Below are 144,179 nucleotides of genomic sequence, written 5' to 3' on the forward strand. Positions count from 1 at the left end.
TGATTGACGTGGACCCCGGCTTAAACAAGTTGAAAAACTTATTCGGGTGTTACCATTTAGTGGTCAATTGTACGGAATATGTACTGTACTGTGCAATCTACTAATAAAAGTTTCAATCAATACATCAATCAGTCCGATTTCACACTGACACGACCAGGTACGCAACAAATTCAAAAGTACTGTGTAAAGAAAAACACATGTGATGACTGCAAATTGTAAATATAAAGTTAGCATAACATATGTAGGTTCCTACTGTGGAAAGACCAGTCCCCAAGATGGCGGCGCCCGGACGGGCCGCAGCATCGCGGAGCTCTTGCTAAAGATGAAACATTTGGCAGAAATACCGGACAATTCTGCAAACTTCATGGCTGGCTCACATCGTGGTCACTCCGTGATCACGTACGACCGCCAGACACTTCTGGATGTGAACATATCGGGCCGTTTTGGACTGATAGACGCGTGCTTGCCAGATCTGCTAACTAGCACGGGAATACTTTGGCGGCTACATCCAGCGGCCTGTGAAGCAGGGGAGTATAGTAGCAGCGGGGGCCGTCTACGGAGCAGACGCCAGCGGTGTGATCGGAAACGCGGATGTCGAGCGGGGCTAAAAACAAGGCAGAAGGCTAATCCCCACAGAACACCACTTCCCTCCATCCTGAAGCCGGATTTAAATGGAAGATGCAAGATTACTGGTGTGGGTAGGGAGTCAGTTAAATTAGAACAAGTTTTTTCTGCTTTGATTGTTTCAGAGTTGGACATGTGTTCTACCGAGGTGGCTAACTATGATGCGTGCAGTTTATCAAAGCAACAATCAAACAATCGGAAAATTCCCGTCGTATCAATTCCTAGATATGGTCGTAATTATACTAAATGCACTGGGCATAATAAACACAACATTATTAATATTGCTACTACGGATAATTTAATCAAAAATTCCCTAAAACAGCCCACTACCTATAATATAGGTTTTTTAAACATAAGATCATTGTCTCCTAAAACGTTGTTAGTTAATGATCTCATCAGAGACAACAATCTTAACGTCATCGGTCTCAGCGAAACCTGGCTTAAACCAAACAACTTTTTTGCACTAAATGAGGCATGTCCTCCTAACTTTACACATGCGCACATTGCCCGTCCCCTTAAAAGGGGTAGGGGGGTCGCACTAATATACAACAAAAACTTTAACCTTAGTCCTAACAGAAATAATGAATATAAATCGTTTGAGGTGCTTACTATGAGGTCTGCCACACCACTGCCTCTACACCTGGCTGTTATCTACCGCCCCCCAGGGCCCTATTCGGACTTTATCAATGAATTCTCAGTTCGTTGCTGATCTAGTGACGCATGCCGATAATATAATCATAATGAGGGACTTTAATATCCATATGAATACCCCATCAGACCCACCGTGCGTAGCGCTCCAGACTATAATTGATAGCTGTGGTCTTACACAAATAATAAATGAACCCACGCATCGCAACGGTACTGCATTGAACTGGACTCTCGCGACTGTGTTGGATCCATTATGGATTGAACTTTCACAGTATCATGTTAGACCCGCTCGACATCCATTGCTTTCCTCCTTTTCAAGGTTCTCATAGTCATCATTGTCACCGACGTCCCACTGGGTGTGAGTTTTCCTTGTCCTTATGTGGGCCTACCGAGGATGTCGTAGTGGTTCGTGTTGTGGTTTGTGCAGCCCTTTGAGACACTAGTGATTTAGGGCTATATAAGTAAACATTGATTGATACTGACTGACAAACCCATCCATCCATTTTCTACCACTTATTCCCTTTTGGGGTCGCTGGCGCCTATCTCAGCTACAATCAGGCGGAAGGACAAGTCGCCACCTCAATTTCCTCATAGGAAATGTGGTCTTCTTTCACGCAAAACACCGCTTTGGCCCACTGGTACCGCCAACATCAATCAAAATTGAAAGTTCCTAAGTAGGCCTCTAAAAACTGTAAAGTCACAAACAAATATGTTTGCCACACACACAATTGGGACAAGTTTAAGGAGATTTGGACAAGGTGGGGCCCCAACTACACACAGATCTGTTTCTATCTCCATCCACCCATACATTTTCTACCGCTTATTTCCTTTGGGGTCACGGGGGGCGCTGGTGCCTATCTCAGCTACAATCGGGCAGAAGGCGGTGTACACCCTGGACAAGTCTCCACCTCATCGCAATACATACACCGCAAGTACATACGATCAGTCTGACGGATAATCAAGGTCCGCTACCCCACGTTTAGAGGAACTTTTGAAAATATATGCCGCAATAGTCTTATTTACAGTGAAATAATAATGACTTCCACCGTGTGCTTTTTTAGGGTGCTTCCTGCCAGTCCAGAAACCAAATATGTGTATTTATTATGCAACACAAGCCTAACCCAGCTTTGACTCATCTGAGAATATTATTTTGGGAAAAGAAGACTTCTTAAAAATTGAAGGAGGAGGCTGGTTGCGGAAAGAACACAAGTTTGGCACAACACTGATGAATTCCCCTTAGGATGCAGGAGCTGCAGTCCATGCAAGGGGAAAGTAGGAGTGTGTTTGTTTGCAAGCTGCTTTCAGGGGCAGCTCACTCATGGGTGGTAAACAGAATGTCTAAGTGAAGAATAGAAATGCTATGAGACCCCGCATACTAACGACCAGGCTGTAGCGGCTGGATCGTAGTTAATGGTAGTTATTCATTAGCCTGATTTCAAGAAACACAATCAAGTTATTTGTGTGGCCTTCTGTTCCACACCGCTTTTATTCCATCTGGCAACAAAATGCACGTATCCCAGTGAATCAATAAATGCCAACCGAAAGAAAAGAGGGAAAACGGCTCAATCTGGCCAGCTGTTGGCCTTCATTGGGAGCACAGGAAGAAGTGATGAACTGCGGAAGCAGTTTGTGCTCCAAATGATTCACAGTAAGACCCGTTATTGAATGGCTGAACATTTCAATTCTACTTGAGCTGCAGTAAAAAATAAAAGAACTGCAGATTGCACTTGGCCTAAAAAAAAGTTTTTTTGAGTTAAAAGCAGCCAAAAAACATTTTTGATAAGTTGGAGCGCCTCCTTGTGTTGACATTTGCAAGTACAGTAAAAACAACTACAAAAGTCAAATCACTCACTTTATTATTTGCCGCACACACATGCACACGCACGCGCACACGCACACGCACACATTTATATACAAACCCCGTTTGCAATTGAGTTGGGAAATTGTGTTAGATGTAAATATAAACGGAATACAAAGATTTGGAAATCATTTTCAACACATATTCATATCTACTACTCTGCTTGCATGTCAGCAGACTGGGGTAGATCCTGCTGAAATCCTATGTATTGAATAAATACAGAATCCTTTTAAATCAGGAAAAAAATCGTTTTTAAATCGAGAATCAGGTTGAATCGAAAAAAATCAACATATAATCGAATCGCATCCCCAATAATCAATATTGAATCGAGTCGTGGGACACCCAAAGATTCGCAGCCCTTAAGTACATATATATATGTATATATATATATATATATATATATATATATATATATATATATATATATATATATATATATATATATATATATACCGTTTATCACCAAGTAAATGCCCTTGGGCAAATAACCGCCCATGTCCTAAAAGCCGCCCGGGGTCTGAGCCCATTTTTTTTTTCCATCCATTTTCTACCGCTTATTCCCTTTTGTGGGGTCGCGGGGGGCGCTGGCGCCTATCTCAGCTACAATCGGGCGGAAGGCGGGTTACAACCTGGACAAGTCGCCACCTCATCGCAGGGCCAACACAGATAGACAACATTCACATTCACATTCACACACTAGGGCCAATTTAGTGTTGCCAATCAACCTATCCCCAGGTGCATGTCTTTGGAAGTGGGAGGAAGCCGGAGTACCCGGAGGGAACCCAGGCATTCACGGGGAGAACATGCAAACTCCACACAGGAAGATCCCGAGCCTGGATTTGAACCCAGGACTGCAGGAACTTCGTGTTGTGAGGTAGACGCACTAACCCCTCTGCCACCGTGAAGCCCCATTTTCTGAGCCCATTTTGTGAATTAAACGCCTCTTTCTAATAAAAGCCCATGTATAGCAGTACACCACAACTGATGGACGGAAATACTTTAAGGGGGAAGAAGAACAGAAAGTTTGACTTAAAGTTCAAGTATGCGGTTGTGAAGTATGCGGAGCAGAATTCTGGTTTGGCAGCGGGAAGGCAGTTTAACGTTGACCCAAAACGTGTACACGAATGGAAACAAAAAAAGGGACAACTACTATCTCAGTTGGCAATCGATAGAAAATGGGCTTGCTTATCAGGCGGCGGTAGAAAGAAAGTGAGCGACGAGCTTGATGCTAATTTGTGTCAGTGGATACATTACGTTCGTGGACTGAACCGCCGTGTGTCCCGCAAAAGGAGTTGTATGCCACCGCGGGTGACACGAGAGACACCGGGGTGGTGTTTGGTTCAACGAGTGGCCGGCTTAATCGATTCCTGCGTCGGAACAACTTTACCCTCAGGAGGAGAACAACTGTTGCATAGAAGGGACGCTCCCGTCGAGAAGATTGTCAATTTCCTCGTTTTCTTTACTGAACAGATAGAGGCCAAGAAAATATAGCCCAAGAATATCATTGCCATGGATGAAACAGCCGTCTGGTTTGACATGGTTGGTTTTAGTACGGTCAATGAGAGGGGCGCCCGCTCCATCTGCCTCAAAACCACCGGCCAAGAGAAGGCACGCGTCAAGGTGGCTCTAGCAGCCAAAACAGACGGGACAAAGCTGAAGCCTTATATTGTGTTTAAAGGTGCTGTCCGTGAGGAAATAGCTTCCTCCAAGAATGGCTGGTTTAATAATGACCAGACAAACAATTGGCTCCAGAGGGCAGTGGGGAAATTTCCCTTCGGACCGAGGCTACTTGCATGGGATTCGTACCAATGCCATATCAGCGAGGCCACGAAGGCAGAGCTCAAAAGGGGCTACAACCTTACAATGGCTGTTATATCTGGAGGTTGCACAAAGTACCCGCAGGCCCCCGATGTTGTGTGGAATGGCCCATTCAAAGCGCAGCTCCGTGACTACTATGATAACTGGATGGCTGCTGATAAAGACAAGACCTACACCAAGTCAGGGAACCTGAGAGCCCCTTCCCGCCACCTCCTGGTCGACTGGATCCTGGGAGCCTGGGATGCCCTGGATCGGGACACTCTGATCAACTCATTCAAGGTAGGCTGGCTGGCTGTGTGTATGTGTGTGTGTGCGTTTGTTGCAAACAGTAGCCATAGCTGATTGTTGCTTTCTGGTATCCCACAAGGTGTGTGGGCTGACGGTGGCAGCTGATGGGATTGAAAACCAGCCCTTTTACTGCCTCAAGGAGGGACAGCCATGTCAGGCAGGCAGAGAGATGCTGTTGAGGGCTAGACAGCAGGGTGCTGCTGTGGTTCAGGAATAGGAGGAGAGTGATAAGGGACAGCAGTTCCTAAATTAACTTGTGATTGAAGAGGAGGATGATGATGAGGGGGGTGAGGGAGAGGACAGGGAGGGAGAGGAGGAGGAAGAAGGGGAGGAAGAGGATGATATATAATAATGATAAATGGGTTGTACTTGTATAGCGCTTTTCTACCTTCAAGGTACTCAAAGTGCTTTGACACTACTTCCACATTTACCCATTCACACACACATTCACACACTGATGGAGGGAGCTGCCATGCAAGGCGCTAACCAGCACCCATCAAGAGCAAGGGTGAAGTGTCTAGCTCAGGACACAATGGACGTGACAAGGTCGGTACTAGGTGGGGATTGAACCATAATGAGTGGGTTTGAGTTGCATTTGCTGCAGTATTATTGTTTTGATGGTTTTATGGAGTAATTGGTACCATCATTTTATTTTTCCTGTATGCTGCTTTATTCAAAACGTGGAATACCGTAGCCTTTATTTTATTTAAGTGACACTATCATTGTTCTGTTTTGATGGTGGGTTTTATACTTCAGTACTTGGTACCATAATTGTATTTTTCCCGGTAGGCTATTTTATTTAAAAACTTTATTTATTTTCAGTATTGGTATTCTATTTGACAATTGTTGCACTACTGCCATGTTGAGGCCTTGTTGATCTCTTGTATTTTGATAGTCTTGTTTTTTTGTTTGTATGTTTACAATAGCTTTTACATTTAAAGTTTTTTTTATACGAAAAAAAAAATTGGTCAGTAACAATTGTAACCAAATAATGGCCTGGTGCAAAAATAAATAAAAGCCTTGTGCAAATAACCGCCTGCTTCTTTTAAACGCCCGTCTCCAAAAATGATTTTGTGAAATAAACACAAGGGCTACTATTTGGTACTATACGGTATATATATATATCTATATATATATATATATATATATATATATGTATATATATATATATATATATATATATATATAGAGAGATATATATATAGATATATACATATACATATATAGATATATATATATACATATATATTAGGGCTGCGAATCTTTGGTTGTCCCGCAATTCGATTCAATATCGATTTTTTTCGATTCAACGCAATTCTCGATTCAAAAATGATATTTTTCCGATTCAAAAGGATTCTGTATTCGTTCAATACATAGAGTTTCGGCAGGATCTACCCCCGTCTGCTGGCATGCTAGCAGAGTAGTAGATGTTTTTGAAAACGCTTTTATAATTGTAAAGGACAATGTTTTATCAACTGATTGCAATATTGTAAAATTGTTCTAACTAATAAACGAACCAAAAATTTGACTTATTTTATCTTTGTGAAAATATTGGACACAGTGTGTTGTCAATCTTATGAGATGCGACGCAAGTGTAAGCAGCTGTGTTCTTTTTTTAATTTTTATAAATGTCTAATGACAATGTCAATGAAGGATTTTTAATCACTGCTATGATGAAATTATAACTAATATTGGTACTGTTGTTGATAATATTCATTTTTGTTTCACTACTTTTGGTTTGTTCTGTGTTGTGTTTGTGTCTCCTCTCAATTGCTCTCTGTTTATTGCAGTTCTGAATGTGTTGCTGGGTCAGGTTTGGTTTTGGAATTGGATTGCATTGTTATGATATTGTTGTGTTGGATTGATCCATCCATTTTCTACCGCTTATTCCCTTTCGGGGTCGCGGGGGGCACTGGCGCCTATCTAAGCTACAACCGGGCAGAAGGCAGGGTACACCCTGGACAAGTCGCCACCTCATCGCAGGGCTGTTGGATTGATAAAAATAAAAAAAATCGAGAAAAAAAATGAGATTCTGAATCGCACAACGTGAGAAACGTGATTCGTATTCGAATCGATTTTTTCCTCCACCTCTAATATAAATGTATGTATATTTATAATACATATTAAATTCAAGCACTTTTTAAGGACTTTCCAGATAAACTTTCCAGTTCTTCACGTACCTTTCAAAAAGCAAAAACCAGTGTGAATCAATCCATAGCCTTGTTGTTGAAGGTCACCAAATGCTGTCTTTAGGAAAATACGGAAAATCGGCTAAAACCTAAGCCTAACATTGAACCAGCAGTTATCATTAACTGAATGGGTCATAGAAAATGAAGCAGTGTTTCTGCAGACTATTCAATGTCATTGGTGTTTGTATATACGTTGTTTACTTGTTTGTTTGTATCTTCATCATCATCATTCATGTAATCATCATTCCTTACAAGAAATAACATTTTTATGGTTTACTAGTTTGATTGTATCATAATTTCATTCATACATCATGTTCATTAAAACCACAACCTCCCGGCATGATGGACCGATGCACCACTATCCTCTTGGGGGTGACACAGAGTCCTATTTAGGGCGCTGGCATGACAATAACCGAATGTAAGGGCCTGTGCAAAGCAAACAGATCAAGCGTGTGGCTTTCATTTTTAAAGGAAACTTATTTTATTTTTTTCCATTTTAAAATTAGCCTTTTGAGTCAGACTGCCGAGAAATATGATAAAAATTTCCAAGCATTTCACCCAAAATTCAAGCATTTTTCAAAACTTGAAAACACAATATTAAGATCCAAGCATTTTCAAGGTTTTTAAGCACCCGTACGTACCCTGATTTTATATATATATATATATATGTAAATGACTTTTTGTGCATTTAAAATGATTGACTGCAATAAAAGACAAATTAAGGCGTTTCTTTGCTCTTTTGCTACTGTCACACAAAATCAAACCCTAAAATGCTCCATCACAATTGTGCACGACATCATTCACAGGAGCAAGAAAATGTCAGCTCTTCCACACACAAGTGAGGACTTTGTGAACTGGAAACACAGGAATATGTTACTGTAGGTCCTACAAAAGAAGCTTTGATTGTCATATTGACAATGCTTGGTTCCTCAGGAGGGAACGGGACTCAGGTGCTTCTGAAACATAACGAAGGGTGTTTCGGGCCCAACTAAGGACATATTGAGACATCACAAGGTGGATAAACACATATTCTGTCATTGCATTGTCATACAGGTGATTTTGAAGGTTAGTATGGAGAATAAGTGCAGGGGGAATATGGCGACAAGTTAGAACCCTTTCACTAAGCATGTGTGAAAACGATCCTTCTCAAGACCTGTTGACAGCTCATCCTGTTAAAATCCACACAAACAAAAGAGTGCTTTTGTTTCAAACAAATACTAATCAAATATACACTTGTGGTCTGCATGGCGTAGGTAGCAATGACAAATTCAAAAAAGGCGACAATTCCAGATTGGTGTTTATAACATCGAGCACCATAGCATCATTATTTTGGGGGGGCTATTTAACTTCATATCTAATTAAAACAACATTTAGAATGACAATATTTGACCAACATAGTATAAGATGCACCGGGACTGAAAACTGTTGCTAAACTTTTGAAGAACATGTTCATGTCTTAGCCTCCTGATTGCAAAGTCTTGGTCCAAATATTTTTTGTTTTTGTCTTTATTTTGTCAAGTAAAGCAGACATTGCGTTGCATGACACAAATAGTCAACATAAGCAATATTTAAACCTCTTTTGGGAAACTGATATACATAGAAGATGATTGCAATATATCATTAGCACAATACATATATATTTTTGTACAATTATTTATCCGATGAATCTATATGAGTAATAATATGCTTTGTGTGATCCAACCATGTCATAAACTCCTAAAGTTTTAATGAATTAAGGAATAATGAATGTAATCATTTTATAATCTTTCAACATGATTTATCCAACAAAATAGTGCTGCAATCCGTATTTTTTGGTCTTTAGCCCAAAAAAGTAATGATTGACAGTGTAGAGACACACAAAGTAAAAGACCTCAGAACCTATTCACAAAGTGCTACACAACTTAATTCAAAATTAGTAAAATAAACAACACTTCAATGACCCAACACAGTACAGATACATGTAAATAGCTACATGAATACAGCCCTATATTTGGATTAGTAGGCATTAACAAATACACAAAATATCCACAATTTGAGGAAGTCTTGAACATAGTGAAATGTGATGTGTTTTTTATGAGAGTATGACCTTTAGTTTGGGCGTCGCTGATTATGTGTCTGAAAAGTTTTGCGGAAGATTGCGTACGAAAACAAACCTTTTTCCGCGGTCAAGTTTTTTATGAATTCCAACGTTTGCAGAGAAAGTTACTAACAAACATTTCAAGCCTAAAGGCCTAACTTTTTTGTGCACAACAACTTTTTTAATGAGGCCTTTGGCCAGCCAGAGAATAAGAAGACGTGCCATGAGGGACCAGTATTCAGACCTCTTCTTAAGACAACGGGTGTACGGTAAATGTATTCTTTTTAGTTCATGCTCATCGACCTATTTAAGTCAGATCTTGATTACATCTGAACGATCATATTCAGAATTTTCAGCACGCAAACAAGGGTTGTACGGAATTTTCCCACAGTGCAGTACGCTTTAAAAGTGAAAGTCAGGAATCAAATGCAAGCAGCTCCTCTATTTGCAGTGGGAGCGAGATTCAGATTTGCAGGGCACCCCGACAAGTTGTGTAGTGTGTATTACTAACACAGCGAAAGCCGAGGTGTGGAAGCGTGCAGCACACTTGAAGTGTGCAGCGCAGCCCAGACCAGCGATAAAGCTAAGAGGACAGAACCTGAAGGCGTAAACCAGGGGTGTCCACAGTGCAGCCCGTGGACCAGTTGCAGAATACGCCTTGTTCTGTATAGGCCCAGGACACATTGAAGAAATAACTTGTATGGTAAAAAAAATTAAATAAAAAGTCCGTTTCAGGGGCAATTTGTTGTCAGCAAGATAATCTAAAAGTAAAAGTAAACCCAGCCTGCAGTAGAACATTACAAAAAAGTAGTATGACTTGTCCGAAATATGTTGACATATTGAATGTAAACGTATATCTAACATACAATTTGTTTGGTTTCATGTTAACATAAATCTGCATTTTAAAATGTTCCTGTATGCAAGTGGAAAAATGTTTAAACACCATTTTTATGAACTTACCTGCAACACATTGGATATGCCTGTATTAATGAATAATACCTGTAACTAGTTTTGTATATGGAACTTTCTGGCAGAATGTAAGAAAATACTGAAAATGTATTCATTTTGTCGCATGCATTTTCAACTAAAAGATAGTTATTCAACAAATTCAGCAATGAAAACTAACAAAAATTTGACCTGACTATGAATAATTTTAGGCTTGACTGTACATGTAAGTTTCAAATATGCACGTTTGGTCGCTTAAATTCAAGTCTTGTTTTGCAGAGCAACACTGACACTCTCAGCTATTGCAAGTTATTATTCTCATTTAAGTTCAATTAGAAAGTGCAATATTTCGGTGGAATGAGATAACAGTGAGAGTAATCTTTCTTTAAGAGAGTGCATACTCAAAATGAAAATATTGGAGGGTGCAACTAACTCAGATGTTTCATCACAGCAGCAGAACAGCAATTTTTGCTACAGTAATTAACACACGCAATAACCACTATAATAAATGAGCTAAATTCTATAGTCAGACGTCACTGTGAACAATAATGTGCATTAATTTACCTTTTGGGGAAAATAACATATAATCTTTAAAGGCAGCAGCATGCAAACACAGCTGCCCACAAACAACGTTTGCACCATTACAAAAAACAAACATTACGAAATGTTTATCCTGCCACAGCCACAGATGTGGGTAGACCGAAACAAGCAATAAATGACAAAATGGAAACTCTTTTGTCTTCTAATGATGCAAATGATCACAGTTCCACGAAAAATGTTTTTTTTTTCCGAATGAAATCCTTCCATCCTCATGCGTCAGTCGCCAGTTTGGCTTCATCAACATTAAGTGTGACTTCTGGCCCTCCTCCGTCCCCCTTGAACAACTCTTCCATCAGCTGCTCCCCCGCTGTGCCCGCCCGCGATGCCCAGAGAGCCGCTCCTTCTCGCAGGCCAAGTGAGCGCAGCAGCCGTGCGTACTCCAAAAACGCAGCCTCGATGAGTTTATGTGAAAAACACCAGGTCAAGGATCAACGATCAAACACATGTCAACTCATTATGTAAAAAAGCCTAAACATGCATTTAAGACAATGAGTGATGACAATGCATTTTCTTGCTTAAAGATTAGCCAGATGTCAGAAAGTTGAAAGAAAATTAACTGAAAACTTACATATTAACCACATATGTTTAATGCCTCATGTGGGGTAGACTAGTTGGGTTTTGCATGGTTGAATGAATGTATGTATGTATGTGTATGCTTGCTTTAGTACTATTATCTTGTGTTTATCAAATAACGTTGTTGTTTTGTTTTTGTTTTTTGTTGTTGTGCTTGCTACCATATTTGATCTTTCCATGTATACATTGTCCTTTGGACCCCCTGTTAAAAGCTTCTTCTAGCTTATTTGGGGGACCCTTTCACGTACCAACATCTTTAAATGATGACATTCACCACTATTGTAAATGTTATATGGTATTGTGAATAAACTTGTAAACTTGAAAACTAGTCTGTTTATTTTTATTAGGCTTAGTCTCTGCTGTTACAAGTCTTAACATATAAAAAGTAAAGAACAGCAGGATTGGATGGAGGGAAGCACATACAACGGCAACTCAACTTAAGAGTGCCCAAACTTAAGAGTGTTTTGAGATAAGAGCTGTATTTCGGCTAAGGGGAATTGCACTATTTCTAGAATTTTGCCAATCGTTCACAATTATTATGAAGGACACAGCAACGGATGAATTCTTTAAAATTGCATTCTAAATATTAAATAATCCTAAATAAGATTCTGCTTAGAGTGTAGCCAATGGGAACTCCACTAACGCAGACAAACCATTTATAGCGGCGCTGTGGTCACTGACTGATCAGCTGCTTCCTCATTTCCCTGCTCCCAGTAAGTTTATTATAGATTATAAAGCATACTTCTCTCCTGAAAAATAGATGGCTGAAGATATGACCCGACAATTTGGGACACTTTGATAGCCCTTTAGGAACTAGCGAGAATGACACCCCGTTTTTTCACGAGGATTTTGAGACATTTTTCATCCAAATGGGAATATATGAACATCCTAACAATCGACATCCTAATGACAGCGGACCTTATACAGTAAGTGATGTTTTATTATGTTTGTTAGCTCTCATTAAGCAGAAATCAGTGATGAACAAAAAAAAAAAGAAAACGTTGTGATAAGTTTGTGAAAATAATGCGGCGTGTATGCTTAAAATGACCAAAATACGTAAATATTAAATGTTATTATAAACGTGCCCATTAGTACATTACATATAAACCTATATCCTGTATGTAAAACCCTAATGGAGGTATCTGGATCAAATTCATAAAATATTTAGAATGCATTAAAAAAATCCATCCCTTGTCATGTCTTTCATAATGATTGTGAACGCTAGGCAAAATTCCCCAAAAAAAGTGCAGTTCCCCTTTGAGTTACAAGCAAGAATTTGAGTTACAGGCATCCCTGCCATTAGTTGGTGTATCAAATATCACAGTGAACCACGAAAGATCTGACCAAAATATCTGGTCTTACTTAGCATTAGTACTTAGCATTAGCTTATGGCTAGAGATAAACATGACATAAGAAAGTGAGTGTGAAATAAAGTGCTGAGAAAGAGAAGCGGGTAATATTCATTTAATTAATACAAATATCAAAGGGAAACATTATCACCAGACCTATGTAAGCGTCAATATATACCTTGATGTTGCAGAAAAAAGACCATATATTTTTTTAACCGATTTCCGAACTCTAAATGGGTGAATTTTGGCGAATTAAACACCTTTCTATGTATCGCTCTCGGAGCGATGACGTCAGAACGTGACGTCACCTAGGTAATAAAGCCGCCATTTTCTCAAACACATTACAAACACCGCGTCTTAGCTCTGTTATTTTACGTTTTTTCGACTATTTTCTGGAAACTTGGAGACATCATGCCTCGCCGGTGTGTTGTCGGAGGGTGTAACAACACTAACAGGGAGGGATTCAAGTTGCACCACTGGCCCAAAGATGCGAAAGTGGCAAGAAATTGGACGCAATTTGTTCAAAATACTAGGGTGTGGGGAAAGCCGACGAAATGGTCAGTCGTTTGTTCCGCACACTTTACCGACGAAAGTTATGCCACTACAGAGATGGCAAGATTGTGTGGATATCCTGCGACACTCAAAGCAGATGCATTTCCAACGATAAAGTCAACTAAATCACAAAGGTGAGTTTTGTTGATGTTGTTGACTTATGTGCTAGTCAGACATATTTGGTCGATGCTAACATGCTATTTAAGCTAGCTGTATGTACATTTGAAACTATATTTGCATCCAGCGTTTCCCTCCACCCACATTTATTGCCAAACAAACACTTACCAATCGCTGGATTTAAGTTGATCCAGTGTCACAAAATCCGAAACTTCCGATCGTTGGTTTGCACATTTTACCGGCGATGCTAAGGCAAACATGACCGAATAGCGTCAATAGCTATTCGCTCAATAGCTTCAGTTTCTTCTTCAATTTCGTTTTTGCTATCTGCCTCCATACTCCAACCATCCGTTTCAAAACATGCGTAATCTGTTGAATCGCTTAAGCCGCTGAAATCCGAGTCTGAATCCGAGCTAATGTCGCTATCTCTTGCTGTGCTATCCGTATTGGCATCACTGGATAACGTCACAGGAAAATGGACGATGGCTTCACAGATAGCGAAAATCATGCACTTTAAAGCTTTTTTTTAGGGATATTCCGGGATGGGTAAAATTTAGAAAAAAACTTCAAAAAATAAAATAAGCCACTGGAACTGATTTTTATTGGTTTTAACCCTTCTGAAATTGTGATAATGTTCCCCTTTAATGAATACTGAGTGTGAGCTTAGCATTGCTAGGCTACATGAAACTGAAACAGAAGCCAGCTTTAGTGTCAGCCAAGGATGTTAAAATAACATCCAAACGGCGGACATGTTTTTATGAAAATATAGAAAAGCTGCTGATGATGTGTTTGATGGAAAAGCAGCTCGAAGGACATACCGTAAAAGTTCAAGGTGAATGTTTTACATTAGTACTAAAAAACTTCATAAAACTAATGTAGTTGTTGGTAGTACAATGTATCATATGGTTTTTCGAACACTTATCTAAAAGTGTTGATATTTTTAAAAGGCATGTTACAAGTTAAAACTGTATTGTTTTAGGAGACAAAGCGCAAATTAAATTGATTTTAAATAATTGTAATGGGCGAAATTGATATTGGATGAGTGTTTTGAGTGAGCTCAAAGTTAAGCTTTTAAGTTGAGGTACACTGTATTTATAAATTATTACCGACCACAGGGGAATGAGATGGGTGTTCTGTAAAAAAAAAAAAAAAGAAATAAAAGAAAACCTCATACAAATTGGCGGGTTTTGCCACAAATTAAGTATTTTTTTAGGAAATAAGAAATCTGCAAATATGCAAGGCATAAATGCTGAATATGCAGGAATCCACTTCTTAGATAATTAAGCTGTTGTATATTTAAGTTGAATTTGTCTGCTAAGCTTTCATATCAGCCTCAACAATTGAGAAACCAAATAGCTCTCTCAAAAGTGCTCGCCTATCACAGAGAAGCCATAAAAAGTTACCGTAAAAGCTAAATCTCGGGTCCTTGGAGCAGCGTAATGGGTTTTCGAAAAGGATATTAGACGAGTCGTTGACCTCCATGACCCCGTATTTCAGACAGGCTTCGATAAAGAGGGCGGCGCTGTCGAAGTGCCTCATGCTGGCCGCGAGGAAAGAGGAGAAAGACACAGACAATTGTCAGAAAACAGCACTATGCCTCTTTTGATGTTCGTAACCCTGAAACCTCCACCACAGTTGATGTTGCGATGCCTCCTGAATGTGCTTCAGAACATAAGGTGTCATAAAAGAGGATGAGATCAGAAAGAAAAAAGATCAATACCGAAGGAGCCATGACATAAAATAAGATATATGGCCAAAATAAAAACCTGGATAAAATTACTGATGGTTATTTCAAAAGGAAGATAGATATTCATAAAAAAAAGCGGATAAGAAGCTGAAGTGTTTATATTACATTTTCCAGCTGCTTCTAGTCGCTTAAGATTTTGGTATATTAGATGGAATACTTTACCTTGAAATATGCCATTTTTTATACCCCAAATTGTGTCTATTATGTTCAATAAGAAGACATGATGAACCTTGTTATATTGTGCTCATACAAAAATGTAGACAAAAACGATGATAAAGGCTCATTCATACCTGTGCAGCATCTCTCCTACTTTGTAAAAGCAGCCCAAGGATAGCAGCACCAGAATGGCTTTAGACTTCTGATTGACCTGAGGGGAGCACAGATGCTCTGCCCATCGCTTCAGCACATCTGAACTTTCTGCTGGGCTGAGACGCACCTGACAAAACAGTCATGCGTAGGGCAATCCATCAACCTCGTGCAGTGAAACGGCATAGTATTTTGACAAACAGGGCAGTTCACGTTATCCTACACGTGGTTGTGTATCCCAGCACAGAGATTGTGATAAAAGGTCGAACAATCTTAATTTGGCTCAGCACAAAATTGTATACATTTGCAGATATCCACTTCTTGCATATGGATGAATCTGATCATTAAGATTCATGCATTATTCACTTACAAGATAAGGAACATTGCGGAAAGATGCCCCCTTGCTCTCTAGAAATATGCCTGTGCAGCAACATTTTAATGTGTTCTTCCTTGACCCATATACCACCCCTCTCCGATGTCTCTAGAGGCTGTCAATATGACAACAACAACACAGCTTTTTATCAATGAATACGTTTCTCGCGCACGAACAAACACACACATGCGCGTGCACGCATGCAAAATTAGCTACATAGGGGCCAAAACAGCTTCCCAAAACAAGAGCCAGCAATTTGGTAAAGATGACAAAACACTATAAAATTAAAACAAACTTGTAGCAAAGTACAAAGGTATCTGTATCCTCTCTTCCTCTCTCTTCACTCATCGCTAACAAGTCAACACATAAATGGAAAAGTGATGTTAAACGTTCATTTCTATGTACTTCACATAGTTTTCTGCATGTATTACTTTAATAAGTCTATGAAATGAAGTTTTGTGCTAATATTTTGGGAGGTTCGCAACAGATTAATTAGATGTGCATTATTTATTATGAGAACAACAGCCTCAGTGTTCCTACAATTCGGTCATAAAGCTGTTGGATTGGACTGTTGTGGATGTCTAGCTGCTATTCTGACATCTTATATACATATAGATACATATCATCTAACTATCGCTCACCCTCAAGATATCTGATGTGTCCTATTGATGGACAGTGTTCTCAGTAAGTTACCTTAGCCAGCCAGGCGGCACGATTCCATTCCCCGTAGGTCTGCAGGTAGCGGCAAGCATCCGCAGCCTTGTCAATCAAACACAGCAGCTGCACCCCCTCTAGTAAAACAAAAGGGCATGTTGAAAAGTTATATATGTGATGACAAGTGATGATGTACTTCATAACTTTCTTTCAACGCTGTAAATTTGCCACGGTCCTGATGCACCATTTGGATGTGATCCAAAATTACATTTTTAAACAAATGGCTGTTTTTTGTGAGTGGGTGAATGAGACACCACTCCTGTAATAGATACATTTCAATTAAATTAGCTTCAATTACACGCTTGAAGTTTTGCTGATTTAATTAAAGCTGTATGACATTCAATAGACCACACTGGCTTCTGCTTGCAAAGTACAAAAAAGGTTCATATGAGGTACTAAAACGTACCAGCTAGCTTGCCATTGGCGATCATGTTAGTGGCCACAAGTTTGATGGTGGACTGGGAAGGACCAGATGAGGTGATTGTGGTCACCAAGCACGCCTTGAGTGAATCACAGTAGTAGCTGGGGTTGTCTGCACTCGTCTCCAACAATAATTGAACAGCGCGGTCCGTCTGAAAGCAAAACCAGAATGCACTAGAAGGTAATGACTGCGGTTTTACCTGAGCTATGGCTGGAGCTCCTAAAAAGCAGGGAGTGATGACCAAACTATAGGGGGATATTATGTTCATTATCATGCTTTTTATCTGGTGGAGAAGAAGGCTCTGTGCTCTGGTCAGAGCTTTGTCGAGAGAGAAAGACAGATCCAATACACAGCCTGCTGATTGCAGCCTGTGATTAGAGCAGTAACAGTGAGAATGGGAGGTGACTACAATCACAGTGGGCTGAGATAAAAGTGAGGAAAGAGGGAGCGGTTATCCTCCATCTTGATTCATTTGGTCCACACTGCTCAGGTATCCTATTTACTACATAACAATGTATGGGTACTGATTTTGGTACTTGTATAGGCATTGCCGTCGGTACTACAGACTATACATCCACCTAAAATCAAACCATGTCAAATTCTGATACCTTCATTGCACGTGACGTCAAGTCTTGTTGCAGCCTCGTAACCGGCTCAAGCACTTAGCTGGGAAACATGCAGTCAAACCCTCAAAAGGGGACTGCCTTCAAGTAATGTTACAATTTTTCATGCCAACAAATTGAGAAAAAGGGGCAAACTGGATGCTTGGGTTTGCCATAGACATGCTCCCGATTAGCATTAGCAATTTACATTTCAACACTTCCAAATTTTGTTATCAGAACTACAACCAAGATGCATTTTATAATCAAACAGCTGGGGTGTAATGAATACAGTATTTACAGTATAAACATTTTGTAACAGTGAAACAGATGATATACGAATGAGTAAAACAAGACTACATTTACTCTAAGTTTAGGATGTCACCATGGCTGCTATTTTCATATTTGACAAAGCGCTAATACGCATAATTAATATTAACGCAAAAAACGTCACATAATTGGCCGCTGTTAGACGCAGAGAATATCATGGAAATTGACACACATGTGAGTCAAATGTTGTTGGAGAAGGAATGTTCAGGACTGCGAAGCTAAAGCAAGAACGATCTATACACCCACAACACATTTCATCTGCTTTTTTAGTAGTGAACGCCATCATTGATGTTGCTACATGAGAGGCTCTCTTTTTTGCTTCCTCAAATTGTCTCCTAATCATCAAGCTGAGAACAACAGCAAAGCAACTTTGTCACTTCACAATTAAAGTGAGGTAACAAAATAAAGGCTATAAAAAAGTACTTTACACACGCAATATGCACTTAAAACACCTATTGATACATTCCCACAATTATTATGCTTAAATACTGGTCATAAATGTCCAAATATATATTGCACCAATAAATGTGAGAAAAACTGAATTTTATTGTGTTTTATATTGCCATTGTTATTTCTATTATTTTTATTCTTTACATGTTTTTGTTTATTTGTTACTAACTTACATCAGGTTTTACAATTATAAAGTTAAGTTTTGGTGGGACTATAAATACTTATGTTTTGAAATTAATTAAAATTTGTGATGATTACAATATCAATCAAAATAATTGTGATTACTATTTTTGCAACAATCGTCCAGCCCCAATATGCAGTAGAAAAAAAAATGTTTTCAAAATACCAGACCAGACTGTGTATGTATACAAAAAGTGGGACAATAGAAACCCTTTTGTGACAGTACAGCACTTACCTGGCCAAGCAGAAGAAGCTGGTCAGCACATTTCTTGGTATGCTCATAACTGGAGCGCTTCACCTCCTGCAGGTGCACACGATCCAACTGGAATTTCTGAGGAGCAATAAAGTTATCAGTTTTTGCTCGCTATTTCCCAACAAGCCTTATCAAACCGAAAAAAGTAAAATACTTTTTAAAAAGAGCAAAACTTTTTCATGCGTGAACGGCGTGACTAACTAAACAACAAAGACTAAGGATATTAGCTGTGATTAGGAAGAGCGAAATAAAAAAGACGGAACATAATTATACAGATACAGCATGAATACAGATTATTTCATATTCATTATGCAAGCTTTTAAATATTCAGGAGTTACTAAGTTTAAGTGCTGCAGTCTGTATAATGGTGCATTATTTCCAAGATACCAGTGCATGTGCACTGATGAGCAATTTTGTTGTTGTTTTGTGTAAAACATGAAAACAGAGATATATTTCAGAGTCAGAAAGCTCATTATATGCTTTTGACAGCTCGAAGAAAAATAAAAGCAAGGAAGTGTGTACGTGTGTGTGTGGTTGGGGGGTGGGGGACTGGCTCTAAGCAAACTGGTCTATCCTCTGTATATCAGAGACAGAAGCTTTATTTTTCTTCATGTTGTTATGCTCAACTCTTTAGTGAGTCACAGCCCAGGGTGTACATCAAATGTGTTTAAAAGCTTCTGAACTGTGTACACTCCGTTGGAGTCTCAGATATTAGTAATTACAGCCACACTGCTGCCACAGCGGCTGTTTCATGACAGCATGAGCCAAACGCAGTTACAGATTGTCCGTGTAGTTCTTTGAAACTTTTCCATTTGTAATCATTATGAGGCTCCTCATTAAAAAAGTGGTACAACTTTTAATAAAACAAAATGGTTTATTAAATGTTTTTTAACAGAAGAGCTTCACTAGCTTAAATTAGAAAGTCAAATTACATTCTAATTCCTCAGTGTCATCTAAAAGCTTTTTCTCTTAATTTGTTAATCTTGCTTCATAAAATGTGAATGTGTCTTTTTTATCTATTTTAATGCAAGGTCAAGCCAGATGCTTTTAGTCTAACCTCATTTAATCCCTCTGAAATATTAAAACATTTTTTTCTTTGAAAAAATAGTACTTTAATTTCAGTGAGAGCACATGTCTGTATTAGGGTTTGAGGCTGAGCATAGAAACAACTGAAGTTGAAACATTTGAAACAGTATTTAGTCCAAAGGAAATCCACCACCATCAACAAGCTACAAAATGCCGGACCGCCACGCTCCAAAGAAAAAGGCACAAGCCCACAGGTGTATTGCATATAGACGAAAGTTAAAGCAAAATCGAGACCGAGAAAACACCGGACAAAGCAATCCTGAGGACCCTCAACTCGGACACCGAAGAAGATGACCCGAACATTCCCAGCACACAGAAGGAAGAGAAAGAATAAAGACAGCGTTCTCCGGTCGGCTACTGTATGCAGTGTTACAGGTACTGTCTTTTGTTAAATATTTCATATTTCAATATTTTTACCTGCGACTAATTGACATGTGCGGCCAATATATGTACAAAATACAATTTCTGTACAAATTAAGTGGGTGCGGCTTATATGTAGGTGCGCTCTATCGTCCGGAAATTATGAATCAGATTTATTTTTTTTGTAAATAAAAGTTCCTTATTGCCTGATGTGCAGCAATAATAGTTCCAACTTGTGGCACACTATTTTTGTCATATTAATTTGCCTGTGTTCGTTAATCTATTTCATCGAGAAAACAAAACCTGTGTGAACCGGAGTGTTCCCAAACAGGACATTTTAACAACAGCAGATAGTTTTCAAGCTTTGCCTTTTTTTTTTTGGCACCATCGCTAGCCATGAACTCTGGTAGCCAAGCCTGGGTTGCACTGTATTTATTTATGGAATAAACGCTTGAAAATAGGCATTTGAATTTTCTTAACCGTGTGGTTAGTCAGTACGCCTCACTGACTAAAGTTTTTTTTTTTACAAGAACGGATTATAATTAATTAATAAGTACAGTTGGTTTATGTGCTTACAAGTGCTCAAAGATATCCTTAAAAATATACAGGGCATCCGGAAAGTATCAATAGCACTTCAGTTTTTCCATATTTTGTTATGTTTAAAGCCTTATTCCAAAATGAAGATGAATTTTTGTCCTGAAATCTTACACGCAATACCCAATAATGAGGTGAAATGAATGTGGAAATTATTTTTTTCTAAGAGCTTTTTGCAAATGTATGAAAAGTAAAACTAACAACCCACGTGTACAAAAGTATTTACAGCTTTTGTTCAGTGCTTTGTTGATGCACCTTACGGCCTCAAGTATTTTTTGTTATAATGCCACAAGCTTGGCACACCTATCTTGGGGCAGTTTCCATTCCTCTTTGCAGCACTTTTCAAGCTCCATCAGGTTTAATTGGAAGTGTTGGTGCACAGCCATTTTCAGATCTCTCCAGAAATGTTCAATTGGATTCAAGCCTGGGTTCTGGCTTGGCAACTCAAGGACATTTACACAGTTTTCCTGAAGCCATTCCTTTGATATCTTGGTCGTTGTCATGCTGAAAGACAAACTGTTGCCCCAGTCTGATTTCAAGAGCGCTTCGGAGCAGGTTTTTATCCAGGATGTGTCGGTACATTGCTGCATTCATTATTCCCTCTATCTTGACTAGTCTCCCAGTTCCTGCCCCTGAAAAATATCTTCACAGCATGATGCTTCTACTACCATGCATCACTGTGAAGGTTGTAGTGGTCTGGTGTAGAGCAGTGTCTGGTTTCCTCCAAACATGATGCCTGGCATTCCCGCCAAAGAATTCAATCTTTGTCTCATCAGACCAGAGAACTTTTTTTCTCATGGTCTGAGAGTATTTTAGGCACTAAGGAATGGCTTCCGTCTGGCCACTCTACTATACAGGCCTGATTGGTGGATTGCGGCAGAGATGGTTGTCCCTCTGTAAAGTTGTCCTCTCTCCACAGAGGAACGTTGTAATTCTGAAAGAGTGACAGCCGGGTTCTTGGTCATCTCAGTTTAAAAGGCTGATCAGCTCCAGGAATAGTCCTGGTGGTTCCAAATGTCTTCCATTTACAAATGTTGGAGACCACTGTGCTCATTGGGACTTTCAAGACAGCAAATATTTATCTGTACTCTCCCCCAGATTTTTGCCTTGAGAAAATCCTGTGTCAGAGGTCCTCAGAAAATTCTTCCAACTTTCTGCTTGGTTTGTGCTCTGCCATTCACTGTGAAGTGCGGGACCTTCTTTATAGATATGTGTGTGCATTCCAAAGTCATGTCCAATCAAGTCCAACACAGTTTGAAACTAAACACTTTTGAGCTTCATGGCAAAGGCTGTGAATACTAATGTACGTGTGAAAAGATAAATACACTTTTTAACATTGTCATTATGTAAAAAGGTAAACAAATAATGTATTTTGTATTTAAATAAGGCTGTAACAAATCGTAGAAACAGTGAAGCGCTGTGAATACTTTTCAAATTCACTTTATGCCTTATCTACATGCATAGAAATATATGGTGACAATGATTGGTTGTGATTCACATTTTAGTCAAACCACTGAGCTAATGAATGGATGCCATTATTTAGTCAATGGTTTTGCTATAGGACACTTACTGATTACATTGGTCAAATAAAGAAAGGACATTCTTCTTTCTTTTTACTGACCTGGAAATAGGAGCTCTCACACAGCACGTCATTGCAGATGTCTAGATGATTCTGAGGAGACTGCAGGGCTAAATCACTTTGAACCTGGCCCTCCGCTGTAGCTACACTGAGCTGACGAGCCTGGGCAAATGACTGGAGGTAGTGTGAAGCCACAGTCCAAAAGTGAAGGTCAGACTCGTCCCCGAACAGCCTGCGGTGAGCCACAGCATGGTATTAGTCTGAATCAGCATGCCGGGTTGTCGTTGTAGTTTTAGCTCTCTAATGACTCCATTTCTTGCATCTTGCAGTCCACATTTTTTTCTCTGCGAAATCTGCCTGCCGCTTTCACCAACCACATTCTCCTGTTATTTATTTTTTTAACCACTTTCCTTGTCCTATAGCATATCTGCCCTGACACACATCTGTTGCTAGGTTACCAAACCACATGAACAATGGCCTGACAACAGATGCAGAGAGATTACACATTCATGAGTACTGTGAAAGCACACTCTCATCATTTACAATGCCAGAAGTTTCCTTTTTTTCGTTCCAAGTTAATTGTGACACTAACATGGGAGTTGCTATGTAGCGATTGTTCCAGATTCGCTGGAGAAAATTACAGTTGGAGCAGAGATGAGAGCAGAGTTGCAGACACCTGCTGCTATGTGATATTTCTCTGTGGGGATGCAAAACAGTTATGTGCAATTAGACAAAGTATATTTTGGCAGATTAAAGTAAATAATTGGCCTGCTCTCATGACCAAGAATGGGCATGATACTTGAGTTTTGGATTAATTTGATTAGAAAAAATTATGTTGATTGCATAAAATTAATTGGTGAGGAGTGCACGCTCACTTGATGTAACTTAGGCAAAATGAAGTGCATCACTCACTGCAACCAGCAGCGTTGTTGTTGATATCTACCGTATGTTTCGGACTATAAGTCGCAGTTTTTTTCATACTGTAGTTTGGCTAGGGGTGCGACTTATATTCAGGAGCGACTTATGTGTGAAATTATTAACACGTTACCGAAAAATATCAATTAGTATTATTTAGGTCATTCACGTAAGAGACTATACGTATACAATTTCATGGGATTTAGCGATTAGGAGTGACAGATTGTTTGGTAAACGTATAGCATGTTCTATATGTTATAGTTATTTGAATGACTCTTACCATAATATGTTACGTTAACATACCAGGCACGTTCTTAGTTGGTTATTTATGCATCATATAACCTACACTTATTCAGCCTGTTGTTCACTTTTCTTTGTTTATTTTAAATTGCCTTTCGAATGACTATTCTTGGTGTTGAGTTTTATCGAATACATTTCCCCAAAAAATGTGCTTGACATAAAGAAAAGAGAAAAACACGTTTTTCATCGTACTGTGTGCTTTCTATGAACAAAATAAACCACACAAACAATAAAAAATATTCCAGGATTCCCTGATTGGAATTTGTCTATAATGTCCTGACCTAACAAGGGTGTCCAAACTTTTTCCAGCAAGAGCCACATACAGAAAAAATTAAGTATTTGGGGCCTACTTTGATACATTTTGCGGATTAAAAACACTAAAAGCAACACAATTTAGGTGATAGAATAAATGCCCAAATATTTAAACAATACATCCACATCTTAGCTTTGTGTTATAGCTGACAACGCGAGTTAGTGTAATATCTAATGTAACCCCATTGAGATATTTAATTTATTTTTATTATTCTTTATTGATATCATTATTCCGCCAACTAAATAGTTTTTAAAGGCTTTAGCACACTCGAACGCGTATGTGTTGTAAAAAATGTGTACACATGTTCATCATGACAGACACATATACATATACAGTAGAACGCACAGATCATCGGCCGTTTTGGTTTTCAAGTCCCACTTTTAGTAAGATTTGAACCAGCTGCATTTTTTCTTGGTTTTTTGTGTCATGTTTTAATCCTACATGTGTTTATTTTGGATTTAGAATGGGTCTCGGGCCAATAAAGAATGAACAGCGGACCGTAAATAGCTGCACTTTGTACACCCCTGCTCTATAAGAAACACTATCCATTTCTTCAAAAACTTTACAAATTACTGTATAAGTCACTGCATAGATAATTTACTCACAGTATAGTGATTACCGGTAGTCAAAAATGGTTTTGTAAAATACAGTATATACAGTACTGCATTTTAGTTGTCCTTTTTTATGTGTTACTGTAATACTGTGTTATTTTATTTTCTGTTTCCTATCTTACACTATATATGTAACTGTGGTTATAGGTTGATTTAAAAGTCTAAAAGATGGTGTTGATGAGCAATGCCTCAAGAAGAGTGCTCTGTGTGTACTGCCAGCAACTCACCGTGAGACCAGCAGGCAGCGCTGCAGCAAGCTGAGCTCTGGGTCCTGCAGCACACTCTTCATATCACTGGAGAGCCAGTCAAAAAGACACTATCACAATATAGCTTGAGCAAGCCCAATTTTATAAAACTGTCATCAATGCGATTGTTGCCACTTTTATTATGACATTCATTAAATAATCTTAATCAGATGTCTTCAACTGTAACGCCTAGGCTGTCAGCATATGTACTAGTGCGGTTCGAGAAAAAATTGTGTTGATTAAGCACACGTCAAAAGAAGGGAAAGGAATGGCTAAATCAGGCTAGAATTAAGGTTTTAGAATGGCCTTTCCAAGGTCCTGACTTAAACATGTGAACAATGCTGAAGAAACAAGTTCATGTCAGAAAACCAACACATTTAGCTGAACTGCACCAATTTTGTCAAGAGGAGTGGTCAACAATTTAACCAGAAGCTTGTGGATGGCTACCAAAAGCGCCTTATTGCAGTGAAACTTGCCAAGGGACATGTAACCAAATATTAACATCGCTGTATGTATACTTCTGACCAACACATTTAGCTGAACTGCATCAATTTTGTCAAGAGGAGTGGTCAACAATTTAACCAGAAGCTTGTGGATGGCTACCAAAAGCGCCTTATTGCAGTGAAATTTGCCAAGGGACATGTAACCAAATATTAACATCGCTGTGTGTATACTTCTGACCCAGCAGATTCGGTTACATTTTCAGTATACCAATAATAAATTCATAAAAGAACCAAACTTCAGAAATGTTTTTTTGACCAACAAGTATGTGCTCCAATCACTCTATTACAAAAGGATAAGAGTTGAAGAAATTATTGGAAACTCAAGACAGCCATGACATTATGGGTCCTTGGTCTGGAAAATGTTGAAGACCCCTGATCTAAAAATTCATTTGTCCAAACCGAGCAATGTAAAAACTTACTTTGACAATGAATTTAGTTGCTCCTGAATTAGGCCCTTGATCTCATCTTTTTCATTGTAGTCTCTGAAAATGCAATCACACTTAGTCAAGCGGCTGCTATAGTCTGTATAGTGTAGTTTAATTAATATGCTGAGATAGCAGGCAACAGTGTACTGTATAATTAGTTTGTACATAGGATTTATAAGATGACAGTGTATGTGAAAGCAGTACCACACCCATGTTAAACTATTACATTTGGATGTGGAATGATTAATGTAATGCTTTTTATTTAGAATTGTTACATTTTGGGAGATAGTTTTAGCTCTACTATCACCCAAGACACATGATGTGTGAGAGGTTGCTTATTGACAAATGATTGAGTGGTTGAACATACACTTGTGTGATGTCCATTGTGAAGGTTCCTGACCAGGGCTGCAGCAGGAGGAAAGCCTTGAGAGTAAGGGCAGCTCGTGGTAGCAGCAAATAAGGGCACCACACTGAGTCTGTGCATATCGGCCGCAAAGCAGACAAAAAAACAACACAAGATGAAGAATTACAATTTATCAGAATACAACTGAAAAGAACATTGAAAGCAATATTGCCTCAACTTGCATTTTTTAAACTCTACATACAGTATGTTTCTATTATATTTTTCTGAAGTGCCTTACCAGTTAGATCTTGTTCGTCCATACGATAGCTAGCAGACTTCATGGCCATCTCCAGCACACGAACACAGCCGTCGTCTGAAGCCAACACAACTTTGTCTGAAGTGCACCAGTCAATGTCGAGGACCCGGTAGTTAATATTGCGACCAATCCGCATGCTGCTGACCATTTGAACCTACAACGGGTTAGAACAAATGGAGATCAAAACCCAAGTGTGCAATTATTGGACATCCCTAGTGATGCAATTCAAGGTTTTGTCAGATAAATAAATGTTGATACTTATACAATGCAACCTTGATTTAAGACCCCTTGTTCTATTTACAAACCACAGACCAAATAAAAATTTGCTTTTCTGTACAAACTTTGTCTCAGTGTACCAACAATTATTCCATACATTGTGTGTCTTGCAGTGCAGCCATTTTGTGCCCGGCAGAACAGCAATAGTGGGTGGGCTCATAGATTTCCGATGCTCATTCAGCCAACAGAGCACAGTGATGTTGTTAACTGCTGTGCTACTTTATGTGCATTTTAAAAATATATACAGTATATTTTTTAAATGTTTAAGTGTGGCTGGATCAATAGGAGTACAAAGAAAGCAATAGACAAGCGTTGTCAAGTTTCATTGAGGAAACATTCATGAAGTATCCACAGCGTTGTCAACACTGTCTCTGCCACCACCTCTCTTTGGCTGCACGCAAAGAAGATTACGACATGGTTAAGTGGATTGTTTTTCCCCCCTCATCAAAGCAGAATCCTGGCTTTTAAAATGTATTAATCTTATGATTTTAAACTTAGAGTGCAGTACAGGGCTAGGGACAACATGTGAGTGCATGTCTGCGTGTGTCGGCATGATGGCTGAAAAAGAGGACAGTTCAGCTAGTTGTGTTGTTTTGTTTTTAAATATAAAGCTGATCCATTATCCCAGTGTTATGTTTGTTTGATCTACAGCACTGTATGGCACTTTATAACATGTTCAGAGTGTACAAACCTTTGCTACTTTTGTTGGGACTTGAGACCATCATTCATTCATATTTACATTGTTTCCTATGGTGAAATGTGCGTCGATATAGGAACTTTTCTACAAACCTTGTTTCAATATGAGTTGGGAAATTGTGTTAGATGTAAATACAAACGGAATACAATGATTTGCAAATCATTTTCAACCCATATTCAGTTGAATATGCTACAAAGACAACATATTTGATGTTCAAACTCATAAACTTTATTTTTTTTTGCAAATAACAATTAACTTATAATTTTATGGCTGCAACACGTGCCAAAGTAGTTGGGAAAGGGCATGTTCACCAATGTGTTACATCACCTTTTCTTTTAACAACACTCAATAAACATTTGGGAACTGAGGAAACTAATTGTTGAAGCTTTGAAAGTGGAATTCTTTCCCATTCTTGTTTTATGTAGAGCTTCAGTCCTTCAACAGTCCGGGGTCTCCGCTGTTGTATTTCACGCTTCATAATGCGCCACACATTTTCGATGGGAGACAGGTCTGGACTGCAGGCGGGCCAGGAAAGTACCTGCACTCTTTTTTTACGAAGCCACATTGTTGTAACACGTGCTGAATGTGGCTTGGCATTGTCTTGCTGATATAAGCAGGGGTGTCCATGAAAAACGCGGCGCTTAGATGGCAACATATATATAGCGGTATAGCTCGGTTGGTAGAGTGGCCGTGCCAGCAACTTGAGGGTTGCAGGTTCGATTCCCGCTTCCGCCATCCTAGTCACTGCCGTTGTGTCCTTGGGCAAGACACTTTACCCACCTGCTCCCAGTGCCACCCACACTGGTTTAAATGTAACTTAGATATTGGGTTTCACTATGTAAAGCGCTTTGAGTCACTAGAGAAAAGCGCTATATAAATAAAATTCACACTTAAATTCACACTTATATGTTGTTCAGAAACCTGTATGTACCTTTCAGCATTAATGGTGCCTTCACAGAAGTGTAAGTTACCCATGCTTTGGGCACTAATGCACCCCCATACCATCACAGATGCTGGCTGTTGAACTTTGCGTCGATAGCAGTCTGGATGGTTCGCTTCCCCGTTGGTACGGATGACACGATGTCGAATATGTTCAAAAACAATTTGAAATGGGTACTCGTCAGACCACAGAACACTTTCCAACTTTGCATCAGTCCCTCTTAGATGATCTCGGGCCCAGCGAAGTCGCCGGCGTTTCTGGATGCTGTTGATAAATAACTTTCGCTTTGCATAGTAGAGCTTTAACTTGCACTTACAGATGTAGCGACAAACTGTATTCAGTGGGTTTTCTGAAGTGTTCCTGAGCCCATATGGTGATGTCCTTTAGAGATTGATGCCGGTTTTTGATACAGTGCTGTCTGAGGGATCGAAAGTCCCAGTCATTCAATGTTGGTTTCCGGCCATGCCGCTTACGTGGAGTGATTTCTCCAGATTCTCTGAACCTTTTGATGATATTATGGACCGTAGATGTTGACATCCCTAAATTTCTTGCAATTGCATTTTGAGAAACATTGTTCTTAAACTGTTTGACAATTTGCTCACGCAGTTGTGGACAAAGGGGTGTAGCTCACCTCATCCGTTCTTGTGAAAGACTGAGCATGTTTATGAAGTGTTCCTGAGCCCATGTGGTGATATCCTTTACACACTGATGTCGGTTGTTGATGCAGTACCGCCTGAGGGATCAAAGGTCCGTAATATCATCGCTTTCGTGCAGTGATTTCACCAGATTCTCTAAACCTTTTGATGATTTTACGGACCGTAGATGGTAAAATCCCTAAATTCCTTGCAATAGCTCATTGAGATTGTTTTTTCTAAAACTGTTCGACAATTTGCATACAAATTGGTGACCCTCGGCCCATCCTTGTTTGTGAATGATTTAGCATTTCATGGAAGCTGTTTTTATACCCAATCATGGCACCCACCTGTTCCCAATTAGCCTGCACACCTGTGGGATATTCCAAATAAGTGTTTGATGAGCATTCCTAAACTTTATCAGTATTTTTTGCCACCTTTCCCAACTTCTTTGTCACGTGTTGCTGGCATCAAATTCCAAAGTTAATGATTATTTGCAAAAAAAAAATGTTTATCAGTTGGAACGTCAAATATGTTGTCTTTGTACCATATTCAACTGAATATGGGTTGAAAATGATTTGCAAATCATTGTATTCCGTTTATATTTACATCTAACACAATGTCCCAACTCATATGGAAACGAGATTTGTATTTATGAATCCTGTTCAAGAACCAATTAAGTTCGTAAATCGAGGTTCATGAGTAATATGTTGAATAAACAGCAGAATGTGGACTGCAAAAAACAGACTAACCAAAAAACTAAGGGGTGCAAATGGCTCTCTCGTTTTGTATTAGAATGTACAGAATTAAATACAAGGCAGCTGTCAGCAGAGTGCTGAAGCATTTGGGAGCTTTTCCTGCTTCTTCCGCTCTCCATTTTTCTATGACTGACTTGTTTCCCTCTGTGACTTAATCCATCTGCTGTCTGCCTTTTACGATTGGGGACTGAGCACTGCGTCTTTTCCCTCTCCATGTCTTTTCTCCGTTCCCATAAAGCATCTTCCTACAGCGGGCACTACTAAATACATCAGAGACCAAACCCGTGTGCACATTCACCAAGCAGTTTGCATCACTCCTTCATCCTGGAAAAGTAACATGTTACTTACTGTTGAGTACATGCAAAATAAAAATAAGTCCAGTCTGTGACCTGAGCTAAGATGATGAAAATAATAGAAGCATCCAAAGCTTTTCTTTAACCAGATATAATGAAGACAGTGCAAAGAGAGGCCTGCATAGTAAAGACAGCCAGAACTGAAGATGCTTGAAAAAAACATGTTCATTCAAACTGCTATGTTTGAGTTTATACTTCAGTGCGACATTTATAAGCCTGCTTGTACAGAGTAATGTTGCATAAGGTTTGAATATTTGTTTACATGTAGAGAAAAATTAAGCCAATACACTACAATTAATAATAAATGGGCTTGGCAATCAAACTTGAAATCAATACCACCAGAGCCATGCATAACTAGAGTCCAGACGCAAAAACATTATTTAAACTTAGAATCAACCAACAAATTCATACATCACAATTAGATATTGCCAGCAAGATTGTGTTACCTTGGCAATTTGAGTCCTACCTCTTTGGTGTCCCAGACCTCAGCTCCATCAGTGTACATAACCAACAGTTTCTGGTTGCCTTTTCCTGGTGCAAAGCGAATTTTCTTCACCCAGGCGCGGTGAGTCGGTATTCCCCTAAAAATACCAATGGCATTGGAACATTTAATATCATCATTTAATTTTTCTAAACAAATTCAGCTTATTGTACTCTCCAACTGTATACACACATTAATTTTAAACACTAAACATGACTGTGCACTAAACATTTCTGCCAAATATAATACTCAAAAAATGTGCATGCAGTTTTAAAATAATATTAAGTATACAATCATTTTGAGAATGGTCAGCAGTGATGTAGCCTACAATGACAACCTTTATTACAATTACCTGGACAAACGTGCTTTAAGGTCCCAGAAGTTGAGATTTCCATCCACATCGCCAAGCACCAATGTGTCACCTTTCCAGGCAATGCAGGCAATACTACCCATACTTCCCTGCAACATATTCAATAACCAAAAACACATTTTTACAATTCAACATTTCCCAGCGTTTTCTAACATAAAACTATCCCTGACATGTTATGTTCAGAGGCAAAAGGATAATTGGACAAGAGTATATAAATATATATGACAAAGAAGTAAACAAGCATGGATGAGTTCAAGTTAGATTATGTCGCCAGACAAGTGGCAATGTGAAGTCGCTGCATGTCAGTGTGTACGCAGTGGCTGACAGGATAAAACCTTTAAGGAGTTTCTGCCTGTGTGCTGACATAGATATGAAGGCTGCAAAACCTTTGGGGTATGCAAATCTTTCTGAAATGAATCTGCATCAGTCATGGAGAAGTTATGAAGGATTTGAAATCCCCAGGTAACCCCCTGGTGTCTATTTCTGTAGAGTGAAAACCTGCAAGTAGAGTGTAAAAAAAAATACCCTCCCTAAGAAAATCCAATGTACTTCTCAGGAACAGAAATATTTGCAAAACAGTAAATAACAGAAATTGCAAACCAAGCAAAATCGCCACTGTATTTTCAACTATTAGGGGTATGATAATATTTTCGTTAATAAAAGTAAATTTTCTATTACATGTGTACTATTTTATTCTTGAAGTAAGTTCAGTGTCAAGATAGTGGTACCTGTGTTACCTAAAAGTGGATTTTCCTTACCATATTACCACAAATAAAAATCGCTGTATTCTGCCAATGGGGCATTTAAATACACATCCGATCACTTCCATTAACATCTTGTATACACGCTGCAAGTAAATTTGTAATGCACGGTAGTAACAGGCACATTCATATTAACATGTAATATTTACGTATTTTGCTCATTTAAGCATACGGCAGCATCGCACTAATTTCGCAAACATCACATTGATGGCTTTTTCCTTTAACAACATCACTGATTACTACTAACTGCAGACATCATGAGAGACAATAATTAAACATCATTTACAGTACAATGTTTGCTCTCAACGGCATGCTGAAGATTGGGATGTTCATATATCCCAGTTAAAATTAAGAATGACCCATAGTCCTAGCGAAGAAAAATGGGGGTGGAACAATGCATGTTTTGTTCATTTGGCTCCAATGTAAGATTCCTTTTATTTACGTTTATCTACAAGTTAAAATGCATTAAAAATACATACACTGTAGGTCAGGGGTCACCAACCTTTTTGAAACCAAGAGCTACTTCTTGGGTACTGATTAATGCAAAGGGCTACCAGTTTTGATATACACTTAAATAATAACAAATCATGAATTACTTTGCACTATGTTTGTACAAATAACTCATGTAAAATACAAAAGTCAACTCGCAAATCTTTAAATAAATCATGTCACACTTTGAACTGGACACCAAATCTGTTATCTGTTTCTTTGTCAGTTAGTGAGAAGCCTGGCATTGCATGCTGTTAACTAGTGTGTTGTACTCACGTGTGTAACTTGACTGCAACTCTGAGTGAGTCATGCAGATATGCATCAGTGAGGCGTGTTCTGCGTTTGTTCTTGATGAAGTTCATGTCAGAAAAGGTTGATTAACAAAGATTCGTTGAACCAAACAGGCTTGCAACCTTCATAGCTGCTGCGCATACACCACTGTAGTGAACGTCAAAGTGAACACCGTAAGACTCGCCACAAAACATCCGGTTTGATTTGTTAGAAATAGCTAGGGATTGATATGACTACTCCAGGATGCGATGTCCAGGTGTTCTGTAATGCTACAGCGCACCAAGCTAGCGGTGTCTTGCTTGTCTGGTCCTGCTGCTTCACAGCATGATTAAGAATATCTGCTTTTTTAACACCATTACTCATTGCTTTCTAGGAGCCAAATGCATGGACATTGTTAACGCCCTCCTAGCCATAGTGACCAGCCTTTTCTTCTTCAGGAACTCATCTCATTTTCTATGTTGAATCTAATGAGATGGTAAGGCGCCAAAAGGAAAAAAAAAAAAATCCTTGTAAATGTGCTGGGAGAGGTAAATACTGTACATTATTACTACAAACCCAGATTCCATTTGAGTTGGGAAATTGTGTTAGATGTAAATATAAACGGAATACAATGATTTGCAAGTCATTTTCAACCCATATTCAGTTGAATATGCTACAAAGACAACATATTTGATGTTCAAACTGATAAAATTGTATTTTTTGCAAATAATCATTAACTTTAGAATTTGATGCCAGCAACACGTGACAAAGAAGTCGGGAAAGGTGGCAATAAATACTGATAAAGTTGAGGAATGCTCATCAAACACTTATTTGGAACATCCCACAGGTATGCAGGCTAAATGGGTATAAGAACTGCTTCCTCAGAAAGGATGGGGTGAGGTACACCCCTTTGTCCACAACTGCGTGAGCAAATAGTCAAACAGTTTAAGAACAACGTATATCAAAATGCAATAGCAAGAAATATAGGAATTTCAACATTTACGGTCCATAATATCATCAAAAGGTTCAGAGAATCTGAAGAAATCACTCCACATAAGTGGCATGGCCGGAAACCAACATTGATTGGCCGTGACCTTCGATCCCTCAGATAGCACTGTATCAAAAACCGACATCAATCTCTAAAGGATATCACCACATGGGCTCAGGAACACTTCAGAAAACCAATGTCACTAAATACAGTTTGTCGCTACATATGTAAGTGCAAGTTAAAGCTCTACTATGCAAAGCGAAATCCTGTTATCAACAACATCCAGAAACGCTGCCGGCTTCTCTGGGCCGGAGATCATCTAAGATGGACTGATGCAAAGTGGAAAAGTGTTCTGTGGTCTGACAAGTCCACATTTCAAATTGTTTTTGGAAATATTCTACATCGTGTCATCCAGACCAAAGGGGAAGCGAACATTCCAGACGCAAAGTTCAAAATCCAGCATCTGTGAGGGTATGGAGGTGCATTAGTGCCCAAGGCATGGGTAACTTACATATCTGTGAAGGCACCATTATTACTGAAAGGTGTATACAGGTTTTGGAACAACATTTTCTGCCATCTAAGCGCCGTCTTTTTCATGGACGCCCCTGCTTATTTCAGCAAGACAATGCCAAGCCACATTCAGCATGTGTTACAACAGCGTGGCTTTGTAAAAAAAGAGTGCGGGTACTTTCCTGGCCCGCCTGCAGTCCAGACCTGTCTCCCATCGAAAATGTGTGGCGCATTATGAAGCATAAAATACGACAGCGGAGAACCCCGACTGTTGAACGACTGAAGCTCTACATAAAACAAGAATGGGAATGAATTCCACTTTCAAAGCTTCAACAATTAGTTTCCTCAGTTCCCAAATGTTTATTGAGTGTTGTTAAAAGAAAAGGTGATGTAACACAGTGGTGAACATGCCCTTTCCCAACTACTTTGGCACGTGTTGCAGCCATGAAATTCTAAGGTAATTATTATTTGCCCAAAAAAAATTGAGTTTATGAGTTTGAACATCAAATATCTTGTCTTTGTAGTGCATTCAATTGAATATGGGTTGAAAAGGATTTGGAAATCATTGTATTCCGTTTATATTTACATCTAACACAATTTCCCAACTCATATGGAAACGGCGTTTGTATATTAAATTACTTTATATTTGTTCATAGCACATGCTACAATATTGTTGTTCAAACTATATTAATCTAAACGTTTGTTTTTCTTTCTTGTCTCATCAAAATGTCATCAAAACTTAGCTTTATGCATTTACACTCAGTGACAGCCTTTTGGGAAAACGATGCAGTGATATCAAAGGGAGTAAAATAAAAATACACATGTATCCGTAGCAGTGAGGGAGAAAGTTATGTACAAGTTTTTTGCGTCTTAAAGCACATACATAAACTGTCATGCATTCAAAGACCGTCAAATAAAATGTGTTTGACGAAAAACTAATGGTGAAACAAATCTATAAACCTCTAAAATAGTGTGAGCTTTCTGATCATTGAGTGTCCTATGTACAGTCCGCTGAAAACCGGCTGATGAGTGATTGATGGAAAAATATACATACAAATATATATATTTAGATTTTAATCTGAATAGGGTTTACATGCATTTTAAAAAGCTGGTTTCAACCAAATGTATTCAATAATGTTTTACTGTGTGTAAACAAATTGTGTGCAGTGCTTAGGTTAACCAATTTGTAAACCAGACTCATAAGTGGCAGGCGATATTCTTCTATTCCTATCCTGAAGGTGGTAGTAACACACAATGCACAGTGGCTGCCAAATACAATGCATAAGAAGCTTTTTGCACCACAAAATGTGACATTATATTTTCAAGAGCAGATGCTTACAGAAAAGTTGATGTGGAGTAGCAGTTTGTTTGGATTGTCACACACATACTCATACAAGACCATAAATTACTTCTTTAGAGATATTATCTACCAATTATATTCACTCACAGTTGCCGGCGGCTGACGGCAGCTTCATACATGATGGGGTTTAAATTCTGATCCACTGGCTACGCAGGAACCAATAAACAAAACTATAATGCACTAGTGTCTTATATGTACTACTTGGACACTCATTGCCCTTATGGATACGTCTCATAATTCAGAGTTATGAGGAGGCGGCATTCCTTATGCAAAGGAAAAGCAAAAACATACAGTTCAAACACAACAAAAAAGTGTAATACTAATAACCCTGGACTTACATCAGGGGGAATTCGGGCACCATCTTTTACAGTGTTGCCTTCTACGGTGATGTGGTAGACCTGTCCGTCAGTGTCAGTGAACACAAAATGCTCCCTGGCTGATATGGCCTGACTGCTCTCAGACTTGCTCTCTGCATCCTGCAGCAGACTAGAGAAGGAAAGATAAAATTCCTTTTAAATACTCAATGTACATTGATCAGGTACATTAACCGTAAAACAAACATAAGATAAACAAAACCATTACCACAAACAGGCAAACTAGTTGAGAGTATTTTAAAAAGTAACATTCAGATGCTTTCTAGTGCTGACCTGATAACTGAGGACTCAACAATATTTTGCTCCGCATCTGACACAGTCTGCCGAGCCATTGCTTCTCTCGCTGCCATCTGCTTCTTCTTTAGGCTTTTTAGGTTGTGTGAAGGGGACCATTCCTTTTCACACAGAAAATGTGAGGTTAAAGGAAAATGCATATACTGTACCATGCAGGGTTTCCATTACATGGTTAAGGGCAGACATAAATTGGAGGAAATAGATGGGTTCTCATAGTACAGTTGCTGCTTAATTACAAAGAAAGTAAAGCACACACATGTATACCTTAACCTTTCAGGAGTAATTTTTGGAGCACCGTGGGATTGGTCTTGGATCTCAGGCTTGTAATCAATATGGAAATGAGGCAGCAATATGGTACTAAAGAAGGCCACAATTTATTATTAAAGCTACTGGTGGTTTTATTTGCTGTGTCAATGATTTTACAGCCCCACTGTAAAGTTTGGCCTACATAACTTTGCTTTTATTACCACTCAGACTAAAGATGACACTGTGCTTTTTTTTTTTTAAGAAAATCATGCAAATGGCCCTCATGAGCTAAGGATGGACGGTATAAAGACAAAAAGACAGAAAAAAGAGGCAGTGTCAACATTTTTTTGCTATACACTTTAAGAAAACATACTATAATCCATGCATTACAATGGATAACATCAAATATTAATTTTAGTTATAGAAGGTAAGACACGTGTTCCGATTTTGCTGTCCACGAAGTGCTTCATTGGCAGTTTATTTCTTCATACCAGAGCTGTAACAGTAGGGAAGTTCTTAGCCATCTCTCGTAGGAGCGTCCCTGTCCTGATGTCCCACAGCTCAAGGGGCTTCTCCCTGAACACCACGACCAGGTACTGCCTGAGGATGAGTTTGGGATACAACATAAACACACAGGGAGTTTCTATATTTTGGTAAAGTATACCTTTTACAGTTAGTCCTGTATCCTACAAGTAATGTTCCGCTTCAGTTTTTTGTGTCGGAGTCTAATTGTAAAAGTACATTTGCACGAACGCAGTCTTGTGCAAATGCCACAGTAAATTTTTGTGCCCAACATGGCATCACTTTGCTGCAGTTATGTAATGTAACAAATTTCATTTGGATGACTGTTAATCCTTGTGAGCTTTTTATTTTGAATACTATTCATTGTTGGGACTATGGTTTTAGTTCATCTTTGAAACAGTTTTAATAGTCAAAGTTCATTCATTTTTATCCAATTTTTTTTTTTTTTTTACACTTTAACGCTGTTTTTTCCATGTTTTTTTTGTACATGTGTCGTCTTTAATCAACTAGGCAAAACCTTGCAAATTACAGTAGGTTAACTGCCTAGCCATTATTGCCCTGTTTGAGTTTGAGTTTATGTCAAACATGCATACTATTATAACATGATATAGCACAATTTTCAGTTTCTCTTTTTAACATGTTCAAAAATGATTAGGAAGAAGCATAGCTTTTTTAGTCCTATCCCTTTTCCATTACAGAGCAACTGCTAATACTTTTGTTCACTTTCTGTTTTCAATGTATCCACAATATACTCCATAAATAATAACTTTAAAAAAATAAATAAGTACAAAATAATTTGTGAAGTAAGTTGTAGTTAATATAGTAAGATAAATACGATTATCAATAAATTCAGAATGTGTATCAAGGTTCTTCTTCATTGTACTTTGTAAACACTGAGTTTGAACAGTTTCTTACATTGGATCATATTAGTATACCATTTGATTTATTTACTTAATCCATTCCCTAATCTTATTCCACATACATATATACTAAAGGATTTTAGTGTTGTGCATGCATACACATATTTTAAATTACGTTTTTCTCTAAGGTTATGTTTTTCCTCTTTTGTTGAGAAGAATATGTTCTTGGGTATCAGGTTATAGTTTGCTCCGTGCAAAATTTTTGCTGTTTGCAAATTCACTATATTGTAGAATTGAAAGATTTTCGATTCAAATATAAAAGGTTTGAATGTTCTCTATATCCAACATTATTTATCTTTCTATATATTTAATGTAACACTTAGTGACCGAAGCATACTTTTGAGGTTATTTCCCCATATTTCAGCACAATAACTCAGATTTGGTAACACTAGCAAGCAGTAAAGAATATTAAGTGATTTTTGGTTCAATACATTTTTACCTTTATTCATCATTGATGTATTTTTTGCCACCTTATGTTGAATATTTTTTACATGAGTTTTCCAGTTCATTGTATCGTCAATCATTACACCTAAACATATTATTTGTATTAGCTTCTGTGTGTTCTCTCCTGAACAAAACACTGTTGTATCATAAGTCTTTTTTAACTTTATCAATGTCAGTTATATAAATAACATTTTGAACAATGTTGGTCCCAGTTTTGATTCTTGTGGTACCCAACAGGATATATTTAGTGTTGTAGACGTGTGTTGGCCTAGCTAGTATTCTTGCTTCTGGACATCCATTCAGCTTGACATACTTTTTACAGTTGGCACTCCAAGTTTCCTGAAACGTTCCTTGCTTTCTCAAGTTACGTGCTGTCTTAGGGATCGCATTATTACATTTTTTGAGATGCTCATTCATGTACACAACTGTACCCTTCAGCTTCTTTCCCTGTTTCAGCAGGGCCATTTTAGATTTTCTGTTAACAAGTTTTAAGAGAATGAACGACGTGTTGCTGTTGTTTCTTCCATTCATTGGGATGCATGTTTCAATGGTATTAATGTTCATCTCAATTTCCTTCGATTACAGAAAGTTGACCACTTGCTGTTCTGCTGAGGCTACATCCATTTAATATGGTTCTCCTCCATTATTCACAGCTTTCGCGTGGGATCTTTGTTTAATTCGGTACCCTGTCACAATGATATATAATTCATTTGTTTATCCTGATCCATTTCATCATGATACTGCACTATTTTCTTCTTAGAGAATCTTCACTTCTTGACGCATTTCCTGAAAGTCCCTTCTTATATTATTATTCTGAGTTTGCAGACTTTCTATATTTTCTTGCAGACTTCTCAGATCTTCTTTGTATTCTGCCGTTGCTTTTTTCAGATGTTTACATTCTCTTATTACTCTTTCCAGGTATGCTTTGTGTTCTAATCTTGTATTTTCTATGTCATTGACTATTTTTTTCAGCATTAAGTCTTGCTTGTCATCATGTCCTGTGTCCAACATCAAATCTTGCTTATCCTTGTGTCCTGTGTCCAGAGAATAATTTGATTCAGAGGACACCGCAGGTTTCGTGACTCACGTTTTTCTTTTAGATTCTGACATTGCAGCAGCTAGCTGACATCAGTGCCTCTTGTATCAGCTTGCTAACGGCAGTTGCTTGTTTAGCAACTTGCAGCACTAAATCTTGTTTATTTTAACAATTTCGTACCTTACACTGTTCAGAAATCAACTGGAAGTGTCAGCCTTTTAACTTATATCACTGTGTTGTCGGAAGAACTTTAAAACGGCTTCAAACTCTCGCCGTAGTTTCCACTATGAATTGCGCTGGGGGCTCTTCCAGCTCGCCTTATTTCAGCAAAACAATGCCTCTCACCAGACCAAAATCAGTTCGAAGACGCCATGTAAATCTCCTGTGGCTGTGATCACAAATCAGTGGTCTCAAATGTTAAACATTTTTCAAAAACACCGGAAGCAAAAGCAGAGGCTTTTTCTATGTCTTCTCACATTGACAGAAAGTGACGATTTATGATAATCTTATTAATGTGACTGTTGAATTAGTCAAAGCTCAATTCTGACCTGCTGCTACATACTGGCTTTCAAATAAAATTTGGAAATATGTGTTTGCTTAAAAGTCGTAACAGGAATACATCAAATAAAAAACAAGTGGCAATAAGCCTCATGATTAAGTGACTGTCACTTATAATCATACAGCAAAGTAGAAACATTAGCCTGGGTGTCAAACTTTATTAAGAAAACAATCCATGAGTCTAAGCAAGAGATTTATATTGTTGCAAATCAATCACATATTTTTTTTATTGCAGCTGAGTGCACAAACAGAAAATAGATGCTTTCAGAAAATTAAGGGCAACAAATGTAAAAACTGTGTCGTGAGGTTCATATTTGGTGATGCTAAAACAACACAGGTGACAAATAACTCATAATTGTGAATTAATTGTGGAGTTTTAAGTTAGAAACAATAGGTACCACTGAGTAAGTATAGCCAATGGAGGATTAGTTTGTATTTGTAAGATTATGTTGAAAACGGGAAACTCACTTGAGATGAGACACTTTAATCATCTCAATGGGTGGCTCATCATTACCTCGTTCTCCTCTGAATGCAAAGCACCGGCCTAGAAATCAGAAAAACACATATAGGAATAGGTAACGTTAGAAAGGCTTGATGAAAAAACAGAATATGGTAACTTATGTTTGCACTTGTAAAAACAACTGATTCTTCCTATTTCACATTAGTCCCAGCGCCAGACGGTATTACCTAATTTTTTGAAAGTTCGAGGACAAAACGGCTGACAACTTTTTTTCACTCGGGGTGGACCACTTTTCTATGCACAGCTGGTGACGTCTGTGCGCTGCCAACTTGTCTACATGGAAGAAGATCCCCTATCCGATGGACTGGACTCTAACATTATCTATTATTATAAAAATTCAATAATTGTACACATTTGGCATCTATTACAGCCAGTCAACCTGTCGGGCGGTCGCCACATTTTCAGCCCTTTTCAAAGATTTCTTCTTTTACCAGTCAGAGGGGGCCCAAAGAGGGAAGAGGTATCATGCCCAAGTTCAGCCACATATTGTCTAACGCAGTGGTCCCTAAACACCGGGGATTGATACTGGTCCGTGACGCATTTGCTACCAGGCCACACAGAAATATTAAATAATTTATAAACAAGTGCATTTTCTCCGGCATAAACCCAATAAACTTTTTATTAATGTATAATAAAACTTCTGATTGGAAGTCACCATTTGTTATATCTTTGTTCAGGGTTTCCATCACATTCATTTATTTGTGGCGGCCCGCCACGAAAGAATTACGGCCGCCACAAATTTAAAAAATTAAAAAATAAAAAATAATAATTATTATTATTTTTCTTTTCCGGCTTTTGACTCGCTGGACCGCTTATAAAAGCAATGGGACTCTGTCTGTGAATGGAGCTTGTAGTTACATATTATATAAATATGTAAATATTATATAAATATGTATAGAAATATGTACATAAAGTGTTGTAATAATATTCCAACTCCGCGTTCTTCTTGGTCATAGCCGCCGCCGCTGCTGTTGCCTCTCCTTCCCAGGCCCCCTTCCCCCCGCCGCCCGACCACACCACCACAAATAGATGCCTGACCTGTGGGAAACACTGTTGTTTCATGGGAAATGGCAAATACTGTATAGTGAATATATACAATGTATAGTACATGTGCCATATTGTAGCCAAAGGCAAATTTTCATCGGCATGGGATGGTATGTTGATGGTATATATATTATATACACCATTAACATGCCGGAGACCATCTCATCTTAAAGAAAAAAACCCAGAGGTAGCACTAATTCAGCGTTATGGTGTGTTGTATTTTTTATACACTCATTCTTGCTGTGTTTATCTGCGACACATGGAATGCTGGTCTGTGAAAATAATGCCTACATTAAACTGGTCCCTGGTGCAATAAAGGTTGGGGGCTTCTAGTCAAGCGTTTGTAAGTATTAAAATATGCTATACCAAATACATCAGGGGTTTCATATTGGTTTTAACATCAAACTATTTTTAACACCAGCCTGAACTTTTTCTTGTGTGTGTCTCTCACCCGTTGGCAGATCAACATGCTGCAGCTCGTTTCGAACCAGGCCCATGTTGTTGGGAGAAGATGTGGCGAAAGATAGGAAACTGGTGAGACTCACCCACTCGATACCCCTGTGGAATGAACATACATGCAGAGTTGAAATTGCACTATAAATCGAACAGGCCAACAAAGCAATATTAATTTTTTTAAAGGACTCGGGGAGCAAAAACTGTGTCGTGAGATGGTAAAGACCCCTGTGATTAATTAGTCAATTTCCCCCAGTAAATGTAAATGAGATGCTAAGCAGTATGGCCTCCTTGGCTGTGATTGGGCATCGGTTGCTTGGCTAATCTGTATAAAGCTCTCATGTCCCTCCCATATCATCCAACTGACAGCAGTACTGCACATGAGGGAGAGAACTCCATTCCAAAATTGCAACTTTAATGATATATGCAAAATAAATGTGGAACATTAAATGGCTAAAAACATTTGAGTGCATTTCTGTGTGGGTGTACATGCAGTGGCGGGAATAATTATTTGATCTCCTGCTGATTTTGTAAGTTTACCCCGTTACAAAGACATGAACAGACAATATTTTTATGGACATTTTTTAGGGAGAAAGGCAGAATATCAATGTAGAAACAAGAAAAAAAAGCATTGACTAAAAGGTTGTAAATTAATTTTCATCTGAGATTGTGAAATAAGTATTTAATCCAGGACCTACCAGCACTAATTTTGAGCCCCACATACGGTTATGAGCCCTGGATGCACACACATGACATATGTCCCTTCAACAAAATGCTTAGTGAAAAAGAGAAACGCTCAGATGACTTCAGTTACTTTTTAAGAAAAAAATAATTGATTTGAATTACCAACAGTGAGCAACATTTTGCTGCCAAGCAACAGCCTGCTGTTTGACATTCTGGTGAACACTGTACATGACAACAAGGTTTCTCCACTAAGTGTTAAGCCATGTTTATCTTGGGATGAAAGATTTTACTCAAGCAATAAATGAATGAATAAATGTATAACTTTAACTTCATTATTTTTTTCTAGATTTGTTGGTGAAATTATGTCAAGAAAAGTATGGACTGTTCATGTCTTTGTTAGAGGATAAATATACAAAATCAGCAGGGGATCTAATAAATATTTGCATCCACTGTTTGTGCATTAATTGAGTTTTTACTTGAGTATGCAATTTAAGAAAAAAATAATTGAAAAAAATAATTTCTCTTAATGTGGCATGGTTTTAAATACAGTGAATTGTTACCAAATACTCATTACTGAATAATAATAGCGCTTAAGTAATCCTATTAAAAATACTTATCCCATTAAAGACAAATGCTGATACTGACCATTATATTTTGCCGAAGCAGCAATACAACAACCAAACATCAGCTGTCATAATAGGGAAAGTAACTAAAAAAAAAAAAATCTTAAAAATCTCACCCATACGGTCATGATGGTGAGTAAAAATATCCCCCACTCTTGATATCTATAGAGAACCATTCGGGTTTAAATGAAAGCAATTCAATATCAGAGGGGCGGAATGAGAGAGGTGACTCTTCCAAAATTAATCATTCATATTTTATGAATTGCTATAAAAAGTGTTTTCGTTTCTATGAAATATTTATGTTTGAATTGAACCAAAATCTTAGACCTCTGTCCCCAAGAGTCTGGGTCTTTTCCTTTGCTGAAAGTTTCTACTCTGCTCCCTGTTTGCTCTCAGTCTATTCTCAAGTCCAATTAAGCTCACCCATGACAAGGCTCAATGTCAAGTGCTAAAAAATTTGAGTCCACAGCTTTCCCCTGTAACATTTTCAACTCAAAATTCCAACTCATTCTTGTAACTTTTGAAACATCACTGAGCTTGACAATGAAACACTGTCATAAACTAGTCAAAATTAGTGGCATTGTCAGAAGAAATAGCAAAGATCCTGAAAAAACAAATAGTGGTGACTTCAATTAAGCTGATCTGAAAGTAGTCTTGTCTCAGATAAGGGTAACTCCTTTCTATGGCAAAGGAGGAAGCAGGATTGACAGGGTGAGCTTTCTGCCATCGCTCTGCCACCAGGTGATGTACTGGGGTTAACATCCATGACCGATGTGACCCTGTTGATGGCGACCCACAGAGCTGTTAAGAGGAACATAATTGCACAAAGGCACTGATGAAGGTAAGTCAGGCAGCAATGACCGTTAAACGGTATCTTCATAAATCAGGATATTTGTGATGAATGAAAAGGAGGATGTCTTTAAGAGCTTCAGGAACATCACATGATGTTCACATGAATTACTTAGAGCCTGGTGGGTTTCGATTGACCAATTAAAAACAATAGATGTGACCAGTCCTACTTTTGAAACAGAAAAGGCCTATTTCAAAGCTGAAAAGTAGTATGATCTTGTCTAATTCTCAATGTATGCTCACCCAATGTCAAATTAATGTTAACGTTCACAGCATCTTACCTGACTTCACAAGAGTGGACACTGAGCTCCTTGTGCAGAAGACCACTGGTAAGGTTGTAGACCAGTACAGACCCATTACTGGTGCCTTAGAAGACAAACAGTTATTGCAATATATTAATACAGAATATACTACAATGCAGCATCTATCGTTCAGCATGAAGACAACGTGTCAGTGTCAAACGTTTACATGATGCCTCTCAATGCACTTTATCAGTCAAGTGTTTAAAGCGGTTTTAGTGAGAATCAAATCGGTGACCTTCTTGCCATGAAGCAAAAGTGTTAATCATGCTTTTATCCTACTAATGCATGAAAGCAAACAACCAAAAACAGGCACATGGATTTAATGCTGACCGAAATTAGTATTGTTTGGTTTGATGGAGCTCTGTGCACTACAAAGTGCCATTTAGATTGGCATAATGTAAATGTCAGGGTTATGGTCCAAGCTTTAACCATTATAGTCATTGTGCATTGTAATTGCATGTTTTCTCCTTGAATTCAAAAGCTTTTAAGGATTAATAGAACGCAAACAGGACAAAATAATCGTTAGGGAAAGGAGGCTGTGAGATGCTGCAATTAAAATAATTACTCAAATGGGGAGCATTGCAAAATTCATCAATATAGTGAGTGCAAATAAGTAAATGTTTATAGCTTATGTGAAGTATTATTTCCATCATAGGCAGAAACACATTTAGAAGTATTTAAACATATAGAGTCATGTGCAGTGCTACTTGATTGACATTGTTACTTATAATGACAAATTGAAAGGATGAATGGTCATTTGAAAGCAATCGTGTTATATCCAAGAACACATGGACAATGACTGTGAAATCACACACATTCTCTATGTGAGACAGTGTTTTACGACACAACATATCACCCTGTCGCACTACACAAGTGGTAAAAAAATGCACAAAACTAACGCAAAGTTTGCACAGAATAAGACCAATTGAAATTAAAATGTGTGTAATTAAAGTAATGGGACCTAAAACACAGCGCGAGTACAAGCTAGTGTACACAAGTGGATAAATAATCCTCCTTAAGGGCCAAGTGAAAAACAGAACATATTGTGGAGGGCTGTGCCAAAAGTTTGAAATCATTTACACTTAATATCACTTTTATTTCTTTATAAAAGCAGAACGTATTTTTTCTGACTTGCGTGAGTAAATGCGATGATTAAGCAATGGAAAAGATTAGAAAAATCCTTCGTTATTATATGTCCTGTAAATTACTCAAAACACCAAAAAGAGTGTGCATGTTCAGAAATGTAACCTGCAAGAAATGTATCCTTGCAAACCATAGCATAATGAATAACTTGAGGATGGGCGGAAATGCATTGACCAAGATGGGCGCAAAACAAAGCACTGTTTGTAGAGTGAGAGGGGCAATATAGTTTACTGTAGCAACGTGGATTGAGATTGGACATATTGTCTTACTTTATTTATTGTGTGTTACTACATTCAGTACAGCCCACCTACTCTATCATCTTCTCAAATTTTGAAACAACAGCTGCAATTAATGTGACTGTTGAAACACATCGATTAGTAAGCTAACAAGGTAAAGAAAGCTTATTGGAATTAACCGTGCAATTGCCGATAAATAACCTTACATGTAGCGGTCACGGACCGGCATAGGGGTAGATGTGGCCCGTGGGCCATACTATGCACAGATCCGGCTTAAAGTGAGTACAGCTCGACTGCAACATGGTTAACATTGAATAAGAGCACCTATGCTGGTTGCAGCCAAAAATCAAATTTAATTTTGTTTTAACTGACATGCACCTGGGGATAGGTTGATTAGCAACACTAAATTGGCCCTAGTGTGTGAATATCAGAGTGAATGCTGTCTGTCTATCTGTGTTGGCCCTGCGATGTGGTGGCAAATTATCCAGGGTGTACCCCGCCTTACGCCCGAATGCAGCTTAGATAGACTCCAACACCCTCCGCGACCTCGATCGGAACAAGCAGTAGAAAATGGATGAATGGCTGGATGCTTTATAACATCATGACTCAACAATCAATTGCACATGAATTACCAAATTCTTATACAAATAGAGTAATTACAATTGCAATGACGAGGAATAACATTGTATAACTGAAATACTAAACCATATACAGTACACTAAGTACACAGTACAGTAAGGACGTGAGAGTTTATCTTTTACACTGAGAACAAACTCCAATTGCTGAAGTTTGCCAAACTTGCAAATCTAGGCGTATATGTACTTTAAAAGGGTCATATTATGCAATAAAAAAACAACAGTGTTTTTTTTGTCTGTCTGTACTTCTTTTTGTGTGTTTTGGATAACCATAAATCACGTAAATCTGAAATCTCACCATGTAGGCATGGCAGAGATATTAATAAAACAATCCTTTCTTCCAAACTTGCTCCAAATGAAAAAAAAGTTGACCAACTCATCAGATTATGTCTTCATCCTTCTACAATCAAGGTGAGAGGCCTTATTTATGATCTAGAACACACTTTGCAAGCTCTATGAGGCGTGAAAACAGCTCACCAGCGGCTGATGTAAATATAGCAGCACAAGATGTTAGCTCCCTTGATCACAGCGCCGCTAAAAAATAGTTTGTTTTAGCTGTTTTAATAACAATATCGCTAATACCTGGTTAATATTCAGGTCACGATATGTAAATGAGGTATTGTCTTTTTAGACAGATTTATGGGTAGAATTGAGATTCCATTGTAAAATAATTTTATTTACGAGTTGAAATGCATCAAAAAAAACAAAAACATTTCTGTCGTCTTGATTGTGAGGGCTTGATTCGTAATGATTGTGAACGATGAGCAAATCTCCAAAAAAGTGCAGTTCCCCTTTAAAACAGTAATTTCCACATGCTATTTAATATAACGGATGACAGTTTTTTATACTCCCCCCAAAAAATTAAAGATGGGTGGGGGAAACAACAATCTTTGCAAATGAGGTTATTACTATTCAATAGCTCATGAGATGTGTAATATTTATAATCAATTTATGTTTTAAGTTTTATTTCATGTACTTGGAATTTTCTTTCTGTTTTACTTGTTGAGAGTCAGCAAGAAACAGACTAGTTAGGGATATTTTTTAAGATGTGTTTGAAAGTGTTTTTTAATACACATCGTAACAAAATATGACACATGGAGAACAGCGCATATTTAAATTATGTTCAGTAGATCAGTGGTATGAATGAGAAAATGCAAAGTGAACTTTGGCATCAGGCTACAGCCATTCCATTTTCGTCATTGTACGCAAATTCGGGACAGCTAGAAGCAGCTATGCCATGCCAAGGTTGAAAGTGTCATTATTCATTCCCTTCTCTGCAGGTCTTGGGAGGCAACGTAACTCTGAGGTAAGATTCATTTATGTGGGCCAAATCAGGGGATTGAGCATAGCTTGTTTTTTAGCTTCATAACTAAACTGAGAGTTTAATGTGTTTGGAAGGTGCTTCTGCAGCACATCATCACACACAAACATGGAGCCAGCAGAAAGATACAAAATGTACATGCAGATCTCATTCTTTCAATTTTCTAAACACATTGTGACTTTACTTCTGACAGGAATTTAAGGAGCATAAAATGAAGAAAACAACAATGTTCATCATCACAAAAAAGAAATCCTGCAAATGCAGCCTTGGTAAGTTACATACAGTACTGCATATTTTACCTCGTGTTCGATTGCAGTTGTGGTTGTAGTTTTGGTGCACTCTAGGAAAGCTTTGCTGCAATCATACATTATTCAATAAAAGCAAAATACCCTACGGATTTGAAGACAGTACTTTTTCCCTGAAAAAAGTCAGTAGGTGTCATATGTAGGTGTCTGAGTCCATATTCTGGGCCTAGAGTTTTAAAAACGCAAAACCAACAGTGGCAAAAAATTACTGATCCCCAGGGTAGTCACAGCTTTTTTCCCTGTCACTCTCACACACCAGTATGCTGGAGTGTTTCAGCCACAACAAAGACAAAAATGTTGGGCAAGTTTAAGAAAAAAAACAGCAAATTTTAAGATAATGTTGAAAAAGACAATCAAAACAGTACAGCAGAAATACGTTTTTTATTGCAGTTGGTTCACTGTTGAGATTGTTGTCTGATTGTGTAATATAAAAAACACTATACATGGAAAATAGTGACTTGTAAATTGTGTTGTTTGTGTTGTAACACCAGCACCACCTGTGATGCTAGTACTGCAAGTATTTTCGTTTTTAGTTACAAATAACAAACCCCAAAACCAGTTAAGTAAAATCCAAATACAATGATTTGCAAATCATTTTCAACCCAAACTCAATTGAATTTAGGTTGAAACGTTCGAACTGGCAAACATTGTTATTTTTTGCAAATATTAGCTCTTTTGGAATTTGATGCCAGCTTGATGCCATGTTTGAAAAAAGCTAGCACAACTGCCAAAGAAGACCGAGAAAGTCTAGAAATGCTCAACAAACACTTATTTGGAACATTACACATGTGAGCAGGCTAATTGGGAACAGGTGGGTGCCATGATTGGGTATAACAGCAGCTTCCATGAAATGTTCAGTCATTCACAAACAAGGATGGTGCAAGGATCACCGCTTTGTCAACAAATGCATGAGCATATTGTCGAACAGTTAAGGAACAACATTTCTCAACGAGTTAGTGCAAGGAATTTAGGGATTTCACCATCTACGGTCCTTAATGTCATCAAAAAGTTCAGAGAATCTGGAGAAATTACTGCACATAAGCGATGATATTACAGAGCTTCGATCCCTCGGGCGGTACTGCATCAAAAAGCGACATGAATGTGTAAAGGATAATACCAAATGGGTTCAGGAACACTTCAGAAAACCACCGTCAGTAACTACAGTTTGTCGCTAAATCTGTAAGTGCAAATTAAAACTCTACTATGCAAAGCGAAAGCCATTTATATAGAATAGAATAGAATAGAAAAGAAAGTACTTTATTGATCCCTGGCGGAAATTCAGCACCACAGTTTGCTCACAATAGACAATAATAATAATACATAATATATAACATATATTATATATATAATATATGAATAATATAAATATATTCTACATTTAAGTGCAGTCAAGAAGGAACATATGCATTATACAGTCTGATGGCTGTCGGTATGAAGGACCTCCTGTGTCGTTCCGTGTTGCATTTTGGGAGTCTAAGCCTTCCACTGAACGTGCTCATTCTCTCCGCCAGGTCCAACTGTAGTGGGTGGGAGGTGTTTTCCATAATGGCTAGGAGTTTTGCTAGATTTCTCCTCTCTGACACCACCGGCAGAGAGTCTAGCTCCACTCCCACCACGTTACTGGCCTTCTCTACCAGCTTGTCCAGTCTGTTTGTGTCCCTTTCTCTTGACCCAGCAAGCCACGGCGCACAAGAAGGCGCCCGACACCACCGACTAGTAGAACATTTTCAACATCTTTGTACAGACGTTGAAGGATCCTAGCCTCCTGAGGAAGTAGAGGCGGCTCTGTCCCTTCTTGTAGAGGGCCTCATAGTGTTTTGACCCATTCAGCTTGTTGTCCATGTGTACACCGAGGTATTTATAATCCTCAACCATGTCCACATTCACCACCTGATGGAAACAGGGGTCGCCGGAGTACTCCTCCTTCTTCCCAGGTCCACAAACAGCTCCTTGGTCTTCGTCACATTGAGCTGGAGGAGGTTCTTTCCACACCATGTGACAAAGTCCTCCACCAGTGCCCTGTATTCCTCATCATCACCATCCTCAATACACCCCACTATCGCAGAGTCATCAGAAAACTCTGATTGATAGTGGAAATCGGTGGTGTAAATGGTGAAGAGGAAGGGGGAGAGGACTGTGCCCTGCGGGGCCCCGGTGTTGCTGACCAGCCTGTCAGACACACAGTCCTGCAGTCGTACATACTGTGGTCTGTCAGTCAGGTAATCTACAACTCAGGACACCAAGGGGGCCTCCACTTGCATCTTCTCCAACTTTACACCCAGTAGTCCAGGCCGTATAGTATCGAAAGCACTGGAGAAGTAAAAAAAATATGACCCTCACACTGATCGCAGGCTTGTCCAGGTGGGCGTTGGCTCAGTTCAGCAGGTAGACTGTGTCCTCCACTCCCAGTCGGGGCTGGTAGGCGAATTGGAGTGGGTCCAGGTGAGGCTTGACTGTAGGGCGGAGTTGTTCCAGGACCAACCTCTCCATAGTCTTCATGATATGGGAGGTTAGAGCCACCGGCCTGTCGTCCTTTGACGTGCTGGGTCGCCTGCACTTGGGGATCACGCATGAGGTTTTCTACAGTGTGGGGACTTTTTGCAGCCCAAGGCTCATGTTGATGATGTGCAGGAGCACACCACACAGCTGTGGGGCGCAGGCTTTGAGCACCCTTGGGCTCACACCATCAGGACCCGGGGCCTTGCCTGTGTATAACTTATTTAGCTGTGCATTCACCTGTTCTGCAGACAGACACACTGGGGGGTCCAGGTGGTTGGGGGAGGGCAGGGTCATCATTCTGAGGGTGAGGTGTTAAGTGGGGGGAGGTACTCATTAGAGCTGGGGGGCAGAGAGGAGGGGAGGGGGGCATGGATTGGTTTGCTGAAGTTGTCAGGGGCCCAGCTGGCATGTCTCACTTGTTTTAGTGCTACACTCAAGCTAGTTGACCCTCATGTGAATTAAGCCGCAAAGAAGAAAAAAGAAATCCCACCAATTTTTTCCCCACAGTTTATCCGGTTGGAACTGTTAAAGTAGCAACAGGTTTGACTCGATCATGACAACTGATCTACCATTTTTTTCAGATTTTAAATCCAAGATTACGTAAAATTCCAGATTTTCAAGGACATTTTTTTCAATTGAAAATTGATTGGCTAATTTTCAAACTCGCCCAATTTCCACATTTTTTAACTGATTTCAACCATTGCAGCACCCACACAGTCCACTCATTTTGGAAATTTAAACCAACATTTTTTCTTGTTCCAAAAATGGCCGCTATTCCGATAATTACCAGAAACGTTTTCTCCAGTGAAAAATGAATGGGCATTAGAAAAACCTCTGCAAATCCCTTGTTTCTCAACCGATTCAAATCATTCCACAATCCAGACACGTCACTCATCCGAGATATTCAAACAAACATGTGTCCCCAGTCTGAGTATTCCCGGTTTTGCCATAGTTACAAGAATGTTTCCTCCTTTGAAATTGAATGGGTACAGTACAAACTTCTACATATCCCATATTTCTCAACAGTTTTGAACGGTAAGAAAATCAAAGTTCTTGCTAATGTTGGTCACTCGCCCAACATATTAACGTTATCGCATGCTAGCATGCCAACATTAGCATGTTAACTTTTTAGCCAATTTTGCATGCGTATGCTTTAGAGTCATTTAACCTGGTACTTGATGCATTTCAACTGTTATCATGCCAACGTTAGCCTTTTAGTTTGGCTTAAACATTTCAACATTCATACTCTATTTCTTCCAAAATTGCTTATTCTGGTCTCTGTATGCTGTTTTAACATATAAATGGATGTTAAATTAGTTTTTCCACTATGTTTGTACTGTAATTTTTTTAATGCACATGTATTAAGATTAAATGAAAAACGTGTATGCAAGGTCAAAATAAATGACCTTTTGACAAACGCAATCACTGAGTAGAAACTATCATACCACACCCAGGCTAATAGTTACTCAACGACTGTTCAACACACTATAATTATTGTGAACTGCCTTTTTTATGGAATTTTGCCTATCGTTCACAACCATTATGACAGACACGAGTTTAAAGTTGATAAACGCTTGGAAGATGTGGCTAATGGGAGTCACCGTTGTTGCCTTTAAAAACCTCTAAAACAGGGGTGCCCACCCTTTTTCTGGAGGCGAGCTACTTTTCAATTGACCAAATCGAGAGGCTCTACCTCATTCATATATATCATTTATATGTATTTATTTATGAAAGAGATGTTTTTGTTAACAAGTTAAATGTGTTTAATGATTATACAAGCATGTGTAACACATATAGATGTCTTTCTTTAATGAAGACAAGAATATAAGTTGGTGTATTATTACCTGATTCTGATGACTTGCATTGATTGGAATCAGACAGTATATGATAACACCCACATTTTTCAAATGGAGTAGAAAAAAAGTCCACCTTTCTGTACAATACCACATGAAAGTGGTTGGTTTTTGGCATCTTATTTATCCAGCTTCCATACACTTTACAAGAAAAACATTGGCGGCAAATTCCGTAGCTTGCTTAATTGACATTCACGGCACCCGAGGGTTTTGTGAGATGACGCTGGCTGCTGCAAGATCATTATTATGAAAAAATGACAGAGAGGAAGGCGAGAAACACTTTTTATTTCAACAGACTCTCGCGCCGTACCTGCCGTCAAAAGCCTAAAGACCGACTGCACATTTCCTATCTTCACAATAAAAGCCCTGCTTCATGCTGCCCGCGCTAACGAAATAAAGAGTCTCGGAAAGCTGGCGTGCACAAGCGCTTGTGTCTTCTTGTCTCTCATGATGATTGTGAATGAACAAAAAAAGTGCAGTTCCCCTTTAACAGAAAGCATATGTACAACACGTTTCCTCAGTAAACACAAATCCATCCATCCATCCATTTTCTACTGCTTATTCCCTTTGGGGTCACAGGAGGCGCTGGTGCTTATCTCAGCTACAATCGGGCGGAAGGTGGTGTACACCCTGGACAAGTCGTCACCTCATTGCAGGGCCAACACAGATAGACAGACAACATTCACATCCACATTCACACACTAGGGCCAATTTAGTGTTGCCAATCAACCTATCCCCAGGTGCATGTCTTTGGAAGTGGGAGGAAGCCGGAGTACCCGGAGGTAACCCACGCATTCACTGGGAGAACCTGCAAACTTAACACGGAAAGATCCCGAGCCCGGGATTGAACCCCAGACTACTCAGGACCTTCGTATTGTGAGAAAGCCGCACTAACCCCTCTGCCACCGTGAAGCCGGTAAACACAAATCACTCCATTCAATTGTAATTACAGTATTTACCACATTTTACTGTCAACATATTGTCAGAGACAGTAATTAACAGTGTGTTTCCTTAATTCAAAAGCTGGCAATATTGGTAAATGGTAAATGGTCTGTACGTGTATATCGCTTTCCTACCCCTTTTAAGGAGCCCAAAGCGCTTTGACACTATTTCCACATTCGCCTATTCACAAACACATTCACACACTGACAGTGGGAGCTGCCAAGCAAGGCGCTCACCAGGACCCATGAGGAGCAAGGGTGAAGTGTCTTGCCCAAGAACACAACGGACGTGACTAGGATGGTAGAAGGTGGGGATTGAAACAGTAACCCTCAATAGCTGGCACAGCCACTCTACCAACTTTGCCACGCCGTCCCCCAATATTAACAACTAATACAACAACTCAGGCTTATGGCAGAAAATTCATTAAATTACATTTTTTAAAACAATATTTATATTTTCCAACAGAGATGGGCATTTGACTTTAAAAAATAACAGGGTGTCTGAAGACTTTTTACCTGAGAGATATATCCAAAGGAGATGTATCATGCAAAATCAACGTATTTACCTATTGTTAACTGCTTTTGTTTATTTGGGATCTGCAAAAGTCCCGGAAATTGGAAATCAAACCACGGCAGTGATATTTATAAATCCATATAATCTTGCCTTCCTTCATACTTCTTCCTAATGAGCCATTTGAAATGTCCCCAATTTGTAATGTTTTTCCCATTGGTGCCTTTTAATTTTCCTGAAGGAATCAATTAAGTACTATCTATCTATCTACAGTGATATCTCTATTTTTGGTACATTTTTACCCAAAAAGCTTTGCGCAAGTCTGCTTTTATCCCCGCGCATGAGTCAATACGTGCCTTTTTTGCTATCCTCTTGTTGTGGGGCAGAATGGCTCGTACATGAACATGCATTTTGCTCTGTTGCCATTTCTAATACAAATTAGCGTATAGTTCAAACTTATATCTGTCAGTAGAATCGCTATAAAAGCGCTAAAAACTATCACAAGGATGGCGAGGAGAAAACGCTGTCGAAGTGGAGCCATGTAAATAGGACCGCACACAAAACGCAGCATCCTGAAAGCATCAGAAAGCAGCTTGAAAACGATCAGCAAAACATAATCTATGCAACATTTTAACCAACAAACCACCATTAAATGTTATTTGGACCACAAAAAAGTGTTATAGATGTAGAAAAAAAATCCTAATATTAGCCCTTTAAGGATGTGGGAGATTATAACATTTTTGCCTTTGATTTATTAAACACACTGACGTCTATTTAATTCTAATATTATTTGAAGATATTTTCAGCAGCTTATATATTTAGCGATAAATGCTGCGGATTGGTTCTTAGGTTTGTGTTATAATGATGATATCAGTTCGATATCTTGTAACAACTTATTTTTTTTAATAAACTGTTTTTTCAATGTGGCCATTTTTGTCTTTGTTATTTTAAGAAAATGCTTAACCAAAAAACATGAGCAAATTGCAACACTTTGGACAGCCCTAGTTTATGGTAAAAAAAAACAATCGGTTTATAAATGAATAGTACAATATAATCCAGATTTTTCCAAATTTTTGTTTCTATGCGAGAGTTGTATTGAGCAGATGTTACAATGCTGTGTCATTTATTTTGCTATTACATAATAAAGTGTAAAGTAAAACAACTCACAGCAATTTAGACATTTTTCCACCTACAAAGTGAACTTTGGTTGAAGTGTGGATGTATTTTCAGAGATTAAATGTAACAAAATACTGATAATACTGGCAGGAGTAATAATTTTGGTCAGAGTAATAATCATTATGTTTACAGATCATTTCCATTCGTCACCAATCAGTTGGAATTTTTACAAAATATTAACATTTTCTTGTTCAAAAATGTCGTACATCAATGTAATCTTATCTTTTAACGTGCTGCAACAAAACAAAATACTGTAACTACCGGAATGGTATTATTTGATATATCAATTGTTTGATAGAAAAAAGTCTGAATGATCAAATGTTGTCATGTGTGTTTTTTATGACCAGCCCTTTTGCTTTAATTAAAACATAATTTTTCATGGCAAAAAAAAAGCATGAGTTTTATTTTTTCTAATAATTGTAGTATAAAACATATCGTACTGGAATGGAATGTTCCAAAACGTTTTTAAGAAATCAACAAGGTTTCCACAAACAGACAAAACAACACAAAGTTAACTTGCAAAGTAAATTAGGAACAGAAGCACCAGCGATTCTGCAAATAAGCTGTTTCAGACAACCGAGAAGCAGTGAATTCAGCAGAATAACTCCCTTGGGCACAAGGCTCTGGCCTTAAAAACTCAACAGATATTTTAAATGCACCACAGCTATATAAAACAAAAAATAAAGTGGGAAGCAAATCAAAAACATTTGCTATACATAGACTCTTAATAGTCATATTGGGGCCTGTAATTAGTTTTACCATTGTTTCAAACAGAGAGAAAATCTCAATACGCCAAATGCACATATACTATTCATAAAAGCAATAAACTCTGCAATTAATAGGCAGCCAAATATGTGTTCTGCTTTATATAGATGCAGTGTTTCCCATATTGTGTATTTGTTGAAGCCTGTCATATATAAATCGGGACTGACATAAATACATTGAGTGTTAGTTGCTCGCAGTTGTTCATAAACACATTATATTGGGACAATACACCAATGTAGCCTCTCATTAAAACACTGCAGAGAAGATGGGATCGCAACTCTGCTTCTTGCACACCTACACACCTCGTCTGCCACATAATAATCGGATAGAGCAAGAGCACTAGTATGGCAAACTTGCAACTATCGCTATATTTAGTATATTCAAATCTCTTGAGGTAGTATTTTTCCCAAAAAAAAGAAAAAAAAAAAAAGATTCCAGCTACAAATCTAGTGACTTTTTCTGGTTTTGTTGGACATAACAAACACACAAAATAAGCAACAGGAAAAGTGTACTTGTATTTGACGCACACTGCGCACAGTGTCCACAAGAAGTGTGCCATGGCCAGATATGCCAATTAAACTTTGAGAGCATCTACTTTGAATTTGATAAAGAGAATATGTTTCATGTGATTTCAGATATTTTTTTATTGTTGTGTAAGTATCATACTAAACGAAACACATGGTTATTTAATGTTGTCATGGTATGTCATGGTATTAAAAGGTCTTATTTAAGAACAATCTAGAACTTGTTTAAACAGGAAGGTTTTTATTTCATCATATACTTTAAAAATAATGACATATTTCAGCTTTTTATCCTGAATGTGTATGCTTGGTGGTTTAAAGATGTTCCCTATCCCCCTCAACTCCCCTGGCTTTGTCTTCTTCGCTCGGGAATTTAAAGTGTAAAAAGGTGGCACGGGCAGAGACTGGTACAAACAATAGGTTTCTATATTGATCATCTTAATCAATCTGTTTTTTAAAATGCTGAACGCCATAAAATTAAGGTGTTCAAATCAGGGCTGGGTATTAGCAAATACTTTAGGATTTGATACGATACAGTACAGTAGTGCAATACATTGCGATATTCCACATGGTCCTGGGATGAATATAAAATGTGGCTTAAAATGTCGGCTATCGGGAACACAAAAATGTACTCCTTATTAAGAAGTAAATGATTAAACTTATGGGTCTGGTGAAATTTTAAACTGCAAGTAATTATTAAAGCAATAAATAATCTGCTGCCACCAAAAATCTAGAAAAAGTTCAAAGAGAGATGGAAAATATAATTTGTGGTGTAGGGATAGGCACCAGCACCCCCTGCAACCAAGAGAGAGACAAGCGGTAGCAAAATGGATGGATGGATAGAATTTTAATTTAAAACATCAATATCTTAACTCAATTCAAGATAAAGTGCATATTAGTTTGTAGGGTAACTCTCTAGAGTCAATAGCACGAGGAAATCAAACAACCCAATAACATTGTTCAATTTTAAAAGAAATAAGGAAATTTTGTTCATGTTTACAACACAAAGGAGGAAACATAGAATATCTTGTGGGTATATTCTATCAGTATAAACTACATTTGATGAAATGTTGTGTATTTTTATTTTGAGTATCCCAGGTGTAATTATATATGTATCTGGTAATTACATACTGTACAATAATTTAAAATATTCTATAATATAAACTAAATTAATTTTGTTGAATAAGGTCATATCGCATTCTGTTATTGATAAAGAATCAGATTATCGTATCTGAGTAAAGGGGCAGGACTTTCTGCCACTTTTTGGACACACCATGTTATTTCTTTTCTTTGATTTACCTTTTTAAAATTGTAAAGATGGAGCATAATTATGTGTGTTGTGATTGAAATAAAGGATGAATAAAGAAAAAAGAACAATATATTGTTGAACTATATTCTGACATCAGTATTCAAACTTGGAGTGTTCTTGCAATACTAGAGGGTAAAGGAATCAGATCATTCTCATTATGCTTTGAATGGGCACAAAGCAAGTGAGTTCATTTCTTGTTGCTTTCTCTTTGAAAAGCACTGATGCAACAAAAGAGCAATACTGAAAGAACAAAAACCTACAAATTGTACAAAAAATTCTGATGAGTTTTAGACAAAACAAATATGTAAAAATGTTATCACCATGTTAAGAAATGTTCAATAATAATGTTAATTGCAAACACAATGTTACCATTAGAAAGCATTCATAGAACCCACTACGTAATCAAATCTATCCAACCTCAGCACACACAAAATCATTGCACTTCAGCCAAAGGTCAGTGCTTTCAGACTCTCTTGGGACCTTATTAAAGGCTTACTGAAACCCACTACTACCAATCACGCAGTCTGATAGTTTGTATGTCAATGATTAAATCTTAACATTGCAACACATGCCAGTACGGCCCGTTTAGTTTACTAAATTACAATTTTAAATTTCCCGCAGAGTTTCTTGTCGAAAACGTCGCGGAATGATGACACGTATGATGACGCGTGTTTGTGACGTTATTGGTTGGAGGGGACATTTTAGCACAGCACCACTTACGGCTAAAAGTCGTCACTTTTCATCGCATAATTACACAGTATTTTGGACATCTGTGTTGCTGAATCTTTTGCAATTTGTTCAATTAATAATGGAGACAATAAAGAACAATGCTGTTGGTGGAAAGCGGTGTATTGCAGCTGTCTTTAGCACCGAGACACAGCCGGTGTTTCTTTGTTGTGAAGCTTTACAGAGCGGTCAAGTCGAACATGTTTCTCTACGTCAACCAGCATGTTTTTGGATGGGAAAATTGCTATATTAAGTCAGCTCTTACCGAATACTTGAGTGGAATATGCGTCCTCCTGCAGTAGCTGTCAAAAAAGGCAGCTGTGATCTTGGCTCCTGCATTGGCTTCTCTGAGAGACACTGGCGTGTTCACCGCAGCCATTCGACTTTAAGGGATATCTTTAAAATCTCACTAAAACACTGTTAAAACAATAAGCAGATAAGGGATCTTCCAGAATTATCCTAGTAAATGTGTCTAATTACATCTGAAACGCTCACACTGCTGCCGCCCAGAGCCGTTGCTTTTTATTTTTTTCTAGTCCTTCACCATCAATATCCTCATCCACGAATATTTCATCCTCGCTCAAGTTATTGGGGAAATGGTAGCTTTCTCGGTCCAAATTGCTCTTATTGCTGGTGGTTCACATTATAAACAATGTGGGGATGTGAGGAGCCCTCACACCGGTGACGAAATGCGCACATACTTCCGGTAAAGGCAAGGCTTTTCTATTAGCGACCAAAAGTTGCGAACTTTAGCGCCGATGTTCTCTACTAAATCCTTTCAGCAAAAATATGGCAATATCGCAAAATGATCAAGTATGACACATAGAATGGACCTGCTATCCCCGTTTAAATAAGAAAATCTCATTTCAGTAGGCCTTTAACTGTGCAGAGTTCGTTTTCCTCTTTTGTGCGTTTTACATCTTTTGGTCAGCAACGATATGTAATCAAAATCAAACTTCAAAATTAGCTATCCTCGGCCTACTTCCTCTACAATATGTTCCCAGACAAAAATTCTAGCATTTTTCAGTTGTGGTGAGAAAGTGATCCAACTTTGACCATATCCAATTGGTAAATCAATAAATTAGCTAAAACCTAAGGTATGATCACGTTTACTACAACATATACAGAAATAATACCATTGTCTTACCAAATACACATTTAGTTTACCATGTAAGCAGTTAGCATGATGAAGTTACACAGGCTCAATTGACTGCCATGTGTAGTTACACCTTCTTATTGTCTTATATCAGAACCTCTCTTCATCATGAGAAAAAAGATCTTTTGTTCAAGATGTTCCTCTAAATTGCACTTGTCTGGTGGTATATTGTCTGTATAATAACATTAACAATAGCACTGTGAGCTACAAACCCATTTCAAAATCGATCTATTTAATTATTCCAAGAAAGTCCAATTGATGTGAAAGCACCCTTGGTATGTGTGTGTTTCCAATAAAACCTACCAACAGCCAGCATCGGTTGGTAGTGGTTGATGTTTTTGGTGGTAAGAGGTGGACACATGCGGATGGCAAATGGTGGCAGCGGCAAACCAGAGACAAGGCCAGTTAACAAGAATTTAAGCTGGACTTCTTTCTGGTTGGATGATGGCAGAGGGGCCTCACCAGCTATCAAGGTCTGACCTAGAGAAAAAAATATATACATCAGAAGTTAGCCAATATTGTCATTTTCCTTTGTTATTAAAATAAACTTTTGCTGAACCACTTCTCAAGATGAGCAGGAGAGAAGCACACAGATTTCCAAAGTTTCCACAGCGGCATCATTATGTTTTCCCCACTTAGCTATACTTATTTGATTCATTAACAGCCTAACAGCTGGGAACCATAAAATGTACCTTGAGTTTTATTCACTTAACAGCCCCATGCTCCTTGATATATCCTTGGATACAAGTATTTTTAGGAGTTAAACACAGCTGTAGTTATATATTTTGAAGGGATACCATTTTTCTTTTTTTTTTTTGGAGGGGTTGGGCGGGGTGGGGGAGGAAGTGGGGGGGGGGGGGGGGGCACAGGTCCGGTGGCCATAGATGAAGTACTGGCTGTCCAGAGTCAGGACCCAGGACGGACCGCTCATCCAGAGTCGGCACCCAGGATGGACCGCTCGCCTGTGTATCAGTTGGGGACATCGCTGCGCTGCTGATCCGCCTCTGCTTGGGATGGTTTCCTGCTGGCTCCACTGTGGACGGGACTCTCGCTACTATGTTGGATCCACTTTGGACTGGACTCTCACCGTTGTGTTGGATTGGACTTTGACAATATCATGTTAGACCCGCTCGACATCCATTGCTTTCGGTCCCCTGGGGGGGGGGGTTGCCCACATATGCGGTCCTCTCCAAGATTTCTCACAGTACCTACCACTACCATGAATTGATTAACGTGGACCCCGACTTATACAAGTTGAAAAAGGTATTCGGGTGTTACCATTTAGTGGTTAATTGTACGGAATATGTACTGAACTGTGCAATCTACTTATAAAAGTATCAATCAATCAAAAAAAAAAAAGTCATCATTGTCACTGTCACCGACGTCCCATTGGGTGTGAGTTTCTCATTGCCCTTATGTGGGCTCTACCAAAGATGTTGTTGTGGTTTGTGCAGCCCTTTGAGACACTTGTGATTTAGGGCTATATAAATAAACATTGATTGATTGATTGATATATTTTTTTGGAGAGGCGCTCAAGGCAATAACTGACAATAAGTGAAATATGTATTTTTTTCTTTTTTGGTATTAGCCATCATTAATATAAAACTGCAAATTTAAAAACAAACAATTTACAAATAATGCTGCTCTGAAATTTAATGTGACCAAACAATAGACAAGATGCTGGCCATAGCTATGATATGCATGTTTGAGCCCAACTGGCAGTCTTGCATGAAAATTATTAATTCATTCACAGAAAGATGATTATAGAACAAAATTACAGGAAAATGTAAAATCTAACCTTACCTATCATGCTGTTGAGAGAGAGATTCTGAATATGTTTCTGGTATGGGCCCAGACGTGCTCCACAAAAGAACACTGGGGAGTATAGCGGTGACAGCCCTGAACTGCAACAAAAGGGGAAAGATAAAATACAATAATCAATGAAGGTACAGTATATCAAGTAAAATTCCTTGTTTGTTCAACATACTTGGCCATTACATCTGACTATGATTCTGATCGAGATAATGGGAAGTGATAAATGATTATGTTCTTTAAAGTTATACACATATTTTTGGCAGCATCATATAAAACAGTTGTTTCATATTATTTAGGTAATTCTACGCAAAGAAACAGGAGCTTTTAACTACGGAGTAGTGAGTGGTCTGATACCAACTGGCTTCAAACTATGATCATAAACAGTAAACTCTGTGGTCATAAGATGATCTAAGAAAGATTAACTTATCTCTAATTAGCTCATCATAGTATGACCACATGTTCTCGAAAACAAGTTTTCATTCTTATTTCCTCGACACGAAAATCTGTTTACTATGGGCTTATTTTGTAAAACAGGAACACTGATCTCCTGGGCTTCATGCATTAAAGCGTGCGCACACTTTTTCACAACAAAGTTGAGACATTTTAAAGACTGAACTGATCGTGGAAATGTTGATTTTGAGAAAGAAAATATTGATTTTTATTAGGCAAAATCCTTGAAATTGCCACGAATGTGCCAGGACTGAAACCTACTAGAATTGGATTGGAAATGTTTACTTCTGTAAACACTGCAGCACATGTGAAATCATGACTGCACGCGGGTCGGATTGCGTTCACATTCAAAATCACATTTTGTTTGTAATGTAAACGACTACATGAAGATATTGGATTTGAAAAAAAACAACAGATTTGGAAAACCTATGTTGCAGTGTGGACTGTGAACGTAGCCATATAAGTCAACAAAAGTCCCCTTTAAGTTGACGTAATATCCATTTCATGTGTCTTAAAATTTAGCAAATGAATATGTATTAAACCTAAGCAGTTTTATCACAAAGTGAAGAGCAAAACACATTTTTCTAAATGTAATCCTGTGACTTAGATGTATTTGCCTATATTAATTTGCTAGCAGGCACACAAATCCATCTTTGCCCCACACAGGAAACAAAACTAAAGGAGAAATAAAGTCATGTCTTCTTGACAGGAGCTCAGAGTCTCCCATCAAAGGAAAGTGAGACTCATTGGTGATAGCATAAGTCCCTGCATGTCCTACCAGTGACAGTTGCTGAGAAGCCTACATTTAGGTCACAGGATTATGCAGTTTTTAAGGAAGTTTATTTAAGGTAACTTACAAAGTAATGTGACTCTTACCTCACCTTTTTTCAGGCCAGTGCCTGCAAATGTGTGATATAGGCCAACAGAATTATTGAGTGAAATATGTGTCTGTATGCGTGTACCTTTGGTTGACAGCAGCTCTGCCTGTGTAGGCTTTGAGCTCCCATAGCATGACTCTACCGTCACTGACCATGAGAGCCACATTGTTTTCGTTGACAGGGCAGATAACCATTCGATATGGTCGAACAGTCTTGGTAACACGGATAGCATCGCACTGAGAGCGGAGGTCATATACAAGCTCCTGGGTACTTTGTTCTGGGTCTGAAAAAGAAGGATAAGACATAGAATGACACATCTGCTGCTGAAAAGTACATAGAGACAACCTGAAAAGGTTAGGGGAATGGGAAACATCAAGGTAGAAGACTGGGAAAGAGAAGATCCTGAAGAAGTGTTGGGCATGTGAATACAGAGAGACACAGGGGTGGGAAAAGGCATTGATTGGTGTTAATAACAAAAACTGAGGAGATATGAATGATAAGAGATTGTAGAAAAGGTAAGCTTGAAGGCAAATGAGAGTATGAACATAAAGAGAGGGGATTTAAGGAGATAAGCACCTTGAACAGGAAAAATGCATTTAAATGTTTGTGTGAGCGGCTCATGAAAGAAAATGTCAAGGAAGCAAGAAAAGGATCTGGCAGATATCAGCAGGGAAGAAATAAGTGAAGAAGAGAGAGACATTTGGACTATACACTCCCAATGGCCTGTAATGCTAAGCCAGAAGATAAATGAGATAGTAAGAGTCTGAATACCCATTGGAGCATAAAGAAAGGCTTCAGGCTCTGCTACACAGAATAAATTGAGGGGAAAACAGCAAGGGAATGATATAGAGGTGTCAGTGAGCGAAGCTCAAATGGTGTCCACTGCACGTGTAAGAGGAGGCATACCCGCTACTCCTGATGAATCTTCTGGAGATGTAGTGGAGCGGCACACTCGCAGGGTGATGCATCCGTTCTCATGGAGGCAGTATAGAGCATCTCTCTGGGCACAGGAGATCACCTGACACATGGTCAAGAAAATATAGGAAAAGGCAAGGATGAGATGACATGACGTTTGGCCGTTCTGCTATTTACCACCACCAATCATTGTGTTCATGTTCATGGGTTACACAACTTCTCTCGCTAACGCTGACCTGACAAGTATCATGTATGGCTTATTTATGGTAGAGGAAAACAATGTGGAGGCAGTCTGTTGAGGTACAGCGCAAGGAGTAAATGATTTGGAAAAAATACCTTTATTTTAACTCCCAATAATGTCATATGCAGTTTTTATTTGTATTTACTTCATTGCATAGTGGGGATGTCTTAATTAGCATTTTTGGCTTCAGATCCAGATTAGATTTTTTGGCCTCATTTTGAATCTGATACTCTGATAATATGTTATGGAATTGAAAATGTTTTTTTAGCAAGTAACTATAGTAAACACAATAATAATTTTTCATTCACTTTATTTTATTAAATTTAGAATTTACTAGTATCATTTTAAATAAAATTCTGCATTAAATGCATGGCACTGGTCGCAAAATAAAATGGATCATGCACGATAACTAAACAAAAGTAATAACTGTATTGGTTCCCTTTCATTTGAATCACTGTTTTTGCCCTCAAAATCCTCATTTAGCCATAGTTCAAGTTTGTAAACAATAACAAAAGAGACAAATCAATATTTTATGATAATTAGGGCTGTCAAAGTTAACGCGATAATGCGTTAAGTATACATTTCTAGCCCTGCGATGAGTTGGCGACTTGTCCAGGGTGTACCCGCCTTCCGCCCGATTGTAGCTGAGATAGGCCAGTGCCCCCCGCGACCCCAAAAAGGGAATAAGCGGTAGAACATGGATGGATATACATTTCTATAACGGCACTATTTTTTTTTTAACGCAAACACTTCCTTTTTGACCCTCGGCCAGTGCCGTGGCCTGGGGAATCTTGGCTGCAGTTCACTTGCTACTGATGAGCCACAATCGAGCAGAAATAGACAAAGGAAAGTCAACCTTATTGAAATATTAGGGTCAAAGCCATGGCAAGTTGTTCTCCCAGCAAAAAAGAACTATAATTCGCTGTGAGAAGAGGTGACATCCCTGGAACAAACACCTACTTCGTGCGTCCTTCAGAGATGGGTGGGGCTTCACTTCCGTGTTCAGATTACGGTTAAGGTGCAGTGATAACATAACATTTAAATTGTTACTGTGACTGCTTCAGTAAGTAAGATGACATAAAAGCTCAACAGAAATAAAAGACGGCCGGCAGGATGTCGAAAGGAGACTTTTTTTATTGCATAGAATCAACATCAAAACATGTGAAGACACTTTCTCAAACTAAATACACGCTTTTCGGGCTTCAAAATAAAAGCACTACGCTATTGTAGCGGTGAACAGCTGTCTCGTCAGCTGATGCACGAGCTCGCAACCGCGGCAACTTGGCAACCAGCCAAACCCTATTTAAAAAAATGTAAAATTATATTTTTTGGTAAAGCACATCAGCACCCCTATTAACTTTGGAAACCCCAAGTAAGCTGTATAATTCGGCATAAGTTCAGCCAGTCTGTTTATATGATCAGAGCCGATCTATTCACATTCACGCACAGGTAGAGCACAGCGCGCTCCCGTCTCACCTGCTGGTGCGCGAGCCCGATAATTAGACAGCTGCGTCTAATAAAGGAGTGCATAAGACGGCACTGTAGCGCAGAATGGAAGAAGGTTTATTATCATTGACGATAACTGAGAGTTGTGCAAAAAAAAAAGTACGAAAACCAAAAGCTGAACGGACAGCCGGTTTTTCACCTAAAAGCTAAACTAAGACTAGTAAAAGCTCCTAAAGACTGCAAAAAGCTACCAAAGACTCGAAAAGCTCCTAAAAGCTACCAAAGGCTGCTAAAAGCTGCTAAAGGCTGCTACAAAAGACAAAAGAAGCTGTTTCATTGTTTGAAGAAATTGTTGCAAACTAAAAGAAAATAAAAGGAAAAAAATAATGACAGTCTGGTCTTTTGAGTGAAATACAGAATCCATATTCAGCATTGGTACATCCTTTCAAGTGTGGGATAAGCACAGCGAAAATAGCAAAACACTTGACAGTGAAAAACCGCAGTGCCAGCTGGTTAAAAAAGCCCCTAAGCAAACCAGACCGAGTCTCCTGCATCCAAGTCCACCCAACGCCCCTGCCAAGCCACTGCTGTGTCCAGGACCAGTGCTCCAAAGCTCTTCGCAAAACCCAAAAATGGCCAAGTCAAAATCCCTGCAGCAGCTGCAGAGGGAAAGAACGACTGCCAAACAGCGGTTTACGCGACAAGCAAACTTACTGTTGAAGTCTTGCAAGAACATGTCGGCAGAAGAACTGGTGGAAGACTTCAGCAAGGTCACACTTCAGGCTGAGAATGTAATGGAGGCAAATGAGGAGGTGGAAACCTTGACTGAGGAGGCGGAGCTTGAGCCTACTGCTGAAGAGGACATCAATGCAGATGTGAGAAAAACAGCAGAGGACTGCGAACAGAAGCTTGAGGTGGAGGAGAATACTGTCCAGAAGATTCTATGGCAAAACTTTGGCTGCTCCGAACTCTCTGTTGTATTGGATGCAGCTGAAAAAGAGTGCAAGCGGTTGGCAGTAAGCAAACCAAGCCTGAAGCTAGAGGTATACAAACTAATGCTCAGTAACCTTGATGGACTGGTGAAAATGGCAAAAGAATCCATGCGCAAATGGGCTTGGTGGGTCCCTGAAGGAGAGCAACCTGACTTCCGGGAGCGCATCAGGAATGTGCAGGGTACGTTGCAAGAATTAATTTCTAACAAGGATACCCTACTGCACGCAAAGCTGCAAAAGGAGTCCTCTGAAGAGATGCCAAACCACTCACCTGCTATCAAACTGAAACCAACAGCACTCCCACGGTTTGATGGCAACAAGCGGAACTTCTACCTCTGGAAGAAAGAATGGGAGGCACTACAGAAGCAAGGGGAACTGAATGGCTCCAAGGAGGTCAGGAAAATCCAACTGTTGGGCAGCCTGGAAGACAATGTCGTGAGGGACCTTCGCCTGTTAACATATGGGACAGCAGATAAAATCTTTCGTGTGCTGGGAAATCGGTTTGGAAATAAAACAGCAATTGCCTTGGAAATCATTGAAGAACTGCAGGCACTACCCCCAGTAAAAAGAAATCAACCCAGGAAGATTGTGGACTTGATACAAATCGTAGAAAAGGCCATGTATGACCTCTGTGAACTGGGAAACATTGGCACCCTGAAAAATCTACTCGTTACCAAGTCCCTGGAGAGTAAGCTGCTGAATGGGTTAAAGAAGGAGTGGCTGGTCCATGTATCCACAAATGAGGAAGAAGAGTTCTCATCACCTGAGGACAGGTTTAACATACTCTTAAAGGTTCTGAGAAGTCAGGAAAAGATCTATGAGCAGCTGAACCAGCTAAGGGATGTTGACCCCAGCAGGTGGGAGACAAGAGTCCCGAAAAAACATGCTTTAACAAAAAGCACCAACTCCTCAAGCGCTCAAGCACCCTGTGTCGTCTGTGGAGAAAGGGGCCATAGAAAAAGACTCTACTACTGCAAGATGTTCAAAGCTCTTAAAACAGGAGAGAAGAAGGAAGCAGTTAAAAAAAAAATGGTGCTTGTGGCAAGTGCTTGGAGGTCCACGATGGTGATGCAGAGACAAATAACCTCAAATGTTGAACACATCCTGGAAGCCGGAGGATTCTACATGAAGGCATGGGTCTACTCCTGCCAAAGTGGGAGGTCAGAATCAAGCCACTTAAAGAAGGAAGAACCCACAGTGATGGTCCTCCCAAACCAACTCTCTGAGGGGAACAATAAAGCCCTGGGCCTTGGATATGATCCTGTCAGTGAAAAGCTTCACTCGATGGTAGCTGTGAACTACTCCAAAAAGAAAAAGAAAATGAGATTCAGTGAAAACCTGCCAAGAGAAGAAATCAGAGCGTAGGTTCCAGATCCACTCACCCGAAGAGAGCTCCTCAGTCAAGTTTCTGGGCTATACGATCCCCTTGGTCTTGCAATTACTGTCAAACAGAAGGGAGCCATCTTTCTAAGGAGAGCTTTCCAGGAAGCAAAAGTCAACTACGGTCCAGAAGTAGATACATGGGATGCCATTTGACTGAGAGCCTCCGCGAAGACGCCATCTGTCTCTTTGAAGACTACGTTGAGCTCAGCCAGTTGAAATTCATCAGAGCCGTGACGCCACCTGACCTGTGTTCCAAGCCCTGAGGTATCACCTTTTCTGATGGTAGTGAACACTCTTACGGTGCCGTACTGTACCTTCGATGGGCTTTACCAGAGGACGTGATTATACGACTGGTCGAAGCCAAAGCCAGGTTGACAACATTAGACAACAAAGAGGATGCTGTCAAAGCTGAAGTCTGCGGAGCAGTCAATGCAGGTCGTCTGAAAAATTGGTACCACCTGGTCGACAACCAGACAGTTTTGGGAGACATCCAACAGGAAAGCTACAGCTACCAGACATTTTTGCCAACAGAATTGGAGAGATCCAAGGCAGTACAAATGTCCAAGACTGGAGGTGGATCCCTGGGCTCCTCAATATTGCAGACATGATCTCAAGAGGGGCAAGTCCCAAGAACCTGGACGAAGGCACAAAGTGGCAGTTGGGTCCTGAGTTCCTAAGTCTCTCAGAGAATAAGTGGCCAGTGAAGTATGCCAAATATGTTACTGTTGAAGCCAGATAGGACCTTGTTCGCATCCAGAAAAACGCCTTTGTTGCTGCCCTGACCAGTGCTGGAGGAAAGATAAAGTCTAAACCGGAACTAATCTCAAGCCCCGCCGATCTGCACAGACCTCCTGCCGGGGCTGTAGTCACGAGCCTGATGGATATCCAGCCATTCAGCAGCCTGACCAGATTGGAGAAGTCACTAGCACTGGTCTGGAGCGCAGCAAAGAAGTTTCTTCGTGGCACAGCCAGGGGAAGACCAAAGTGGGAGGCAGTCCCTGTCGATGGCACAGTCACCGTGGCAGAGAAAGAGGACGCCTTCCGAGACCTCAGTCTGGCGGCACAAGCAAAATCTACCTTTCCCAGCACCACAACAGACCGGTTGGTCGTATACAGGGATGAGGAAAGTGGCCTTTTGGTATGCGGAGGCAGAATCCAGCACTTCAAAGAAGATGGCTTGACCTTTCCACTGATCCCATTTGACACATGGCTGGGGACTGCTTGTGTGCCAGAGTCACCAAGAAGGGCATGAAGGCGTTGCCGGTACTCAAAATGCGAAAGAGGGCTTGGGTTGTGCAAGGCAGACGGCTGGCCCAGAAAGTTGTCAACAAGTGGGTCCACTGCAGGAAGGCCAAAGCTCGAATCTGTCAACAGGTGATGGGCAACCTGCCAGTGGAGAGAACAAGACCTGCTGCGCCATTCCAGTTCATGTCAGTTGACCGATTTGGACCTTACCTGTAGAAGGACGATGTCAAAAGGAGAGTATTCATGAAGGTCTGGGGGGGTCATCTTCTGCTGCATGGCGAGCCGAGCCCTGCACATAGACATGGTCAACAGCATGTCCACAGAGGGCTTCCTGATGGCCTACCAGAGATCCACTGCCTCAAGGTTTGGTCAGATACTGGGACCAATTTCATTGGGGCAAAGTCATTGTTGGAGGCTTTGTATGCCTTCCTGGAAAGCCTAGACAGAGCAAGCCTGGAGGAGTATACAGCGATGAATGGTACCACCTGGACATGGAAAGTGCTCCCTGCCGACTCACCACATTGGAATGGAGCTGCATAAGCTGCCGTGAAGGTCGCCAAGAGGGCTCTTCAAAGTCTGAGCAAGACGACAAATCTTACCTTCAGCCAGTTCCTCATATCCCTCCAAATGGCAGTTAACCTGGAAAATGAGCGTCCTATTGATGCAAGGATCCAGAGTCGGGAGAACCATGTGGAGTACGTGACACCAAACTCTCTCCTCCTGGGTCGAGCATCTCACAGTGGTGACTTCAAATCCTTTGAGTTCCAGAACTATCCCTACAAGCGCCTCAGAGATATTCAAGTCCAAGTCAACGAGTTCTGGAAAGCATGGTGCCAGCTTGCTGGCCCAAATCTTTTTGTTAGATCGAAATGGCATGCTACAGAAATAAATGTCTCTCTTGGTGATGTTTGGCTTTGTGATCAGAAGGCTTTGCGTGGGCAGTTTAGACTTGGTCGAATTGTCAAAGTAGTTCCTGATTTAAAGGGCATTGTCAGAGATGTTGATGTTCTTGTTACTCCAGGCAACTGTGCCTCAGTCCACCATCAGCAGCCAGTGATCTACTCCACAGTTTCTAGTGACCGGAAAGAGAGGTCTAATGGTTTGGTATTGCGCAGAGATGTCAGGCGGCTTTTAGTTGTTTTACCTGTAGAAGAGCAGTGCTCCTAGTGATTAAATTGTTAGAAGTTGTTCACCTTTTCAGTTGCAACCTTTCGGAATAAGTTAAGAAAGCTTGAGTGGGACGTGTAGCGGCGAACAGCTGTCCCATCAGCTGCTGCGCGAGCTCGCAACCGCGGCGACTTGGCAACCAGCCAAACCCCGTTTTAAAAAAATATATATATATTTTAGGGTAAAGCACATCAGCACCTCTATTCACGTTGGCAACCCCAAGTAACCTGTATAATTCGGCTTTAGTTCAGCCAGTTTGTTTATATGTCAGAAAACACTTTTTTTCTCATGTTTTTCCATATTAAATTCAGTTTACAAAAAAAAAATAACATATGAGGCGCTGTGGCTTAGCCTAGCGTATAAAATAAAATAAATCACAAAATCATTCGAGTCTGCAAAACAAGGTGTGACTCTTTCTACACGCCGGACTGTAGTCAGTTGGAAGCGTGTCTTAATGAAATTAAACAATGGATGTCCGCTAACTTTTTGCAACTTAATGCCAAAAAAACGGAAATGCTGATTATCGGTCCTGCTAGACACCGACCTCTATTTAATAATACAACTTTAACATTTGACAACCAAATAATAAAACAAGGTGACTCTGTAAAAAATCTGGGTATTATCTTCGACCCAACTCTCTCCTTTGAGTCACACATTAAAAGCGTTACTAAAACAGCCTTCTTTCATCTCCGTAATATCGCTAAAATTCGCTCCATTTTGTCCACTAAAGACGCCGAGATCATTATCCATGCGTTTGTTACGTCTCGTCTCGATTACTGTAACGTATTATTTTCGGGTCTCCCCATGTCTAGCATTAAAAGATTACAGTTGGTACAAAATGCGGCTGCTAGACTTTTGACAAGAACAAGAAAATTTGATCATATTACGCCTGTACTGGCTCACCTGCACTGGCTTCCTGTGCACTTAAGATGTGACTTTAAGGTTTTACTACTTACGTATAAAATACTACACGGTCTAGCTCCAGCCTATCTTGCCGATTGTATTGTACCGTATGTCCCGGCAAGAAATCTGCGTTCAAAAGACTCCGGCTTATTAGTGATTCCTAGAGCTCAAAAAAAGTCTGCGGGCTATAGAGCGTTTTCTGTTCGGGCTCCAGTACTCTGGAATGCCCTCCCGGTAACAGTTCGAGATGCTACCTCAGTAGAAGCATTTAAGTCTCATCTTAAAACTCATCTGTATACTCTAGCCTTTAAATAGACCTCCTCTTTAGACTAGTTGATCTGCCGCTTCTTTTCTTTCTCCTATGTCGCCCCCTCCCTTGTGGAGGGGGTCCGGTCCGATGACCATGGATGAAGTACTGACTGTCCAGAGTCGAGACCCAGGATGGACCGCTCGTCGGGACCCAGGATGGACCGCTCGCCTGTATCGGTTGTGGACATCTCTACGCTGCTGATCCGCTTGAGATGGTTTCCTGTGGACGGGACTCTCACTGCTGTCTTGGAGCCACTATGGATTGAACTTTCACAGTATCATGTTAGACCCGCTCGACATCCATTGCTTTCGGTCCCCTAGAGGGGGGGGGGTTGCCCACATCTGAGGTCCTCTCCAAGGTTTCTCATAGTCAGCATTGTCACTGGCGTCCCACTGAATGTGAATTCTCCCTGCCCACTGGGTGTGAGTTTTCCTTGCCCTTTTGTGGGTTCTTCCGAGGATGTTGTAGTCGTAATGATTTGTGCAGTCCTTTGAGACATTTGTGATTTGGGGCTATATAAATAACCATTGATTGATTGATTGATTGATGATCAGAGCCGTTCTATTCACATTCACGCGCGGGTAGAGCGCAGCGCGCTCCCGTGTCCCCTGCTCGTGCACGAGCCTGATAATTAGACAGCTGCGTCTACTGCATCTAATAAATGAGTGCATAAGACGGCACTGCGGCGCAGACTGGAAGAAGGTTTACTATCCTTGACGATAACCGAGAGTTATGCAAAAAAAAAGTACCAAAACCAAAAGCTGAACGGGCAGCCGGTTTTTCACCTAAAAGCTAAACTAAGACTGCTAAAAGCTCCTAAAGACTGCAAAAAGCTACCAAAGAATCTAAAAGCGCCTAAAAGCTACAAAAGGCTGCTAAAAGCTTCTAAAGGCTGCTACAAAAGGCAAAAGAAGCTGTTTCATTGTTTGAAGAAATTGTTGCAAACTAAAGGAAAATAAAAGGAAACAAATGACGGTCTGGTCTTTTGAGTGAAATCCAGAATCCATATTCAGCATTGGTACAGTTAGAAGCAAAATGACGGAGTAAAGCATGTCTTGAGGTCTATTGAATAAATCAGACTAATTGCTTCATATACCTTCGTAAAGAGTCCAAGCTTAGTTCAGAGACAGTTTATATTCAATTACTTAGAATAGAATAGAATAGAATAGAATAAAATAGAATAGAATAGAATAGAATGGACTTTATTGTCATTATTTGTGCATATAACAAGATTAAAGACTCCAACTTAAGGTGCGGTAGTGGGAACAAATATGGGATGAAATAAATAACACAAGAGGTAATAAAGGAAAAATCTAACAACTGAAATAAACAGACTACTATCCAATAAAAATAATAAGCAATCCTGTACAATATACAAAACACTATAGAAATACAAAACACTGTACAATATACAGAACAAGACAACTTGCTCTAGAGCCTTGATGAATATACCTTTCCACCGGATTTAATCTATTTCCAATTAGAAAACGAGTCTCTTGTCGAAGGAGAATTGGCAACCAAAGGTTACTGGTGGTACTGAATCAAACTGGGAATGAACAAGACATCATATATTAAGTGCGGTGGTACGATCATTTTGCTGTAAACTACGCAGCCCTGCTCTGCTGGGCCCTCATTTCACAGTGATGAGGTGAGCACTGAGAGAGAGGAAGAAAAGTAGGCATCTTTATCATTTGTGCCAGAGGGAATTGCTCTCTTGGAAGATTCATCCATATAAAAATACAGACTTTAGTAAAGCCTGGAGAATAATGGAATAAAACCAGAGAAGGGGGGTCTTATAAGGGGAATGAAAGACAGTGATGTATGAGATATGTTGTAGCTTAACACCACCATCACAGATTCATTTATCTTACCTTAACTAACCAAACTGGCAGAAAAAAACAAATTCTAAATACCAAAGGCTATTTCATATCAGTTTTTTAAATTAAGAAATCCAGAGAGCTAATAGTATTCAGACCTTGAAAAATCAAAGTAACTGGCAATTCAAATATATTAATCCCACACAAAAAACAAGCCTGATTTATATAACGGGGGTTCACAGAAAATGTAATTGCACAAAAACCTCACAGAATTTTTTTACGACATGAATGATATAGGTAATCCTCACCTGGATGAAGGGCACTCCAGAACGTTCAATGGCCACAACTCCCACTGTTTGGCTGAGCTCTAGGTCCAGGATGAGGATCTCTCTGGGATAAAGGAGCAACATGTGGTTCCTCTTGGAAGGCAGGTAAGACAGCTGTAGACAGTCGTTTAACGTCACTGCCTCTGTACTACAGGACACAAACCCGAAGTACAACGTTAATGAAAAAAAAGGAGGCGATACAACGTATCAAAATGTTTGTGTATGCATTATCTTCTTAAGGATAATATAGTTAATTTCAGCAGCACTTGGGCAGACGGCAAGGTACACCCTGGACAGATGACCTTATTGAAAGTTAACTCGTAAACACATTTTTAATATACACTTTCACAGCTCTTTTAATGAATGAATTATTGTTTACAGATCACATTACACATTGAGTTCTTAAACATTAGGCTATTTATTAGCTTGCATTGTTGTTTTTGTACTTTTAAAAATGATTTTACCCATACTTAAATAAATATGGATGGCATATGTTGTAGGTGTTAAACATTGAAATTAATTCCATGTTAACATATTCTGTCAATTTAGACAGCGGAGCATACTGCATGTGAAAATTATAAATGCTGTGGCCAAGACACAGATTGCTATAGTTGATGTTAATTTGTTCTCATACAGCAAACAAAGTGAAATGCTCAATGTCAAGGGGTGTGGGAAACTGAAAATTTGCTCTAGGGCAAATTTGCAGGCAAATTCCTGTCTAGGAGTTTGAAAATGATGAACTATGTATGTTTTAAATTAGTTGGGTAAGGATTTGAGCTGTAACTTATCAAGTTTGCTTCCTTCCTCTTGATCTTAATGCAATATCACAATACAGCAGAGACAAACACCAAAGAGATTGTTATTATACCGTGAAGGCATTGAAGAGAAAAATTACTCAAAAGAGGAATATTTCAGAGTTGCTTAGCTCCACACGATTAGCACCTCAATGATGCTGGTTGTGGAAGCAATTGCGCCTGAAATGTCTGAGCCACAAAAGAAGGCTTTGGATAGAAACCGTTAAAGACTTCTAAGTCTTATATGCAAAGAGAAAAGCAACAGATCTTGAGAAAAGAAGGGCCAGAGGCAAAACACTGGATGTCCAATTTCAACATCGCATGTTGGCTCTGATGTGACGTAGTAGACAATGTATTTAATAGCAGTAGTAAGACAATGCTTTGTGCTTACATGTGCGATGACAATTATATACAATATAACAAGTGTGAAGCGGGATGATTGTATTAGTTTATGTATGGTAGCCTACAATTTTGTGCTACGCCCTGGCCTGACCAATCAAAACCGATCCAATACAAGCTTTACATCAAAGATTCAGTCAGTATAATTTTAAAACCTATTCCTGCTTTAGTCACAGAGATAACTAACGTATGCACAAACATGACATAAATGTGTATGATGAGAGCACTGAAAATGACACAAGACTCTTATTTATCTAGCACTATCAACATTACCAAAAGAAGGCGGAGAGCGCGTTACACATTTTAAATTGTAATTGGAGTACACATGAAAGAACACAGACATGAACTGGACTTAAGAGAAGTAAAAAAATGCAGGCAAGTAAGATGATTGGTTAATGGATGTGTTGTTTTTTCTGGGTGTGTAGACAGAGAAAGCAGGGTGGTACTCTTATAAATAAGCCAGTAAAAAAGGTGTGGAAAAAAAAATGTAATTCGTTTTCATGATACATTTAAAGGGATTTGAGGGCAATTCTTTCTTGTGAGACACGTTTGGTATATTGTACGAAAATTGTACTGTTATGGTCATTATATACAGTACATTATGTTAAAACTACTCGGGTTTACTTATTGAAATATTAGGTTTGGACCCTCTTTTCCATTATGTAGCTATAGAAACTGTGTCTTGTTAGGCATTTATTAAACCATTACAACGGTACTTTAGTTTTTGTTATTAATTCGTTCCAAAGGGTTCATTCAAAATCAAATTCAGGGTTTCCCTCAGCTTGCAATATACATGTGGTGGTAGTGGGGGTGTGGCCAATGTCACATCATCATATAATTTGAGTAATTGTTGATGATGCATATATATACATATGTATAAATATACACCATTTTTTTAAATGCTAAAAATAAATTATATGCACTTCAAAACAAGTCTGTTCGCTAATTTTGCTATCAATCAAAAAGGGATTTAGTCCAGACTGGTTATCCAATCATCATGCGGAAGCCCGCCGAACCCCTTTCAATGACTCTTACCCCGAATTTCCACTGAATACTGAACAGCCGCGGACCGAGCTGATTTTTTGACACAGGCGTCCATATCTCCATTTAGCTGCCTGGGATATGCCTGTACATTATTCTTTCGTTTTGGACATCCAGTACCAGCATGTCCTCATCCAGTTGTCCTCATCCAGTTGTGGCAACAAAATTAAGTCTGAACACATTTGACAAATTGACTTCATGTCTGTTACCTTTCAAAGTGTAAAATACGATCCGCCTTAAAAAGAACGTATTTTATTTTAAATGGAAACCGGATACTACATTTTGTGTTTGTGCATGACTTCCTGTCCAACACTAGCAGATTGTAGCTGAATTGAACTGATTTGTTGCAGCGTCCGTAGAAAATAGAAGATCTGCGTATATTTAAGGCAGGGGTCGGGAACCTTTTTGGCTGAGAGAGCCATGAAAGCCAAATATTTTAAAATGTATTTCCGTGAGAGCCATTTTAATATTTTTAACACCGAATACAGCTGTCAGGTTCAAACACTGATGACATCTATTAAACAGACAAGAAGCAAGGAATTAAACAGACAGGATTCATTTTAGCTCAATGAGGAGAAACCCGCAGACCTGTACCCTTCACTAACAAGAGAATTCTACGCCTTCTCTTTTATTTGGACTTTCCCTGATTACAACAACTAAATGCATACATTTTTAAGCAAGACCAACATTTTTAAGAGTATAATTAGTCACTTATTCTTTTTAATAACATTGTTATTCTGAAGCTAACCAATAATAAATAAAACACTTTTGACCATTAATGCGACTTCTTGAACAGGTGCGGTAGAAACGAATGGATGGATTCAAATGCATGAGAATGTTTTATATTTTGAACGTTATTTTTAACATTGTGATTACCAGCGGAATTATTCATTACTTATCGTGTTAAGCAACGTCAGATAAGATTTATCTGAGAGCCAGATGCAGTCATCAAAAGAGCCACATCTGGCTCGAGAGCCGTAGGTTCCCTACCCCTGATTTAAGGCAATTACATGTCGGTGACATTCAACAGGGAGTGAAAACTGACACATCGATTTGAATAAAAACGAAAAGAGTGCGACCGTTCCGCATTCCGTGGAAATCAGGGGTTATTTATTGGTTCAGCATACGTGGGCGGGACAAAGTCAAGCATTTATCCAATGATTGTCTAGCTTGGCTGCAACACTGTGACACAAAAAAAGTTCCGCCAGCTGTCACCAAACTAGCTAATTGTAAACAAAAGTTGAACGCATCCTAACGCATTTAGTAAATTAAATGCAGACACAAAAGTCATATTTGACCACTTTTTTGAATTTTTGAGGAAGTTGATTTTCCCTGCAATCTTTAGCAATCGCCACTTTTCTGGCATCACATGCTAGAACAAGGCGGATGAGAGAAGTCTCCAAATCGGATCCATAACTTTAAGACAAGAATTGGCTTTAAGAGCTGGGTGAGTCTGGCTGGAGTGTGAAGCAGGGTGGTGGGCATCTTGATGCCCGATAGCAGTCATTCACAAGCCGCTGCCCTATCGCCCAAGCTGCCAGCCGCTGGAGCAAAGGTGCAGCAAAGCGGCAGAGCGGACAGCGCCTCATCAAATCATATTAAAACTGGAGCATATTAAAACAAATTCACAACTGTATTATAACATTATAATATTTCCATATCCAAACTGGTGGCTCTTACGTGGGCTTTTCATTTGTGATTAGCACTTTGACCTTGTTGAGAGCCTTCTTGGCACCGGTAGGAACTGGTGCAGCAGTGGGTGCAGGTTTGGTGTGGGCGGGGCTTGCATGGGGGCTGGCAATATAAACTTTTTTCCCCGCACTTCCTGGTGGTTTTGCGTGAGAAAAGTCTGTAATAAAGACTATTCCTTCACTCGTCAGCACTGTTGACAAAATTGAAATTAAACTTCATGAAACAATGTATTCATTGGACAAATTGAGGATAGATACTATGCATTAGTCATTTGTGAAAAAACAATTCGCTATTTCAAGACAAATAAACTACATATTAGACAATACAACTTAAATAAGACACAAAGCCAAATACGGCACATACATGCCATGTTGAAGGGGTCAAATGGGTCAAAAGAAAAGGACAGGATATTCTCAGCATAACTCTTCTTCCACAGCTTGGTTCCTGTGTCTCCATTCCACAGAACAATGTAATTGGGTGGATGTATGGCTAACAACAGATCACGAGACACATCCTGATTCCACAGCCACTCCAAATCTGAAAAGAAAGGAGGGGAAGCCAGCAAGATAAGAATTAATGAAGAAGATTAATGCTTGATATCTGCAGCAGGACTGACAGAATGATAGCAAAAGTCTTGTAATGAAAACAAATTGAGCAAAATTTAAGATTTACTAGTCAGAATATACTGGTATTTTGGCAGGCCTTGGCCCATAATGTCCTACCCCAGGATACAGAATCATTTTAGCCTGCTATAAAAATAGCAATGATATCTTACCCTGGATGGGTTTGGAGTGCTCTTGTATCTCACAATGGGCAGTGCCACTAACGACATCCCACACTATGATTTTCCCTGAGGCATCTCCTGAGGCCAGTCGCAAACAGTAGGGCGAGCTCAAGTTATGGTAGTAATTTTCTCTCGACCACTTCACCTGGAGAAAAAATAACAATAAAGTCAACCGCCTCTGATGCAAGCCATTATAGGAACTACTTAATTTGTTGATCCATATAATGACCACAAAGTGAATCACGGGTATCTACAAAGGCTTTGCTCTTGTCCACATCTGTAGATGTGCATGAGTGCAAAATGAATTTAAGTGACAAAGTATTTAATATTACCCTATAATACAGCCCTTTACAAGGAGGTCTGCATTTATGTCGGACATAGTTGACAAGACCGAGAAGAAATAGGGTTGAGAAAAAATACATTTGGTTCTTTTAGACAACATCAGAAGCTGGACATTTAATTCTTCCTCCTTTCAACAGTACCTGGAAATTGGCTATCAGGATGCGACAGCATGCATGGACACGTAGTCCTCTGGACATATGAATTAAAATGAAAAAATATTAATTTATTTGAGAGTGAGGGTGTTGTGATATGAAGGTTGTTGGTCAGTGAAAACGTGTATTTCTCAAAGGTACTAAAGTAAAACAACTATGATTGGTTTTCCTGCACAGGTCTCACAGCTGCAAAGTACTCATGCAAAGTTAAGTTCTTACAGACTACATTACTGCTTTCCGTAATTTAATTGAAAAATCCACACAGAGCAATTACCTGCGCTTAACTTAGCTTACCAGCTAAGGATTTATTTGTGGTGTAACTCCAAACTACTTTTGGATAACGTTGTCTGTGACCTTCTCTTTTAAAATAACACACAATTTATTGAACAGATAAAGTGTAACCTGTCAGGATTCTGGAGACAAAATGAATCACTGGTGGTATGCTACTACTACATCTTCATCCATACAGCTATACAAATGAGTTTGTACTACAGACATATGAGTGTGCGTTGAATAGTTGTTAATCAATGTATCTGTGAAAAAGCTTTTCATGTTGATGTGTATTTGCCCGTTTGTGTACACATGTTTAAAATGAAATAGCAAGCAGAAAAAAAAACAGATAGCCAAGCTTTACACTGCTGCAGGGTAGAACTGCTTCTGAAACCTTAGGGCTGTTTTTATAATCAGCTTCATGTACATGCTCAGAGGTGGTTGCAAGTATTTGTAATTGCTACTCAAACATTGAAGGTACAACATTAAATTAAAAGTCCCAAAAAGTGTTGCTCCTGCTAATAGTATTAAACAGTTTCTAACAATGAACTTTTGCAAAGATTCTCTAAATGATACTCAAAAACCTACTTAGGCTGACACCCACAATTCTTCTTAAGTTATATCTGCACATTAAGACTTGGCAATACCTTATCACATCACTACATGTTTCAGTATTGTGTGTGGGTCAATTTACCATTATAACTTTCTGGCAACAGTACTGTATTTTTCAACCTGGATATTTGTTATGGGAGTGCATTCTTCAAACTATGTGACTGTACATTGCCAACCCTCCCGATTTTCCCAGGAGACTCCCTAATTTCAGTGCCCCTCCCGAAAATCTCCCGGGGCATCCATTCTCCTGACTCTCTACCGACTTCCGCCCGGACAGCAGCATTGGGGGCGTGCCTTAAAGGCATTGCCTTTGGCGTCCTTTGCAACCTGTTGTCACGTCTGCTTCTCCTCCATATAAACAGCGTGCCGGCCTGGTCATATATCATATGCGGCTTTTACACACACATAAGTGAATGCAAGGCATAGTTGATCAACAGCCACACAGGTCACACTGAGGGTGGCCGTATAAACAACTTTAACACTGTTACAAATATGTGCCACACTGTAAACTCACACCAAACAAGAATGGCAAACACATTTCGGGAGAACATCCGCACTGTAACACAACATAAACACAACAGAACAAATACCCAGAATCCCTTGCAGCACTAACTATTCCGGGACGCTACAATATACACTCCACGACATGTCATCTAGATCTTGTTTTAGTAGGTATTATCCATATTTAGTTTTTAGATTAAAAAAACCCTGTGCCAATTCTCAATCATTGTGGCAGTGGTATCATTCTCTGGAGGTGTTTTGCTGCCAGTGACATTAGTGCACTACACAAAATTGATGGAATAATGGAGAGGGAAGACTACCTTCAAATGCATCTCAGATTTGGATACAATTGTTTGTTCCACCAGACAATGATCCCAAACACACATCAAAATGGTTTTGAAAAGGTTAAGGAAGGCTAATACTGTATTTACCTTTTGGAATGGCCTTGCCAAACAACTAACCTCAACTTTACTGAAGAGTTATGGACCATGCTTCTTCGCTACCACTGAGAGAGGTCTAATACTGCAGGCATGCCTGCCACTGCGCTCTGCAGCCCACATTGGGTAATTATAGTTCACTTAACAGTATTAACCTTGCTGTGGTATATTGTTTAATAAAAAACAAAAAAGTAACAATGATTGTCACACACACACTAGGTGTGGCGAAATTATTCTTTGCATTTGACCCATCACCCTTGATCACCCCTGGGAGGTGAGGGGAGCAGTAGGCAGCAGCGGTGCCGCGCCCGGGAATCATTTATGGTGATTTAACCCCCAATTCCAACCCTTAATGCTGAGTGCCAAGCAGGGAGGTAATGGGTCCCATTTTTATAGTCTTTGGTATGACTCAGACGGGATTTGAACTCACAACCTACCGATCTCAGGCCGGACACTCTACCCAATAACCTGTTCTGATTGATTGTCCGCAATTGCAGAATGTTTAACAGGCTGAATGTTATATTTTATTACATAGGTAGAGAAGGTTAAAACTTTGTCATGCAGTGATATGAATGCCATTTACTTGCACTACTGAGCAGAAGTTTGGGGCAATAATTACATAAGCACACTATAATCACTTATCATCCTGCAGAAGAAAGCAATAAGGATCATTCATGAGGCAGGATACAATGATCACACAAATAGATTTTTCTTACATTCAAAATTCCATCCATCCATCCATTTTCTACCACTTATTCCCTTTGGGGTCGCGGGGGATGCTGGAGGTTATCTCAGCTACAATCGGGCAGAAGGCTGTGTACACCCTGGACAAGTCGCCACCATATGGCGGAGCCAACACAAATAGACAGACAATATTCACACTCACATTCACACACACTGAAAGAATATAACCTTTGTCGCCATTATGAGACTCTTCATGCCAACAAATACAACCACTTGTAAGGACAACAGAGAAGACAGAAGGTGAATGAATTGTTGGCAGTTCTGAAAAAAAACAGCAGTCTGTATTTACTCATAGCCAAGAAGCCAGTGACGCTACAGTGAAAACTAATTATCGCTAATGAAATCGCAGTGGTTTGGAATCCCTTTAGTGAGGGTGAATTTGTAAAGACATGCATGCTGAAGGCTGCAGAGATTGTGCGCCCTAAAAAGCGCCAGGCTTTTGCAAATATCAGCCTGACAAGAAATACAGTTGCAGACACGATTTTTAATCTTTCAGTTGAAGCACAAAGTAAAGACATTTTTGGTTTTCAGTTGCAATTGATAAAAGCACGGGCATTAAAGATGTGGCACGAATGGCCATATTCATCCACAAAGATGATGACGCTTTGACCGTCACGGAGGAGTTCTACATTTGCAGACTGCAAATGTAGGACGTAATTTTTGGACTTTTCACTGTATTTTACATCAGAAGGCTTTGTGCTGCAAGTCATTAAAGATGGACGATGTCATGAGGGTGGTCGTCCAAACTGTTAATTTCCTCCAATCCAGAGGCCTGAATCACTGTCACTTTGACAACCTCCTCAGAGAGAACGGGCACAACCGAGGCCTGCCATACCACACTGAGGTAAGATGGTTAAATCGAGGTGCTGTGCTGAGGCCTTTTTTTGGATTTTCGAATGGAAATTGAACATTTCATGAAAGAAAAGGGCAAACCGGAGTTAGAATTTCAGTCAACAGAATAAATACATAACCTTGCATTTATGGTGGATGTTACAGAGCACCTAAATAAGTTGAACAAAAAGCAATAAAGTTGTCACGCAGTATTATGACAACATGTGCATTCAAGTTGAAGTCATAGTGGGAGGCGCAACTCGCACATGGTGACGCACCTCACTTTCTTTGTCTGAAAGATGTGTGTGCGACTCAACATGCCACAAACTACAAGTGGTTTAAAGATAAAATAACGGCACTACTGAGGGAGTTTAAGCAACACTTTTAGATTTTTTGATAAGTGGAAAAAGACTTCAAAGTTGTTTGCTCACCATTCACAGTGAATGCCTCTGATCTGCCCAGCAACATCCAAATAACAGACTTACAGTGTGATTCTGATTTGAAGAGCAAATTTTTACCGCAGTGAGCTTGGACACATTTTATCAGTATCTCTTTCCAAGTTACCCCAACTGAACAACAATCCTTGTTACAAAAGTATTGTGCATGTTTAGAACTCCATATTTTTGTGAGAATGTTTTTGTCTCTCTCATGAGCATTAATAAAACAAAGTTAAGCTCAAGACACATATACTGTATATATATATATATATATATATATACGAGATAGATAGATAGATAGATAGATAGATAGATAGATAGATAGATAGATAGATAGATAGATAGATAGATAGATAGATAGATAGATAGATAGATAGATAGATAGATAGATAGATAGATAGATAGGAGTTGAGAAATTGTGTTAGATGTAACTATAAACCGAATACAATAATTTTCAACCCACATTCAGTTGAATATGCTACAAAGACAACATATTTGATGTTCATTTTTTTTGTTGCAAATAATCATTAACTTTAGAATTTGATGACCGCAACACGTGACAAAGAAGTTGGGAAAGGTGGCAATAAATACTGATAAAGTTGAGGAATGCACATCAAACACTTATTTGGAACATCCCACAGGTATGCAAGCTAATTGGGAACAGGTGGGTGCCTTGATTGGCTATAAAAACAACTCCCCATAAAAATGCTCAGTCTTTCACAAGAAAGGATGGGGCGAGGTACACCCCTTTGTCCATAACTCCGTGAGCAAATCGTCAAACAATTTGAGAACAATGTTTCTCAAAGTGCAATTGCAAGAAATTTTGGGATTTCAACATCTATGGTCCTTAATATCATCAAAAGGTTCGGAGAATCTAGAGAAATCTCTCCACGTAAGCAGCATGGCCGGAAACCAACATTGAATGACCGTGACCTTCAATCCCTCAGATAGCACTGTATCAAAAACCGACATCAATCTTTAAAGGATATCACCACATGGGCTCAGGAAAACTTCAGAAAACCACTATCACTAAATACAGTTGGTCGCTACATCTGTAAGTGCAAGTTAAAGCTCTACAATGCAAAGCAAAAGCCATTTCAGCAGGATCTACCCCAGTCTGCTGATATGCAAGCAGAGTAGTAGATTTAAAAAAAGATATATATTTTATAATTGTAAAGGACAATGTTTTATCAGCTGATTACAATAATGTAAATGTGTTTTAACTATAAAACAAACCAAAAATATGACTTATTTTATCTTTGTGAAAATATTGGACACAGTGTGTTGTCAAGCTTATGAGATGCGATGCAAGTGTAAGCCACTGTGACACTATTGTTCTTTTTTTTATTTTTATAAATGTCTAATGATAATGTCAATGAGGGATTTTTAATCACTGCTATGCTGAAATTATAACGAATATTAATACTGTTGATGATAATATTCATTTTTGTTTCACTACTTTTGGTTTGTTCTGTGTCGTGTGTGTCTCCTCTCAATTGCTTTGTTTATTTCAGTTCTGAGTGTTGCTGGGTCAGGTTTAGTTTTGGAATTGGTTGCATTGTTATAGTATTGCTGTGTAGTGGTTTGTTAGATTAAAAAAAAAAAAAAAAAAATCTCCCCCCAATTTTTTTTTTTTTTTTTTTTTAAATGAGAATCCATTCTGAATCGCAAAACGTAAGGAGGTTATATATATATATATATATATATATATATATATATATATATATATATATATATATACATATATATACATACACGCATATATATACATATATACATATATACACATATATATACATATATACATACATATATATACATGTATATACACATATATATATACATATATATATACATATACATACATATATATATACATAAATATATATATACTTATATATATATATATATTTATATATATATACATAAATATATATATATATGTGTGTGTGTATATATGTATATATATATATATATATATATATATATATATATATACATACATATATATAAATACATATATGCTGTATATATACATATATTTTATATATATATATATATATACATATATATATGTATATATACATTAATATATATATATATATATTAATATATATATATATATATGTGTGGGGAAAATCACAAGACTACTTCATCTCTATAGAACTGTTTCATGAGGGTTTCCCTCAATCATCAGGAAAATCTCTTGATGATTGAGGGAACCCCTCATGAAACAGTTCTAGAGAGATGAAGTAGTCTTGTGATTTTTCCAACACATACATATTGCGCTCTACCACAGTATTGAGCGCTATTCGCTGGATAATATATATATATATATATATATATATATATATATATATATATATATATATATATATATATGTATATATATATTTTATTTTTTTATTTATTTATTTTTTTTCTCAATCCCGGGCTCGGGATCTCTCTGTGTGGAGATTGCATGTCCTCCCCATGAATGCGTGGGTTGCCTCCGGGTACTCCAGCTTCCTCCCACTTCCAAAGACATGCACCTGGGGATAGGTTGATTGGCAACATTAAATGGGCCCTAGTGTGTGAATGTTGTCTGTCTATCTGTGTTGGCCCTGCGATGAGGTGGCGACTTGTCCAGGGTGTGACCCGCCTTCCGCCCGATTGTAACTGAGATAGGCGCCAGCGCCCCCCGCGGCCCCAAAAGGGAATAAGCGGTAGGAAATGGATGGATGGATGGATATAAATATATTCTCAACCAATCTACTTATTCTAAAAGAGGCCACTTATTTCATGCTTATTCCACTCTTACCAATTAGAGTTGGCTGCTTTTTTTTATGAACTAAGTAAAATTTATGACAAACTTTTTCCAAAATACAATATATGTGTGTATATATAATGTGAGTTATGACAGGATAATGTAAACATTTATCATTTGTTTTCAAAATGCTTACAAAAAAGTGGGACCCCAAAAATTTACAATGGGAGCCCATCTTTATGACTTGAAGGGGTCCAGTTAATATGGGAGTAAAAGAGTTGAAACACAAGTAAAGGCCGTTTTTTCATGTCTGGAGGGCTCTCATAATGTTTGAAATTTACTTAACAGGGTTTTATGATGCACGTATAAAATCTAAGTGTATTTTTATACCCCTTAATCACAAATGTCTCAAAGGGCTGGACCAGCATCAATGACATCCTCGGCTAAGATCCCACAAGAAAAAACTCAACCCAATGGGAACAGTGAGAAACCCTCGAAGGGACCGCAGATGTGGGGATCAATAAAGGCTGTTTGTTTTGTGCAGGATTAATAATAATATTTTTCTTAGAGGCCCAAAATAAATATGACAGTGACGCCTACAATGAGTGGATGAACTTTTAACCGCAAACTGTATGTCCCATTTCCTATAATTCTGAATAAGGGAAATTTGGTATAGGTGCTTCATTTTCCTTAACTTGTTTCACTAATGCAAAAAAAATGATACATTTCAAAAGTGAATGCTAAAAAGGCAATACTTCTCAAATGACCATATGTACCAATTTAAAACAAATGCTTTGCATCAACTGATCCCAGTGTAAATGCGGTGCTGAGGGGAAAATTCCCAACGATAATCAGTGGATTCCACACAGCCAGCTCTGGACTTAAAAAGACAAACTAATCAAAGCAGAGTATCTAAAATAATTGACTATTTTATGTTTTTCTCTAAGGTGGCCGTTTTTTTCTTTTATAGCTGTAATCCACCTTAATGCCCTGCATTGTGATTGTGTGTTGAATTGCAAACTGCTGCAGTTGGCTTAAAAGTAAAGTGTTTTGAAGTAAAGAATGGAAGCCACAGGCAGAGCATAGCCTCTGATAATCACTGGATAATTTCTTGCCCATTATTTAGTTTTCTCCAAAACACGAACATAAACACACAGAAATAAACACACAAACACATGAAGTTACTCAGTCATTGCAGAGAAATATCCCCACAGGATCAATGGTGTCAGTCAGAAACAATCTAGCTAAAGGTCATACCATACTAAGTGTGGATAAATGATAGCGGGGTTAGAAGGTTCTCAGCCAGCAGCAAGTGTGCATCTTACCTGACAAGTATATTACGCCAAAAAGCAAGTTCCATGAGAGAAAATAAAATTAAGCTCACCCATATAAACCCCACATTTACGATTACGTAGAAAGAAGGCTATAATTAAATCAGTTGCTTTATTGTTGCGAGAGAACAGGAACAAAGGGCAACATTTTTACAATAAATATCAAGTCTACATTACAATGCCCCAACGGTATTTTAACATCACTTTGTTTGTTTTAAAAATGTCAACATGTTTGTGGCCTGGCAATTAATGAAACTCTTACCTTGACCACATTGGCTCTGTGCTTTTCCAACACTTGGATGGTCTGTGCTGTCTTTGGATCAATGATGAGAATGCTTGAGTGACATCCCTGAGCTATCAGCCCCTGCCAGCCCCTATAAACCAAAAAAAGAAGGAAGAAGAGGCTCTTTGTTGTCAAAAAGGATTGAAAATTGAAAAAAAAAATAGTCAAATGCAGAGAGTAATTTCACCACACCTAGTGTGTGTCTGACTATCAGTGGTACTTTAACTAAGCAAACACTCTCCCTTGCAGACAAAAGGAAAACGCGCAAGAAGAATATTGCATTACAAAAGACATATCAATCAATCAATCAATCAATGTTTATTTATATAGCCCCAAATCACAAATGTCTCAAAGGACTGCACAACTCATTACGACTACAACATCCTCGGAAGAACCCACAAAAGGGCAAGGAAAACTCACACCCAGTGGGCAGAGAAAATTCACATCCAGTGGGACGCCAGTGACAATGCTGACTATGAGAAACCTTGGAGAGGACCTCAGATGTGGGCAACCCCCCCTCTCTAGGGGACCGAAAGCAATGGATGTCGAGCGGGTCTAACATGATACTGTGAAAGTTCAATCCATAGTGGCTCCAACACAGCCGCGAGAGTTCAGTTCAAGCGGATCCAAGACAGCAGCGGGAGTCCCGTCCACAGGAAACCATCTCAAGCGGATCAGCAGCGTAGAGATGTCCCCAACCGATACAGGCGAGCGGTCCATCCTGGGTCTCGACTCTGGACAGCCAGTACTTCATCCATGGTCATCGGACCGGACCCCCTCCACAAGGGAGGGGGGGACATAGGAGAAAGAAAAGAAGCGGCAGATCAACTGGTCTAAAAAGGAGGTCTATTTAAAGGCTAGAGTATACAGATGAGTTTTAAGGTGAGACTTAAATGCTTCTACTGAGGTAGCATCTCGAACTGTTACCGGGAGGGCATTCCAGAGTACTGGAGCCCGAACAGAAAACGCTCTATAGCCCGCAGACTTTTTTTGGGCTCTAGGAATCACTAATAAGCCGGAGTCTTTTGAACGCAGATTTCTTGCCGGGACATACGGTACAATACAATCGGCAAGATAGGCTGGAGCTAGACCGTGTAGTATTTTATACGTAAGTAGTAAAACCTTAAAGTCACATCTTAAGTGCACAGGAAGCCAGTGCAGGTGAGCCAGTACAGGCGTAATATGATCAAACTTTCTTGTTCTTGTCAAAAGTCTAGCAGCCGCATTTTGTACCAGCTGTAATCTTTTAATGCTAGACATGGGGAGACCCGAAAATAATACGTTACAGTAATCGAGACGAGACGTAACAAACGCATGGATAATGATCTCGGCGTCTTTAGTGGACAAAATGGAGCGAATTTTAGCGATATTACGGAGATGAAAGAAGGCCGTTTTAGTAACGCTTTTAATGTGTGACTCAAAGGAGAGAGTTGGGTCGAAGATAATACCCAGATTTTTTACAGAGTCACCTTGTTTTATTATTTGGTTGTCAAATGTTAAAGTTGTATTATTAAATAGAGGTCGGTGTCTAGCAGGACCGATAATCAGCATTTCCGTTTTTTTGGCATTAAGTTGCAAAAAGTTAGCGGACATCCATTGTTTAATTTCATTAAGACACGCTTCCAACTGACTACAGTCCGGCGTGTTGGTCAGCTTTAGGGGCATGTAGAGTTGGGTGTCATCAGCATAACAGTGAAAGCTAATACCGTATTTGCGTATGACGTCACCCAGCGGCAGCACGTAGATGCTGAAGAGTACAGGGCCAAGGACCGAACCCTGGGGAACTCCACACGTTACCTTAACATAGTCCGAGGTCACACTGTTATGGGAGACGCACTGCATCCTATCAGCAAGATAAGAGTTAAACCATGACAGGGCTGAGTCTGACATACCAATTCGTGTTTTGATACGCTCTAATAAAATATTATGATCGACGGTATCGAAAGCAGCGCTAAGATCGAGGAGCAGCAACATAGATGACGCATCAGAGTCCATCGTTAGCAATAGATCATTAGTCAATTTTGCGAGGGCTGTCTCAGTCGAGTGATTTGCCCTGAAACCGGATTGAAAGGTTTCACATAGATTGTTAAACGCTAAGTGTTCATTTAGCTGCTCTGCAACAATTTTTTCGAGGATTTTCGAAATAAAGGGAAGGTGAGACACCGGTCGGTAGTTTACCATGAGGTCAGGATCGAGGTTAGGTCTTTTAAGGAGAGGATGAATAACCGCTTTTTTGAATGCAAGGGGAACAGTGCCCGAGGAAAGTGATAAGTTTATAATATTTAGCACTGATGGACCTAATAATACAAAAAGCTCCTTGATAAGTTTCCCAGGAAGTGGGTCAAGTAAACATGTTGTTTGTTTTATTCCATTTACACGTTGTAACAATACTTCTAATGTTATTTCATCAAAACGAGATAAACTATTTTGGATATTTGCAGTATCCGCCGTATATACAATCGTATCTGTGTTACTATAACCCAGTTGTAGCTGGGACGCATTGTCTTTAATCTCCTTTCTAATAAGTTCAATTTTCTTATTAAAGAACTTCATAAAGTCATCTGCCGAATGGGTGGAGCTACTGGAAGGAGTCCCTTGTTGGGTTAGCAATGCTACTGTACAAACAAAAATTTTGGATCGTTTTTATTAATGCGGATGAGATTTGAGTAATAATTAGTTTTAGCTAAGGTAAGCATGCGTTTATAAGTTATTAAACTATCACTCCATGCTTGATGGTGCACCTCAAGTTTAGTCGTGCGCCATTTGCGTTCCAGCTTTCTACATAATAATTTCTGAGCTCTAGTTTCTTCAGTAAACCATGGCGTACGCCTTTTTGGAGCCTTTTTTAACTTCAGCGGTGCTATACTATCAATGGTTTCGCGCAGGGCGTTGTTAAAGTTGTTAGTGAGGTTATCAATAGAGCCCACATACTTTGGGAACGGTGCCATTACCGAGGGCAGTAGGTCCGCAAGAGTCGTCGTTGTGGCAGCATTAATGTTGCGGCTGCTATAGCAGTTATTATTATTATTAGTTTGACGAACATGCGTCTGAACTTCGAATTTTATAAGGTAATGATCGGACAATACTTTAGTATACGGGAGTATCGTAACTTTGGAAATGGTGATACCTCTGACAAGCACTAGGTCTATCGTATTACCGCTGCGATGCGTCGGTTCATTTATTATTTGTGTAAGACCACAGCTATCGATTATAGTCTGGAGCGCCACGCACGGTGGGTCCAATGGGGTATTCATATGGATATTAAAGTTAATTATATTATCGGCGTGCGTCACTAGATCAGCAACAAACTCTGAGAATTCACTAATAAAGTCCGAATAGGGCCCTGGGGGGCGGTAGATAACGGCCAGGCACAGAGGCAGAGGTGTGGCAGACTTCATAGAAAGCACCTCAAACGATTTATATTTATTATATATCCCAGCATCAACGCTCTAAAATCTGATTTATGAGTGGATTGTATTACTTAAACAGTGAAATAGCATAGTTGTCATCAGCACAAAAACAAAATGTACCACAAAGCACTAGCAGATAAAAGACACATGTCACTGGTGTGTAGTAAATGTTGGTGTATAATTGTGCAGTTCAAGCACAGGAAATATGTAAATCTTAATAAATATATCATAAATAGTATTGGAATAAAAATCTTGGATACAAAAGTACACTCCTCCTAATACACTCACATTATTAGCTGTATTATTTATTTCCATGTTTGTTTTATTTATTTTTTATTTTTAATCAATCAAAAAAAAACAATGCACAACAATACCATAATTATGCAATTGTAATTCCAAAACCAAACCCAACCCAGTAACATTCAGAATAGCAATCAAGAGGACACACAAACATGACACAAAATAATCCAAAAGCAGTCAAACAAAAATGAATATTATTAACAGCAGTATCAATATTAACAACAATTCCAACATAGCAGTGATTAGAAATCCCCCATTGACATTATCATTACAGCCATTTATAAAAAATAAAAACCATTGAAAAAAAAAGAACAATAGTGTCAAGTGGCTTACACTTGCATCACATCTTATAAGCTTGACAACACATTGTGTCTAATATTGTCCACAAAAATAAAATAAGCCATATTTTTGGTTCATTTTATAGATAAAACAAATTTAAATAATGGATCCCATATTCCAAGATATGACTTATTATTATATTAACTAAATAAAGTTGCTTCTACTGATTTTCATTTCCATAGCTTGCCATTCAGTATGAGTTGGACTATCAAAATCTAGCCATTTTTTTTTTTAATATTACCCTTTTTGTTATGATGCATATTGAAAGAAATGCATTCCTATTCTTTGATTTATTTCCATGTTGATATAGAATATTTGTAGGGTGTGCAATTAAAAAAAAAAAGTCAAAAGCCTGATTTAAATGTGAAAATTGACCCAATAAAACATGAGTGAAATGTGAAACAAACACTTAGTAATTCAATTGAAGCATTATTGAAGAAAAAAGTATAACAAATACTTAGTAATTCAATTGAAACGTTATTGAAGAAAAAGTATAACAAATATGGAAAATAAGCAAGACACGATACAATTATAATTATGTTAAAGATAAAATATTGATTTCCTGTTCATTTTGACTTGGGCAATATTTGATATTTCATGCTTGCAGTTGGTCAGATTGTGACAAACTCCATTCCTACAGGCGTCAAACAAGGCCAGAAGGCCACATCTGGGCCCGCCTAGTACAGCGTTTTATGTGGCCCGCGACAGACTGCAAACAATGTGTGTGAATAAGGAATTCCATTTTTATTAATAAATGTATTTAAATTTTTACAGAAAAAAATATAAGGCATGTAAATGCAGTTCTTAACTTGATATTATTAAACGAAACAAGGTAATCCAAGCATTTTTTTGTCATTGAAACCCGTATCAAATCAAAATTTGACACTAAATATTCCACATCAGCTTGTCACTTTGACTTCTGATTCCAAAAGCAAGTTTTCCATCTGTTTGTTTGTAAACAAGCTCAAATCCAAATCAAGGGGCTCGCAAACGATGATGGAGCCCGCGTTGAAAATGAATACAACACCCCTTGTCCTAAAAGTTAAAGTTAAAGTCCCAATGATAGTCTCACACACACTAAGTGTGGTGAAATTATCCTCTGCATTTGACTCTTCCCCATGTTCACCTCCTGGGAGGTAAGGGGAGCAGTGAGCAGCAGTTGTGGCCTCACTCGAGATTAATTTTTGGCGATTTAACCCCCAATTTCAACCCCTTGATGCTGAGTGCCAATTAGGGAGGTAATTGGTCCCATTTGTATTGTCTTTGGTATGACTGCCGGGGTTTGAACTCCCGACCTTTCAGTCTCAGGGCGGACACTCTAACCACAAGGCCACTGAGCAAAATGTCCTATCCATCAAACTTTATAAAATGATTTAGCTCCGAGCCAAGCGAACATGTCAATCTTCTCTGGGCCCGAGCTCACCTAAGATGGACTGATGCAAAGTGGACAAGTGTTCTGTGGTCTGACGAGTCCACATTTCAAATTACATTTGGAAACTGTGGACGTGGTGTCCTCTGGAACGAAAAGGAAAATAACCATCCGGATTGTTATAGGCGCAAAGTCCAAAAGCCAGCATCTGTGATGGTATGGGGGTGTATTTAGTGCCCAAGGCATGGGTAACTTGCACATCTGTGAAGGCACCATTAATGCTGAATGGTCCATACAGGTTTTGGAGCAACATATGTTGTCATCCAAGCAACATTATCATGGACGCCCCTGCTTATTTCAGCAAGACAATGCCAAGTCACGTGTTACAACAGCGTGGTTTCATAGTAAAGAGTGCGGATACTTTCCTGGCCCGCCTGCAGTCAAAACCTGTCTCCCATGGAAAATGTGTGGCGCATTATGAAGCGTAAAATATGACAGCGGAGACTCCGAACTGTTGTACGACTAAAGCTCTACATAAAACAAGAATGAGAAAGAATTCCACTTTCAAAGCTTCAACAATTAGTTTCCTCAGTTCCCAAACATTTATTTCGTGTTAAAGTTAAAATTAAAGTACCAATGATTGTCACACACACACCAGGTGTGATGAAATGTGTCCTCTGCATTTGACCCATCCCCTTGATCCCTCCCTGGGAAGTGAGGGGAGCAGTTGGCAGCAGCAGTGCCACGCCCGGGAATCATTTATGGGGATTAACCCCCAATTCCAACCCTTAATGCTGAGTGCCAAGCAGGGAGGCAATGGATCCCATTTTTTATAGTCTTTGGTATGACTCGGCCGGGGTTTGAACTCACAACCTACCGATCTCAGGGCGTACACTCTAACCACGAGGCCACTGAGTTGGTCAAAGAAAAGGTGATGTAAGTCAGTGGTGAACATGCCCATTCCCAACTACTTTGGCACATGTTGCAGCCATGAAATTCTAAGTTAATTATTATTTGCAAAAAAAAAAAATTAAGTTTATGAGTTTGAACATCAAATATCTTGTCTTTGTAGTGCATTCAACTGAATATGGGTTGAAAAGGATTTGCAAATCATTGTATTCTGTTTATATTTACATCTAACACAATTTCCCAACTCATATGAAAACGGGGTTTGTACATATGCATACATACACTCATGTACATAATCACGTTTCATCAAACATATAGTAACGTTGCCCTAGGGGAAACTGGGTAACACATGGCACACTGACAAAGCTTAACCCATTGTTACTATAACAATCAACAATCTACAAGATTAATATGGGTTGCCTCTCTCTCTTCCCCTCCATCTTTTGGTATTCCTTTTTTATCTCTAGTTACCATTATGTACAGTATATGTATTGTTGCATTCGAACAACTGTATTGTTGATAATAGCGGTAAATTATTGGTATTTTTCATTATCAATAGCGCTATTTTTATTGGTATTTGTATTGCTCCAATTGTAGTGTAAAAATGCTCATTTTCATATATGTATTATTATTTATTTCGCTAACTGCTTCTTTGCTATCACTTTTACGATAATTTGTACATATCGTATGTGCTGGTGTTGTTGTTATTGTTGATTGCAGTTGTTGTTTTTGTCTCTCTGTCTTATCCCTATCTTATCCCCACAACTTCCCCTTCTGTTTTCCTTTTTTTCTCTTTCTATCCCCTCCTGCACCAAATGATAATATAAATACATTTAATAAAGTCAAATTCAAATAAGGCAACAAGAGAATTATCCTACCCTTCTCTTTTGTAAAGTAAATCTGAACAGCCGATATGGGCATCTACATCAACTATATGATTTGCCTGAGAGGCTGGACAGGACAAAAAAATAATTTAAAAAAATAAATAAATAAAAAAGAACCCCCAATTCCAACCCTTGATGCTGAGTGCCAAGTATGGAGGTAATGGGTCCCATTTTTATAGTAGAATGTGAGTTGTAATAGGATTATGCATACATTTACCATTTATTCTCAAAATGCTTATAAAAAAGTGGGACCCCAAAAATTTACTGTGGAACCCAGTTCGTATGACTTGATGGGGGTCCCTGGGATTCTATTTTGAAAATTCCTAGCACCAACACTGATTCACATTGACTAAAGCTTATACATCTAAATCTCTTAGGACAATTCCATATGCCCTTTTTCCAACATCTGCCATGGTCAGGATCCTTAAGAATTAAAGGCCTACTGAAATGAGATGTTCTTATTCAAACGGGTATAGCAGGTCGATTCTATGTGTCATACTTGATCATTTTGCGATATTGCCATATTTTTGCTGAAAGGATTTAGTAGAGAACATCGACATAAAGTTCGCAACTTTTGGTCACTAATAAAAAAGCCTTGCCTGTACCGGAAGTAGCAGATGATGTGCGCGTGACGTCACGGGTTGTAGGGCTCCTCACATCCTCACAATGTTTACAATCATGGCCACCAGCAGCTAGAGCGATTCGGACCGAGAAAGCGACAATTTCCCCATTAATTTGAGCGAGGATGAAAGCTTCGTGGATGAGGATAGTGAGAGTGAAGGACTAAAAAAAAAAAAAAGGCCAGTGGTAGCGATTCAGATGTTATTAGACACATTTACTAGAGTAATTCTGGAAAATCCCTTGTCTACTAATTGTTTTACTAGATTATATAGTCATACCTGAAAGTCGAAGGGGTGTGGTGACTGCCAGTGTCTCTGACGGAAGCCACGGAGGAGCCAAGAGAGTCGCAGCTGCCTCTTTGACAGACGCAGGAAGAACGACCCAAGCTCCGCTCATGTTTACGGTAAGAGCCGACTCATTACCACAATTTTCTCACCAAAACCTGACGGTTAACATGTGGTAGAGAACTATGTTCGCTTGACCGCTCTGTTCCATATTAAAAATTAGCTGTCATCTTTAGGGAATGTAAACAAAACAAAAAAACACCGGTTGTGTTTGTTTTGCTACAGCCGACTGCAATACACCGCTTTCCACCAACATCTTTGTTCTTTGTAGTCTCCATTATTAATTGAACAAATTGCAGAAGTTTCAACAACACAGATGTCCAGAATACTGTGTAATTATGCGATTAAAGCAGGCTACTTATAGCTTTGATCGGCCAGGAAGAACATGTCCGCTACAACCGGTGACGTCATGCGCACGCGTCATCATACCCATGTATGATTCCGCAACGTTTTCAACAGGACACTTCGCGCAAAATTTAAAATTGCAATTTAGTAAGTTAAAAAGGCCGTATTGGCATGTGTTGCAATGTTAATATTTCATTATTGATATACAAACTATCAGACTGCGTGGTCGGTAGTAGTAGGTTTAAGTAGGCCTTTAAAGCAGCCTAAGTTTCTGTTTAAAATATCAAACATCATCATCCTTGGTCAGACATTCCAAAATCACTGTAGTTTTACATCAACATTTAACGAAGTATGTAAAATGTATTGTATGTAGGGATGATGCTCGAAACAGGTTTTCGATAAGAAAAAAAACGAGTCCACGGACTCGAGCCCCTTTTTGATAACCGGTCCCCGTTATCGATACCACTATAGTAGAGTAAAAGAGTTGGTTCTTTATTCGAATCGGTCCCGACCAGAAATTCTCCGTGAGACATCATAAGAAACGACCTCACGTAGCTCAGTCATTAGGCGCAGATAGCGAAAGCAGGAAAACAAGGGACGGGAAAAAGCGCTCCAATGTGTAATAAAGTTCAAAACAAAAGACATAATCCAATGAATAACTTTACTGAGAGATTTGAGCAGGGTACAAACACATGACCAACACTTTTACGACCAACCGGAAACATAGCAACCAGGCTAGCAACGCACTTCCTTTACGTCAACCGCAGCACATACACATATCTACAACATATCCCCCTTTTTTAACTTTTGTTTTTCTTTCCTTGTAAACAAAGCAAAATCACACTGTATATGTGTTGTCAGTCTAATTATAAATAATGCAGACGAAGCGTGTTGGCTGAGTTCTTGACATTTACTGCCGGGTGACGACATGCAACAACACTTTTCGGGGCTATGTCACGCCAAATTTCTTCTCCCTACAAAAACCTCCCCCCTCCCATTTACTTCCGGGGTCATGATTAATACAGACGTTTTGTTAACGCTATATTATAAAAATATAACGCTATATTATAAAAATACAGATGTTTTGTTAACGCTATATTATAAAAAAATTTAAAAAACAATTTACAAACACAAGCTATGGGATGACATAAGAGGAAACGTGACCCCGGAATTAAATGCATCATCCCATAGCTTGTGTTTGTAAAATTTTTTTTTTTTTTTTTTTTATAATATAGCGTTAACAAAACGTCTGTATTAATCATGACCCCGGAAGTAAATAGGGGGAAGGTTTTTGTAGGGGATTTGGCGTGACAGCTACCGCGCATGCTTGTCACTCCCGTTGCATGCTGGGTAGTGTAGTTGTTATATTCCTAGCGCAAAAAGAAATTATGTTAACTCAATAAAGTGTATTTCTTTTTTTAGCTTTAACTTTTCATATTTTAGCATTGTAACCACATTTGCAAACAACTTTTCTCTTCATAGAATTGTATTTCAATAAAGAAATGAAGTGCAAAAATGTCAAAGCATCATAACAAACAGTTAGGTCAAATAGTAGTAGAAGTGCACTTTTTGTGCCCAAGGGACTGAATTTATTTAACACTATATTATTTCCACACCTATAGTGATCACAGAGACAGGTTGTTTTTGTGTTACTGTATATATTTGTTTTTCTGAAAAATCCCACTTAATATACTTTGGGTAACAACGGTCAATATATATATATATATTTTTTTAGGGGGTAACAGTCAATATTTATTCGATTTTATTTTTTTCTTATATAATAAAAGTTAGCTTTTGTTAAACCAAATATTGTTTTTTTTCCCATGTACAACAACCTATCTGGACTCAATAAGAGAATCGATAAAGATTCGGTTTGATAAGAGGATTCGATAATAGGCTCGAACTCGATAATTTCTTGTCAAACATCATTCATAAATGTATGTAAATATACGTGTCTGGTGAATTCCTACACCAGAAACAGGCTTCAAAAACACAACAGGGCCAGGAAAGTCACATGACAAAAGAGATGCCTTACATAGTTTATCTGTAATACAGCTGGAACAATTCCACAATGTCAACCGCCAATGGGACATGCACCTAACTATACACACACAAAAACAAATGAAAGTGAAATTCACGCATTCCAGCGGATTCTGCAAGATGTAAACATTGTCGTGCAAGTTCATTCAAGCACAAGCTATCAAGACACGCTAACGGGGCAGCTGCAGTACTCACCAATCTACTGCGGCTTTATTCTGCAAATTGAGGGTGCCAGTCAACGTCCGGGCTGCGAGTTTGATGTTGACCGTGTAAGGAATCATTGTTAGTGATCAGTTTGTTGACCTCATTCACGCTGCTTGGTCGAACGCGGCGAATGTTATTTAGCTTCGGTGGCTGACGGTGCTCTGTTTTGACAGGAAGTGAAACGGTGCCATGGAAAATAGAGTCGTGCGGAAACACAAACCAGCACTATCGCCTTTCCGCTGGCGCGTTTACAATTGGCACTGTTCGCTTTTTCCCGATGTCCATTTTCTGGAATTTAAAAATAATAAAATCAGTGTTTGATTTTTGCCCCTTTTTTATCATGACTATGAGCAAAATCAAACACAGGACACATAATTTAGCAAAATAAAACAATGTCAGTTATCAGAAAACGTATTTTGTCACGCATCCAGTGCGTGACAAAGTCATACTCTTAATTTTTAGTATAATGCAGTGGTTCTCAACCTTTTTTGAGTGATGTACCCCCTGTGAACATTTTGTTAATTCAAGTACCCCCTAATCAGAGCAAAGCATTTTTGGTTGGAAAAAAAGAGATAAAGAAGTCAAATACAGCACTATGTCATCAGTTTCTGATTTATTCAATTGTATAACAGTGCAAAATAATGTTAATTTGTAGTAATCTTTTTTGAACTATTTGGAAAAAAAAGATATAAAAATAACTAAAAACTTGTTGAAAAATAAACAAGTGATTCAATTATGAATAAAGATTTCTACAGATAGAAGTAATCATCAACTTAAAGTGCCCTCTTTGAGGATTGTAATAGAGATCATCTGGATTAATGAACCTAATTCTAAACATGTCTTTACAAAAAAAAGAAATCTTTAACATCAATATTTATTGAACATGTCCACAAAACACTGAATATTGCATTGTTGCATTTCTTTTCACAGTTTATGAACTTACATTCGTATTTTGTTGAAGTATTATACAATAAACATATTTATAAAGGATTTTTGAATTGTTGCTATTTTTAGAATATTTAAAAAAACTCTCACGTACCCCTTAGCATACCTTCAAGTACCCCCAGGGGTACGCGTACCACCATTTGAGAACCACTGGTCTAATGGCATATTTATTACAAGTAGCGGTTGCTCTGTTTGTTTTACATTCTCCCGTCTGGAGTAGAACTGGCGCGTCTTTCACTGAGAGTGTAATGACGTCACATCCTGTGTACGTACCGTAAACACTATATAGAACACACAGCACAACACAATAGGTACCGTAATGCAATGAGTAGGGGCGCAATCACAGCACAACATTTAACATATTTGTGAACAATTTAACAATATTTACAATATAAAACAATGTAACAATATAAAAAAATGAATGATCAATTTTTATTTTGCACATGTGCCGGGAGCTATGCCGCCGCAATATAAATCAGGTTCGTGGCTCACACACCGGGACACAATTAACCCATCTCCTCATGATATATAAAAGGGGAGAAGGAGGAGAGATCAAGGAAGGAGTAGGAGAGCCGGCAACAGTGACTAAGAGCAAGAACGACAGGTGGCAAGACACGAGAGACGGAGAGGCGGCCGACTGAAGAGCGGGCCGCAGAGCGAGACACGAAGGAATGAGCAGTGGGAGCGACGACGACGCAAAAGACAACTGCCTTATTGAAAAATAAGAGTCAAACCTGCTAAAAGCGATATCCTTCCTGGGTGGTCAGTGGAACCCGAGCGGCGACAGGGAAAGTCGTCCACAAATGGCGCCCAACCCGGCTGGACCACCGGAGGCGGGGGAGAAAATCCCCTGTGGGCTATCGTGAGCGCTCTCACACAGCTCGCAGCAAGCAGCCGGCAAAATTGCCAACTCATGCAGGCGCTGGCGGACAAGGTGAGTGGAGGCGCAGAGTGCCCCCCCCCCCCCCCCCCCCCCCCAAAGAAAAAGTCAAAGAGGACGCCAGTGAAGTCTTGGCGTCCCACCTGGAAGGCGGGGCTGGGGAGGCTGCAGTGTCGTTTGCAGACCAGCAGGGTGGGCTGTCTGCCAAAGAGAGGGAGGACGAGCTCGCCTTGGTAGAAGAGCGGGAAAGACAACCAGAGGAAAAGAGGAGACGGGAAGAGAAAGAGGAGAAGACAGAATACATGAAGAGAAAGCGAAAAAGATGGAAGAGGAGAGGATGAGAAGGGAAGAAGAACTGGTACGACTCGCAGAAGAAAAGGGGAGGCTGGTGCCACCGCAATCGAAATCAGGTGCGTGGCTCACACACCGGGACACAATTAACCCATCTTCTCATGATATATAAAAGGGGAGAAGGAGAAGAGATTGAGGAAGGAGTGGGAGAGCCGGCAACAGCGACTAAAGAGCAAGGACGACAGGTGGAAAGACACGAGAGACGGAGACGCGGCCGACTGAAGAAGGGACCGGAGAGCGAGACACGGAGGAGCGAGCAGTGGGAGCAACGACGGCGCAAAAGACAGCTGCCTTATTGAAAAATAAAAGAGTCAAACCTGCTAAAAGCGATGTCCTTCCTGGGTGGTCAGCGGAACCCGAGCAGCGACAGGGAAAGTCGTCCACACTGTACATAATCAATCATGTATTTGGGGCTTAAAAACAAAACCCGGTTCCCATACCACAAAAAATGTCATTCCCAGAAGCACCCGCACATTTCCCTATATACACAATTCAACTCTATTCACACACAGACATGTTACAAACTTGAAAACCTTTTCTTCTGTACCTCAGACAAAAGTGACCAAATAAATCATTCATCGCACTGTGTATTCATTCGGCACCTTATGCTCGCAATATAATTAACTCAATTGATCAAAACCAAAACTCAGAGACAACACCTCTCTCCAAGTAAAAAACATGCAGCCTAAAATGGTTAGTTTTTTAGGATTGCTTTCGCACTGTAATGTAAAGCATCACACTATTAGCAAAACCTTACACTTAAGAAACAATACATCATCCCAGATTTGCACAACCATGAGCACACTGTCAACCTCACATTTTTGCGAAACAATGCATACAGTGATTTGCAAAACACCGGACACACTTAATATACATCACACACATAAATGTATCATAAAGTCACTTCAGTCTCACTGGCACTCATCGAGGGCGGACACTCCCCTTTCCTCTCCCTTATCTCTCCTGCTTGCTTCTTTGACTTGTCTTGTGTTAACTTTTTTTGTTGCCTCTTTTTGCACTGCTCTCCAAATCTAAACATTGGAACTAATTAGCTGGCCTCAACGAAATTGACAAGATGTTGGGCTTGGGGGGAACCTGCTTGTCTTGACGGAGCGATTGTTGCTTAACACACGACTGACTCTTGAGAGAAGGAGTGCCGCGTGCCTGGCGATCCTTTCAGTTGAGGACGTGAAGATTTTCACCTTTCGGAATTATGACAACAGGACATCTGCTGACTGGAGTAAGCGTTGCTCAGGTTTGTCGACAAATTGGAAGTTTCTGGCAGTCTTCAACGTACCGCAAATCTGCCACAAATGGTTGGGGAATGCGTGCAGAACTGTGGACACTCTTGTGATTTGGATAACATCGGAGTGTCTGCCCTGCAGGATGAATTTGATGACCAGTCATAGACAATCTAGAGTGAAAAGCTAATTTTATTTTCACTCGCATACAAAACATTCTAACTTATATTGTCTGTCTTTGAGACTCTACCGAAGGACAGTGTGACGAAGACACAACAAACTCCCTTCTTGTCTCTAATGGACACACACATGTTGTTGTTGACTTTGGACTGCTGCAACAACACCAAAGCCGCGGAACAGAGACACGGCATCAGGTTTACACACATGCATCCACAAAAATATACGCCACACATACCCAACCCCCAATCCAACCCCCTTGACGCAAATCCCTTTGGGTGATGGATGGCTGGGAAGCGCATGAAGAGCTGCAGCCCTCCTTTGTAGTCCCCACTCACTACCCTCTGTTGCAAGTCTCGAGTTGTATGTTGTAATATGTCTACGTGCATTGCTACAGAATTTTTTTCCCTACTCCAGACTGGGCCTCCCTAGTCTGGATTTGATTTTTTTACTCCTCCTCCCCCAGTGTTGACCTTTTTCCCATCTTTTACAGGCGTCTTGTGGCAAACCATCAGCGTTCCTGTTCTGTAACCCTTTACACTGTTTGTTGGTCTAATCTTGAATGGGTTTGTCCTGAAAACAATGTTTTGTTGTACTTGTGCAATGACAATAAATATCTACCTACCTACCTACCTACCTACCTACCTACCTTCCTCACAATGGCAAAGCACTGACTGAACTTACTATGCCATCCATCCAATTGGTTCAACACAGCCATCTGGTTTGAAAACACTTTGCTTAAATGTAGACACACCGATCATCTGTATATGAACTGTATAAAGCAGCACAAGTCTTTGATCGGTCTGCAACCACAAATAGTTTGGGGAAGCATCAACAGAGGAAGAGGAAGAGATGGAGGCCACACAGCGAGTAGAGGCCAAGAAAGACGAGGATATGAAGGTGCTCAAAGAAGAGGACCAAATTTGTCATCTCTGTCTCCAGGCTGAGGCAGGTCTGTAACCAAAAATGCAAGCTATACAATGATGGAGTAAATATACAACACTGTTCTTTCCAACATGTCTTGTCATTTAGGACATTAACTGGTAAGGTCAAAACAATTCTCTGGCCATACTAGGCAAACAGACAATGCCCAATTTTATATGTATTCTTTTCTTCTTTTTTTTTTTTTAAATCTAACCTGTGCTACTGCAGTATTTTATTGTGTATTTTGGATTTTTATTACTTTCAGTAAAGTGACATTTTTTGATAGAATACTGTCATATGAATCCCCACGTCAACCTTGTGGGCATGCGGTGACATAAATTACATTTGTTTTCAGTCTTCGGCAGTGTTGGGTGAAATTTGCAGTATATTTTTTACTTTCGCTGTGTCTATCCATCCATTTTCTACCGCTTATTAATTTCTCTGTGTAATTTGTGTAAAAACCCTAAAACCAGTGAAGTTAGTACATTGTGTAAAAACAAAATACAATGTGTTGGAGCCAAATGTCCTTATTTGTTTGTATTGTTTATCTTATTTTCTTTAATTGATTGCTGGCCTCAGCCCAGAGGGAATTTCCTTTTTTGGTGGATTGCTCCGCCCATTTCCTGTTAAGTATCAGGAAGTGTTGACAGGGAGGGGACTGTTGGTATGGGGTGGTTACCATGGTAAGCACCTTTAAATTGGGTCCAGGTGTGAGCACGGGCAGGGCGATTAGAAGACAAACCGTTTTCGACCGTGTCGTGACATGACGTGAGTTGTTGTGACAATACTGTATCAATATGCCAGCCAAGGTCAGCATACCTTTTGTGTTATAGCATACATTTGATTTAATTTAATAGCTTGAAAATAAACGGATTGTCATATCCAATTACAGTTCTACAGTACTGAACATTCTATCATTTACACGCGTCAAACTGGTCAACACAGTCGCCCTCAGTATCGGCCCAGAGGTAAGGCATACTTGCCAACCTTGAGACCTTCGATTTCGGGAGGTGGGGGATGGGAGGGCGTGGTCGGGGGTGGGGTGGAGGCGTGGTTGGGGCAGGGGGCGTGGTTAAGCGGGGTGGCATATATTTCACCAACTCGAGTATTTCATATATATATATATATATATATATATATATATATATATATATATGAATGAAATACTTGACTTTAAGTGAATCCTAGCTATATATATTTATTTCATTATATATATAAATAAAATAAATATTTGAATTTCAGACGGCAGCTATCAAATACACAGTAATAAAAACACAGTTGTTCTACTAACTGTACTGTGCTTGCTGGTTACTAAAAACAATAACAACACTTACCTTTCACTATTTGAGTAACTTTTGTTCTGCCATTGGCGTATTGGCGAGCGATATCCGACTCCGGGAACATCCAACACGGATTTGTTGTAGACATCCGCAAATGAGAACGGGATGTTGCTTCCAGCTATCTGCATGGCCATCTTTTCCTCAGCATAAGATACACCATCGGATCTCCATTTTGCGAGGTGGGCCATAATACTGGATGGTGAACGATGCTGCGCTGCGGACGCTTTGTGCTTTGCTGACTGACTGTTCATGGCTGAGTATATCTGTTCACCGTGTTCAATGGAGAAGTCTCTTCTACAAAATTTACAGGCAACATACCCCTTCCCCTTCGAACTCACCTGGATAAACTAAAATTCTTGTTTCCAATCGTTCTGGAACTTGCAAGCGTATTTCTTAATTTTGCTCGTCGACGGTGTAATATATTGGGTTGGAATCAATAACCAGGCGACGTGGGCTTCAGAACAGACATTCTATTCTATGTACAGTATATGGCAGTATTGTCCTGTTTGAGAGGGTCACAACATTGAGTCAGGTTCTCATGGAGCTGGAGTGGGCGTGGGCGTGGCCTCCAGCTCCGTCCGAATTTCGGGAGAAAATTTTTCCCGGGAGTTTTTCAGGAGAGGCGCTGAATTTCGGGAGTCTCCCGGAAAATCCGGGAGGGTTTGCAAGTATGAGGTAAGGGCTATACATTAAGTCGAAAACTAGTCTTCATTCGTTTGGAAAAGGACTTAGTTTGAACGTCACTTAATTAGAAACTGGAAGTAATTAGACAGCATCAACTCGCGGCGTGTGCACTTGGAGCGCACGCTGGGACGCTGTTTAGCCACAGGCCGTGCTGTTTCACCTCATTTCGGACCAGGAGACGGGAGGACAGCGGAGGGGATCGTCGTTTCGAGCCAGGAGCAACGCAGCAGCAGGCAGACGGAGGACGACGCGCTGATCGAACAACAGCCACGGCGGCTGCGACCCTCGGCATTTGGAGCAACAGCTGAGCAGTGCTTGGACGCTCTGCAGCTCTAAAAGAAAAAACATGCCTTGGAAGAGGAGGAGGAAAAGATAAAAAAGAAATTGGAAGAAGTGTCACTACAGATCAAAAGGAAATTGGAAGAGGAGAGGGAAAGAATCAGAAAGAAAAAAGAAATGGTCGACTTGGATGCTCAATTGGCATCCAAGTCACAACAGCATCTGATGGCATGAGCTCCTACTTAAAAGGAACCAAGGAACCACCAGTCACACTCAACCCCCAGGCTCAAGACTATCAACCCTTCAGGCAGCAGCAGTCTAGCCAAGCTTTACCACCACCTCCACCACAGTTTTACACCATCCATCTGAGCAACAACAATTAACAGCATGGCAACTACAATATAGGGCATCACCTCCCATTTAACCACACACATTTTGGCAAGAGCAACAGTCATTAGTTTCACACCCTAAACCCATTCAGATACAACCGCAACCACCACCTTCTTTACCAAAACAGCAGCAGGTGTCTTGGAATACAGTGCAGTACGATAGCCCTACAATCCACATGCTTCCCCATGTACAGCAATCAAGGCAAGCTAACATTTCCCCTCCAATCAATGGCACCCTTACTGTACTTGATTTATTGCACAGGCAAAATGAGATTGCAACATTGCAAATGTCGTTGCAAACTTTTCATCTACTCCCACCAAGGCAGATTACCTATTTTGACGGTGATCCATTACTGTACAGAACCTTTGTCAGAGCATTTGTGCAATGCATTGAGAAAAACGCAAGCAACAAAGGAGACTGTTTGTACGATCTGGAAAGGTACACTAGGGGTCAACCTCAAGAACTGGTGCGTAGCTGTCAACACATGCCCCAGATAAAGGCTATGGTATGGCAAAGTATTTATTGGAAAAACACTTTGGTGACCAGTACCAGATAGCAGCAGCCTACATGAAAAAAGTGTTTAACTGGCCTTTGGTGAAGTCTGAAGATGTGAGAGCTCTGTAAGCCTACTCTCTTTATCTTCGAGAATGTTGCACTGCCATGGAAAACGTGCAGTACATGCAGGAACTAATTATGCCAGCTAGCATGAAAACTGTGATCTTCAAGCTCCCGTACAAGCTGTGAGAAAGCTGGAGAGTCTCTGCATGCAACAAATTGGAAAACCACCATCACAGACCTCAGTTCTCAGACATTGTTGCATTTATTGAACGACAGGTGAAAATTGTCTTTGACCCAGTCATTGGAGACATCCAGAATACACCACAGAGTACAGGAAGTAAACCTGTGACAGGAATAAAATCACAAAGTAAACCCAAATTCCAAGGTAGCAGTTTTGCCACAACCATTATCGAAACCCCTGATGCGGAAGACCAAACCAGATTCAAACCTGCTCCAAAGAAAAGTGCATCTGCTCATACCCCAAATGCCTGTATTTGCTGCTCTAAAAATCACCCTCTTGACCAATGTCCTCAGTTGGAGGAGAAGACCTACAATGAGAAGATACATTTCATAAGACAGAAAGGAATTTGTTTTGGGTGTCTTCATGTTGGACATTTTAGCAGTGATTGTGACAAGCGGTTGACCTGCAACATATGTAAGCAAAACCATCCAAGTCTGCTTCATATTGGTCAGAAGGAAAGAGCAAAAAAATAAATGCAAACCAAAATGAGGCAAGTCTGCTTCATATTGTTCAGAAGGAAAGAACAAGCAGCATACTTGCAAACCAAAATAAGGCAAAGGAACTATCTTTGAGTAATGCACAAGTATCTGTACAAACATGTGGACAAACGGGGGCTGGTAACAGAAATGGAACTCTGTCAATTCTGCTTGTACAGATAAAGTCCAACAAAGGACACACAGTCATACAAACTTATGCATTCCTGGATCCGGGCAGCACAGATACATTTTTTTCTGAAAGCTTGATGACAAAGCTCAACTTGAAAGGAAGAAAAACTAATATCAATCTTCTAACCATGGGCCACAAAACAACAGTGTCCAGTCACATGCTGACAGACTTAAAGATTTCAAGCCTCACTGGACACGAGTTCTACGACCTTCCCAAGGTCTACACCCAAAAAAGGATGCTCGTAATGACAAGCAACCTCATGAATAAAGAAGAGTTGACTGAATGGCCATACTTGAATGGGGTCAGTCTTCCTCGAATTCAAGCCGAAGTAGAGCTATTGATTGGAACCAATACATCCAAACTGCTTGAACCCTTGGAAGTGGTCAACAGTTATGAAAATGGACCGTATGCCATTAAGACCCTTTTGGGGTGGGTCATTAATGGCTTACCTGATTACAGTAAAGAAGAGGAGTAAGATTGGCTGCTCCACGACTACTATTAACAGGATCTCCATAACAAAGCTGGAGGAGCAGCCGCACAATCAATAGAATCAGAATCAGACATACTTTATTGATCTCCGAGGGTAAATTAAAATTTTCAGCACAATCCCATTTAAGATCAGACAAACATTACAGGGAGACAGAACAGGATCGCTGACGGGTCTGCCAACTTCCGGCGCCCCGTACAAAAATGCTGAGATACAGGTAAACAAGTGGGGGGAATGGGAAAAAATATATATATATACAAATAAAATAACATTAAAAAAATCGGTCTAACCCTGGGCCCCTGGAGAGGGGGTCCAGACTGAGGCCAAGGGAAAAAAACAGCTCATAGCCATAGTACACATCCCTCTTACATGTGTGTAAGAGGGAAACATCAAACATTAAATAACACAAAGGACATGAAAGACATTAAAGTAGCGGAGCTGATGCAACCAGCCACTTCTACATACAGCTATGAATAAAAATTAAAATGAAAATATACACCGTAGTGGCCTCTGCAGTGTTCCACGCCGTCGTCTGCTGGGGTGGAGGGAGCATGGCCAGAGACAGGAGCAGACCCAACAAAGCAACCAAGAGAGCAGACTCCACTCTCGATCACCAACCAACTCTCGGCCAGTGTCCAGTCCGCATGGATGAGCGAGGATATGTCCAAGAAGACTGAGGTGTCCGGTACCAGCTCATTCAGCCAAGACACTATGTAGTTTGTCCATACAATACAACCATGATTTTAACAACCGGTCATCTGAAAAAACAGAAGACATTTCTAGAGATGACTTGAAGTTCATGAAGGTCATGACTGATACGTGCAAACTTCAAGACATAAACTACATTTTGGAATTGCCCTTTAAAAGAAAGGAAGATGTATTGCTTCCCAACAATCAGTGCGTTGCTAAGCAACGCATACTTGGTCAGAAAAAGAGGTTTGGGAAAAAGGAAAGATTTCAAACATTTGATGTCACACAATGGCGATACATAAATACCAATCAAAACTCTGCAGACAAAGCCTCAAGAAGAGTTTAAGTGGATCAGGAAATGTTTCTGAAGAAACAGAAGAGGAATATCCAGCTGATATGTTGGAGTATGGGATCGCAGCGGAGGACCCTGAGAGGTCAGTTGCCTGGATCCTGAAATAAGGACTCTACTGAAGATGAGTCAAGAGGAAACTTAAAGATGATTATTTGTTTATCTTTGTGGCTCCATTGTTATTATTATTTTGAAATGTTCATGGCATTCTGCCCTTCTCAATTTGGGGCCGGAGTGTTGGAGCCAAATGTCCTTATTTGTTTGTATTGTTTATTTTCTTTTCTTTAATTGATTGCTAGCCTCAGCCCAGAGGGAATTTCCTTTTTTGGTGGATTGCTCCGCCCACTTCCTGTTAAGTATCTGGAAGGGTTGTCAGGGAGGGGACTGTTGATACGGGGTGGCTACCATGGTAGCCTCCTTTAAATTGGGTCCAGGTGTGAGCACGGGCAGGGCGATTGGAAGACAAACAGTTTTCGACCGTGTCGTGCCGTGACGTGACGTGAGTTGTTGTGACAATGCTGTATCAATATGCCAGCCAAGGTCAGCATACCTTTTGTGTTATAGCATACATTTGGTTTAATTTTATAGCTGAAAAAAAAAGGGATTGTCACATCCAATCACAGTTCTACAGCACTGGACATTCTATCAGTTACACGCGTCAAACTGGTCAACACAGTCGTCCTCAGTATCAGCCCAGAGGAAAGGGCTATACACAATGATTTGTTAGTCCTTCATAACATATATTCAATGTAATAGACTGCAAAGAAAATATACTTAACGTTCAACCTGGAAAACTTTGTTATTTTTTTGCAAATATTAGCTCATTTGGAATTTGATGCCTGCAACATGTTTCAAAAAAGCTGGCACAAGTGGCAAAAAGTAATGCTCATCAAACTTTTATTTGGAACATACCACAGGTGAACAGGCTAATTGGTAACAGGTGGGTGCCATGATTGGGTATAAAAGCAGATTCCATGAAATGCTCAGTCATTTACAAACACGTATGGGGCAAGGGTCACCACTTTGCGAACAAATACGTGAGCAAATTGTCAAACAGTTTCAGAACAACATTTCTCAACGAGCTATTGCAAGGAATATAGGGATTTCACCATCTACGGTCCGTAATATTATCAAAAGGTTCAAAGAATCTGGAGAAATCACTGCACGTAAGCGATAATATTACAGATCTTCGATCCCTCAGGCGGTGCTGCATCAAAAAGCGACATCAGTGTGTAAAGGATATCACATGGGCTAAGGCAGTGGTTCTTAACCTTTTTCCAGTGATGTACCCCCTGTGAACATTTTTTTAATTCAAGTACCCCCTAATCAGAGCAAAGCATTTTTGGTTGAAAAAAAGAGATAAAGAAGTAAAATAAAGAACAATGTCATCAGTTTCCTATTTATTCAATTGTATAACAGTGCAAAATATTGCTAATTTCTAGTGGTCTTTCTTGAACTATTTGGAAAAAAGATATCAAAATAACTAAAAACTTGTTGAAAAATAAACAAGTGATTAAATTGTATATAAAGATTTCTACACATAGAATAAATCATCTACTTAAAGTGCCCTCTTTGGGGATTGTAATGGAGATCCATCTGGATTACTCAACTTCATTCTAAACATTTATTCACAAAAAAAGAAATCTTTCACATCAATATTTATGGAACATGTCCACAAAAAATCTAGCTGACAACACTGAATATTGCATTGTTGCATTTCTTTTCACCGTTATGGAACTTACATTCATATTTTGTTGAAGTATAATTCAATAAATATATTTATAAAGGATTTTTGAATTGTTGCTATTTTTAGAATTTTATTTTATTTTTTAAATCTCACCCACCCCTTGGCATACCTTCAAGTACCCCCAGGGGTACGCCTACCCCCATTTGAGAACCACCGGGCTAAGGAACACTTCAGAAAACCACTGTCAGTAACTACAATGCATCGCTACATCTGTAAATGCCAGTTAAAACTCTACTATGCAAAGCGAAAGCCATTTATCAACAAAACCCAGAAACGCTGCTGGCTTCTCTGGGCGTGAGCTCATCTCAGATGGACTGATGCAAAGTGGAAAAGTATTCTGTGGTCTGACAAGTCCACATTTCAAATTGTTTTTGGAAATCATCGGGATTGTTATAAGCGCAAGGTTCAAAAACCAGCATTGTTTATTCAGTATCTGTGTTTGTGTGGACATGGCTTAATGACTACAGCTTTGGACTTCAACTAAATAAAAACAGTTGACTCACGCAAAAGTCTTTGGGTAAACCTCTACCATTTATTGAGATACAAATAAAATATTATTGTCACTTTGATTGACTGTAAGGCTTCTTATTGTTGTCCTTATTAAGCTTATCTGAAAAAACGTATAATTTGGATAGTGTAGGCAGTTTCAAACTTAAAGTTGTTTATTAGGATTATTCAATATTCATTGTCACATTGTATTTACCAATACTGAAAGTTGCTGGCAAACATGGTAAACATTTGTTGTAACCTTCATGCCTTGGAATGTTGTCAAAAACTCCCTTGCAGTCCTTATCTGATTTGGCATTTTGATAGTGAGTTGTTGATTCAAAATGTTATTGCCTGTTTCACACTAACACACTTCATAAAACTGTCATTATTTTCCAGACAATCTGTCATATTTATCACAATGATAGCTTGTCTATTGGGACTATCAGGCTGCTGTACATAGTATCGTTAACCTTTGCCTGTGGCACAAATCAATTTCACATAGAGAAAGTGTACAGAGGTAATGTATGAACTTACACTTTGAAACAGTAAGTGAGTAAAGTAAGTCCATGAGTTTTTTTCTGCAGCAGCTTCGTTCATTTCTGAGCAAACTCTTATTATTTGGGCATTTAAAAGCATAACAAAATGCAGAGAGACCGTATCTCACAACACTCGTAAGTTAGGGTATTCGTAAGTTGTAATCGTGGTTCATAAAGTTATATACCAATTGGTTTATGACAATTTTTCTTTAAAAAGAGGGGTCATTTTGAGATATGTCTAAAGTTTATGGAAGGTGCTTCTTTAAAATTGATTGAATATGACTTTCTTAAAGTGACTAAGAACAGAACCACTAGCATGACATGAATTAAATGATAAATGGGTTGTACTTGTATAGCGCTTTTCTACCTTCAAGGTACTCAAAGCGCTTTGACACTACTTCCACATTTACCCATTCACACACTGATGGAGGGAGCTGCCCTGCAAGGCGCTAACCAGCACCCATCAGGAGCAAGGGTGAAGTGTCTTGCTCAGGACACAACGGACGTGACGAAGTTGGTACTAGGTGGGGATTTAACCAGGGGCCCTCAGGTTGCGCACGCCCATTCTACCACTGCGCCACGCCGCCCCTTGACTTCAATTCATATTGACTTGTGTATTATATTTACTAGATTTAGTGCTGTAAAGCAATTTAAAAATTGAGTGATTAGTTATTTATGATGTAATTGAATAATCTAATTAATCACTTTTTAATCTCACAAAAAAACTACATTTGAAGTATTTTCATTTAAATTCATGAGGTTATTATGACAGACTAACAGATTGATATGTAACCAAAAAAGTGTCTGTATGAATTATTGTACTGTTTTCAGCCATCTCAACCATTTACTGAAATAATACATCAAGTCCACATTAAATGCTGAAGTTAATACATCAAAACAACTCAAGCACAAAAAGCTCAACACATGAAAACACATTTTATAAAATTTTAGATTCAAAATTAGAATAACCCAAATACAAAACATAATATGGTAAAAATTACTCCAATCAATCGCAATTAATGCCATTATTTGAAACCCATAATTAGACTTTGGGTTATAAATCCAGCTTTGATAGAAGGACTTCTCTCACAAATCAAGTGAGTAAGATTAGTTTTTCACGCTACCGATCACCTCACACAGAATGATAATGCGACTGGGTCAAACAAGTCAAGGACGGATGTTTTCCTATAGGACTATGCAGTCTTGTATTGAGGTAATATGATGTAGTGATGCAACATTTGTATGAATATCAGACACTTTTATAAAATACCTTGAAAAATATTTATACTGATCTTAAGAACAGTGGCTGTAGGTATTCGGTGAGACCACACTAGTTTTATCAACAATGATAAATAGAGATTTGTGTTTGACTCGATTAAGTTTGAAAAGTATCGTGCTCTGCCTTTAATGTTTTAATTTTGTCTTTCAGAATTTCAAGGTGCACAGTTTCGTTCTTTCCTCTTCTGTAAAGTAAATATACCATCAGTTATACATAGCTGAAGTATTTTATTCTGGAATCACAGAGCAGACCTGGTTAAAATTGTTAAGCCGTTTTTCCACATCTGGACACGACCCTATTTTACTGAGTTATATGGTAGGAGATGAGAGCATTGGTGAATATTGTCAGCAGTGGTGTAATTTAAAAACAAACAAAAAAAACAAGCTGAAACCAGCGTTTTTGACTCATGGGTATAGATTGGAGATGAAAAGATTAGGTATTTATGTTCTGATATACAAGCTCTTCTACCACATACAAGACACAATATGCTTTTTTTATCATTGCACTTAACATGTACAACAAGATATGTTTACAGTAAACCCGTCCAAGAAACAGTAATACAATATTACGGTGGGTACAGGACAGGAAGCTGATGGACCATCATATGGGCATATACAAAAGATGGGAAACCTAAAAACACAGGGATGGAAGAGGGTGAAAAGAAGCTACTCCTGTCGGGGGTGCAGTGTGGAACTAAGAAAGCAACCTCAGCAAACACGAGTACACATAAGCACATTTTAAGACATACAACTCGAGACTTAAAATGGGGGAGTTGTTACAGCGCAAGCAGTCAACCTTTGGCGCAGACGGAAACGGCACCAGGGTTTCCCCTTACTGTATTTGATCGTGGCGCACCGCCACGGCATGATATTAACTGACACACCTTAAAAATTAGGTGTTTTTTTTGGCAAAGACATGCACCTGGGGATAGGTTGATTGGCAACACTACATTGGCCGTAGTGTGTGAATGTGGGTGTGAATGTTGTCTGTCTATCTGTGTTGGCCCTGTGATGAGGTGGCGACTTGTCCAGGGTGTACTCTGTCTTCCGCCCGAATGCAGCTGAGATAGGCTCCAACACCCTCCGCGACCCTAAAAGGGATAATCGGTAGAAAATGGATGGATGGATGTATGGATTGTATGATATACCCTAGAGTGCACTGGGACACATCATTAGTGCCTGAGATCATCGAGGGTTTTGGGTCTTTCAACATCATACCTCCTCCCTCAGGTGACCCAGCCAAGGTTGATCAGACCCCAGCTTGTGTCCCAGCAGCATTAGCCCACAGATTGTTCCTCGTGATCCAAAGCCATCTAGAGCAGGGGTCTCAAACTCAATTTACCTGGAGGCCATTGGACGCAGAGTCTAAGTAAGGCTGGGCCGCAAGAAATTATGTCTTAAAAAAAATGTTGCATACTCCTTAGCATGTCTAGTTGTATAATGACGTTTCAAATTGTATTCCTTGTGCACCGCAACTTTATCTGTGCAAATAAGACACGTCGGAGTCGCCCCTGTGCTCAACATAGAAATATTGCGTCTCTCACTTTTCCTGGAATTGTCTTTGCTCATCACGAAGTTTTCTCTTCACTGCAGGCTTTGAAAACGACATGTTTGGGGTTGTGGAATATATTTGTGTTCACCCGACGCGCGGAGAATAATGTTATTTCCGCAATGTGTGTCATTCCGCTTTTCCTCTCTACAGCAACACGGCGGTCGGCAGATAATAGCCCGGATAGCGCGTGCAAAAAAGTGACGGCTCCCGGAGTGTTATCCGGCGTCATATAGAAATACATGTAGTGTTCTTTGTGTGAGGCAATGCAAATTAAACAATAAAAAAACAAACAAACAACGTTTTGAATTTGTCCAGGTTATCGGGGACTGTTATTATTGACGGACAGATGTCACGGTGTGACTGCAGCCAGGCACGGAAAAAAAACCCTTGTCACCATGGCAATGTTTTTGTCACTTTCACTCATATTATTGCTTTTCCACTAACGCAGGGGTAGGCAACCGAGAACATTGAAAGAGCCAATTTGGACCCAAATAACAAAAATTGTCTTTGTTTCGAGCCAACGGAGAGAGGCGGCGGAGGGGGGGGGGGTTGCGTTTCTCTGCTTGCATCACGCAAGTGACGTCAATGTTCGGCCCTCGCGAGCCATATACCACACCGTGATTGGTAGATTATTTCAGCTCTGCACACAACGCTGTCAAGCGCCATTCATATAAAACTTGCGGGCCGCATTAACATTAAACTTTCATATAAGGTGGGGACCGCAAAATAACGTCTCGCAGGCCGCGTGTCTGAGACCCCTGATATAGAGACTCTCTCTGCTGCCTCCATGGTGGCATTGATGGCCTTCCTTTTCTCAGCACCTGTAATGCCCAGTAGCGTGAACACCTTGCACAGTGAGCGGCCAGCAAAGCCTCTACACTCATCTTCAATGGGCTCACAGCATGCCTTCCAGCTTTCTCTTTGGCATAGCTGGACTAGCTCCTGGTACTTTGACCTATTAAGGTGGGGGCCGCTTGTTCGCCTCCTCTATGCAATCCTCTCAAGGAACTGATTGCTCTATCAGTAGCACCTGCATTGAATATATTGCCGTAAGCAAGATGTCTAGCTGGCCTCAATGAAGTTGTGACCTAGACTGGAAACGTGAGCTGCTTGCCCAAGTCCACTTGTAGATCCCAGTTCAATGCTGAGTTGAGGAGCCCGGCTGCTGGTTTGGGCTGTGACTGTGGCTGCTTTCAAGCTCTGACAAAGGCGATTCTCTTCTTGCCAAGTTGTTGCTTGCTGCTGTTGTTTTTGGCCACATGTTTAGCTATGGCTTCAGCCACTGTTTCAGCACCTCGTTGTGCCTCCAACGGTAGCGGCTTTAGAGCAACTACTCAGGATGTGCTCCAGCGAGCCTTTCCTGGAGCACAGCACACAGGCTGGATAGTCATTCATGCCCCAGAGATGGAGATTGACTGGGCTGGGTAAGACGTCGTAGACAGCATGATCCATGATCATAATGCGCTGGGGTTCTGCCAGCCTGATCTCAGACCAGGTCACCTTCCTCTCCAATGCACCCTCCCTGCCGATGCATGCCCACCATCCTGCTGGTTCGTTCCTCCTCAACCTCTGCATGTACCTCCTTTAGGACTAGCTGGCGTTTGTCCTTACCACGTGCCTTCTCGTAGCACAGGTTTAGTAGACCAGCTTTGTGTGTACTATGAAGTTTGCACGTGTTCTAGTACACGTAAACCTTTAGTATATCAGGCCCTTGGTGTTTATGGTCCTTTGAAAAGATTCACATTAGACAGTTTAATTGACTAAAACACTGATTAAGTACTCTTACAATAAAACATGTGCATATACATTATAGTCCTCCCCTACTAAGATCCAGTGCTTGCAGATGCAAAGTAAAAAAATCTGCATTTACTAATAGTCGGCGTGTTATGTGTAATCTACGAGGACTGCGTGTGCAATAAATAACAAGTGCAAACATGGTGCAGATTGCCCTTTTTGAATTAGGTTCTTGCATGTACTGTACCACCTTTGCCAAAAGAGCCAATTATTAACCTCCGTATTCATGCTATCATATGCACTAACGGTCCCACCTGTGCTGTTTAGTTATGTTGTGAAATATGCAGCAAACTGGGAATGGAAAGGCTAAGGATGGAAAGGATAAAGCAGGTAAAAAGCAGACTAAAAATGTACCATAGTAGCAATATAAAATATAACATATATGTAATACTTAAATATTATATATACAGTATATAACATATACTGATATGTTATATTATTATATTATATATGTTTGTATAATATATACAATATACAACAAATACAAATTACCATGTACAATATTACAGTTGATGTAACAGCTGCAGCAAAAAAAGGTGTTACGTGCGGGTCGCATCTTCCTGCGGGGTGGTTCTCCCGGGATGCGGACGGACAACTCCAGACGAAGGCGTGAGGTAGGAGATAATTTATTTTCCATAAATCCGTAAAGAAAACAAGAATAAACAGAAAAGCGGGCCGATAGCATGGGAAGCTAAGGCGAAGCTTAGCGCAGGAACAAAAATCAAGAATCACAGGAAAAACCAAACGTAACTTGTTGCATGAAGCAAACAATGAAGCCAGACTGAGCGTGGCAAGAAAGGTGAATAAATAGCTCTCTAATTAGTGGTCGACAGCAGGTGAGCATGCCGACCACTAACCAGAGGCAAGTGAACCCAATTAATCCCCAAGGAAACTAAAACAAACCCAGAGATGCACAAAACAAGAACTAAGGCAGTTCAAAAGTAACACAACATAACTAAACAAAACATGATCCGGGCCACAGATTATAACAAAAGGGCAGCATAAAATAGAGAGTAGATCCAGCAGAAAATATACATTAAAAACACGGAGAGGTTGCCAACATAGATGTATGCAGGTAATAGACAGATATCATCTGTTCCTCAATGGCAAGTGATTATTCAGCTGGATGGAGTGCAGAATGAAGGATTTCTTGAGTCGAACACTGTGGGAATGAAGCTGAAGGAGCCTGTTGGAGTATGAACTCTGCTGTTCCTCAATTGTCTGGTGGAGTGGGTGGGCCTCTACATTTAAACCTGTGTCGGTGGCACTATAAGCAGGTGGGTAAAGCGTGTTGCCCAAGGACACAACGGCAAGGGACGAGGTTGGCGGAAGCAGGGATTGGACCTGTAACCCTCATGTTGGTTGCACGGCCGCTCTATCAACAGAGCCACGCCACCCCAGTTGTGTGCGCTATCAAGTTTGCAAGTGGTTTAATACACGCAAGCCTTTAATAGATTAGGTCCTATGCTGAGCGCTGCTGTTTTTAGTAAAATAAAATTATGTTTGTCCATTTTTCAGATCATAATAATATAATTTCTCCAGAATATAATGTCATATAGTTTATTATGCAATAGTGATGTTATCAAGGTGCTGATGTGTCTGTAAGAACATCTGTTACAAACTGATACAATATTATAATTTATAACCAATATAGAAGAAGGTGTTTGTAAGCTATCACACAATTGTGATTTATCACTCTGAGGTCCAGATTTATTTATTTTAATGTAAAACTGAGTGGGCTAAGTTTCTGATGGTTGATTTTTATATTTCCTGCTAAATAAAGGTTATCCACAATCGACCCCTTCGGGCGTGAATAGATAAAGGGATAGTAAAACATCTAATTGGTCAAAGTTCCCAGCACAGGGGGCACTGCTTAAGTGTTGGAATACAATGTATATGCAGCCTGCATTTTAGATCCCGTGGTACTTGGATGCAAGGGCGTAGAATTGGGTATGGACGCTAGGGACACGTCCCTACCAATATCCAGCCGCTACTGTGTAGTCACTATCAATACAAGCGCTGCCCGCTATGTTTAGTCAATGATTATGGCACAGAAAGGGTTAAATGTCGGTCTCTGCTAGAAGTCCCGCCTTCAATCTAAATATCGCTTCCTGATTGGTTGCCGGTTTCATGCTAACTTACGTGTGATTGGCTGTCACTGCTGTCACTCCTTCTGCTTGTAAAAGCTAGCCTACATGCTAGTTGCTAGCGAGCGGACGAGAGGCAGTGCAACTGTCAGTGTAAGTTGTCAACATGTTCAGCATTTGTTGTTCCTGGCACACGGTAGCTAGATGGATTTTAATATCAGTGGTGTGATTTACATTGTGTTTGTGTCCATTTGCTTGCGTGTGTGCTGTAGGTTTTGAAGGATGTAAATGAAAAGAAAACTGGATATAAAAGACTTCTTTAGGAGTCAAACTGTAAGTTACTTCAAGGGTGTATAGAGGCCCAACAATATTGAATAATTAAACAATATATCACTCCAGTCACGCCCCTTGGAGTGCTATAATGAGCATATACCATGGACTGGAGTGATATATTGCTTTTATAAAATGGTTACCAATAAAGGAAATATGAAATAGGAATACTCAATCAATTTAATGTAGTTTTATTCAACCAGAAATACATAATATCCAACAAAATAGCCTCACTGTGGAAAAAATAGTCCCACTTATCCAGACGTTAGCTCCAAATTAGCACTGCATCTCATCTTTTCCTCCGCTTTTTGTCAGGTGAAAGTCAACGCTCAGTCATCCTTTACCATTGTTAACCCTCCCCGGAGGTGAAAGTTAACCTTAAACATGTGAATTCAACTACTTTAGTCCGTTTTTTAACATCGTAAAAACATCAGCTGTCTTTTACAATGGACTGCAACAGTCCGTTGTCATGGATACATGACAACAGCTTCCATTCATACCAGTCATACGTGCCTGAGGCGGAGTGATAGCCTACACTGTGATAAGGCTTTAGAATAGTAGCCGTGCTCAATATTCAAACCACGGTTAACAGCCAATCAGATCGCCGGATTTCACCTTTCCGTTTTATTTTTCAAATTATTTTTTAGTTACATGTATTTGTGTAGAAGTGAGCAACGGTTTGAAAATACTAATGAACAAAACTTTGTGGTGGAAATACAATAAAACCTCACTAGATTATCATGTGATTTTACAATTATAAAATAAAACAGTTAATATTAAGTAATATTCATATTTAGTAAAAGCCTTTTTGCTCAGGCAGTAACTGTACCATCAAGCTCTACAGTCATTGTCCTTAATGTATCTGTCACGCATCAACATATTTTTTTGTAAGGAATTAGTAACAAACATCTTTACAGTACAAAAGCAGCAATATAAAGAAGTAGATGAAGGGAAAAATTTTGAGTGATTTAAACACAAGGTGGGGAAAGATTATTACAGTTCATTTATGTTTATTTACAATGTTGTATTGCATGAATGCATTTCTGATGTTGTTGATGTACAGTAGGCTATGTTAATTGACAGTATGATGCACAGTTGCACTACAGCCCTACACCAAAGAGTAAAGATGAGAACTCTTTGAAGTTGTCTCCTTTGCTTTCATTTTAGTTCCTTTACATCTGCATGACGTGAAATTATGATTGCTAATGTAAAAAAAAAAAAAAAAATAAACTTTCAGAGTGCTGCCTTGGAGCACTTTTGTGTCCCCACCAATCTCAAAATCAAACCTACTCCCTTGCTTGGATGTATACCATCACTGTTAAAAAAATTGTTAAATGTGTCAGGACCAAACTTCAGTACTCTGAAGTTTCAATACAATGTTGTGTTGAATAGAAAAAATAACCCAAGAGGCACCAGACATTTATACAATATTGATTATACATGCATGTTTTTTAGAACTGACTTTGAAACATTGCAAAATAGTTGTATATGTAAGCCAAAACATGTTGGTTAGACACGTTAGATCCATGTTGTTGGTTGGTAAATGACCAAATGTCAAAGTCAATCAATAAATCAATAAAAGTGTATTTATATAGCCCTTAATCACATGTGTCTCAAAGGGCTGCACAAGCCACGACATCTTCGGCTCAGATCCTACATCAGGGTAAGAAAAAACTCAACCCAATGGGCACAATGGGAAACCTCGGAGGGGCCGCAGATGAAGAATGTCTTATAATCCTTGCAAAGAAAAGGGAGGGTGGATCGCAACCTGACATTGAATGAACGTCGTCAAAAAGCATGTTGTTTCAGTGTTGTATTTGTGTTGTAAAATATTGGTTGGAATATGAACAAAATTCCATGGCCAAATCAACGTCAGAACCCGACATTAATTAAACGTCCTAATTCAACCAGTTCTCAACGTTGTTTTAATGTTTTGTGCCTGCTGGGAAGAAACAAGAAATATTTGAGGAGCTCATTTGGGATGTATAATTTAATTTGTAACGGGACAAGCGGTAGAAGTGGATGGATGGATGGATGGATAATGTAAATTAAATTGCAGTGTTTGCGCTGCATAATTATGTGCAAAAATGAGACCATCTATGCTGCACCTCACAAAAATATATTCTCACAAAAGTCAAATGTGACGCTTTGTTGATATTGTTTTTACCATCATGTTTTTTGTGCATTTTCATTATCATTTTAAAATAAGCAATTTGTTCAGTACATATTAGACTTTGAATGGTTAAAACTTTTGATATGGGAATGTTCCCAAACCTTTAATGTAAAACTTGAAAATAATATTGTTGAGCGTATTGCAAGATTGACATGTGTTTTAGCAAAATAGTTATAAATATAACACCTTTGAACGTCAGCAATTACTAGCTGTATTGTACGTATGTATTTATTCAGAGTTTATTAATAAACTTAGAAAAGCCTTCAAGTGTTATGGTTTGCAAGGGGAGTGATGGCAAACGGACACCAGGTGGCAGTAGTGTACAGAGATTTAATATATATAGAGTAAATATATATATATATATATATATATATATATATATATATATATATATATATATATATATATATATATATATATATATATATATATATATATATAATACTACTACTACTACTAATAAGAAACAATACTATTCAACTAAAGAATGGTGTGTCTCAAAAAACCAAGAGAGTGTATGGTGTAAGACTATGTAAAGTATTTAATTGGAGCGTTTTACCATAAGTATTGGAGATGCGGTGCTGTCAGACAAGGGCGAGGCAGGCAGGATTGTTCAGGGCCGGAAGCGGGGTCGAAAGGCAGGAGCGAGTCGTCGTTGTCCGGGGGCGAGCGAGGACTCGAGGAATGAAGGAGGCAGTCAGAGAAAGAAGGAGATCCGGGGAAAAGTGAGACGCACAGCTCACTTTGCAGGCGATGGACGGTACTGTGGGGACATGGGAGAAGACAAGGGACAAGTCTAGCCACGGAGAGGAAACAAGAATAGCGCAGAGAGCTTCGCTTATGATTCACCATATGAGAACTAAGTTCCCGCGCCGATCCTTGGGTCCACTTGTCCTTTATTGATCTTGCCCTCATCAGAACCAGGTGAGCAGATTGATAAATGAGTGCAGGCTTGTCGCTGCGTGGGCGTGCTGCGCTCAGCGTGAGCGGGGGCGTGTCCGGGTGCGCTGTCAGCAGGTCCTCCGGGTGATCCCGCAGCGGAGGGAGACGCAGACTGCGCATGTGCCGCAAGAAAGTGTCATGTGTCATCATCAATGGCACACACATTTCTATGAAAAATAAATTCAGCAATCATGCGAGTCACTTTTTTTTCATGTCTTTCTTAAAACAGATCTACTGCTACGTTGAAAGACTCCCCCATATACCCTCACCCATGCCCCCTATGGGACTCTATGCACTCATTTCTGCCACTGCTGGTTGCCATCTTCTTGATCTTTATGTGAGATGAATTCCCCCAGCAAGCAAACAGCACCGAGAACAAACGAGGCCGAGGCAGTGAAGCAAAAATATTCAAACAGATTACTCAAAAAACACACCAAGTTTCGTTTAATTGATCACTCTCTCACAGGATAACTGAAAAAAAAATCTGTACGAACAAAGGAACCGTTCTTTGACCATCTTTCAAAGATATTTACAAGAGTATTCAACTACCTAAACAATATTACCTTATGTTACTGGAGTGGACGCCAGATGAGTTATGATAGGCTGTGATCGTTTTTAATCATCATCTCGGCAATTATTGAACATCTGCCATGTGAATGTCATTGATAATGAATCCTGAATGAGCTGTGCAGTAAAGACATTGTCATCTGTGTAATTGTCAGCAACACTTGTATTCCATCTGTTGCTATGAAAGTGAATCATTACTTGCAGAGGCTGTATTTTTTTTACACTGGTAAAAAAAAAAACTGTGAAAATCCCATTTAGTGTCGCTGTGATCAATAAATAGACTGTGAACATATTATACACCCTTGGGAATGCTCGAAATAGCGTTCATAGATAACACAAAAGGTAATTGCTGTGTATATAGCACAAAGTGTTAGCGTAATTAACATCATTACAAGTGTTAGGACTCTACATAAACAATTTTCATCAACAGTGTGCAAATGAAGTACTATGTATTTGTATAATATTTCTACCGAGGCATAAAAGTATCCAGGCAACATCCACAGTAGGTAAGTGCAGCCTTGAAGCCTCAGTGCCACTAATTTAAAAAAAACCCAAAAAAAAAACCACGTAAAGAAGACTAGCAGAGCTATAATAATGAAGAAAGCATAACCTTCATAAAGGGTAATTACTTTTAAAAGTTATTACAAAAATATATTGGGACGCTTTTATCACCACCTCCTGAAAAGACTGAGGTCCTCCAGGGTGTGTGTGTGTTACTACCTGCGGTGTTCAATGCCATTGTTTGCTGGGGTGGGTGGACATGCACAATCTCCAACCTCTCTCACCCCGTGCACAACACTGTGGAGGCCTTGAGTTGATCCTTCAGTATCAAACTGTTACATCCACAGTGCAAAAAGGAGTGCTTGGTGCACAACCATAAGAATCGCAATCAGAATCAGAATCAGAATAGTTTTTATTGATATTGTTTAAGAACGGGTTCACAAACCAGGAATTTTTCTTGATACAATCGTGCAACATAAAACACATATGACACAGAATATGTAATCAAAATGAACTGTAACTGAGCTATCAGATCTTGTTATTGCTCATGTGTCTGATGGCCGAGGGGAAAAAACTGTTCAGGTGGCGGAAGGTGTGGGTCTGGATGGACCGCCTTATCTTGCCTCTGATTGGCTAGTCTGTAATGTTTCGCCCTAACCTTAGCCAATTGTGACTCATTATTAAGTGTTTATTGTATATTGTGAGCAAACAGTGGTGCTGAATTTCTCCCAGGGATCAATAAAGTACTTTCTATTCTATTCTATTCTATTATGCGAACGGCAATTAATCATCATGGATTTCTCCGTACGTGTAGATGTTCTCATTCATCCAGGTCATTGTATTTTCTCTTTTTCGGGGGGCCTGGATTTGTAGTCCGTTTTGTCTTTGTAACTTGTAGCTGTAGACTTAGACTTAGACAAACTTTATTGAGCCACAAGGGAAATTGTTCCACACAGAAGCTCAGTTTCAAAGTCTGGAAGGGTAAGGATGGAAAAAATAATGCAGGTCTTAAGTAGATTAAAAATGTACCATAGTAGCAATATAAAATATATGTAATATGTAATATTTACTTATTATTTATACAGTATATAATATATACTTATATATTCTATTATTATAACATGTACACTATATAACAAATCCCAATTACCATGTAAGATATCACAGTATATGACCAGCTGCAGCAAACAAATTTGATGTAAGCTCCAAGTGTCTAAAAATGGCCAAGCTACAGAGAAAGCTTCTCACTCAAAAATTATCTGAGCTTCCGCCTAGCTAATGGGAAATTGTCAGGTTCAAGCCCTGATGACATCTATTAAACAGACAAGAAGCAAGGAATCATGCACAAACAGAGTTTAATATAGCTCAATTGAGGAGAGACGTTTTTTGGGCTGTACTCTAGTTACAGATCCAAACTACGCTCTAAAGTCCAGCCCACGTGTTTACTCTTTTTATCTGGGAGGTCCCTGGTTACATCATCGAGGCTGCTGCTAGAGGAAAGGGGGTGATCAGCAGCCCCACACACAATATATAATTATATAAAAATGCAAATGTGCTGACATTTGTGATATCGCCCTGTCTCTGCTTTGTCTGCGTCACGGCGGTGTTCGACCTTGGCAGTCAGCAGGCTGTTGCTGGACACAGACACTGATACAAAACGACTACCAATCTTTGTGTTTGCAAGTCATCTCTTTGCACAGATAGAGAAGTACTACTTTAACACGATTGATAATAACTATAGCAAGGGCCCTTAAAGGCCTACTGAAATGAGATGTTCTTATTTAAACGGGGATAGCAGGTCCATTCTATGTGTCATACTTGATCATTTCGCAATATTGCCATATTTTCGCTGAAAGGATTTAGTAGAGAACATCGACGATAAAGTTCGCAACTTTTGGTCACTCATAAAAATGCTTTGCCTGTACCGGAAGTAGCAGATGATTTGTGCGTGACGTCATGGGTTGTGGAGCTCCTCACATCGTCACATTGTTTACAATCATAGCCACCAGCAGCGAGAGCGGTTCGGACCGAGAAAGCGACGATTTCCCCATTAATTTGAGCGAGGATGAAAGATTCGTGGATGAGGATAGTGAGAGTGAAGGACTAGGAAAAAAATATATATTAAAAAAGGCGAGGGCAGTGGGAGCGATTCAGATGTTATTAGACACATTTACCAGGATAATTCTGGAAAATCCCTTATCTGCTTATTGTGTTACTAGTGTTTTAGTGAGATTATATGGTACCTGAAAGTCGGAGGGGTGTGGCCACGGGTGTGGTGACCGTCAGTGTCTCCAATGAGAGGAGGTAAGAGAGTCCGCAGCTGCAGGAGGACCCAAGCTCCTTCGGGAATGTAAACAAGGAAACACCGGCTGTGTTTGTGTTGTTAAAGGCAGCTGCAATACACTGCTTCCCACCTACATCTTTCTTCTTTGACTTCACCATTATGAATTGAACAAATTGCAGAAGATTCAGCAACACAGATGTCCAGAATACTGTGTAATTATGCGATTAAAGCAGATTACTTTTAGCCGTGATCGGTGCTGGAAGAACATTTCCGCTACAACCGGTGACGTCACGTGCACGAGTCATCATAAGCGTCATCATTCCGTGACGTTTTCAACAGGATGCTTCGCGGGAAATTTAAAATGGCAATTTAGTAAACTAAAAAGGTTGTATTGGCATGTGTTGCAATGTTAATATTTCATCATTGATATATAAACTATCAGACTGCGCGGTCGGTAGTAGTGGGTTTCAGTAGGCCTTTAAGTTCGGTTTCAGCACCCTTGTTTGGTTTTTCTTGGTTGTCATGGGTGCTGGTTATTTTCACCTGCCTCTGATTAGTGTTCGGGACACTCACCTGTTCCCGGCTACGATTCAGAGAGCTATTTAGTCCATCCTCTGGCCTCATTCTGGTGTTTTTGCTTGCTTCTATGTAACAAGTTACGATGACCTTTTCTGTTTTCTATTTCTGAGCCAAGCCTTGCCTGGTTCATGTGCTTACCTTTTCTTGCTAGCTACTCTGTTAGCTTTCCCGTGCTATAGGCACACTTGTTTTGTTTATTTTGTATTTTGCACGTTTAGTAAAGACATCTACTGGAGAGCTTGGAGCAGATGGACACTTTTTTTATTTACATTTTTTCCGAGCATGCGTACTAGATCGCGTTTCACCGGCCGATAGAGGAGTCTTTAACGGTGGCATTGTTGTGTGTGGACACGGATAAAGTTAGGTGTGATTTACCCTTAGTGTAAACGGGGCCTTTGACTGAATTTTTTTTTTTTATCATCTCCCTATCCAGTGTTTACCTGTTTCACACCTTTATTGTAAGGAGCGCCGGAAGTTGGCAGACTTCTCTTGAATGGGATAGTGCTGAAAATCTTAATTTCCCCTCGGGGATTAATAAAGTATTTCTGATTCTGATATAATTAATAATTTGATGCTCACTGAACTCTGGTGGTGTGTGACATCTTGTTTGCTACATGGCAAATATGGATCTTCCAGTAGATGTTCTATGGCAGTGGTTTTTAACCTGGGCTCGATCGAACCCTAGGGGTTCGGTGAGTCGGGCTCAGGCGTTCGGCTGAGGTCAAAACACACCCGACTCATCGTGTAAATAAAAACGTCTCCCTATCAGCGTATTACGGATACAGCAACATCTCACTGATTTGCAGGCGTGTAATTTGTTGTGAGTTTATGCTTTCTGTTGGTTTTGTTCTTTGAACAAGGTTATGTTCATGCACGGTTCATTTTGTGCACCAGTAAAAAAAACATGGTAACACTTTAGTATGAGGAACATATTCCCCATTAATTAGTTGCTTATTAACATGCAATTTAGTAACATATTGGCTCTTAACCAGTCATTATTAAGCATTTGCATGGCCTTATTATAACTCTAACCCTCTAACCCTGGCCCTAACCAAATAACTCTAAATTAAGTCTTTGTTGTTTAGAATATGTTCCCAATAAAGTGTTACCAAAAACATATAACTTTGTCTTGAATTTGAAAAAAAACAAAATTTTATTTTTCACTCAAGAAGGGTTCGGTGAATTCGCATATGAATCTGGTGGGGTTCGGTACCTCCAACAAGGTTAAGAACCACTGTTGTATAGTAAATGTATATCAAAACTATACACAAATAAGACCACCAAGTAACAAGTTGAGTGAAAGTGTGAAAAAGCTATACATACCTGCTGTCCTCTTTTGTATAAACGTGTTTACAGTAAATGTCTATAACAGACCTGTCTACTGGAAATTGCAGTATTTACCTCAAATTGCTAGAGCGCATATATTACCCAGAAACCATAACGCTGGGTGTATTGCTTTTCTGTCAACATCATTGAAAAAGGTACTTCACCCTCTATGACGAGTGGGTAATATTTTTTCTCCCTTAAAAACATCTTGTAATAGATTCAGGGTTCCGAGCCAAGCAATAATCTTGCTGTCAAACTCTGTAATGAGAGGAGAGTTCATACTATTCAACACTTCTTTCCTTGTGACAGTGTAGAGTGCGGTAAACAGAATTAAAGCTGCAAATATTTTTACCGCTTCCACCTGATAGGTATTATTAAATCGAGGTAAAACGGTGGGACACGTAGAGCAGGGGTGTCGAACTAATTTTAGATAGGGGCCACATGGAGAAAAATCTACTCCCAAGTAAGCTGGACTGGTAAAATCACAGCACGATAACTTAAAAATAAAGACCACTTCAGATTGTTTTCTTCATTTAAAAATACAACAAGCTCATTCAGAAATTGTACAAATCATGACGCCATCCATTCATCCATCCATCTATTTCCTACCACTTGTCCCTTTTGGGGTCGCGAGTGGCGCTGGAGACTATCTCAGCTGCATTCGGGCAGTAGGCGGTGTACACCCTGGACAAGTCACCACCTCATCACAGGGCCAACAAATATAGACAGACAACATTCACACTCACATTCACACACTAGGGCCAATTTAGTGTTACCAATCAACCTATCCCCAAGTGACTGTTTTTGGAGGTGGAAGGAAACCGGAGTACCCGGAGGGAACCCACGCAGTCATGGAGAGAACATGCAAACTCCACAAAGAAAGCTCCCAAGCCTGGGATTGAACCCAGGACTGCTCAGGACCTTCGTATTGAGAGGCAGATGCACTAACCCCTCCTCCACCGTGCTGCCCGAAATCATAATGTTGTTGTTTTGTTTTTTTACAATTACCTGTTGCGGTTAATAGTATATATACTTTATTTGTCATTATTTATCTTTTCTGAATAAATGATGTGATAATGTACATCAAAAATATCAACATCATATATCAAAATCAAATTACAGAATGTTATTTTTGTAGTTTGATAATTTTCCAGTACTGATGTACTAACATATTGTGGTTTATTTTTTACATATGTAGCATCATCTACAAAGATACAAAAACTTGCTATTGCGACATCTAGAGGACACATTTAGAACAGCCGTTTGTATCAATCAAAAATTTCAGATTAATTTTGATTCTTAGCAAACTCATCCCACGGGCCTGATAAAACCTGTCCTCCGGCCTGACCCGGCCCTTGGGCCGTATGTTCAACACCCCTGCTTCAGATGATATATTTTTTTAAAAGTGCTGTCAAACCCTAAAGAAGGAGATTTAAGATTTAGGACGGCGTGGCGCAGTGGTAGAGTGGCCGTGCGCAACCCGAGGGTCCCTGGTTCAATCCCCACCTAGTACCAACCTCGTCACGTCCGTTGTGTCCTGAGCAAGACACTTCACCCTTGTTCCTGATGGGTGCTGGTTAGCGCCTTGCATGGCAGCTCCCTCCATGTGTGTGTGAATGGGTAAATGTGGAAGTAGTGTCAAAGTGCTTTGATTACCTTGAAGGTAGAAAGGTGCTATACAAGTACAACCCATTTATAATTTAAAAAAATATAGATTTCCCTACCCTTTTGTGCTTCTACCTTCAAACCAGTCCAAAAAATACCAAGGCCTTTTTCTTTTTGCATTTGCCAGAGAATGCGGTGGTGTCTTTTTGGTGCAAAAACAATTTTCAAAAAGTAGTCTAAGTGCTGACAATCCTTCCAAAAGATAGGGAAGAGTACAAACGAACACAAGATGGAGAGTGGGCTGATTGTCAGTAGAAATTACCACAAGGAGAGGCGGCGTTGTTCTCACTTGGATTCAGCCGGTAAAACCCATTAAGGGTGCCCTGAATAAAGGCTTTTCTTGTGAATAATTTATTGTAAAGCCGCTGTCATTCAAAAAGGTTTGGAATTGTAAACAACTTAAATGAATACATGTCATGCTAAGGTAGAGAATTTTAGACAGCTGTTCTTTAAATGTTCATGGTGTTCTAAAATACTGTCTCTTCAACCAGTATGTGCCTGTTGAAGTTTTTAGCAAGCAAAACACTTTGCAGCCACCTACTAAGAGAGCCCAGTTAAATCAGATATTAGGCTGGTAACGACAAGAACGCCACTGACCTTTCAGCTGCTCAGTGTAGGTTGTTAAAGATCAGACACAGCAGGATTTTCCCTTCCTGACAGCTTCTTTAAAATACAAAAAATGGTTCCATTTTATTAGAGTCCTGGTGACACCAGGGATAATGCCCATGTGATTCAAAATCGCAAGCATAATTCACAGATCAGAATTTAGATTTCTGATCCATGAGCAATGATCAAACGCTCATTGATTGAACACAGTTAATCAATCAATCAATCAATCAATGTTTATGAATATAGCCCTAAATCACCAGTGTCTCAAAGGGCTGCACAAACCACAACGCAAACCACAACAACATCCTCGGTAGAGCCCACATAAGGGCAAGGAAAACTCACCCCAGAGGGACGTCGGTGACAGTGACAATGACGACTATGAGAAATTCTTGGAGAGGACTGCATATGTGTTTTGTTATTTGGAAACAGTTGGTAATGGTTATGTGCATTAAAACTATTCATGAACTCAATTCACCATAATGTGTGTTCATAAATTTGTGTCGATGAAGAGAGCAGTTATGATTTTGGGTTTACAGTGTAAACAACTAAAAACTATGATTTTTGGAACGGTTTTGTCTAAAACCACCCATAAATTGTTAAAATATGGCCAAAGACGTGCACTCCTATGGGTTTCATGGACATGGAAAACTAATCTGCGGGAAAGAACCCCTCTGCCATTTTCAAGTATGTTTCTTTTTTCTTTAGTCGTCAGCTTTGGGTTTCTACATTTATCTGCAAATGTAATTTAGTGTTTTTTAATGCCATTTTAATGCTACATAAACTAGATGTATTGCGCATGTCCCACTGCATATAGTCAACAGCTTACAATTGAATAGAGAATAGAATAGAATAGAATATATCTTTATTGTCATTGTACATTGTACAACACAATTGTATGCAAACTAATTTAGTGCAAAAATCATACATAAAAACATAGATAAATAGATACAAATATATAAAATACCAAGCATACAGTTCACATGCACAGTCATTATTGTTATTTTGTGTTCAGCGACGCAATTGCTCTCGGGTAAAAAGTGTTTTTAAAATGGTTTGTCCGGCATTTTATTGTCCTGTAATTCCTGCCTGAGGGCATCAGTTCAAAAAGTTTATGTCCAGGGTGAGATGGGTCCTTTATACACACAAAATTGTGAGCATTTCACAAGTATAATGTTGAATAATTAAATTACTAATTAATTAATTACTATCAAGTGAATTAGAATTGCCTTGCAAGACTGTTTTATCTGAGAATTAATTTTTATTTATTTGTTTTTCTGTAGTGCACGCCATGTTCTGACTTTGGGCATCAGTTAAAATGTTTCGACTGTCAATCATCACACTGTACCTTCAATCCAAAATGATTAAAGGGGAACTGCACTGAAGCCCTGTAAATAAACCCCCAATTCTGAATTATACACTTAGAAATGTTTTTGTTTAAAATTATATCTCTTTAAAACATGCAAAAAATATAATATCCTCTGAAAGTGTGACTTCTGATAGCCACAAACTGAAGGACACTTTTTAAAATCCGGATACAATTGAAAAAATAGTTAAAATGTTAATAGAATAAGAAATTACAATTTCGCTAGTAATGAAAATGATGCATGTGTCCGGAAATGGATGAATGATTTAAACAGTTTTGAAGAATATATGCCATGAAATGATATTTGGAAAATGTCAATAAGATGCAATAAAATAAAATCTCAGTCAATTTAAGCATCTTAAATAAATTGTATTTTACACCTTCACAGATGTTTAAAATCGGTACAGTAGATAGCAGGTTATGTATAAAGTGTCAGGCAGCTGAAAGAACTCTAATTCATTTACTTTGGGAATGTCAGTGAATACGAGTTGTGGTCTGTTGTGAGATTTGTCTTGTTTGTCAATCCTAGGCCACCATAGGTAACATAGGGTGCATCACCATACCTGCTAATGTTAGCAGAGTTAGCTCATTTATGTTAATCTGCAGACTGAAATAAAAGAGTCGTGTATGAAACAAGCTCAGCTTCCTCATTAATGTGACATGGTGTCATAGTTAAGGATTACACGCCTACAGTCACCAAAGTTTGGGCCCCAGGGCCGTTTCATTTTGCCGTATAGAGGAAGCACTTTTCACGCTTTCGGACTGGACCTTACAAGAATCAGTCTCAAAGCCGCAGCCGAAGAACAGAAACACACAGACTGCCGTAGCAATTTATTGATGATTGCAATGTTCTTAAGTTATTTTTTTGTATACGTTTGATTGATTGACCAGTTGACTATTGACAAAGTCCTACATTTGTATTACATATTTGATGCCTCTCATTTAATGTTGTTATTGTCATTTAAAGCCTTAAATTTTCGCAAATTCCATTAGTTGACTTTTAATGCTTTTTAATGCCCTGAAGAAACCCTAATCTTGAAGCGTCCCTCTGTTCCCGACTCCCTTGTCATGTGACATGGGTCCACTGATACACTAACATCCATCCATCCATTTTCTACCGCTTATTCCCTTTCAGGGTGGCGGGGGGCGCTGGCGCCTATCTCAGCTACAATCGGGCGGAAGGCGGGGTATATTGTGGTTTATTTTGAACATATGTAGCATCATCTACAAAGATACAAAGACTTGCTATTGCGACATCTAGAGGACACATTTAGAATAGCCGTTTGTGTCAATCAAAAATTTCAGATTAATTTTGATACTTAGCAAACTCATCCAATGGGCTTGATAAAACCTGTCCGCGGGCCTGACCCAGACCTTGAGCCGTACGTTTAACATGTCTGTTATTTTGCTTCCTGGTGTCGATGATCCCCTTATCAGGCTCCTGATTGACCAGTCCATAATGTTTGTCCATTTTCTGTATTTGTAGCTTGTAGCTTGGATGTAAGCTACCTCGCTACATGTGTCTAAAATAGCTAAACTACAAGCTACTGGGATATAACCAGAAGTGGGTAGCAATGCGTTACATGTACTCTGTTACATCTACTTGAGTAACTTTTGGGATGAATTGTACTTCTAAGAGTAGTTTTAATGCAACATACTTTTACTTGAGGATATTTATAGAGAAGAAACGCTACTTTTATTCCGCTCCATTTATCTACATTCAGCTCGCAACTCGCTACTGATTTTTATCTGTTAATGCACGCTTTGTTTGTTTAGTTTTTTTTCAGACAGACCTTCAAAGTAGGATCCATCACATGCCTGTGTTTAACCAATTAAATGGAGTCACTGGTGATGTTTGACTCCGTTTCACCAATCAAATGCAGTCACTGGTGACGTTTGACTCCGTTTCACCAATCAAACAGAGCCAGGATGTCACATGATTAACTGTACACTTTTTTTCTTCTTTTTTTCTATAAACTTTTATTTATAAATTTCAACATTTACAAAGACATGCACCTTGGGATAGGTTGATTGGCAACACTAAATTGGCCCTAGTGTGTGAATGTGAGTGTGAATGTTGTCTGTCTATCTGTGTTGGCCCTGCGATGAGGTGGCGACTTGTCCAGGGTGTACCCCGCCTTCCGCCCGATTGTAGCTGAGATAGGCGCCAGCGCCCCCCGCGACCCCAAAAGGGAATAAGCGGTAGAAAATGGATGGATGGAACATTTACAAACAGTTGAAAATAATAATCAAAGTAAGTACAAAAACAGTACAAAACAGTATAAAAAAACGTACAAAACAGCGCCAGGAGGTTGTAAATTCAAAGTAACTAAAATAGAATGCAAAATAAATATATATATCATCAATCAATCAATCAATGTTTATTTATATAGCCCCAAATCACAAATGTCTCAAAGGACTGCACAAATCATTACGACTACAACATCCTCGGAAGAACCCACAAAAGGGCAAGGAAAACTCACACCCAGTGGGCAGGGAGAATTCACATTCAGTGGGACGCCAGCGACAATGCTGACTATGAGAAACCTTGGAGAGGACCTCAGATGTGGGCAACCCCCCCCCTCTAGGGGACCGAAAGCAATGGATGTCGAGCGGGTCCAACATGATACTGTGAAAGTTCAATCCATAGTGGCTCCAAGACAGCAGCGAGAGTCCCGTCCACAGGAAACCATCTGAAGCGGATCAGCAGCGTAGAGATGTCCCCAACCGATACAGGCGAGCGGTCCATCCTGGGTCCCGACGAGCGGTCCATCCTGGGTCTCGACTCTGGACAGTCAGTACTTCATCCATGGTCATCGGACCGGACCCCCTCCACAAGGGAGGGGGGGACATAGGAGAAAGAGAAGAAGCGGCAGATCAACTGGTCTAAAAAGGAGGTCTATTTAAAGGCTAGAGTATACAAATGAGTTTTAAGATGAGACTTAAATGCTTCTACTGAGGTAGCATCTCGAACTGTTACCGGGAGGGCATTCCAGAGTACTGGAGCCCGAACGGAAAACGCTCTATAGCCCGCAGACTTTTTTTGAGCTCTAGGAATCACTAATAAGCCGGAGTCTTTTGAACGCAGATTTCTTGCCGGGACATACGATACAATACAATCGGCAAGATAGGCTGGAGCTAGACCGTGTAGTATTTTATACGTAAGTAATAAAACCTTAAAGTCACATCTTAAGTGCACAGGAAGCCAGTGCAGGTGAGCCAGTACAGGCGTAATATGATCAAACTTTCTTGTTCTTGTCAAAAGTCTAGCAGCCGCATTTTGTACCAACTGTAATCTTTTAATGCTAGACATGGGGAGACCCGAAAATAATACGTTACAGTAATCGAGACGAGACGTAACAAACGCATGGATAATGATCTCGGCGTCTTTAGTGGACAAAATGGAGCGAATTTTAGCGATATTACGGAGATGAAAGAAGGCCGTTTTAGTAACGCTTTTAATGTGTGACTCAAAGGAGAGAGTTGGGTCGAAGATAATACCCAGATTTTTTACAGAGTCACCTTGTTTTATTATTTGGTTGTCAAATGTTAAAGTTGTATTATTAAATAGAGGTCGGTGTCTAGCAGGACCGATAATCAGCATTTCCGTTTTTTTGGCATTAAGTTGCAAAAAGTTAGCGGACATCCATTGTTTAATTTCATTAAGACACGCTTCCAACTGACTACAGTCCGGCATGTTGGTCAGCTTTAGGGGCATGTAAAGTTGGGTGTCATCAGCATAACAGTGAAAGCTAATACCGTATTTGCGTATGACGTCACCTAGCGGCAGCATGTAGATGCTGAAGAGTACAGGGCCAAGGACCGAACCCTGGGGAACTCCACACGTTACCTTAACATAGTCCGAGGTCACACTGTTATAGGAGACGCACTGCATCCTATCAGTAAGATAAGAGTTAAACCATGACAGGGCTGAGTCTGACATACCAATTCGTATTTTGATACGCTCTAATAAAATATTATGATCGACGGTATCGAAAGCAGCGCTAAGATCGAGGAGCAGCAACATAGATGATATATAAAATAAACAAAGTGCAAAGCCATAAACTCACTCAATCTCAGTAAATAACTTAAATTTGGAACACAGCATCATCGTTTTCACAGCTTTTTGGTTGTCAGAGGTAATGATAATGATAATGGGTTGTACTTGTATTGAGCTGTTCTACCTTCAAGGTACTCAAAGCGCTTTGACACTACTTCCACATTTACCCATTCACACACACATTCACACACTGATGGAGGGAGCTGCCATGCAAGGCGCTAACCAGCACCCATCAGGAGCAAGGGTGAGGTGTCTTGCTCAGGACACAAGGGACGTGACGAGGTTGGTACTAGGTGGGGATTGAACCAGGGACCCTCGGGCTGCGCAAGGCCACTCTACCACTGCGCCACGCCGTCCCTAGGTAGAGTGTTTTAATGTAGAGTTCTAAATCGTTTTTAAAGGCACAAAAAACAGGTCGGGTATTGAGAAACTTACATTTATGAATATAAAACTTAGCCAATAGTATGATGAGGTGGAAAAGATAAAATTAATTTTCAATTTTGTTTTCAATACAGTGTAAAACCAAATATATAAATTATTTAATATATATTATTGTTTTAGTTGCTTAAGAGATATTCCTGGCTCTGAATTTATTCATTGCTATTTTTATGTTTTTGTGCAGTATTTGTTGCCGTCATCATTAAACGAACAGGTTACTCATCAGTTACTCAGTACTAGAGTAGTTTTTTCACAACATACTTTTTACTTTTACTCAAGTAAATATTTAGGTGACTACTCCTTACTTTTACTTCAGTTACACATCTCTAAAGTAACAGTACTCTTACTTGAGTACAATTTCTGGCTACTCTACCCACCTCTGGATATTACGTTAAGCTGCGTGGCTTTGCTACTTGTAACAAGTTACTGTCCATCTCTACCCATAATATAAATTCGTTTTGGAGTAATCGGTAGATAACGAACAACGTGGAACGCCCTCTTTCCATCGTCTGACTCGAAATGCCGCCCCTTCTTGGTGTGACGTCATCTACAGAACTGGAGCCCATTTCCCAATAGACAGTGTGGATAAAAGCACGTAAAACTATTATTTTGATCACTTAATTGCATGTTTATGTCGTAATTCGGGATGAAAATCAAAACAAATACCAAGCAAAAAGAATTGCATCGAGTCTTCTGTAAGTGAAGTCAGCAGGCTGATGCAGGCCCACCCAAATTTGGAACTAAAAGTGGGCGTTCCAAAATGCGCTGAAAGCTTGAATGGAATTTTACTTGTGGACTAATGCTATCAAACGGTTAATTAGTTTGGCCCGACTAATCACACTTTTGAATCTGGATTATTCATGATTAAGCATAGGTGAGTACTCAATTGCATACGTTCAATTAACTTTAAAAAAAACCAACAATATTTGGATACAAATGCAAATTTATTGTCAGAATGACAAACAAATATTTTTTTTATGTTTTAAATGAATGCACGCCCCTTACTTGTTCAAAACTTCATAACAGTTGTATCTAAAGTCCATGCAGTCAGGATGTATTTTGAAGTGAAATACATTTTTGAGCACACTCCTCGGTGTCTCCTAACTATCTTTTTCTCTAATGTATGCACTGACCTGATCACTGATTGCATGACAATAAAGTAAAGGAGCATGTACAGTCCAAATAAAATTAATCTGTGTATATACATGATTAATGCAATCAGTCCCGGAGTCATGGGCGGTTTGCTCGGGTCATGCCCGCCCACGGTGTCATCTGTGCCCTGTGCTGCAAGCTGTTATTTTATCTTTTTTTTTTTTTACATCGGAGCAGAAGAACATAGGACAATACTTAATCAAAACAAAGGCACGTTGACTAAAACAATAACACAATTAACTGACAAAAGAGCCGAAAAGGTTGACAAACTAATTCCAATCATTGTCTAATTTTGTCTTGTCGATGGGTGGAACACATTTGGAGTATATTCAATCAGCTCTATAACGGCGTACATTGGAAGAGGGGTGTGGGTTAGTTATGAATGACAGCCAATCAAATGCTTTTCCTATTTGGAAGAGGAAGTCAGTAGTCCGGGCCAAAAATATAAACATATGTAGCTTTAACATTTTCCACATCATAATATGTGTACAACTGCGATTAATTGAAGATGACTTATTTGATGTCTACTCATATGATGCCATTAGCAGGCAAGTCAACAATCTCGATATTATTACGGTAAGTTAAATCTATTATTCCCGCTGCGTGAGGGCGCATCGATCGTTAAATCATTAGAGGGGTCCTTGTAACAGCGCATGCACAATCCCTCATATCATCTGCTGCTCGCTCTGCCGGCACGTCAGCTAGAATGGCCTGGGGCATGCCCCTGCTCGGTCTGCCCGCATCGAGGCCACGCGCTTGCAAGGCTGCAGGTAATCACTAATCAGCACACCTGAGACTGGTGTAAAGATATTGCACAAAGACCATCGGACCCGAAGATCCTGTGTCGGAACACGATTTACTCCTTGTAGCAAGCATCTCATCCCTGGCTTCCCTCCTGCATACTTGCTCTCTCTGTGTGCCTTCCTTGTGCCCATGTCTTATGTCCTCTGTGTTCCCTGTAGTGTTTCCCCTGTTCCCCGTGATCGAGCTGTGCGCCACGACTTCCCTCTGAATTCCAGACTGCCTCCCTCTATCCTCGATCCCTGCGTCGACACGGACCTCATTGTTTCTCTCCAGCCTCGGACCACTTGCTTGGCCTCGGACTGCCTTCTCGCTTTGCCCCTTTGGCCTGACAAAGGATTCATCCAACCCACACTTACATCAAACTCTGGTAACATTAACATTGTTAATTCTACCCGTCGTCTTGCACCATTCACATTTAGTAGTCGCATACACACTCCAACAATTAATCAAGATCGAGTTCAATAAACCTATTGAACTGATCCCTGCCGAAGTGTTGTCTACTTCCCCCGTCGTATGTAACAGCCATGTTAATGTTTACGGTTGAAACACATCGATTAGTTACGACAGTAATTACACTCATATTGTCTTTGGTGGTATAGCTCGGTTGGCAGAGCGGCCGTGCCAGCAACGTCAAGGTTGCAGGTTCGATCCCCGCTTCCGCCATCCTAGTCACTGCGGTTGTGTCCTTGAGCAAGACACTTTACCCACCTTCTCCCAGTGCCATCTACACTGGTTTAAAAAAGTAACTTAAATATTGGGTTTCACAATGTAAAGCGCTTTGAGTCACTTGAGAAAAGCGCTATATGAATATAATTCACTTCACTTTGTGTTTACCATATTATTTACTTGCTACAGAGAGAGAACAAGCTAAAAAAAAGGATATTTTGTGTCCCATAGACCTTGGTTCTTGGTACTGTCCTTTTCATCATTTACAAACTGCCACTCAGAAAGTTTCTTCACGTATACTGTTTCCACTTTCATTGTTATGCGATTCAACTTGTTCTCCACCATTTCTCGCTGCAAGTCCGAACAAAAAAACAGTAGGCAGTTTAACTTTCTAAAACTCAACTTTCACAAGTCTGGAATTCGACTCATCTATCCAAAGACTGATCCACACGTTTTACAAATCCCTGATGAAACTCTAACAACTTTCAATGACTCCATGAGCTTGGAGTCCCTTTCTTCCACAATCTCGCTTTTCTCCCCAACGTCTAAAAAAATCACAGGAAAAAGCCAACTTTCACCTCAGAAACATCAACCACAGCTGTTGCAACTCATCCTCTGGTGCAGAACACCCTTTTTGTGCTTTTACCACTTCTAGAATCCATTATTGCAATATCCTTTTTTCTCTGCAGAACCCTGTCTTTGGAACGTATTACGACCATACATGACACTGCTCCTGCCCTCTCCTACTTCAAAACTGCTCTCAAAATAATTATCTTTGGACTTGCTTTCTACAGTTTCTCCTGCTTATACCTTTCTTTCTCTATAACGCTTAGACTTTTGCATTTAAAGGGGAACATTATCACCAGACCTATGTAAGCGTCAATATATACCTTGATGTTGCAGAAAAAAGACCATATATTTTTCAACCGATTTCCGAACTCTAAATGGGTGAATTTTGGCGAATTAAACGCCTTTCTATTTATCGCTCTCGGAGCGATGACGTCAGAACGTGATGTCACCTAGGTAATAAAGCCGCCATTTTCTCAAACACATTACAAACACCGCGTCTCAGCTCTGTTATTTTCCGTTTTTTTGACTATTTTCTGGAACCTTGGAGACATCATGCCTCGTCAGTGTGTTGTCGGAGGGTGTAACAACACTAACAGGGAGGGATTCGATTTCAAATTCAATAGCTATTCGCTCAATAGCTTCAGTTTCTTCTTCAATTTTGTTTTCGTTATCTGCCTCCATATTCCAACCATCCGTTTCAATACATGGGTAATCTGTTGAATCGCTTAAACCGCTGAAATCTGAGTCTGAATCCGAGCTAATATCACTATATCTTGTTGTGCTATCCGAATTGGCATCAATGGATGACGTCACAGGAAAATGGACGATGGCTTCACAGATAGCGAAAATCAGGCACTTTAAAGCTTTTTTTTAGGGATATTCCGGGATGGGTAAAATTTTGAAAAAAACTTCAAAAAATAAAATAAGCCACTGGGAACTGATTTTTATTGGTTTTAACCCTTCTGAAATTGTGATAATGTTCCCCTTTAATGGATGCATCTATGATGGCCTATAAAGGGACGGCGTGGCGCAGTGGTAGAGTGGCCGTGCGCAACCCGAGGGTCCCTGGTTCAATTCCCACCTAGTACCAACCTCGTCACGTCCGCTGTGTCCTGATCAAGACACTTCACCCTTGCTCCTGATGGGTGCTGGTTAGCGCCTTGGATGGCAACTCCCTCCATCAGTGTGTGAATGTGTGTGTGAATGGGTAAATGTGGAAGTAGTGTCAAAGTGCTTTGAGTACCTTGAAAGTAGAAAGGCGCTATACAAGTACAACCCATTTATCATTTATAAACCGGTAACATATGTCTGATGCATTCCTCCTCCATTAAATTACATTACCCTAGTTTTTTAGAAGTTAGATATAACGTTATTGAGCCCAGAGGCATGTGCCTTCAAGGAAATTAGGATTCCAGTAGAAGCAACTCAGTTTGCAGTATCCAAGACAACAGTGACAATAGCAGCCCAGCACACAGTAAAAAGCTGGAAAGCCACTATTCCCCACTTCAAACCTTAAGGAGTCGTAAACCAAAATGTTTGTACATTGGCCGCAGGTCAAAGTTGGCCGCATTCTTGCATAAATCAAGCATAATTTAGGATATAGCCAAAACCCTATAATGTCAAATCATTAATGACAGGGAACGACATATGACATTTTACTGCAAACTACGGTTGTACGGTATACCAATATTAGTGTAGTACCGCGATACTAATGAATAATTTTTGGTACTCAACCGCCTCCTAAAGTTACCGGTCTTTATTTAAGGACAACATTGCAGTAAGAAACACACACTATATTGCAAAAAGTATTTGGCAACCCAACCAAATGATGACAATCAGGTGTCCTAGTCACCTACAGGTGTATAAAATCAAGCACTTAGGCATGGAGACTGTTTCTACAAACATTTGTGGAAGAATGGGACGCTCTCAGGAGCTCAGTGATTTCCAGCTTGGAACTGTCAAAGGATGAACAAATATTGTGCAACAAATCCAGTCGTGAAATGTTCTCGCTCTTAAATAATCCAAAGTCAACTGTCGGCTTTTTATTATAAGAAAATGGAAGAGTTTGGGAACAACAGCAGCTCAGCTACAAAGTGGTAAACTAAGTAAAGTGACAGAGAGGGGTCATCAGATGTGCAAAGTCTTTCTGCACAGTCAGTTGCTACAGAGCTCCAAACTTCATGTGACCTTCCAATTAGCCCACGTACAGTACGCAGAGAGCTTAATGGAATGGGTTTCCGTGGACGACCAGCTAGATCTAAGCCATACATCACCAAGTCCAATGCAAGGTGTTGGATGCAGTGGTGTAAAGCAAGTTGCCACTGGACTCTAGAGCAGTGGAGGCGCTTTCTCTGGAGTGATCAATCACGCTTTTCCATCTGGCAATCTGATGGCCGAGTCTGGGTTGGAAGTTGCAAGGAGAACGGTACAATTTTGGACTGCATTGTGCCAAGTGTGAAATATGGTGTAGGAGGAATCATGGTGTTGGGTTGTTTTTCAGGACTTGAGCTTGGCCTCTTAGTTCCAGTGAAAGGAACTTTGAATGCTCCACGATACAAAAACATTTTGGACAAATCCATGGGGAGCAGTTTGGAACCGGCCCTGTACTTTTCGAACATGACTGTACAGGAGTGCACAAAGCAAGGTCCATTAAGACATGGAGTTTGGTGTGGATGAACTTGACTGGCCTGCAAAGAATCCTGACCTGAACCCGATAGAACAACTTTGGGATGAATGAACATCTATGTTGCTGCTTCTTGATCTTAGCGCTGTTTTCGATACCGTCGATCATAATATTTTACTAGAGCGTATCAAAACACAAATGTGTTTTGATGTATGTCAGACTAAGCCTTGTCTTGGTTTAACTCTTATCTTACTGACAGGATGCAGTGCGTCTCCCATAACAATGTGACCTCGGACTATGTTAAGGTAACGTGTGGCGTTCCCCAGGGTTCGGTCCTTGGCCCTCCACTCTTCAGCATATACATGCTGCTGCTAGGTGACATCATTCGCAAATACGGTGTTATCTTTCACTGTTAGGCTGATGACACTCAACTCTACATGCCTTTAAAGCTGACCAACACGCCGGATTGTAGTCAGCTGGAGGCGTGTCTTAATGAAATCAAACAATGGATGTCCGTTAACTTTTTGCAACTCAACGGCAAGAAAACGGAAATGCTGATTATCGGTCCTGCTCGACACCGACATCTACAAACCCCGTTTCCATATGGGTTGGGAAATTGTGTTAGATGTAAACATAAACGTAATACAATGTTTTGCAAATAATTTTCAACCCATATTCAGTTGAATATGCTACAAAGACAACATAGTTGATGTTCAAACTGATAACATTTTTGCAAATAATCATTAACTTTAGAATTTAATGCTAGCAACACGTGACAAAGAAGTGGGGAAAGGTGGCAATAAATAATTATGAAGTTGAGGAATGCTTATCAAACACTTATTTGGAACATCCCACAGGTGTGCAGGCTAATTTGGAACAGGTGGGTGCCATGATTGGGTATAAAAGCAGCTTCCATGAAATGCTAAGTAATTCACAATCAACGATGGGGCGAGGGTCACCAATTAGTAAGCAAATTGTCAAAACGTTTTAGAACAACATTTCTCAACGAGCTATTGCAAGGAATTTAGGGATTTTACCATCTACGGTCCGTAAAATCATCAAAAGGTTCAGAGAATCTGGAGAAATCACTACACGTAAGCGATGATATTACGGTCCTTTGATCCCTCAGGCGGTACTGCATCAAAAACCGACATCAGTATGTAAATGATATCACCACATGGGCTCAGGAACACTTCATAAAACACTTTCAGTAACTACAGTTGGTTGCTACATCTGTAAATGCAAGTTAAAAGTCTGCTATGCAGAGCAACACCCATTCATCAACAACACCAAAGAACGCCGCTGGCTTCGCTGGGCCCGAGATCATCTAAGATGGAATGATTCAAAGCGGAAATGTGTTCTGTGGTCTGATGAGTCCACATTTCAAATTATATTTGGAAACTGTGTATGTGGTGTCCTCCGGAACAAAGAGGAAAATAACCATTCGGATTGTTATAGGCGCAAAGTTGAAAAGCCAGCATCTGTGATGGTATGGGGGTGCATTAGTGCCCAAGGCATAGGTAACTTACACATCTGTGAAGGCACCATTAATGCTGAATGGTCCATACAGGTTTTGGATCAACATATGTTGTCATCCAAGCAACGTTATCATGGACGCCCCTGCTTATTTCAGCAAGACAATGCCAAGCCATGTGTTACAACAGCATGGTTTCGTAGTAAAAGATTGCAGTCCAGGCCTGCCTCCCATCAAAAATGTGTGGCACATTATGAAGCGTAAAATATGACAGCGGAGACCCCGGACTGTTGAACGACTGAAGTTCTACATAAAACAAGAATGAGAAAGATATCCACTTTCAAAGCTTCAACAATTAGTTTCTTCAGTTCTCAAACGTTTATTGAATGTTGTTAAAAGTAAAGGTGATGTAACACAGTGGTGAACATGCCCTTTCCCAACTACTTTGGCACGCATTGCAGCCATGGAATTCTAAAATTCTAAGTTAATTATTTGCAAAAAAAAAAAAAAAAATGTATGAGTTGAACATCGGGCTTCACGGTGGCAGAGGGGTTAGTGCGTCTGCCTCACAATACGAAGGTCCTGCAGTCCTGGGTTCAAATCCAGGCTCGGGATCTTTCTGTGTGGAGTTTGCATGTTCTCCCCGTGAATGCGTGGGTTCCCTCCGGGTACTCCGGCTTCCTCCCACCTCCAAAGACATGCACCTGGGGATAGGTTGATTGGCAACACTAAATTGGCCTTAGTTTAATGTGAGTTTAATGTGAGTGTGAATGTTGTCTGTCTATCTGTGTTGGCCCTGCGATGAGGTGGCGACTTGTCCAGGGTGTACCCCGCCTTCCGCCCGATTGTAGCTGAGATAGGCGCCAGCGCCCCCCGCGACCCCGAAAGGGAATAAGCGGTAGAAAATGGATGGATGGGATGGAGTTGAACATCTTTGTAGAAGATTCAATTGAATATGGGTTGAAAAGGATTTGCTCTCTCCTTTGAGTCACATATTAGGAGTGTTACTTTCATCTAGGAAATAACACTAAAATTCACTCTATTTTGTCTACTAGCGACCCTGAGATCATTATCCATGGGTTCGTTACGTCTCGTCTCGATTACTGTAACTAATTATTTTTGGGTCTCCCCATGTCTAGCATCAAAAGATTACAGTTGGTACAAAATGCGGCTGCTAGACTTTTGACAAGAACAAAAAAAGTTTGATCATATTACGCCTATACTGGCTCACCTGCACTGGCTTCCTGTGCACTTAAGATGTTACTTTAAGGTTTTACTACTTACGTATAAAATACTACACGGTCTAGCTCCATCCTATCTTGCCGATTGTATTGTACCATATGTCCCGGCAAGACATCTACGTTCAAAGGACTCAGGCATATAAGTGATTCCCAGATCCCAAAAAAGTCTGCGGGCTATACAGCGTTTTCTATTTGGGCTCCAGTACTCTGGAATGCCCTCCCGATAACAGTTCGAGATGCTACCTCAGCAGAAGCATTTAAGTCTCATCTTAAAACTAATTTGTATACTCTAGCCTTTAAATAGACCCCCTTTTTGACCAGTTGATTTGCCGTTTCTTTTCTTTTTCTCCTCTGTCCCCCTCTCCCTTATGAAGGGGGGTGGGGAGGACACAGTGCATATGTGTTGCCCACATATGCCGTCCTCTCCAAGGTTTCTCATAGTCACTGTCACCAACCTCCCACTGTAGTGAGTTTTTCCTTGCCCTTATGTGGGCTCTGTACCGAGGATGTCGTTGTGGTTTGTGCAGCCCTTTGAGACACCTGTGATTTAGGGCTATATAAATAAACATTGATTGATTGATTGATTGATTGAATTCAAACATAGACAGAGCAACATCAGTGTGTGACCTCACCAATGCGCTTTTGGAAGAATGGTTGAAAATTCCTATAAACACACTCCGCAACCTTGTGGACAGCCTTCCCAGAAGATTTGAAGCTGTAATAGCTACAAAAGGTGGACCAACATCAAATTGAACCCTATGGGTTAGGAATGGGATTGCACTTCAAGTTCATATGTCAGTCAAGGCAAGTGGTCAAATACTTTTGGCAATATAGCGGAACCATTGTGTTGAAAATACATCAACCCAAAATCCATCAGATGACTCAGCCTCTGCGTTGTGTCTTCCAGAAAAGTTGGTTGTTCTGGACTTGTCAAGTCAACACGGTGGGGAAAGCCCATAATCAGAATCACAATTAGCTTTCAGACAAGCAGTAGAAAATGGCTGTATTTTCAACAAACAACACATTTGACTTGGTAGAATCTACCAAGCCCTCTTTGTTCAATGAAAGAAATAAAAAAATGCAACAATGAAGTGTTTGTGCACTTAAATATCTAATTCACACTGTTTGTGTTGTGTTTATTAAAGACCTACTGAAACCCACTACTACCGACCACAGTCTGAGAGTTTATATATCAATAATGAAATATTAACATTGCAACACATGCCAATACGGCCGGTTTAGTTTACTAAATTACAATTTTAAATTTCCCACGGAGTTTCTTGTTGAAAACATCGCGGAATGATGATGTGTGCACGTGACGTCACGGACCTTAGAGGACATATTAGCGCAGCACCATTGGCGGCTAAAAGTCGTCTCTTTTCATCGCGCAATTAAACAGTATTCTGGACATCTGTGTTGTTGAATCTTTTGCAATTTGTTCAATTAATAATGGAGAAGTCAAAGTAGAAATATGGAGGTGGGAAGCTTTAGCCTTTAGCCACACAAACACACGGTGTTTCCTTGCTTAAAATTCCCGGAGGTGAAGCTTTACTATGGATCAGAGCGGTCAAACGAACATGGTTCCCGACCACTTGTCAGCCGGCAGGTTTCGGTGAGAAATTGTGG

The 144,179-nt window shown here is 39.6% G+C and overlaps 1 protein-coding gene across 1 annotated transcript; it reads right to left on the bottom strand.

Moving 5' to 3' along the window:
- Nucleotides 1-8,913: 8,913 nt before the first annotated feature.
- wdr11 (WD repeat domain 11) lies at nt 8,914-97,712 on the bottom strand. The gene is made up of 29 exons (XM_061910726.1): nt 97,493-97,712; nt 86,716-86,827; nt 78,042-78,195; nt 77,630-77,803; nt 77,255-77,456; nt 73,323-73,488; nt 63,502-63,613; nt 62,680-62,878; nt 61,256-61,356; nt 59,756-59,932; nt 44,335-44,419; nt 41,896-42,002; nt 40,349-40,424; nt 36,892-37,000; nt 36,134-36,255; nt 35,825-35,972; nt 31,091-31,197; nt 30,724-30,838; nt 26,584-26,755; nt 26,310-26,418; nt 25,937-25,999; nt 24,997-25,062; nt 22,673-22,862; nt 18,994-19,089; nt 17,185-17,350; nt 16,758-16,855; nt 15,676-15,821; nt 15,096-15,178; nt 8,914-11,450 (listed from the first exon to the last, which is right to left on the bottom strand). The coding sequence occupies exons 1-29, from the start codon at nt 97,576-97,578 to the stop codon at nt 11,257-11,259; spliced, it is 3,735 nt and encodes a 1,244-aa protein (XP_061766710.1). The 5' UTR covers nt 97,579-97,712; the 3' UTR covers nt 8,914-11,256.
- Nucleotides 97,713-144,179: the final 46,467 nt, after the last annotated feature.

Source organism: Nerophis ophidion, linkage group LG09 (assembly GCF_033978795.1).
Source record: "Nerophis ophidion isolate RoL-2023_Sa linkage group LG09, RoL_Noph_v1.0, whole genome shotgun sequence".
Lineage (NCBI taxonomy): Eukaryota > Metazoa > Chordata > Actinopteri > Syngnathiformes > Syngnathidae > Nerophis > Nerophis ophidion.

Bases quoted from the DNA above. Each gene is read 5' to 3' on its own strand.
- wdr11 (XM_061910726.1), bottom strand. From the start codon at position 97,578: ATGATTCCTTACACGGTCAACATCAAACTCGCAGCCCGGACGTTGACT. The intron at 73,489-77,254 runs GTAAGAGCCACC...TGTGTCCTGTAG, and splicing joins ATCACAAATGAAAAGCCCAC to TACAGAGGCAGTGACGTTAA. The intron at 26,756-30,723 runs GTAGGACTCAAA...AACCCGTTGTAG, and splicing joins AGGTCTGGGACACCAAAGAG to GTTCAAATGGTCAGCAGCAT.